Source organism: Daphnia pulicaria, chromosome 6 (genome assembly GCF_021234035.1).
Source record: "Daphnia pulicaria isolate SC F1-1A chromosome 6, SC_F0-13Bv2, whole genome shotgun sequence".
In the NCBI taxonomy this organism is placed as follows: domain Eukaryota; kingdom Metazoa; phylum Arthropoda; class Branchiopoda; order Diplostraca; family Daphniidae; genus Daphnia; species Daphnia pulicaria.
In genome coordinates this window covers 16488834-16625085 of record NC_060918.1, presented here as the reverse complement: position 1 = coordinate 16625085, position 136252 = coordinate 16488834, and the positions used below count along the sequence as shown (strand labels likewise).

Genomic DNA, 136252 nt, shown 5'->3' with positions numbered 1-136252 from the left:
TACGGATGTCGGCAGCTTGGATTTCGCCATCAGTGCTGCGGATTAGATTTTCAATGACGGCCAACTTCCACTCTCTGCGTGGTTTCTCATCATGGACGAGGACCACGTCTTTTTCATTGACTACTGTTGGTTGACTCTTCTTGATCGCCTGATGATATTCTCGAAGAGCAGGCAAATATGATGCGAGGAAACGATTCTTGAATTGTCCAAGGAGAGTTTCGTGGCGAAAAACGGCTTTCTTGAGTTCGTCGGGACGCTCGCCATAGGTTGAGTCAAGTTTCTCGTCGTCGATTTCTATGTTTTAGTGTAGAGTGTTAAGACGCCGGCCATACATGAGATGCGCTGGAGAGAGAGACTCTCTGTCACTGACGACGCTGGATGGATTCTTTAAAAGACGATCGTTCAATACGATTTCGGCTTCGGCGACGAGGGCTCTAAAAGCGCTGAAGGTGGGTTTCGTGCGGCCGAGAATTTTTGAGAGGGCTTCCTTGGTCATTCCTACTAGTCTCTCCCAGAAACCACCGTACCATGGGGCTCTTTTAGGGATGAATCGCCACTCTACCTTTTGATCCGACAGCTGTTTGGTAGTTAGAGGGTCGCGACAAATCTTTTGAAAGACTTTTGCTCCTTTTTCGAATGTCTTGGCATTGTCGGACATGATGATGGCGGGACGAGAATGGTGAGCGATGAAACAACAACGGAATGCTTCAAGGAAAGAGAGCGTCGTAAAATCTTCCACTACTTCCAAGTGAATGGCGCGGGTTGACGCACAGGTAAAGAAGAGGATATACACGGTACGGTCTGTTTTAGGCGCTTCTTTTGGTCCGCAAATGATGAAACCTCCAGTGAAGTCAACGCCCGTTCCTGTAAACGGAATTGAAAAAGAAGAGCGTGATACTGGCAGCGGAGCGTGATTTGCGGCCACGTATGGAGTTCCACGAACACGATTGCACTTGACGCATTTTCTCAAACATTTCTTGACGCTCTGGCCAATTTGGGGAATCCAGTATCGCTGACGGATTGATGCGATAGTCAGCTTGACTCCTCCATGTAGCATCAGGGCATGATGAGAAATAATGATGAGTGTGGATAAGGCAGATTCCTGTGGAAGAAGAATGGGGTGAATAGTGTCCCTTTTTAATTGAGCGTTTACCAAGCGGCGGTTGCAACGAATAAGTCCGTCGCTACCGATGAATAAATCCAGTTGGGAGACGAGTGCTGGACGTTTTCCGGTTGGATCTCGCAGGTAACCCAATTCTCCGGAGAAGTGACGTTCTTGTGTTGTTAGGAGCCAAGTTTCTTCCGCGGAATGTAGCTCAGGGACTTTAATGTGGCCGATGCGCCAGTCTGAGCGTGATTTTGCCTTTAGTTTGACGTTGTTGACGAAGCGGAGAATGATGGCTGTCATCATAATAAGAGAAGAAAATTTATAACGCGATATGTCCAAGACTTTGTCGATTCCTTATGTGCTTGAGGGCAGGGGAGCGCTGGTAGATACACTGGAGAGTACGGATAAATGAAAAACGGCAGCAGATTCGCCATTTCCCTCCCAGGCTCCCAGTCGCACATCCGCGGTCTAGAAGCACTCAACAAGATGCCAGATTCTTATGGTGATCAACTAGTTTGTATCCTCCTGGACAAGTTCTCTGCTGAACTACGTCGCAACCTGGCGCGACAGAATGCCGCCGCAGAATGGGATTTGGACACTTTACGAAAGAGTATGTTGACCGAAATTGAAATCCTAGAAGATAGTGAGAGTTACCTCACTCATCCCTCATTAATCAAGTCTTTCAGCGTCAAGAGTCTGAATGTTATGTTTACGGGAGCAACCTCATCGAAGGAGTCGAAGAAAAGAGAAACTACTCCCGCCCGAAAACTTTACTGTGCGTTTTGTGATGGCGAGCACTGGCCTACTTATTGCACTATCGTCAAGACAGTTGATCAGCGGTACGAGGTTGCAAAGACCAAACGACTTTGTTTTAACTGCCTCCGAAAATGTCATGCAGCAGGAACGGAATGCCCTTCTTCATTTCGGTGCCGCGAATGTCACCGTCCTCATCACACAAGCCTCCACAAGCCGCCATTGTTCAATCATTGGTGCCACTATCCTCTCTTGGTCTCTTCCGACTTCCGTGGCACTCACAACCACCAAAGCCAAAAAACACGAGCCTTTTGTTTTTTTGGAAACTGCTGTCGCTACAGCCAATCTCAATTTCTCAAACGCTCCACTAATCTTCTAATAGACAAGGGCGCACAGCGAACTTTCATCACCCTCGATCTCTTCAAGCAGCTAAAGCTCAAGCCAATACGAAGAGAAAGTCTAGTTCTCATTGGTTTTACTTCTTGTCGTGGTGTGTCTGATTTTTATGATGTTGTACAACTATCTCTGATTGATCGTCAAGGATCACCTATTCTCATTGAAACAATCGCCATTCCACACATTGTGGACCCTCTCTCTGATCCGTATCGAAAAGATTTATTGAAGTTGCCTCATCTCAAGAATCTACTACTGGCTCATCCTGGTAAGGGCACCAAATGTCGTAAAATCTAGAGATGGGAGTCACGGCTCCGAGATTCGTGTGTGTTTTAAATGAGAGATGAAACACTTTTAAGATAGGGTCCTACGTTGTGTATTTTTAAGATGAATTCGCGAGGAAAGAACAATCTGAAATTGAGAGCTCAGAATTGTGCGACTGATCGTTCTTGAAACGAGGGTGTGAACTGAACAATTAAAGGGGGAGAAGAAGGGGGGTGAAAAAGAAGGTGGTGAAAACAAAAGACGATAGGGTAAATAGCCGGGGGCTGGAAAGAATAGAAACAAAATGGGAAGATTTTCGGACAGAAGGCGTAGTTCCGTTTATGAATAAACTTTTTATAAGGCAACTCTATTCGTGTGGAAAAACAAAAATTTCTGCAACAGAATTAAACCGTAGAATACTACTCTTTCACTTTTCATTTTACGACCTTTCTAACAAACTTTCAACAAAATTTATTGATGCCGAAATCACGAAAAAGGATGATTATCAAACAAAACAACGTACATTTCAAAATTGGTGCTTGATTAGAACTTTTCCTTTATAAGTGGGTGATTTGATTAGGGAAGGCAACGAGTATTATATTCATTATTTACAACTCTTTGATATTTTAGATATTCTCTTTTCCCCCAAAATAGCACTTGAACAAATTGATGTGTTTGAAGATCTCATTAGGCATTTTTTAGAAAGATTCCGTGAATTGTATCCAAGTGTGCAACCAATTAATAAATTTCATCACATGGTACACTACTCAGAGGTAATTAGAATGCATGGCCCTCCAACTAATTACTGGTGTATAAGGTTTGAAGCTTTCCATAATATTGTTTAAAAACTAGCCATGTCTAATTGTAATTTCATTAACTTTGCAAAATCTGCAGCTTTTCATGTCCAGAGTATTATATTTGTGCCAATCTGTAAATCTGGATTGTTTTGGAAGCGACAATTTAGTTGTTGGCCCAGCCAAATCGGGAACTTTAAAAAGTTTTGTAAATGACTGCAGTGGGAGCTCGCCTATCCCTGATGACGGATTGGTTAGCAATGCCAAATGGATTAAGTTCAATAGCTGGGAGTATCGAAGACATTCTGTCGCTCTGCTTACCCCAAGTTCCGACACCAAAGATGGACTGCCGGAGTTTGGCAAAATTTCAAATTTTTTGGTCCACCACGGCAGCCCATTTTTTGTCATAACAATCATGATTACAGACAATTTCAATTTTCACTTTCATTCGTTTGAAGTTTGGAGCCCAGAGACTGAAGTAAAAGTATTAAAGGGTTTTTATGAATTGGCAGAGGGCGAGCCGTTGTGGCTTTTAGAGAACTTTTTTAAAGATTCGCCTTCGTTTGTGTGACCTAGACATGTTGTTTAATTTCCCATGCCTCTTACATTTTCCTTGAGTTTTTTTTCATTAACTATAAATGAAGGAGTGGATGGAGAAACATTATCGAGTCTGTTGATTCAAGATTTAATTGGAATTGGACTCAAGTTGGGGCCAAGATTAAAACTTATCAAATTCATCGAACTACTGAATAAAGCAAAATGGTGTGTTCCTACTACTCCAACAGCAGAAGCCGATATTTTAACCGTCGATAACATTTTGGCCATCGAAACAGAACACACTGAAAATCAAGGTGATGCTAATGAGAACCCATGTGTTCCCAAAGAAACGGTTGTAACAGTATATGCATAATTATTTTATCATTCTTTAACACAATTTCCGTCTTTTTATTCAGGTGTCATCGAATATCAGTATCCCTGAAATTTGGGCGGATGGAGGACCTGTACAAAACTTTTTGCTATAGTTCGGTACTAGAAATAGCTACGAAGTTAGGGGTATTTAGCTAGGAATTTTTAGATCAAAATTTTTAAATTCCACATCGGGAATTTTAGGGTAGTTTTAGCTTTTTTTCTAGCTGAAAATCTTAGATTGAAGATAGCTTGAAAATTTCTCGCTTAAGTTGATCAAGGGGAAAAAGATACTTTACGCGCGATTTCACTTTTTATGCAGGGAAACCCATCCATTTACTTCCTATGAATTATTTGCTGCACTTACTTACTTATGGGTGCTGGTTATTTGGATCTGGCTTCTTCTGATATATTTTGAATTAATAAATATTTGATCGTAATATAATTGTGTTCATAATTCTTCACATAGACTGGAAGGCTAAGGAAGAACTAAAATAAACCATTTTTTATTAAAAAAAGACATTTTTGAAATCTAGAAATTAAATTAATTATAAATTTCTGCCTAGTTTTTATTTAGTTTCGTAATTAATTCAAAATAATATTTAAAAAAAACTAGAACTAGCAAAATTGTTTTTTATGTATGAAATAACTATTTCGCAGAGATAAGGAGATGGGCCACTCTGTGTAAAATCCAGCAGTCGACATTTTGCCCCCTCCCCCTGCTCAGACGACGAATTCGACTGCGCTGCTCCTTTTGGCGGTAGGGGCGGTCCTGAAGGGGGAGAACTATTGGGAAATGCAGCAGCAGCGCAGTCGAATTCGTTGTCTGAGGAGGGGCCGCCTCTTTAATGGCCTCCCTTGACTCTGTCCCGAATGAATTTGTTTTTGAAACTATCTGTTAAATGTATTTTTTTTTGTTATTCAGCATGTTTTCATTGAAGCTATTTCCCCTTACTAACGAGCCCTCTCCTTCCCACTCTCATGGTTCCTGTGTGACAATTGACAATTCCTGTGTACTCATGAAAAAGGTTGGAAAGACAATTTGGAAAATGGAAGATCTTGACACCATCCTCTAGTTCAAAAGTTCTTTTCAGGTACCAAACTACAAAAATTTGCTCTTTTTATTCAAAAAGTAGGGGGGACATGCTTGAATTTAAAAAGAAATTATGTTAACAAAACTGGACAAAAAGGAAAAAAATACGAACCAAATTTGACAAGCGGGATGTGGGGTCCCCGCCAGAGCCCGTAGCATCCGGCTCGACTTCTCCGACGACGTTTTCCGCTTCTCCAGGTGCTGGTGCAGCATCTTCGATGGAGGGATCAAGTTCTGGCTCTAGAATGAGCGGATTTGGATCCTCTTTCGGCTCCCGGATCGGATCCGGATGTTCAATCTCGATGTCCTCATCGAGGTCTTCTCGTAACTCTATTGGATGAAGACACTGGATCGCTCGATTAATAATTTTATGATTGGGAACGACGAACTCTCCTAAGCAGATCTTTCTTCCGGATTTTCCTTTAGAGTGAAAGTTATCCAGTTGAAGTAAATAGTCGTCGACGAATCTTGAGCAGATTTTAGCGACGTATTCTTTCCTGAGTTCGTCCATTTCTTGTAGCAAGACACTAGTTGAGGTAGGAGCTAGCAAATTAACTGCTGGCTCTGGATCGGCGCGAGTGGACTGTCGATTATTCAGGAATTGATTAGGAGTGATCGGAAGTGGATCATCTGCTCATTCTCCAATATAACTGAACGGGCGTGTATTAATCAGGCTTTCGATTTCAATCAAACTTGCTTCCAATTCCATGTAGTGCAGACAGGCTCGACCGTTGGAGCGTCGTAGCAGATCCTTTACGCTCCTCACCATACGTTCCCAGAATCCTCCCCACCAGGGTGCTAGGCTGGCGGAAAATATCCAGAGAGTTTTTCTAGATGCTAGGAAATCTTGGACGATTTGGTCAGCGTTGAGTGTCTTCAGGTATCGGTTGACGCATCGGAACGTTTGAGCATTGTCCGAGCACATTACTGAGACGGGTCCTCGTCTAGCTGCAATTTTACGGAAGGCAAGTAGAAAGAAGCGTGCGGTCATATCCGGCATTAATTCCAAATGAATCCCACGAGTGGCTGCACATGTGAAAAGACAAACATAACACTTTAGATGATTAGTTTTCTTAGCTTTAGTGGTTGTAGGTAGAATATCTTGGATCTCGAAATTCTCTTCGAATAAATCTTCTACGCCTTCTACGTCGAAGCTTCTTTTGAAGCGTCTTCTTCAGTGGGCCGATCCTCAGCTAGCTCTTCAGTTGGATCGTCTGCTGAAGTCGGATCCTGGACGGATGACGAAGCTTTCCTTTTCCATCTTCGTTGTAATGGTTTGAAAAAACAATGGCCCAGCGAAGTCAACTCCAGTAGTGTGAAAAGCTTATGCTTGGCGGAGTCGATTCAATGGGAGAGGAGCTGCTATCTCTTGGAATGGCGGTGATGTTAGTTTACGCTCAATAGTCTGGCTAAAAACCAAGAAGAAGAATCACAAGAAATTACGGAAGTAAGTATGAATGAAAACCGTAAACCTCTACTTGCTAGGTAGTTTCTCAATATATCTTGTTATATTCAATCAGGTCTATTTTCTTGATTGGTTTCTGCTACGCATTCCTCCTCATCTGCAAAGGTGCTCGAGAAAAGGACCGTTGTCAAAAATGAGTAAAATTTTTGAAAGCCTGTTTGAAGAAACCAACGATTTTTTTCTCGACTGGTAAAAGTGGCAAAATGATGTGATTGAACAGAATTTACAGCCATCTCGACCGTATCAGGAACGTTGTTCTCATGATTATCCTGTTCGGCATTTGCATTATTGTTCCAAAACACTCTGGAATTTACTTTTCTCGCATCACGGACAATTTGATGCAGTCGTGGAACTTTAAGAACTTCGTCACATCCTTTTTTGGCGTATTTGTTCATACCTCTACTATTCTTTTCTTCTTTGCAGTTACACATCTTAAATTTTTTGAAGTAAAACCTAATCTTTTTCAATGGTTTAGCTTGCAATCGTTCGAAGAGTGTACAAATCGAGGACAAATGTTTGGCCGTGGAGTAAAAGATTCATCTAAAACAATTGGATTGAACAGGGTAAGGGAACCTGTATGGGTGGGCGACGTTCAGGCCCCTCCCCTTCAGACCCGTGCCTTTCAGGCCCTGCAGGAGTCATTCAGGCCCTGCAGGAGTCATTCAGGCCCGTGGCCTAAAAGTTAGATTCACTTCAGGCCCATGGCGCTTTGAATATTGACAGATTTTCCCGGCCATTTGCTGGGCCGTACAGAATCCGGAGAAGAGATAGAAAATCCATTACCTTTGCCAGATCCTTCCAAAAGTTGCGCAGAATTAAGCGACAAAAAGCGAGCTGTCGATCTTTTGAAAAGTGCCCAGCGGCCTTTACTTGTTGTCGGAAAAGGTGCAGCATACTCCCGTGCTGAAGGAATTATTAACCAGTTCGTGAAAATGACAAATATTCCAGTACCCTATCATTTTCCAATAGATTCACACACAAATAGGCTGAAATTGATCTTACCTTAGGTTTTAGCTACTCCAATGGGCAAAGGTGTCGTCGACGATGGTGATATCCATAGTGTTGCAACTGTCCGTTCGCTTGCTTTGCAAATAAAAGCTGATGACATTTTAGTACTTGGGGCTCGTCTTAATTGGATTTTGCACTTTGGAAGACCTCCTCGATTCGATTCAAAAGTTAAAATAATTCACGTTGATATCTTACCTGAAGAAGTGCACAACAGTGTCCAATCGAATGTTGCCCTTGTCGGCGATATTGGGGAAATAATGAATCAGATAGCTACAGAAAGCCAAACTGTTATTTACCTGTATATTTACATCTCGATTATTAGAAAGCATTGTCATGCACGAGAAAAATTGTTTCCGTAATTCCAAATCGCTCACCGATATCACAATCATCGATCGCTTCAATCCGGTTGTCTTGCAGCAATAGCAAAACAATGTCTTGTGTTATCGTTTGCTGTTGTTCTTCTACTCTTGGTTCTTTTATTGATATTTGTTGCTAGGAAATGGAATTTGGCATCTTTCCCATCGCCAAACTTCGTCCGTCCATTTATAGTGCTATAGGTTTTTTTCTTAGAATGCTTCTCAGTCGTCTCTGTAATATCAAAAGTGCAACTTTCAGTCGAGCCCTTCTGCCTAAATTCGCATCATTGTCAGACTTTAAAATATCTTCAAAAATTTGACATTCCTTTCATTTTAGCAACAGCTGACTTATGAACCCGATCGTGACTTCCTGCAATAACTAGTGAGTGACAAACAAGTGGATGAAATTCCCCCTGGTTTGTGGAAGACTCAAACGAAAGAGGAAAAGTAAAGTAAATTGTCTTACACTAGAATATGGTCCAACAATTAGAAGAATAGCAATTAAAGAAGTTCATTGAGGAGTACCCAACAGCTATATGACACATTTCCTGGATCTGTCTTCCACACTTCCTGAATTATTTAGGTCAAAGAATAAAGCAATATTACCTTTGGAAGATTTGATAGCGAGTAATCATGACAATGGACAACCTTCAATCAACAATATGGTGTATAATTCATTTGCATTTCTATGCAGGATATGTTGACTGTTTCATTCCTTTTGCCTTATTTCCTTTTGTACCTGACATTTCTGCTGCTGATTTTGACATCCAGTTCCATCCCAGGTTAAAGCCATGCATATCTCAAGCATCTTCACACCACATACAACAACTTGAAAAAGATATATAGCTTATAATAGCTAATCATGATTAACATATTATAATATGCGTTTTCAAATTCACATCCCCCTAACAACAACAACCGCACATTTTATGGTTTTTGCTGTTCTGAAACATTGCACAACGCTTTAACTTAATTTACCTCCCATTCTATTCGCCTAAATAATTCAAACTTGTTTTTTTGCAGGGCCAACGAGGTCAGACGAGGAAGAAGACTATGACCTTCAACATTCTGACAAGTAACAAATAGATCCTTACTCAGCAGCAGTACCATATTGTAATTCATCTGCCTATTTCAGCATTGGACAGAAAGCACTAACCGAAAGAAAAGCCACCTCACTTACCTGCTTCAATTTTAAAAAAAAACACAGGCAACTGATAGATTACGACAAAATGCCAAATTTTGGTTAACAACTTATGTTTATTGGTGGTCGTGATTTTCCCCAACCGTTTTCAATGAAACAGAATTCTTGATGTAATTATGCACAGAATGTTTTTTAAGCGATGAAAAAAGAAGTTTTTAACATTTGCTTTTTCATTTATAGGGAAATGTAAAAAAAAGAACTTCAGTTTAACTGTAGTTTAACTATAGTTTCCATTACTAGAGTTATTTGGCCGAAAAAACTATAGTTTTTTTTAGTTCAAATTACTGTAGTTTTTCTTCAATAAAAAATGCAGTTTTATTACTATAGTAATGGTATAACAGTTTTTTTTACTACGTTAAACTTACTAGTTTTTCTTTTACCTAGTTATTTTACTACTCTTTTTTTACTAAAAGGAATATTTATAAAACATAATATATGAAGCTTTCATCTGTGTATAGGGCTCATTCGGATCTGTTTTCTTTAGCCATTTTATCTGGCAACGCAGCATGGCTGAATCAACATTCATTCAACACCAGAAAAATACAGAAATCAACACCATAATAATACAGAAAACAGGTCAATTCCTAATTATTTGTAAAACTTAGAACTTAGAACATTCAGCAGAGTTCGTCAACTCTGTGTCAAGTGAATTAATTGGACTCTGAAAAATAAAATATGGATTTTTAAAACGTTCGATTATAAATATTGATTAATAAATATTTACCTTTGACACACTTGACAAAAATGTTAGGCTTGATTGCGCCTCATCTAATCGTCTGCTGCTGGCATGTTGCTGCTGATAGCTCCCGTAATTTGAATGATCCTCACCTAAATAGTTGTTAATGAGTGGATTCAAGCAAAGACATGGTTGAATGTTAATTGACACCACCAAACGATAAGACAACAAAGATAAATTTTAGTATAGAAATTTTACTTTAGGCGAATTCGTCCCAAATCCAGATGCAATCAACTCCGATTGGATGGTGTTGATTGGTCGCTGTTGGTTCAGGTAATTGTGATCTAGATCATGCTCGAGTTTTTTGTTCCCTATAATAATGAAAGTGATCTTTATAAAATCTAAGAAAATTTTGGTACTTTTTTCAAATATATACCTGTTGGCAATTGGGGCATGAAGTTAGATGATGAGTCGTCATTTCCTGTTTTGTTCCAGTAATTGTTGAGAATTGCCGAAATTGCTGTTCATCTCAACACACCCTCTGACTTGGTAGAAATGGTTGATGCTACTGATGATGATTTCAACATATTTCATTTTAGTTTCAACATTACATTTTCATAATCTTGAGATGAATTAGAATTCTAATTATCGTAAATAACAGCAACTGAAGGAGATGAAGCTACTGCAACTGAAGATGATGGTGACGTCACTTTATTCAATATTTCATGGGCCAGCTTACTTCGGTCAGCCTTTTTCTTCTTCTTCCTTTCAGCCTTTAAGGCCAACCTCTCCTTTTCAGCTTTATCAACAGCAGCCTTTTCTTTCTTGTCTTGTTGCAGTTTTTTAGCTTTTTCAGTTTGGGTCACAGCTCGGTGTGATTTTCTTGTTGGTTCAGGTGTGACAGCATCAGTTTCAGCTTCATCAAAAGAGGAGGATTGATTTTTAGTAGAGCCATTAATCTCTCGAGCTGCTGCAAGACTGGAAGCTTTTTGAATTACCCACAGCTTGTCATCTGTAATTTACACACACAAAAGATATATGGATAACATATTTTTAGGGAAATTTTCTGAAGTAACAATAAGAAAAAATGTTTACCATTGGAGCACATGATAGTTGCAGCCAACCTACTACATTTTGCTTTATACGGCCTCCCTTTCTTGTTGGTTTTACGACTTGATCCATGATGCTGCTGGTTAGGCCAGTTGAGGATGTACTCTTCTTCAGCTTAAATTTGTTCTATTGGCTGAACACAGAGACATTTCCAACATCAAATGAACCGTATTTAAACTTGAATAAGACGCTAACAATAATGGGAGATTCTGCCATTTTGTTCTAGAAATCACACTTCTATAGGGATATCGTCAGGGTTATATTACCGGAATTCTGATATATTGCAATATGCAAGTATAAACAAACAATCCAGAATGCATCTCATTTTGTACTAAGAAAAGGTTAGTCTGGGAGCTCAGCAAAAAAAAATTATTGCAATTTAGCAAAAGTTTTGAGGCTAAAACATGGTTAGAGGGGTATCAGACACAAGAAAAGCCACGTCTGTCGACTGGCAGCCGGGTTGTTCAAACGTGACGCGATCCAAAAGTTGGCGGGAACCGTAAAAAAATAAACTTTGTTTAGCAAGCTCAAATTATCTAGGAAGCATGCTAACATTATGTTGATCAATAATCCCGCATGACAGACATCAAATTACGGGACTAAAATATCAACATACCATCTTAAAAATTAATAAAACTGTAAATTCTTTCAACTTTGTTTAGAAAATACCATTTTTACACTAAAAACCGAGAAACATTTGATTTTACTCTTATTTACTCTACTGAAAGTTTTAGGTTATGCAGCTTGGCGAAAAGATAAGTGACGAAGGAACACAATTTTTTAGAAGCGAGATACAATTTCCGCAAGATGCACTTGAATTCAACAATCGCCTGCCACACTTTGAAGCAGATTTAACCACACATGGATTACAGCTTTTTAATAACTTTAAAGCCATTTGCATTCTGATTTGTATTTTTGTTCATTCAACAAGCCTTCAAAATCCTTCTCTCCTCTACTTTGGAAAAAAACTTAATACATAGAGCGCAGGTAACCCAAGCTTTTCATGATTGTGATAAATTCATAAAAATCACTTGATAGCTCGTTTTCCTCTGTCAGTAAGTAAGCTAGTCAGGAATCGCATGAGATCTGTGGTGCTCTTGTATGCACAATGTATCCACTCAAGTAGTAGGTGGAATTCGCTTGCACAAGATCCAGCTCATCTTTGGAATTTTTTTAATGATTTGAACTTGAAGAAATGATCCCCTTCAGCAAGAAATTTTTGAGGTTGTTCCGAAATATTTTAGCATCCTTAAAGTTCTCTCGCAATTTTATTATCATGCAGTCTTTATAACTCGTAAGTAAGTGCATCCTTTCTTCATCTTCAATATTCCCATCAATTTTCAGTGCATTGCGCACGGGGTCATACACCGAGAGCATCCGGGAGATGCGAAGAAAATTTGTTGCTGTGAGCGCATCATTTCCCCCACCACGGGCTCTGACGATACCAAAAAATCCCTGCCAAATAATCAGAAATTTAATAACTTTCGAAGAATTAGGCAAAAAATATTTAATTACCTATAAACAGTGCTGGTTAAATTTACCAATCAAGACAAAATCATAGTGGAATTTTTCGAGTAAAAACTCTACTAGTTCAATAGCGCTGTTGAGTGTATAATTATGTATAATATTTATTAATATTTTGCTTTAAAAAACGACAGATATCTCTCCTTGAGATTCTATGACTGATCGGATGGGCAGCGCTCCAAGTGGATGCCCCAAATTGTCCCGCAGAAATAGCAGACAAAACACGAAAAAAGCCATAGCAGACTACAGTTCGTAGACCTTAAGTTAGAGACCATGACCAAATAACGGGTAATGTTTTCATCAAGCCAGCCGAAGGCAATAAAGGATGGCATTCTTGATGCTTTATGCTTGAAACAAAAAGAAACAATATTACCATCAACATCATCAACATGAAAAACCGAAAGTGGTAAACTTATCCAACCAAAGTTGAATTGAAAAATCTACTATCTATAGAAGAAGAAGACATCGAAAAACCCTAAAATGGAAGACAAAGAAGTGTAATATCAAATATTTTGATGTATCACAATCAATAATCACCGAAAGAATGTTTTTCAACTTTCCAAACTAGTGAAGAACTTTTTCCTGAGGATTTTTACCACCACTGCTTGAATAAGATAAAAAGGTAGATTTACGTTTTTCACACCACATTTGTTAGAATTTTTCACGCTGCTGAAACTTTTTACAAAACAGAAGTGAATCAAAACAACTTGAAAACGGGAAATTGGGTTTTAAAGGGTGATTAATTGTTAAAAGGGAATGTTATAATTGATTTTTGTTGCAACGAGCAACATGTAACCTTGAAATTATTCCAGATCTTGTTCCACCACTTTGAAACCAAAACCTGGAAAAGAAATGATCAAAAAGTGCCAAAGCTTGACTTAGGTTTTGCACTTTTTGATCATAACATCACTTAGGAAAAAAGGTTGAATTTAAGTTGTTTCCCTTGAAATTTGTCTGTTTTAAGTATTCGAGTCTACAGAAACGAATTTCCGTTGCTTTTTTGTTGATATTTAATGTCAACATGACACCATGTAACTACCTCACTGTTCTGAAATATTGCAATAAAAAAACAAATTTTTTTTTAATTAAAAAAAAAACATAGAACATTCAGCAACAGGTTCGTCAAATAGTTTTACGAGCGGCTTCTGATCTGACTCTACTGTTCCTTATTGCCTTGTACACATATTTTTTGAATCACAACAGCCCAAACTGCAACGCAAGAAGATCTTTTTCTTCAATACTGCAGTATAATAGTTGCGTTTGCGTTAGTGACGTTGACGGATTCGCTCTAGCCTTGGCCACCCTGAGAGAGCACTGCTTCCTGTAACTTGGCTAAGGCAGCCCGTTTCGGTATTTCCAAGACCCAGGATGACGACTTCTTCAGCAAATCCCGGAGAGGGTGAGTTTTTTCGGCCTGATTCTCGCAACATTTGTGCAGATATGGCCATGCTGAGGAGACGGAACAAGTCAGCTTTGTCTGTTAACAAGGGCATGTTTATAATGATCTTTACTTTTTACGGATAAATTTTGATTACACCGTCGCTGATTATGTGACCTATCCATGGGACTGAATCTATGAAGAATGGCACTTTTTATTTTAATAGGGAATATAATTACATTTTTTGTAGAGGACAAAAAAAAATTTCAATATTTTAATGAAACTTATCATAATAATTTCATAAAAAAATGGGATACCCTACAAGGCCATCGTTTGAAGATACACCACGGTGCCTAATTTAGACCGAAAAGCATCTGTAGAAGCGAAAATTTCCACGAGTGGGTCACTAAGGTACACAAATCCGACGACGCTTCTGACAATTTGATAAATTCAGGATGCGGCGTCCGGGTCGTTGCTGCATGGACAAATTTGACCTTACCATTCTTTTAAAGATGCTGGCGCAGTAAAGTGCTTTTTTAGTCTGGGCGGATCCATGCAGATTCGTACACCGTCGGGCTTGCTGACCACCATCATCGCGTTTCTGAATCCGCAACACCCAATACCACCTGATCACGCAGAACAGAGACAGGCGCACCATAGTTGCAACACTTTTCCATGCATCGAAGGCAAGCAATCCAGGAATCAAAGTATTCACCAGTCAGCTGGTGTCGTCACAAGATATAAAAGAATTCAAACACTTCACTTTTTAGTTGCTCAAAATGTTCGCCAAACTTGTTTAACACTAAGTTAATTTTATTCTCAACCCCAGCCGTTGCGAAGACGAATGTGTACATCTTCCTTTCGGAGGCCGGATTGGGAGATTAGATAAAAAACGACTATGGGAGCCTTTAGATCCACGATGACGAAACGAGTGGTAAAAAAATACGTGAGCGAGATCCAAAAACAGTACTCAACGGCTGCCATGTGTCAGAATTGATGTTGTAGATAACACTGGACACCGGTTGGCCAGGTGCGAACTTTAACAGATCTCCAGTAGGCGTGAAGTAACACCGTAAATATGTTCAAATCAACATCCCAGGTGGTCAACGAGAAAAGCAGAAGTATTTCAGAATAGAAATCAACACCAAAATTCAAAACAGAGACAACAATTTCTGGAAACTACAGTTGAGGTAAAAAAAAATATTGAACGCAGTTCTGACACCATATTGTGGTCTAAAGCACTGTGTCTCAACTGATGCATTGTGCATCCTCCCTTTTCTCTTAACCACTGGGAACGGGTGATAAGAGAATACCAATTACCAATGTAATTAGAAATATCATCTAGCAGACAGTACTACTACAAGAATATGCAACCTTTTCTCTAGGGGTCCAATAATTTCATAACTCTTGTAAAAGAGTTTAATACAAGGATTCATCTTTTCAGTAGAACGAACGAGGAGGCCAAGACTAAACTTCAAAATGAACTTGATCTGTTCGACGATGTTTCATTAAGCACTAATGGTTTAATCTCTAATAATGCCGATTCATATATAACCGTAACGTCCCATTATGTGAATCTCCATTTGAGTATGATAACTCGTGTTTTGAATACATTTTTTCAGGTTTTCATTCGTGTTCCTAAGGCCCACACTAGGCGCCAAAGATGTTTCAATAGGTATATTGATTGATCATCAAAATGAAATAAAAGGATCGTAATCCAAGAGGGTGTAGAGATGAGGTTCTGAGATTCAACGTGAAGAAGTATCTTACAAAAAATTCCGAACAGAAAAATTCCATGTGTTGGTAATTTTTTGGTTAGAAAAAAATAGTACAGAAGAAAGAGACAACAGTTTTAGTCTTCACGGCCTTATTTTAAGGAAAGATAAACCATGTTTTGGTAACTATCTATTTAATGTTATATCATTTAAGTTACAATTGGTTATGATGGTGTAGTGGTCAGCTTATTCTATTCCAATCAGAAAAATAAATGGTTTAAATCTCTGCATAATAAAATAATTTGTTATGTTTAGTAAAGGGGATAGGGCATGTTGGACGGTTGTCCAAGTTAATTTGGTGTGAATTCGATGGGGCAACCGCTAGTGTAGTCTACGTAAATGTAAACCTTGTGATATATGACCTTAAATGGTTAATGATTATGGTGCCTCCTATTAAACGTTATAAATTTTGTTTCAAATCCCATTAAAATCAACTCTACTTTGGCTTCAAGACAAGATAGAATAAATGCAAAACCTATTAGTTCTAACGCTTCAAACGTGTAATCGAGCGTAAAAAAATATTTGCTATCTGAAATCTTCATTAAATTCAATTTGTACCCTAATTGAAATGCGCCTAGACAGTAAACACTGTCATGCAGATAAAGGGTAATAATAAGAAAAGAAAAAAGGGTATTTCCTGAGGCTATGTCTAATTTTTCCCATCCTTTTTGTCTCAAATCCCCCCGCCTTTTTGTATTACGAAAAATTTTACAATAAGTTGATTTTAATCTAGTTTTTTTGTTGTCTCGTTAGATGTTTTGGAAAATTAAAATCGCGTTCAGATTTTTTGGGGTACTGTACCTAATTTTGCCCAGCCCCGTTCGTTACGTTATCCATTTTCCATGGAAAATGTGTAACGTAAAACGTTGCCTCTTTACTCACGACCGGCTTTTTCTGGCAATAGCCAGTTTTTTATGCCTCGGTGTATTCTTCTATGTTCAATTTTTTTGGCATTTGTTATGGTTGTATTATTTGAAACGCTCACCCCGTTTTCCTTTGTTCAAAATAAGTCAGACGGGGACATGCCACGTCCAAGAAAGACCGCTTTAGGTCTAGTTGCCTCTGCCTCGACCACTTAAACGGTTCCACATCTTCTTAAAGAGATCAACCAATATACTCTTTGATAATTTGAATATTGCTTACAGTGGTGCTTTCACCCGAGCCTCCTCTTTAAGAATTTTTCTTTTAACTATTTCTCTGTAGAGTTTTTAAGCAATTATTTTATGTATTCAACATTGGCTGTGTTGGAGGAGCACTAAGGCAGTTTAATTTCTGTCGCACATCCCTAAGCTTCCTTCTTGTCTGTTCTGTTCTACAAGAAGCTTTCTTCAAATACAATTTTTTGAATCAATGATAAAAATGAAATAAGGTAACTTTGACCAATTTAAAGGTTTATCATGGAACCCCTATGGTCGATATAAGATGATATAGCTTTATATGACAAATCTTCGTCTATTCCAAACCGAATCTTCAAATTTGCTGCCAAGTCTTCATTGGACACCCACAAGCAACCGAAAAACTGTTTTATTCGCCAAAATCCAATTTTAGACTTTTTAGTAACGGGTTGGCCACAGGTATTGGTAAAAACGCGAGGATGTCTAACCTTTAGATAAATGTTTTTTTTTTCTGAAAAAAGCTCTATAACGAGCCACCACTTTCACTCGTTCCACGCAATTCTTGTTCCCGGATTTATGGATACCATCACAATTCTCGCACTTTCACGCATTGACTTCGGCAGTGCACTCACGCGTTTTATGGCAATCCGCACATTGAATAATAATTTATAATACTGTTATAATAATTTTTATGGCAATCCGCACATAACCACAGGTAACACCATGATCACGGACCCTTTCAACACGGGTACCAGCAGCTTGGGTTACAGGATCAGCTACATTATCACCCACAGCAGCATCAAGGCCACCAAGCATGGGCCATTTCAACATAAGCACCTGCAGCTTGGGTTCCAGCATTGGCACACGTAGTCGTCGCAACGAAGTTAAAGAAGAGGAGTAGGGAAAACAAAGTTTCATTACCATTTTAAAGATCATCAGTGCCTGGCATTTGAATTCTTTTTTTGCTACAATTTTTTTTATTGAATTTTTGTCATAGACAAATGTTTTTGAATGTGATTTTATTGAAAAAAAGGACTTTCAATAAAGCAACTCTTAAAGTGAGATGCATCGGCCAAAAAGAAAATACAAGATAATTTCGCACATTTAACACCTGAAATAAACACAAAAGCTTAGTTGAAAGATTCCTACTAATTTATATTTTTCCTTACCTTGTGTTTTTAGGTTTTCTTTGCACAGAACAGGAGTTGACTTAAACTCTACCTCCACCACCACGGACGTTTCCTATCCGTCCATGAGCCACTCGTCTTTCACCATTTTTACTTTGACCACCTATTACAACCAATTAATTTAAAATCAAAGACATTCATTTATAGCCCTGCTATACCTCTACCACCAGCAGGGGCATGGACCCTTCCAACACCGGCAACTTGGTCTCCAGCACCAAAGCCATCATCAGCACCAACATTGGTCATTTAAAGACGGGCACCAACAGCTTGGTTTCCTGCAGCAGAAACATGGTCTATTTCAATATAAACTACGACCTGGGCTTCAGCAGCAGCACTAAGGCCACACTCAGCAGCATCATGGTGCATTTCAATATGTGCAACTGCAACTTGGGCTCCAGAAACAAGGGCTGCAGCGCCTCTACCTGAAAGGAGAATAATATAAGTATTTTCATATGACAATAGTTCTAATCCAATAGAAACAGTCTGGTGGGGATGATTTAATATTATTCCAGCAGCGATTGCAAGTAATCTTGCGCGATATGGTCCCAAGCCATAGCATGAAATGATCCCGATCTGCTGCACCAAAAAAAGTTTGAAGATAATTTTGAGTAAATAATTTTATATGATATCTATAAATACCCCAACAAACGCCCATATATTGTGGATGACAATGCAAATAAAGATTTATTCCCTTAATTGTCTCTTGTTGAAAGAGGCTAGAAAGATCTTGCGTAGTCCAGATTGCATTTCGCGATGACAACCTACTTTTGTGACGAAGTTTTCGACCGTCAAGCTTGCTAAGGATACGACCCTGACTCTTACAGCTTGCCTGAAGTCTCCAGCAAATAAACCAGGCTTTTCATATTTGAAACTTTGACAGTGCCATGTTTCTAAAAACGTGAAACAATGTAAGCAAAAAAAATTTAAAAACATGCAGGGAAAGAAGTAAATTCAAACCAGACAAAAGAAGCAGACGATATTTTGTCTGTTATTATATGATTTCCAAAGCCAAAATGGCAATGTTTACAACTAATAATTAATATTGGCCTCGAAAAAAATTCCTCGGTTGGCGGTTTCATCTGGAGCCATTCGTGCTTTCTTAGTTCGAAAACATCATGAAGAGAAACTAAAGACGAATTAAAAGAAAGAAACTGCTTTAAACTGTGTCGATTTGAATCCTTTTTCTTTTAAAAAGTCCACTGCTCTTAGAACCAAAGCTTGGACCCTCACCATGTTATCCAAGTCGCTATTCTCTTTGCGACAGTACGCGTGTTTTGGCCTGGTAATGTCCGTTCGCATTTTAGATTTGCCTTGATCTCGAGTTGTTTTTTTCAAACTCTGGTAGCAATTTGGGGTCTTTCCACCAGTTTGATTTTTTAAAATCTATGGCTGAGCCGCTCCTTGAGAGTAGGTCAGACGGGTTCTGCGTCTTTTCGCAGAAGTAGATTTCTGCACCGAATTATCTGATTTTAGAGACTAGGTTTTGTACCCATATTTCTGGGGTTTTGTTGGCGGCTGTGATCTAACGTGGCGATCTAAGAGTATGTCCAGATGTGCACTTTATGGTCTACCCTCTGTTGGTCTCGGATATATTGCCCTAGTATAGAATCCATCAAATTACTCATCAGTTCAAGCCGAGAGATGGACAAATTCAATATTTGTTATTTATTATTTGATTCCATTTGCCGTTCGCAAGCCAGGATATCTGCATTGCCCTTTTCGCTGAAAATATAATCGGGTTTTACAAAGTCTCTACAGCGTCAGTGCTAGACTGAATAGCTGTATCTTGGTCATGCATTCTCCGAGCCTTCGTGCTTCGGTTATTATATGATTGGCGTTGAACATGAACTCGTCAGTTGTCGGGTCCCAGAGAATCCCTAGTGACTTCTTGTCCGTATACTGGGAATAGAATTTGAACTACCACCGTAGAATCTCCGTTAGTTGGGCCAAGTTCGTCATGCTTTTATCGCCTCTCTCTTACGCTTTGCAGCCTTTTCGATCTCCCACTTGGTTTTAGGCATTGCTTTCTGCAAAGCCAGGGGTGATGGTGAACCCCTAAAGGACAATAAATCGAGCGGGAAGCACAGCTATAGGAGGTGAGAGGCATGTCTTTTCGCTTCTTTTTCGTTGTCTTTCGCGATTTTTGCAGCGTGTGCAGGCACGTTGGCGATTGACTCGTTTAGACTAGCCGGAGGGTCGTGCCCATTGTGTATGTGTGCCTGCGTTGCTTTTGTGGGTGTATTTAAACACTGAAAAAGAGAGATGAGTTTTCTGTAAACTAAAGGTATGTTTTAAACAGTTCCTTTGGACTATGTTTCACGGCTTCTACTTTGGTTAAAATCCAGTTCGAAGGACCATGTCCTTTTAAACATTTGTGCGTGCTGTCGTTGTTATCCTGACGCGAGAGAATGGCACCTTCCCTATCCTTTGAAGTTTTTTTTCTCAAAAAAAGCTAAAAATGGGGGAGTCGTCCTATCATCGCGAGACGGACTCCTATTTTTGAAGTTAAAACTTCGAGTGATAGGAAAGATGTTTAGAAAATTTTCAGAAAATTATTAAAATATTTAATCTTTTGGTGCAAAAATTCTTTTAGCTCTAAACAAAAAAAAATCACGAAATATTCCTAACCTATTACTCGTTTCATTAAGCGTCGTTAAGTTCCTACGCCTCACTTGGAACGCCATTCCTCTGAAATATATAATTTCGGTGAAAAAAAGATGTCAAGTGGTATTATTTACCAATAGTGGTTATACCATCTATTTAGTTAAATCTGCTGTAATGTTATAAACTAATCAGGAAAATAAGATTACTTCGAAGATGGTTTTCGGATTTCATCTTTTACCTATATTCAATTCGTTCATTTTCCAGAATATAAGTAAAATATCAATCTATGAACTAATCTCCATCAGTTTCTAAAGTTGAATTCAGACTTTGAGGGAGTGAGGGAGTTATGTTAACAATTAAACCTACTTAAACGAAATTGAACCACATTTCACTAACTACACACCATAAATCTTAATAGTTAAAGACAAGACAACCTCATGCAGTATGTCTAATACCTCACACCAAGCCTAGTCTAGAGTCTAGAGGCATAAGGTCTCCAAACATTTTAGGCCAGTCACTCATTACATTAATGTCATTGAATGAAAAAAAGTCACACTGACTTGGTAGTTAAATGGTAAAATAATCTAACAAAATAAAAATAACAGCGAAAAGCATTTCGTTGTACAATTGAAAATTACCAGGTTGATAACTGAGCAATCATGAAATGTAATTGTAATTGTACAAGGAAGAAATGAGAGAGACCCATGGTTAGAAATACCTCCCATTATCCTTACTTCTCATTCCCACTTATAAATTTGTCTTTATGTTCCGTCTACTTTATCCCAGGGTCCAGCCAGACAAACAATCTAAGAAGGACACGAATCCAAGAGATAAAGTCCTAAAATTTCGGTATAGCGCGAGTTCCTTTTGCCAAAACAATGGCCGACCCATTCCAGTCCCGAACTAGGTAGCAAGTACATTGCAAAAGCGCTGGGGACAAAACACTAATCGCTGCACCAGTGTAAACCACCGCATTACAATTCGATTTCTTTAATTAAGCAAGACGTATCGGACAGCAAAGTTCTGGTACCCTCTGTATAATGACAGGTGTTGGGTAAAGTAACCACTGGTGGAATAACGGAACAGATGGTATCTTGTGGAAGGTACTGGTCGGGGAGAGAAAAAACGATATGAGGCATCGTTGATATATTATTAACCGGCCAATGTTGACCGTTCCGTCGCGAACAAGAAAATCACCGTTGGTTATTAATAAACGGTTGTTCTAGTATGTTCATTTGCTGAGGTGGGATATCTTGCCCTCGATAATATGGGCTTGCTGGGTTTTGAAAGCAACCGTAAGCAATCCGTATGTCCCACCAGTGAACAAAAACCACAAATTAAACGTCCTTCCATGTTCTTCCTACTTCAACCCGACTGATTCCAAATAAAAAATCCTGGAGAGTTGTGCCCTTGTAGGGGAACGGCTGTATGTGTGAGGGTGATGTAATTATTGAATGGTTTTATGAAGATCGGTTAAAACCCCAGCTAATTCATTGACCAAATTTGAAGAAGACAACGCCGTCGGAGGCGAAACGTCTAGAGCGACAGTCAATAGTCATTGGGAGAGGACTTTAAAATTAACCAAGCTGGTAGCCTCAGCGTGTAATTTGGCTAACTCTAGAAAATCATTTGTCGATACCGGTTTCACTGTTATTTTTTTGCGATTAAGTTGGTTTAAAACCCCGGTACAAGTATTGGAATTGTTGTTCCTGAGACTTAGTCAGATTAACCATACGACTCATGTTGATGACATCGTAAAAGTACTCCATCACATCCTCGTCGTTTCCCTGTTCCCGTTTTCTGAGCTTGCTTTCTTGTACTAATGAAAAAAAAACTTATCTAAACCGCCGAAAATTGAGTTTTTAAATCTAGGTAATGTTGGATCAGGTGGGTTAGGTTACACTGAAAAATCCTCCCAATGATCCGGATGAGTATGAACGAGAAAACTTTTACGAACCGCTCCTTCCAGATACATAACAAAATTTCTTGCTCGATTACGATCTGACAATCGTTAGCTTATGCTAGTTCAAAACGATTTAGCCAATTCACCGCATCTTCCTCCGACGATGCCAAAAATAGAGTGGAGAAATGAATTTTTGAACGCTTACCACCATGGGTGCCAATAGAGGTATTCAAAGAGGAAGCAGTAGTGGAGCTAGAACAAAAGAATATTCAGAATCGGAGTCTGCTGGGTTACTTAATGAAGAATCCTCGTCTACGTCGCTATCTTCTTGTAATGCCAACGAAACTTCTTCGGAGAAGACAGCCTCCAGATTAGACGACAGAATAGGTGAGGAAAGTGTTACGGTATGATCAGTAACTATTTCCAATGTTTCCAATTCCAATTCCAATGTGATTAATGGGACGAGAGAAAAAGTTCAGGATGTCGTCGTTGACTGGAATCCCGTCACACGTAGAATATCGCGATGAGCGTTTTCGTTGATCACTCATGTATATGTAACACGCCTTACAAAATAACAAATGTTAGAGACACCACTTCACCAACTTCAAGGAAACGTACGAACGAGGAAACGCGCCGAGAACTGCTTAGTCTTCAATGACGTAGAATAAAAAGTGAAGAAAAAATAATAGTAGGGGAGGGGAAAAAAGAACAAATGACACCTGAAGGATGGGTTATGGCGAAACGGGCAAAAACGGAAGTGCGGTGTGGCAAAATTGGAACGAAAGACAATATAGGCGTGGTAAAAAAGAAAACGCATTGTATAAAAAAATGAACGGGCAAAACGAAAGATGAAGAAGATTCTGCAAGGAGTACGGAAAGGGAATGTATAAGGGGGAAAAGAAACAGAAAACAGAGTAAATGTTGAATAAAGGAGGAAAAAACGAAACAAGAAACAAAACAAAATGATATGGCAGAAAAAAGGACCAAACAAAAGAAAATGAGGAGTGTGAAGTGTCCAAAAGTAAAACAAATTGAAAAACGCAGAAACAAATGCATGGTATTTAAAGAAAAGCGTCACCTTGTTCCCAAGTGACACCGGAAGTGTTTAGAGAAAGATGGCCATCTAGAAAACGTCTTGATGACCACTAAAGTGTTTTAATCTTTTTCGAGAGTAAAACATGTAAAATCATGTAAAAATGATGTAGCTTATTCTTTAGCATAGTAGCAATGTTGCAGCCAAGATAAAGAAGCAGTTACTTCCTATATTCTTAGCTTTTATCGCATCAGACAATACTTTTGAACTGCTGCAAAGAATGCTTCTGGTAATTGTCAAGCTTTCACAAGACCATTTAAAAGGAGCATTAAAAAACATTATCATTAAAAAAATTAGAACATTAACTTTAACGTATTCCATTTCATTACCGTGTTTGTATTAATTAATTAAGATGCAGCAAACCATGTTACCATTACATGCATAAATATTTGTTGTACAATATTTTTTAACCATATTGCCATCATGGAAATAAGTTCCTCCACAAGAAAGAGGAGTTTAAATTTTAGAAACTGAAGGAGATTGGGTCATTAGTACATTGTATTTTGTTCCAGAAAATTAACGAATCGAATGTAGGTAAGAAATCTAACAGCCATTTTTAAAGTTCTTTTTTTCCTGATTAGTTTATTACAGTAATACATGTAACTTAATAGTGAGTTTGACCACCTTTGACCAAGAAAACCGCTCGACATCTTTTTTCATGGAAAATATATATTTATGTGAATTTTTCGAAAAAAGATGTCCCAAGTTTTTTTAACGTTCCTTTGTATATTTTTTATTCCAACTTAAAGTATAGACGAAGAGCGAAAATTGGTGCACAGCTTATGCCAAGGCGCCACAATGTGATCCAAAATAAAAGTTTTTTTTTTATGTTTGGCTACTTTCTTTCTTTTGCTTGATTGATATACTACATCTGCTTTTCATCAAGCAGACGAATTGTAATTATTTTTATGAAATTATTTGAAAATTTTTAAAAAAATAACTAGTTTTATTCTTTCAATATGAGCGACTGAGTGACTTTCACCAATTAATAAAGAGAGGCGGCAAAGGATAACATTCTACAACCCCCAACCCACACAAAAATAAATGAGACACTTTTATTGAAATAAATTAAATTATAAAAAAAGATAGAATTCTTACCCACATAGTTTAATTCATATAATTGACTAAAATCAGATTCTTAAGGTCTGAAACAAAAGAAATTGAATTGCCATCAACATGGGAGACGAAAGTGGTCAAGTTTGTATAGATATTTCTGTCAATACTTATCCAACCTTAGAGGAATTGGAAAATATTCCATCCATAGAAGTGCTGGACATCGATAAAACCCTGCCGGAAGAAAAATTTACTAGAGACACAGTGTATCAAATATCTGGATATCTCACAATCAATATTCACCTAAAGAATTTCGCCCAGCTTCACAAACAAGTGAAGAACTCCTTCAAAAGACCCGATAAAGTATTGTATTCGTTTTACGTTGTAAAATCCCATTCATACGTAAGATTCTGTCGCTGATTTCTCGCCTTAAGAAGGCTTAATCTTCTGGCACTCTCAAATCCTGTGTTCTGCCCGTTTGAACGGCTTATGTTGCCCGTTGGACTGTTTGGAGTCTTGTATTTCCGCCACGCATGTTTTCTGACTTATGGAAGAACTGGCTATTTTCTTATTATTTTCTCCACTACTTTAACGGTGATTTTAAAGCAAAGAATGAGAACTAGTTTGTGACTAGACCGTTTTGGAGACATACACCCCAGAAAATTTCCTATGATAAAATCTGTGAAAGGTTGATTCACTGGACCAATGAGCTGAATTTAACATGACTCGACGGAAACGCCCCTGAAAAGAGCCTTAGAGGCCACGGCAACTCAAGTCTAGTTGCGCAAAAAAAGAATCCATGTTCAAACTACCATCTGAAAAACAAGACTTGAGCCAGTGGCACAAAGAAGAAGATGACGGCGTTTAATTGATCAGAAAGGAGTTGATTATAATGGATAAAAATATTGCACACCACAAATGTTTGAATTTTTCCCGCTGTTGAAACTGTTAACAAAAAAAATGAACCAAAACAACTTGAACATTGGAAATTGGTTTCAAAGAGTGATGTTAAAATTTCCAAAAGGGAAAATTACAATTTATTTTTGTTGCAACGATGAGCAACATATATTTGAGTTGATTTGTGGTGTTTTTAGCGAATAATTTTGTGATCAGAAACCACCTTGAAACCAAAACCTGCGATAGGAATGATGAAAACCGTTCCAAAGCTAAGGAAAGTACAACACAATACGGCACAAAGAAGAAGATGACGGCGTTTAATTGATCAGAAAGGAGTTGATTATAATGGATTTAAATATTGCACACCACAAATGTTTGAATTTTTCCCGCTGTTGAAACTGTTAACAAAAAAAATGAACCAAAACAACTTGAACATTGGAAATTGGTTTCAAAGAGTGATGTTAAAATTTCCAAAAGGGAAAATTACAATTTATTTTTGTTGCAACGATGAGCAACATATATTTGAGTTGATTTGTGGTGTTTTTAGCGAATAATTTTGTGATCAGAAACCACCTTGAAACCAAAACCTGCGATAGGAATGATGAAAACCGTTCCAAAACTAAGGAAAGTAAACTTAGAAAAAGAGCTAAACTTATTGAACAAGTTGCTTCCCTGGAAATATGAATCCCTTCAAGTCTCGAGAAATAAATTTCCATGGTTTTTTGTTGATGTCTTTTGAGTTGGCGTTAGTCACGTTGACGAATAAGCTGACTGACCACCTTTCTGGCCAGATTCTTTAAAAACATTTCAAGATAAGTGACCATCCTTAGGAGAGAAATCTCCGTCGCATATTCCGTTTTCTCGTTTGACTCAGACATATTTCAAATGGCCTCTACTTTAGACATTAATTTTAACAACACCATCGCTGATTACATGACCGCGCCAAGTTACTCTCTGTACGAAGAATTTTATAGTTTAAAAAACTTCAAAAAAACTAAAAAAATGGACAACGAGAAGCAAAAAAGTATTTCGGAACAGAAGAAAACCTACGAAACAAAAAAAAATTCAAACAAGGGGCAAACGATCCCAAAAAATACACCGTGAGGTAAAATAAAGATCGAACGCAATTCTGACCCCATACTGTAGTCGCACGTACTGTGTCTCAGGTGTTTGTGACAGGGTGTTTGGTTTCTCTCGTATGCACTTGGCGCTGGTCTAGATTAGAGTAGCGTGTCTCATCTAATAATACTACTACAACAGTTTACACCGTTTATCTCTGTTTGGCGACAACCATTGCATCACTCTTGTAAAAGAGTTGGATCCAAAAAATAATCTTTTCCGCAGAACCACACTCACAACTGTTCTGTTACCAAACTTGTACGAGGAGGCGAAGACTAAACTTCAAAATCAATTCGGTCTGGTCGACCAAATCACATTAACCACTGATTGTTAGACCTCCATCAACAGCGTTTTTTAAATAACCGTAACGGTTCATTATGTAAATGGACATTTGAAGATGATAGCCCAACTGTATTTTGAATTGATTTTTTTACGAATGTGAATTTTACAATTGAAAAACAAAGTTTTTTTTAATGAAGTTGTAAGTATACAACGAGGTCTATGAAATACAATAATCCAGTGGGTTTCACTATTTATTCAAATGAATAAACCGATCCTTGAGAGATAAGTTGTAAACAACATTCTTGCTGCCCTTCTACCAAGTTTCGGATTAGTGCAGTTTTCAAGTAAAAATGTAGCAGCAAACGAATTGGCGGTAGACACCAGAAAACTGCATTGTGATGCATGTATTTCTTTTTTAACGATATGGCAGAATCGATTGGATCGATTTTGCTGAATTGAGCCAATTGGCTTCGAGTCCTGAAACGGAGCAGATGGTCACTTTCTGCATGACCCTTCGACGACACTATGCAGCAAGGGGTGGAGGTAGCGTCGGGCATACGGCCTTCGACGGTAACTACACTGAATGCTGTTTTTGATCGCATTTCGGATTTCATTCGCTCAAAAAGAAATGTCTCCTTTGATCAGATGGCTTTTGAAGAACGGCGACAGGGTCCTTCTGAGCACTTCGATGATTTTTATATTGGCCTCTGGTGGTTGGTGGAAGCGGAGGGTCTTTGTAGCATGTCTTTCTTGGCGCTGATGACGACGCAGCCCAATGAGGTGGTGGTGGTGGCAAGGCAGCTCGTGGAGGTGGTGGTGATGGCTCAGCAGCCCATGGTGTTCAAGCCTCCCGTGGCAGACCAGTTTCCCGTGGCAGACCAGTTTCCCGTGGCGGGCCAGCCTCCCGTGGCATGCAAGTCTCCCGTGGTGGGCCAGGCTCCCGTGGCGTGCAAGTCTCCCGGGGCGGGCCAATCTCCCGTGGCGTGCAAGCCTCTCGTGGCGGACAAGCCTCTCGGGGTGGACAATTCTTTCCCGATTTCCCGATTTCCCGATTCTTCCGCCGATTTTTTACGTTCAGCCTTTGACAGTTTAGTTATCGAGAGGTAAAAAACTGATCCCGCCGACCAAATTGGAGTTTTAGTAGCATCTAACGGTGATGATTTCCTGAACCTGAAAGAAGAATTAGCAGACCAACACGTGAAAAATTGTATAGTCAATTGTCAGCACGTTGTCAATCAAAAAGTTGAACAATTTTCGAAATTGTTCTAAGCCACTACGAAATGAGGCATGCCCTCTATTTTAGAGGGCAATCAATCTCTGAGCTTCGGCTTCGGGATGCCATCACCCGTAGCCGAAGAGCTCGAGACTTCCTAACTCAGGTGACCTGCCATCGTGAGGTGCAAGTCGCACTGAGAAGACTCGTACCCGGATACCAAACAGGCAGAAGCAACGAGTACAAATTTAATTGTGCCATGATTCACAGCTCCTGACGGTTTGAAGGAGTGGGTATTTTACAATTATTACATAAAAATTGCACTTTTTAACTCTTTCTTTCTTCATTGCAGTTTGAAGTAATCGAGTCATTTGGTTGAACCCGCAGAGGCTCACCTTGGAGCGTCTTTCAAAAAAGTTGAAAACATTTTCGAATGGTTCTAAGTAATTTTGAAATGAGGCATGTCCTCTATTTTAGAATTAACAGACCAACACGTGAAAAATTGTTTTGTCAATTGTCAGCACGTTGTCAATAAAAAAAGTTGAACAATTATCGAAATGGTTCTTAGCCACAACGAAATGAGGCATGCTTTCTATTTTAGAGGGCAATCAATCTCTGAGCTTCGGCTTCGGGATGTCATCACCCGTAGCCAAAGAGCTCGAGACTTCCTAACTCAGGTGACCTGCCATCGTGAGGTGCAAGTCGCACTGAGAAGACTCGTACCCGGATACCAAACAGGCAGAAGCAACGAGTACAAATTTAATTGTACCGTGTACCTTTGTGTGTACCTCTATTTTAGAGGGGATAGCTTCTCTGAGCTTCGTCTTCGGGATGCCATCAACCGTAGCCGAAGAGCTCAAGACTTTCTGACCCAAGTAAGCTGCTGGCAAGGCAGCTCGTGGAGGTGGTGGTGATGGCTTAGCAGCCCATGGTGTTCAAGCCTCCCGTGGCAGACCAGTTTCTCGTGGTGGGCCAGCCTCCCGTGGCGGGCAGGCCTTCCGGGGCGGACCAGTCTTCCGTGGCGGACAACCTTTGGATGGCGACCTAGCTTCGTGTGACACAGTTCAACAATAAAGTAATTGAAATTATAAATGAAATTCAGCCGTATTTTAAAATATTTACTTTAAGGTTGCTGTGAATTCTTCATCAAAACTTTTCGGCCAAAATTTCCTTTACTGAAACTCAGAGTGAGTATGAATAAATAAAAAATAAACAAATAATAGCATTATCAATTAACTTAATTTTTTTCCTTTAGATTTCCCGTGAACCACTCATTGTATCTGTGCATGGATTGTATAGTCTCATATACAATACATAAAGTTTCTTAATATTAATGCCATTTCTTTTATGTTTATGACCAGTTTCCCGTGGCGGGCCAGCCTCCCGTGGCCTGCAAGCCTCTCGTGGCGGAAAAGCCTCTCGGAGTGGCAATTCTTTTCCGATTTCCCGATTCTTCCGCCGATTTTGTACGTTCAGCCTTCGACAATTCAGTTATCGAGAGTTAAACAACTGATCCCGCCGACCAAATTGGAGTTTTAGTAGCATCTAACGGTGATTTCCTGAACCTGACTTTTTTTATTTCAGTTTGAGGTGATTGAGTCTTTTGGATGGGGCCCACAAAGATACACCTTGGAGAGGCTTGCTAGGCTAATCAACAATGAAAGGGGTCTCCATGGCCAAAATAGACCTCGAAAGAGGTGGTACATGTGTTATGCATGTGAATGTGCATTTAATTGCACAGTGATCCGCAACGCCTGGGCCTTTATGCATGTATGAATCGATATCTTCATTAAAATAAAACAAGAACGCTGTAAACTGTAAACTCAGCGAATGTCTTAATGTGTCTGAAGAGAAATTTTAGGATGACTATCCTCCCTACTAGCACAGCGATGTATACGTACGGCTTGTCCCCGTGTTATGGTAGGTGTATAAAAATCTTAAAGCGATTTTAATTTTTAAAACCATCTAGTGACCAAAAATATAACTTGTCGCAGTATAGTGCGTTACCCATCCTTCGTCAAGAAAATACATTTCCACAGAACAAGTTGCTGGGGGAAGAACAGGTATAGCTTAGGGCATATTTCTTTCATTGTCCGATTTTCTGAACATTGTTTATGTTGGTTTTGGGATTCTCTGACATGCCCTGAAGGACTAAAATCTTTGAAATTCGAAACTGCTTCTGTAATAAGCCTAAAGAAAATAAATTGGGGAATTTTCTAAAATATCAGGCTTAGCATTTTTTATGCACCGAAAAGAGAAAAGAAAATGCAAAATATATCATGAAAAAGAATCATTTGAAATTCAGGTTCGAGCCTTGGCTATCGGCTTCATAGTCCGTTGTTCCGCAAAGCGAACAGATTGTTATCTTATCAAGCATACACATCAAATCAGACATTGTATCTTTACTTAGAGCTTTTGATTGTATTATCCAACCATATAACTGCCAATTTTGTTTTCCCTTCAAGACTACAAAAACAACATGTTTAACTTTTATCTAAAAAAATCACGTCTGGCGTCAATCGTAGAAATCAGTTAAATAATAATTTTATCAGTTAAAAAAATAATTGTGAATGAATTGTGACTTTTTAACAGATTGGCCTACACGTAACCTCGTTGATTGCTCGTCTATAGCAGTTATTGACAACGAGAGCGCCACTGAATGAGGCCGAATTTGGAGGTTTGGGGATTTTATTTTTTGGGAAATGTGACGACTAGACGTCGCAGCCAGTCATTAAACAAACCGATAGGGAATATATTCTCTATCGATTAGTTGTGATCTCGTTCTCACAAAATAAAAAACAAGGACGCAAATGAAAATGAAAATAAATTTTATTTTATTGAGCAGCTCCGTACGGCAAAATGAAAAAACACAATTTTGAAACGGCTATAACTAGAGAACCGTTTAAGATAATTTTATTTTACTCAGTAGCTATTTTTTCGTGTTTATAAATATATATGTTCCAAATTTGAACCAAATTGGAACTTTCCGTGAGCCAACAATTTGTTTGATTGGCGTGGAATGACCCCCAATAGACATCAATCAACATTACCACCGCATATAATCCATACATGATGTCTGTAATTTCATATTGCGGAAAATTGGTGTAATAATAAATCATTTAAAAAAAATTATCTATAAATCTACGATATTATTTTTCGTAATTATAAAAATTACACGTATTATTGTAAAAAAAATCTCTATTTCCTATTTAATATTCGCCCTTCGAAAAAAAATTTTACAATAATTTAATCTAAACTGAGTAATAAGGGCAAGAATAAGAACTGGATTACAATTCCATTCATATTAGGTAATATGGTGAAGACATGCCACATCAGATCAAGATATGACCAAGAAAATTATATGGTGAAACACATGCGACATCAGATCAATTGATGAACAAAATTTCAAGAAATAGTATCAGTAAGGGAAAATATTGGATGGAGGACCAAATGCGAGCTCATTACTGTATATTTTTTATTTTTGTTTTTGTTCCCGAGATAACCGAAATTCTAATTCATTGAAAATGACTAAAACCGAAGTCTCATCTCCGTCCACGTGCTTTTTCGCAGTATATTCGGCTCGTAGAAAGAAAAACTTAGCAGAGTTTAACAAGATAGGCTGATACTAAGGCCAAATCACTGCGCAACGGATCGCGATTCCGCTCCAAGCACCAATTGATGCAATTGATCCACCCTGACTAATTTTTAGCGTTGGTTGCAACGAAGAAGTTCAATAGCTGGCTACGAAAAATCCTTGCAAGTCGCATGATCACCTTAGAGCTTCCAAAAGATTAAACGAGAGCGGTGGATTGGAGCAGCAGATGAGGTTTACCTTATGCTGATGTAAGAAGCGCTGGTTGTGGGCACAGGAGCTGGAGAATATCACAAACTAATTCATGGATCGGGAAAACTGCCATCGAAATTTTACTAGGCGATGGGAAATTTTACTGGATTCTGTACATTTTACCAACCTGAGTAATTGAGCAAAAATAAGTCTGGCGATTATGGAGCGTGCCACAGTCGAGGAAGGCTAGATGACCTTCAGTTCAAAGTTAAAGTGCGGAATGAAATAAGTTGACATCCTTAGGGTTGAACGGAATAGGGTCTTTGCATGAATAAAGGATCAGGTGGAAATCAATCTAAATATATCCATTTTTTCACGTTGGTTCTCGTTGTGTTTTTTAATTTATTTTAAATTATTATTTAGAAACGTTTTCTTTCTTCAAAGTTGATATAGGCTCCTCCCACATTAAAACGGACCCTCCAATGAAGATTCTCGTACATGTTTAGACTCTTCTAACAACTGTTTTTGTCTCATGAGTATCATAAAGTGGCAGATATTTGGTCTTGATATGCAGGGGCGGATCCAGCTAGAAATCTCAATGGGGACCTTTTTGGGAGGAGCATCGCTTTTCTTTTACACTTCTGTTCGCCATGTAGGCATTTAATCATTGGATTTTTTTATTTGTCCAATAAGGTAAGTACAAGTGGGATTTTTCAGGGATTTGTCGTTTAATATCTTCCTTTTCTTTTCTTTTCTTTTCTTTTCTTTTGGTGTCGTGATGGGAAAAACCATCGTTAGATAGATTAAAATATTCCTAAAAATTACTAAAATAGATACAAGAAAGACAGAACCCACTCAACGTGAAGTGTGGTTTCGTCAATGGCCGTCGCAAGGGACCTTTCTTTTGATAGAATATTACAAACGGGCAATTAGGCTAACCAAACAATGTCCAGTTGGTTCAGCAATCGCGGAACAATGGAAACATTTGCAGCATAGGTCATGACTGACGCTTAAACCTTTCAAGTCACCATCTTAAGATTGAGCAAAATGCCTTCCACTATACAATTGAAAATTACCGGAGTGATCACCGTGCAATTACGAAAAGTAATTGTAATTGTACGAGATTGTACAAATACCTCCCACAATCCTTACTTCTAATTTACGCTTATGAATTATTCTTAATGTTGCGTCTACTATATCCCAGGATCCAGCCGGACAGACAATCTAAGAATAACACGAATCGAAGAGATGAGGTTTTGAGATTTCAGTATAATACGAGTTCCGTTTGCTAAAACAATGGTTGGCATATGCCAGTCCCAAAGGAGGTAGCCACCACGTTGCAAAAGCGTTGAGACAAACACAAATCGCCACACTAGTGTTAACCAACGCATTGGTGGCAACCGGCTCACACAACACGATTTCTTTAATTAATCAAGACGTATCGGACAGCAAAGCTCTGGTACCCTCTTGATGATGACAGGTGTTAGGTAAAGTAACCGCGGGTGGTGAAGAGTAAGGGAACAGACGGTCTCTTGCGGAAGGCACTGGTCGGGGATAGGAAAAGCGATATGATGAACTGGATAAGCAGAATAATCTTGAATATCCTCAGACGCCATCGTTGATATATTATTAACTGGCCATTGTTGGCCGTCCGTCGCGAACCAGAAAATCCTTGGTCGTTATTGATAAACGGTTGTTCTCGTCTGTCCCTTTGTTGAGGTGGGAAATCTTGCCCTCGATAATATGTGAATGACGGGTTTTGAAAGCAACGTGAGTCTGTGTGTCCCACCTGTGAGCAAAAACCACAAATAAAACGCCCTTCCATGTTCCTCCTATTGCGACCCGACTTATCTGAAGAGTTGTGGCGGAACGGCTGTGTTTATGAGGGTGATGTAATTGTTAAATGGTTTTTTGAAGATCGGATAAAACCCCAGATAATTCATTGACCAAATTTGACGAAAACGACGCCGAAAGAGGCAAAACGTCCAAAGCCACAGCCAATACTGATTGTGATTGATTTTTTGATTAACCAAGCTGGTAGTCTCAGCATATAATTTGGCTTACTCTAGAAAATACGTTGTCAATGCCAGTTGTAATGGATAAATATTTTGTAATATTTCATACCCCGGTACAAGTATTTAATTTGTTGTTCCGCTTGACTGGGAGAAAGATTGGGACGGTAATAAGTGAGAAGTAGTGGGTTGATGATTTTCACTGTCAATGACAGGGGAGGGAGGCGTACGTCGAAATTTACGAACGAAAATCATCCGTGCCGCCTATTTACATAGAATAATCAGTTGCAATTTGCGCCGAGAGCTGGGAATAATGATGACAGGGTTTATTGTTCAATGATGCGTCATATCTTATACTGCCAGCAGTCGTCTCATTTATGCTATCATAAAATCACACATTGAATCATACCTTTATCTGGCGTCGTACTTCTTCTAGGTGCCCCGGCCTCATGGCGCCAATCGACACTTCCGTTTCGCGGAAGTAACTCGTTCAATCATCACGTCATGAATTCCATCAGAATTGTTTTTTTATTATTTGCGTTCAAGTCATTTACGAAGGTAATTGTTTTTTCAATGCGTCATGGTTAAAATCGAGCAATTTTTCCACCTTCGCTCAAACAATATTGAAGTGAAAAAAGCTTTTGTGTTATCGAGTCAATATTTTGCCGGGACAGATCACATCCGTTGTTAATTGTGACAAGCTATGATGATAGGAATGAGGGGGAGGTATCTCTTCATTTGATTCCAATGAAAAGGATCGCAACAACAATAACAACACGACACAACCACAGCATTGCATTTGGGGTTGTTGACTGTTTGTCTTATAGATTCCCGACTGAAGGATCTCTCCATAATTCTAAAACAGCAACTGTCACTGAGTACCAGAATATCGCGCGAAGCGTGAGAGAATATCGGGTAGGAAACGAAGGAAAACGCAAGTTCATCATCGCAATCCGACATAAGACATTTTTTTTTACTTTTTTGGCCAAGTGAATGAATTTTTCCTTCCATTTTGTGCGGAGGTCGTTGCTGCTAATCCACTTGTACACAAGTAGCATATATTTTTTTCTCTTAATCATTTCCATCGTTGTAATTCTCGATCGTATTTTTTTACCAATGGCAGTCCCCCATCCCTTTTTGTGATATCATTATTTTTATTTGTCATTAACTTTCTATTTGAATTTTCAGTTTAGACAATTAGATAAGAAAATTGAATATTTAGTAAAGTGGACCGGTTGTGACGAGGCACAGAACTCGTGCGAGCCTCACTCGAAATTAAAGTAAACCTGCAACGAAAATTTAAAAAAATTTAAAACTGTAATTTAAAATTACTATTAATTTAATGAATAATCAAATTATTAATTGATTAATTATTGCAGATTTCTAAAAAGTGGAAAAAAATAAAGCTTTTCAAGGATGCCGACCTGGTGCATCAGAATTCTCATGTACGCCGCCTTAATAGGTTTAAAGCTGTTGCTGCCCACCCATCCGCCGATGGGATGAGTTTAATGATGATGGTGGTGGTCCGACTGTTCTCCACCATCCACAGCACAGTAACAACAATCCAACTTCACCGGAAGAAGGTTTGACAACAGACATTTTTTGAAATTCAAGCACTCTGATTTGCTGCTTGGCAGCATCAACAGCAGATCAGCACGAACGAAGACAATTTGCAAAGACAACAGGAGGATGAAGAAATTGAATGATACCATTTGGTGAATGATTGCATCGATGATGTCCAGATTTACACTCCACCTCCTTTTGCTTCTGCTGGATCACGAAAATCCTCGGAAGAACCCAACCTGATTACTGCTGGTTCCATCGGTATGATTGGTAAATTTGAATATAAACTAAATTTATTTTACTAAATCTTCAATATACTAATTTCATCTTTTTATTCGTTTAGATAAGTACGACCAACGTGATCCACCACGAGATCTAAATGTGAATCATAACAGACATCATGAGAGATATCGCAAACGGGAGTATGACCGAAAACCATACAAGACCTGGAGTCAATTGGCCGAAAAAGAGAAGGCCACATCATCAATTGTGCTATAACTGTCGTGAAGAGTGACATCTTATAAAATATTGCCCCTATCCAAAAATCGATAAAAAGAAAACGTCATTATAAGTCGGGGCTAATTTTTCAGGGCCATCAGTGCACTGTTCAGATGACTATACGACACATTTTGACGATATCGTAAAAGTAAAGACTCCACCACATTCTCCCGTTTCCCCGTTCCCGTTGTCTGAGCTTGCTTCCTTGTACTAATTAAAAATTTGCTTGTTAAAAAGCCGCCACAAATTGAATTTTTAAATCGAGAGCAACCGGAAAATTAGGTCGGAGGTTTGTCGGGTTAAAACTGGTGTAAAACCGGTGTTGATCACTGGTGTGAAGTGTGATACCGGTGTTTGACACTGGTGTTACACTCACTTTTTTCGTGATAGGGCGGGTTTAACACCAGTGTTCTTCTTCCATTTTGCACGATGTTTGTTTTCCAGTGTCTTTCCGGTATAATACACGAGTATCAATTTCGTATGGTTCTGAGTGTTAACCCCGAATAGCTTGATATTATTTTTAGTCGAAATCGGTTTATGAAACTGATTTTAATTAGAAAATTACCGTCCTACCTTTACCATTGCATTTAATAGTATAATGAACTAGTTGACAATCACTTTTCCATCAGTGCGTCCACCTTATTTTTAACTAACCCCCTACCTCTTCTATACTATTATTAAATCGGTAAATATGCTTTAACACCCTTTAATCATTTTGTTCTGGAATTTACTCTGAACATTCATAAAGTCGTAATCCGTAGTAGCCTCATTGGCTTTACTACTCACTGAGTACTACTACATGTATAGTCGAATTAAGTTTGTTCCATCCCCACATCCTTTTTCCCGAATTGGCAACTTGTTTATACTTGACAACAACGGAAACTGATATGATAATCTTCTCCCTCTGTCCCTGTTGGATTTTTCTCATTTTTATTTTTATTAAAGATTTATCTAAATAAAAATGTTGATCTTTTTGTCAACGAAACAGTTCATTCTTTAGATCAAAATTTTAGGACAACTATATGACTAGATATAATGAGTTTACGGAGGGACTATCCGCCATAAGGTGATAAGGTCCCTTGTATACACCTTTTGGTGATTTTATAAAACTTGAGGCATAGTCCCTCACAGTATATTTAATTACTAAAACATCGTTAAAGCTATAACATTAAAAATTGAAACTCTGATCAATAAAAAGTCAGGAAACATTTTTTAGCTGTAAAAACAATTATTTTTATTTCTTATCACACTGGGCTATACTCGGAATCCGAGGTCCGCCCAATTTATAAAAAAAATCACAATTCTAATACATTTTCTAATTTTTAAATTTTGTTTTCTATTTTTTTTATAGCAAAAATTATTATTTCTGGGGGGGGGGGTTACAACAAATATAACATAATACTAATAAAAAAAACTCATGAAAAACATTTCGTGTTGCAATTTGTTCCCGGTAATCCCCTTTTTCATTTCTTGACTCCACTATGGCGGTCCACTTATTGGGCCGCTCATCGGGCCAACCCGGTTATCGGGCCAGGTAAAGGGCTGCACCAGGTCAACGCCACCAAGAGGGAGCTATGGGAAATTTGATGAATAGCTCTAGTGGCGGGAACTTAATTTGGGAATGCATATGAAAACTACGTTACACGAAATTTTCAATTGTTTTATTGTTCCATAATGGAATGGGAAGGGTAATAAACATTTTCAATGCATAGAATTTTCAGCCAGGTATTTTTTAAGTCTGGATCGGTGAAGACATGCCAAAATTAGGGAATTCGCCAACGTGAGAAACCAAGAAGACTTTAACATTTGGGAATAAGTTAAATGTAATTGCCAATAAGATTGAACTTATTCTTAAGTGTTAAAGTGTAGAGGCAATTAATGAATTGCTCCATGAAAATAAAAGTGAGAGGTTTGTTGCTGAAATAATGGGCGTTTTCATTCACAAGTAAACAGAATCAGGAAATCTTGAAAGAAAATTAAACGCTTTAATTAGGAAAAAGTGTTCCAACCCACAGTCAAAGTATTGGCCAATAGATCTGCTTAAACACTCGTTATCGCCCATTAAAAAGCCATCCATATATAGTATATGGGACCGTAAATTGTATGTGTTTCCCCCATTCGCCCCGTGGTGGCTCTGTGATCGGGTGCTCGTTTATAGAGCCACCCTCTCATGGGGCCACTGCACCAGGTGGCCCGATGACTGGACCACCACTGTACTAAAATTGCGCAAAAAATTATGCTCCATAATATTCACTATAAAAACCCAAGAATTAAATAATAAGAAAAAAAGACATAAAAAAAGAATTTGATTCGCCGATTCACGGGCAAATAATAAGTGTGCAACACCGTAAAATATGAGTGACAGGTAGCTCTAGTAATTTGTGATGAATTTGTTGACGACGCTCACCAAAATCACCCTTTTCGTATTTTGCCTTAAGGCCCTAAGGGCGAAAGAGGGTTGTATTCAGCCGTAGGCAGTACGAAAAGGGTGATTTTGGTGAGCGTCGTCTACAAATTCATCACAAATTAAGCACCGCCCATCAAAAATGGCTGAGACCCCGTTTTGAAATGGGAGGCGCTTATTTGAACTTTAAATTAGAAATACACTTACTTTGAATGATTTAAAAAAAATAAAAAATACCATGAGAATTACCGTAAAAAACTGATTCTCATGAAGTATGTTAGAAACAAATCGAAATTTCATGCAAAGACCCTATTGCTTACGAAAAACACGAATCCACGTTGCCTTGGAGAATGATTCAAGCACCCAATTCTTATGTTTCCGTTACGTTAGCTTACAACTGGCACAAGATTACTAGTACTGTAAATTCCCGTGACGTTCGGTATGGCCTCACGAAAAGGGAGCAGAAAAAAAGCGGGTAATATAGGGAAGAAATTTGAACCGCCAAAAATTTAGCTGCCAATAACACTAACCAAATAATGAAAAATTTATCGGTTAAACAAATTAAATGCATAATTTTATTTTTAAAAAAATAGTTTACTGCATTTTCTTTTCATATTTACTTAGTTAAAAACTCACATATCCTCCCCAAATCTCTCTATTTAAAATTAGGCGCTTAGGATGCAGCGTTGCCATTTTCACAATTTACTGAAATTTCGTAAAATTTCTTACACACCGACGTCTGATGGCCCCCAAGGCCCCAGATTATGACGTCTGTCTGTCGGAAATTAAATAAAGTTGATATCCCTCTATTTTTTAAGATATAGTTCAGATTTTCTAAACAAAGTGGATTTTTTTACGGTTCCCGCCGACTTAGGGATCGCGTCACGCTTGAACGCCCCGGCCGCCAGTTGATAGACTTGGCTTTTCGTGTGTGTCATACCCCCTAACCATATTTTAGCCTCAAACCTTTTGACAAACAAAAAACATTTTTTGGTCGCCCAGCTCCCAGACTAATAGCAAAAATTTCACACAGCAGGGGCGAAAGGGCTAATCGAAGCCCATCACCTGGTGACAAATCTGGCCGCCAGATCTCCTCACCAGTGCCTCATAACCAAAAATTAAAAAAAAATTCATCAATAAATTTATCATTCAAATTATTAAAGGGGAAGGGGCCTGCTCCAGCTGCTCGCGAATAAAAAAAAAATGCTTATTGCTTAAGCCGTTTACTTTCATCAAATAGTCTACAAATCATTAGTTGCAGTATTTTGTCTACGGAAAAAGAATTTCATCACATTTAAAATTGATGGAAAACCGAAAACGGAAATTGCAAAAAGGAAAATATGTAGGCAGTTTCGAAGAAAATACAACCTAAATAAACATTGAAATGATCAAGACACGAAAAGTTTGAGAAAAAGTTGTTGATTTTTATACTTTGCAACATTTCTCTTTGCTTCTGGTAGAGTACTGATATCATCTTTAAGGATAAATCGTCGAGTACCCAAAATGTAGGTCTCGAAGTAAGCACGCCAGTTAATATCTCTGACATTGAAATAAAAGATTTTACGATCTTTAGCTGACATCTTTGACCAAATTCCATCCGAGTTCTTGCTAATGAATTTCCATTCTTTACTAAAGAAAAAATCGAACGCAGATAACGCACGAAAAGCTTTTCTATACAAACGGACCTGTTAAAAAAATCTTTTAGACCTATGAAAGTATGAATTGATTTAATGAATAATGAATCTCACCTTATTTGCACGTTGGCCTACGCATCGAGCATAACAATCAGCTATAACTGCGGGCATAATGTGACATAACATAACATTAAGCTGATAATACCAATTCTTGTTGGTGCACTCCGATGTCTAGGTTACATTTTGATGATGACAAACAAAAATTATTAAATTTTGATATGGCAAAGAGGATTAAATTAAGAAACCCATACCGGGTACCACAGCATGTCTTTGGTAGGATACTTCCTCCATGCAAAAGTAGAAAAACTTTCAAATTGCCCAAATGTGATTGGATTATCACAACTTGTTGAGCTAAAGTAGACTTCAGGGTTCACTGGTCTATTAGGTGCAAACAAAAAAATTGAGAATGCCATTTCTTAGAAGATGAAATGCAAATGTTGTTCTATGAAATGAAATGTTCACGCACTTATGCATAGCAGTTCGCCATGCTACTGCAATCATCAGATTAATAGACAAGTCCACAGGAATCAGGTCAGTGACAAAGTCTGCATTTTTTACTTTGAATACTCGAATGAAGCCTTTCCCTCCTCCTGCAATCAATCCAGTTGGACCATTTAAGTTGTCAATCCAGCCTGGGAAAGGTTCTCTAAGAGCCGCTGTAACGATAGAGGGCCGAACAATTGCTAATGGAACCGCACCACACTCTTTTTCCAAAATCTGCTCTGCCAATTGCTTTGTGTAGGTATATGTGTTGGGATACGGACCAACGAGTCTAACTTGTAAAATTTTCATTAAAGGGGAACCAATAGAAACTGGTAAAATTTTGCTTATGTGCTTACTCTGCTGTGATGTTGTTTATAAGCGCCGGATCCGCATCGTCGATGAATTCGGATAGTTTGACTGGATCCATGTTTGATGGATAGATGGCTTCAACAATTTCTTGTCGGTCAACAAAACTAAAAGCCGTTGAAACGTGAACAAAAGCCTAGTGGACAAAAAACAAACAAAAACAAGTTGCGGTCATCACATTACATTGATTATCGGTGCAATTACAATTATTTAAAACAAAATATGGCTCAAGCAATGTCGCAATATACAGTTGGGAATTATTTACGTCTAGATTTTTCATCCTGCGGCATATTCCCAGAAGGTACCTGGGTCCTTTCACGTTCATTTGAAGGGCAGACTTCAGTTCTTCGTCAAATCTTACTGTTGCGGCCAGGTTAAAAACAATGGAGACATTTTCAATAATCAAATTCAAATCAGAAGGCGATAACCCAAAATTTTCCTGCGTCACGTCTCCTGACAAGGCAACGATTTTTTCAAGCATATTTGATTGCTCTTTTCTAAGTGACTCAAATACCTAAAACATATATTAAAATTATTGGTGTTTAAATAAAACTTTATATTTCACACAGTTAGTTAGAATATGAAACCATAATGACCATAAAACCATACGAACTTCTTTTTTATGAGAAATCTTCATGTTGACATAATAATTTCGACAGTTTTTGTAAATGTTGGATATGCCAAATGTTGTTTACCTCATTGCTTATAAGTTCTTGAAGGCGAACGGCAACTTCTTTCCCCTTTGAGGGTCTCATCAGTATATAGAGACGGTTGATACCAGGACAGGATCTGAGCAATTTTTCCACTAGGACTTTTCCCATAAAACCCGTTGCACCGGTGATAAAAATTGAGCGATCTTCGTAAAACTGCACAATATTGGAATCCTCCATTTCATTGTGTTTTTGGGTATACATCTTGGTGTTTTGTAAGTGTTCGTCACTTCCAAAAGATAGAATATCACTGCAGCTAAGCAAAAAGAGGTAAACTGCTTGACAATTAAATTGCAATAAGTACACACATCACTCAGTTATACGAGGGGTCTGTCGGTCTGAGTTCTGACACTCTTATTAAAAACAAGAAAAGACACCGTTGTCTTTTAAGTTTTTTTTTTTTTCTCCTGTTCTTTTTTTCACTAACACTAAGAACAAGAAGGCGTTTTAAATCTTAAGGGATTCATTGAGATTTTCCGGCGGTTTTTTTTCAACTTTTCTATTTTTTAAGATTACATTCTTTGGTGGGGGGGGGGGTACAATTTTGTGCGGCAAATTTGAACGAGTCATAACGAAACAACAAACAACTGTTTTATTTAGGCCTACAGCCCTACACCGCCTACTATTGTTTTGGATATCTATCAGAATTAAGCAAGAGCAGCAGGAATTAATCTACGTTGCTCCAGGCCGCCCATGAAATTATGGGTTTTCTTAAATTTTTCATAAATTCATAAATAAATTGAATTGGTTTGAAACTTGGACTTGGAGGAGTGTTCCTTTTGGTATTCGATGAAAAATCTGCATTTCCCCGTTGTTAAATTACTACCGATTACTACCTAGAACCAATACAGCAAATATAAAAATACTGTGTCACTGGAAAATGTAGCTTATTTTTTTTTGTGAATTCTCAATAAATGGTTTTTTACACTTTTGCATTTTGTGGAATTATTTTGATTTTTTCTACTTACGTTAGGATAACCATCTTTTGTATACTTAAATTAGAAGAGTATGACTATATTATTACGGAATAAAAAATTTAAAAAACGGGTGACGTCATACCTAGCGTGTAGGTCAAAGTAGGGTGTTTTGGCGTTCATTCCTTACTGACTTCTTCAGAACCAACGGAAGACTGCTGTGTTTGATTCTGCAGAGCTGCTTGGCTCTCGCTGAGCTTATTAGAAAGGAAGAAATCGAGAAAGTAAAAAAAAAAAAAAAAATGTATGGGCTGTGTATAAAAAAATGTCAATAATGCGCCCTTTTCACAGTCCGCGTGTCTCTCTTTTGTAACCTGTGCAGCAGCACTTCATACAAAGTCTAATGACTAGTATGTGTGATCACCAGGGAAATTAAGATCTAATTAAGATCTGGGCAATCTCTTCACCATGAACCGCCACGAAAGCAGCAAATCATTAAAACTCAGAAAATACAGCGAAAGTTCAAAATATTACGTTGGAAATTATCATGTTTTACATTAATTGACTAACATCTAACATGTCACTAAATCTTGTCTATTGGAAACAAACCCAATCACATCTCTTACTACTTAATTGCTTCAAATCTGTATTTTAGATTCTGCCACTTCGCTTCTGCTTTAAAATATAAGTCCCTTTTTCTTAATCTACCTCGACCTACTCACAATGCATAAATTTCATCAAAATTTCCACTGCACCTACGACTGGTTCATTTTTCTCGGTGTGACCTCAGATTGATACACATAAGTGGGTTCACATATATGTTTTCGCGAATACTTCAATCCAAGCGATCGAATAGCTTCATCCACATATTGGCAAATTCAAAATATAAGAAAAGGACAGACTGGGAAAGATATTTATAAATAATCGAAATTAACCTAAAATTAATCCGAGATTTCTGAGATGCAAACATGCAATATGCTTCATGAGCCTATGTAGACCGAGGCTACTCCTCCAGTCTTCAACAGTTGTGAATTTTGTGATATAGTGAGTGGCAATTTAAGATTTGAATACGTAATAAAGGTTCTCCTGGGTTCTCCTAATTTAAGTTACAAGTCTTTCGTCTTTTGGCTGCGATTTTTTTTTTGTTCTAATAAATACAGTCACTGACGGCACTTAGTAAACCAGCAACACAAAACACACATATTTTATTAATTTCCGTATTTATACAGAAAAGACGAAGGACGAACTAAGAATCGGACTTGATGGGGTGGAGATGGAACCATTCCTGTTGTAATATGAGGACATGGCATGGCAACACCAGGGCCCAAAAATATCTGCATAGTTTACGCTAAATTCAATAATTCAATAGAAATAGAATTTTTGAAAACACAAATTTTCCTGTTTTTGCTGTTGTTTCAACAATTTTACATCTGAGTCCTGTTAACTTTAAATATAGTTGGAGCAAAGAGAACTACAGATGTGGTAGTAAATAGAAAACCTGAAGCAGAACAAGGAAAGGAATGTAAACCTGCATAAGAAAAACATGTTAGGCAAAATATTTGTATGATGATAAAATAGCTAAATGAATGAAATTACGCAATTAACATGTACATGTAAATAACCTTTATTCATTTATTTTAAAAACCTTAAGCAGATGAAAAATCGCCATTAAAGAGCTTAGCAGTTGCAATACGTAAAGATTCTGCGAACACTCCGCCAGCCAACCTAAATTACCTAATCTTTCGACTTACTATTTCCTCGTAATCTTGAAATTTAAAAAAAAAGGAATGATAATTATGAACAATTACAACAAATATTTTAAATTACATCATTGCCGTCGGTCAGTTGGGGAATTTAAAACATTTCTATTTCCATTCTAATTCAAGTCGTGTAAAAGAAAAACGTGCCGATGAGCCAAGAAAACCTACGGTCAACAAATCTAAATAGATTTGAATCGCTATTGATAAATTTCTCCGTTAGATGGCAATTTGTGTTGTTGCGACTTGCGAGGTTCCCAATGCCTTTGGCTCTTTCCCAGCAGACAATTTTGGGTTTGGGCGGTCGTGCCCAGTCTATCACGATACAGTATGTTGGGAAGAAGTCGTAGCTGAGGAATTTATACAATGAAGCTGTGATGTAAGTGAATAATTTAAGTGGTATTCAATTGATTGGACGAGTTTTAAAATGTTATCTGAGCCACCGAAAAATGTCCGTAGTGCTCAATTCTGAGGTGAGAAAAATTGCAAGTTTTTGAGTTTCAACTTTCAACAGCCCAGAATTCCCCGAGTTAGACGTTCATTTTACATTTGTCTAATACAGAAAGTGATAATGGTGTTGAAAGGGAAAATAGTAGTGCAACTATTGTGTAAAGCTTGGAAAGCACCAAACAATTATGATCAGATATATTGTGTTTATTGCAACCATTTGGGGTGTGCTGGTGAAATGTCGAAACAAATAATTAAACACTATTTTTGAACATCCTGTTTGAATGGTTATTTGTCATGGCTGATGAGTTATCTACATATGTGAGCAAATTTAGAAGGGTAGAAGAAGGAGTGTAGTTGGTCTTGAATGTCTTGAGTCTGGAATTCAGACCCACTTGTTGATTCACATTATTCGCGTAATGGCCGAAGAAATGGGTTGGTTTGCTCAGAAAATATTCCTTTTCAATGTAACATTATAGAAGTTAGTTTGGTTCTCATGGTTAATTGAAACTGTTTATTCGTGGGCATAGCATTTTGCAAATGAGTTCGTTGTTCACAAATAACAACTCACACTTTTTAACTTTGGTGGTGAAATTTAGCAGAGTTTCAAAACTTAAATTGACAGTGGATACAGCAAACTGAAAAGAAGCAGAAAACCTAAACCAGGCTTCTAAATTAAGCCCTCTATATTTTTCTCCCTCTTTCTTTTTCTCTCCCTTGTCTGTACCTGTGTGTCCTATTTACAAGACTGGTTGTGGGAAGGTGGTGATTTCTCATGGCCAAGCCACAACACAAATTAGTTTTTTTTTATATTCTTTTTTAGACTTGTCTTTGAAGTACAGAGGTATTTAAATTCTACCTGCCACTTCATAGTCACTACTATCACATTATAGTTTGTTATTGTTGTTTTTTTTTCCCTTCAACTTGTTTTGAAGCACCTCGTGCGTAGCCATCGTTTTCAGGGTTTTCTTGCGAGTTGTTGAGCTACGTTTTTCCCTATTCACACACCTATCGCCCTTGGGAGAATGACAGGAAAAATTTTTCGGTGTAATTCTTTATAGACACTGCAGTAAAGGACTTGATAAAAGGGACATGCATTTGAGTTCCTAATTTTAGTCGGCAACAGAATGTACCTAAGTAAGTAAGTTATTCTCAATTTAATCTTTATTTAAAAAAACTGCTTTGTTAGTTGGCGACCGGCATGGATGGTTTAGGCGAAGTGATCATCGGCAACAAGATCTATTCTGCCCGCTATGCCCAACCGCCGAGAGCCGTCCTGGAACAGGAATCTGATGGAGGCAAAGTGATTCATGGCCAAGGTGGCGCCGTTTTCCCGGACGCCGTTGTTCCTGGAAGTGACGCAATCGGGAACGGTTCTACATCCGACGAGAATCGTTCTTGGCTCCATCAGATTCGCCCAAAAGGCGCCCTCATAACCACGGATTTAGATGAGCTGCCTGTCGTTGAAGAACCGGATTACATCAATCTCCGCATCCGATCTGACTCTCAATCCACCGATGAAGGAGAAACGACGCCGACTATTTTCAAAGTCTCGGCAGGTCGCAATGCATCCACTAGCTCGTATGGACGCGAGGAGAATATTTATGAAGAAATCAACGAACTGCAACGGCGCCTGGCCTTGGAAAAGCAGCAGTCAGTAGCCATGGCAACGCGAGCACAACAACATGTACCGGCTTTCCAGCAGGCGTCTACGAGCTTGGTGGATGAAGTAATGGACGAAGTGGCTCGCGTTCGCCGTGGCCACAATATAGTTCTCAATCAACTGAATCTGGACTTGGAGCATTTTCTCAAACCGCAAACACCTGAGCCGTCGCCGCCGTTGCCGTTGCCGGAACAGCAACTGAATCTCCCGCAAGATTTCGATGGTCTGGATCAACTTGTCAAGAATCGTTCTCATAGCATCGGTGAAAGTGCTTGTGATAAAGTGTCGACAGTGTTTTCGACTCCGCCGACGGGCCGTTTGCCGCGGAAATTTATCTCGCACAATCGCTCCAGCTCGTCGGTTTCGTTCACCATGTCACATCTAATCGGAGCCGGTGAGCGATCTTTAGTGCGTTGTGAGTCGCTTGACTTTACTGCCCACGAAGTTGGAGTCCATCGTCGGCCTAGTGTTACCTCGCGCGGTTCTACTTCCACTTCGTCCTCGGTGGCATCCAGCAATCGATCGGATCCGCGTCAGAGCATCCGCAACCTTCATCAAGGCCTCCAGCATGGAATCCAAGGCCTCGCCGACTGGACGGAAAAGTGCGGGCAGATGCTGGCCAAGCGGAGTAAGAAGGTGATCGCCTTCGTCAATAAAGGTAAATATTTGTTTTGCAGCCTAAAAATCCCATCGGGGCTGCGGCCTGTTGTTGGCGAAGCCGTCTGAATAATTCATTAGCGTTAGGAGTGGAAAGCTGACCTCAAAACGAACTTCAGCCATTGTACGAAAAAGAAAATTCTGGAATTCTGTTTGTTTGAGAATTATTATTTGTTTTTAAGGGGTTTTTTCGGTTCAGTAGGCTGCAGGCCGAAGGTTAAGAGGGGTGAAACAATTTAAAATACATTTTTTTTTAATTCCAAAAATGAAATCAGAATTTAATTGGAATTTTCAGTACTTTTTTTGTCCACTGAGTAATCACCGCCCACCGTGAGTTATATCGACCTCGTAGGTTTTCATTGGTCATATTTTGACTCTCCGGAAGCAAGGAAAAACATTTGCGGTATTCGTAGGTTTTATTTGTTCCTCCGTTAGTCCGTCATATTGTATTCCATAGGAAAAGGGTCTCTTGCTCTCTTGCTATTTTATGGATTCTTTGTTTGTGTAATGACAATTGCCACAGGACGGCCGAGTGTTTCTCTCGTACGGCATTCGGAATGTTGATGTCGTTGAGGCGTGAGAAGTTGTTTCTCGAGTTCATTTTCCTTCGAGTGGGTTACTTGTTGTCATACGGCTGAACCGCTGAAGCAGCGTGAAGTACGCAGACAATTTCTTTCAGCTGCCTGATTCTTTGGCCCTTGGGCATTTTTCATTGCTCATGTTATTTTTTTTTTTTTTCATAATTTTCTTTTAAAAAACAAAAAAAAACCGCCAACATTCTTTTCATTTTTCCATCCCGATATTTTTTTTCGGGGAAAATGCAGACTTAGACTATTTCATGGCCGCTAGATGTCGTTTACGTTGGGTGTTTTCACTGTTTTGTTTTGTTGGTTTTTTGTTTGGTTTGGTTTTTTCTGGTTTCTTTTATTGTTTAGTATTTTTAACCCAAATATTTCGAATTGAATTTTTCATTCCCGGTTCAGTGTGAGGATGATGGAGTATGTATTCCAATCTGCAACTATACATACATAAGCAATTAGGAGAAAGTGTGGTAATTAATCCATTCGAGCTGAGCTTGAAAAATGTAGAACCAATAACAGCGTGATTATTTCGCACTTGATGGCACTCATGGTTCATAGTGTGCATGACCTCGGGTATCACCTCGTACTCAGACATATGTCAAGTTTGAACATTTTCTTCCCCTTTTTGGTTGTCCAGCCTAGTCGATTTTTAATCGTCGGTAGAAACCGCTTGTCCTACATGAACATGGACTCGAAGTCTTCGGTTCTAGTTGTTTTCCCATCGAGTTGAACGTTTCGATCTAATGAGAAAATCCGGTGCCTTTTAAAACAACTCGACGGCCGGAATGTAAGAGGGGGGGGGGAATAGGTGGTTATTTCCATCGACGTTGAACGACGCCACCCTCTACCCCCCGTCGCTCTCTAGTCTGCAGGCGGCCAGCCTAGGCCCTCCGCCGTCACCGTTTCTTCCCAACGCAGGGCGACTGCGTTTTGTGTCCCTTTAGTCTCTCGCCGTCCACGGTCGAAACTTGTGCGCTGTCAATGAAGTGGCCGGCCCGTGTGTACTGTGTAGTGCATAGTTTTTACGAGAACCACAAAAGGGCGAGCGCTTCCATTGAATGGATTGGCCGTCGCTCATATGTCCGTATATATGGCCACGACAACCAGCCCTGATGAAGCTCAATATTTCCGACCCCATCGTGCGCGTCCTCGCCCGTTGGCTCCAGTAACCATTGGGAAGCGCTCGTGAGCGCCACTCCCCTCATCCTCTCCTTTCCTGTTGCTCCTGCCATCACTGCTGCGAGTGCTGCCGCGGCACTCAGCCCTGAAACACTTCACACACGCAGGCCAGAGTGAGGTAGTCATGGACCTGGGCTCGCTTTCGTGTTGAAGGCAAACGCAACAAGGTGTTGTGCGTGGGAAAAGTGCACGAGGTCTTGGGCAGGTGCCGTTCATGCCCGGCGGAAGTGTTTTGTTTTGTTTTGTTTTGTTTTTTCAAACGAGAAAAAAGGAAGGAAATCTTTTGATTTCGGAAATGTTGAATTAACTGAACGCCTAGTTCGAGAGTTCCAACTGCAACCGAAGACGTGTGTGGCTGACTTGTTCTGGAACACGAGACGATCCAACGATCGCTCCAAGCGAATGTGAGCTAGACCTTTTGACCCCACACAGTTTTCTTTTTTCCCCTTTTTCCTCTTTTCATCGATTGACACCCAACAAGTTATGGAACAAATGTGCTGGTAGCAGCCGACATGGAATCGTCATCTGTTTATTCAGATCTCATGGCTGCCACTGGACGGCAAAGTATGCGCATGAGAAGGCGGTCAGCTGGCGCTGGGTCGTTCGGCGGATCGGGCCGCTGGACTCTCGATTCCAACAAGAAAGTCGGTCGCAAAAAAGTGGACAAGTGCGAAGAAGAAACGCGGGAACACGTGGTCCTCCTACTCTGTAAGTTGAGGACGTTAGTTTTTTTGTTTTGTTTTTGTTAAATGTTTCGTGTTTTCGATTTTGACTTATTATTAATGTTGAAACTGCGTCTGGCTTCGTCATACACCCCGCGGGTTTCTAAAACACGAAAGAGTAGGACGAAAACGCCCATATGTAAGTTTGGTGGTCGGGTGCCCCGCTTTTACTTTCGGTACCGGTTATCGTTCACACCTCCGGTCATTTTTCACAACGGCGCCAATGGCCTGGAGTTCGGCAGGGCCTCGTGAATTTTCCATTTCGAAATGACCGTAGTATTTTTATTTTGTATTTGTGTTTTTTTTTTCCTGTCGTTATCCTGCGCGCCTTTCAGCGCCGGGTGGATCGAGTCATTCCGGGAACATGTAGGTTTTTGGTTAGCCTTTTGTGACTGTGTGTTCCATGTGGTCTTGTTCTCTCGTTTCAAAAGTTGTCGTCCATCATGACTTGGATCTTTTTCACCCCCTCGACGTTCCTTCTCTCTCTCTCTCTCTCTCTCTCTCAAGGGGGAACACATGCAAACAACCAAGGGAGGAGCTCCTCGATACCCCCTCGGGGTAACAGGTGTTGCGTACAACGGAAGGAACCACTACGGGCCGGAGTAGATTGTCGAAAAGGAAAAACACATATCCTCTTGAAAGCAGATAAAAAAGAAAGAAGGGAGAAAAGCTTTTGGTTGATAACGTCGAAATCTTGCCGTGTTTTTTTTTTGTTTTTTTCTTATTTTTAATTCTATTTCTACGTCTATACGTCATCCGCTCCGCCGTATTTCATTCAAACTGTCTGTGTCGATGTTGTTGCGTTGTTGCGGTCCCTTTGTGTCAGTTGTGTGCGTCTTTCGTTAGCCCTACTGTTCATTTTTTTATTTTATTTTCATCTTCTTTGTGTGTGGTGGGTTGGACTATTGACAGATCGACGCTCAACCTGTGAGGCCGAGCCTACCGCTGGTGATGTTGCAGCTTCAGCTGCTGCTGCCGACTGCCTGGCCTCTTCACCAACTCTCGGTCTGCCTTCGACAAATGGAAGCGATGGTAAATATTGACACCTTTTTTTTTCTTTTTTTTTGGTTTCTTTCAACCAATGTGCGTCAATGTTTATTTTATTACAAATCCCGGTTTTCTTTTTCTTTGTGTGTGTGTTGAGTTGAGTTGTTCTTGAACAAACTGAACAAAATAGAAATTTTTTTTTCTAGTCGAAAATACTTTAGCCACCTACCTCCCCCACCCTCTCCCGCTTCCACGTGATGCAACCGGATATTGATGTCATAAAAATCTCCCCTATTTTGCCTCTCCGCTCCTTTGCGCTTAGTTGCTCACTTCGAAAACAAAAATCTCATGCACAAGACAGAAATAGGGTTCTTTTTTTTTCTGTCTTTCTTTCTTTCTTTTTGTTCGACATGGAGACGGCAATGTGGCATAACCTGACTGTGTGCTGCTGCCTCTCCCTTGATGTGAATAACAAAAGCCGCATCATTTCCTCCTTCTCCCTCATGTTAGTTGGCCGATGCGGGCGCCCGTTCTCCACCCACACAGCCACCCGCCACTCGAGGTTGATGAATGCCTGAACCTGACTTGCTCGTTGCTCCTCTCTCTCTCTCTTTCTCTCTCCTTTCACTCTCTTATTCTCTTATTCCCTCTTTCTAGTCTGAAATTCATCAGGAACACACTTGTGGCTCTGGTCTGGCTGGATTATTCTGGCATCAACAACACTGCCTCAATATTTAGGCACGTAACCCAAGTGGAGGAGAAAGGCGTAGTCGATATGCCGAATTGTCAGTTGATATATCCGGGCTGAAAGGCATGTGAGAGCAGATCCCTCCTTTTTCTGTTTTACTGCACACACACACACACACACACCTCCTGATATATATCGTTTCATTTTTTTTATTACAACCATATAATTTTTATGGGAATCATCATCATCATCGCGTGAATGCAGTTCCAGCTAGTTAGTCCGACCTGGTCGGTCGCACGATGACGGCTTTCCTTTAGCTGAGATGAGCTATTAGAGCAAAGTAATCCATTAGTCGTGCTGGGAAAAGCAGCGGTTGTTAACGCAAAGAGAGTCAATGTTATTGTTCATTTTTCTTTTGTTATGACGTTTAACCTTCCAATTGTTTATTAGCTGTCACATTTGTAGTTTTTTTTTCTCTCTATCTCTCTCTTTGAGTAGCCACCGTCGATAAATTTAATGTAAATTCATTTCCATCCATTCTGCTGTGTAGTGGTGGACTCGGAGAACAGGATTTATGAAGATATCGATCAACATTCTACCGGCAGCAATTCTATGGCCGGTCTGGAAACGTCGCCTGATAGTTTGGCCGTCTCACCGGCCAATGCCGCCGCCACCGATTCCGGTTTCTCGTCCGGCCAGACAAACGGACGCCACAATCACCATCAAGTCCCATGTAGCTCGGACGACAGTTGGGGATCTGGCGAGTTTGAAACGTTTTCCTCGGACGAGGCCGTCGACGACGATGACGACGAAGATGCCGAAAAAATCAATTCGCCAACGTATGGAATTCTCTATTTGAGCGAACTGGAAACTAAATAGCCTGACTTTAATTTCATGCTGGTCTTGTTATCGTTCCCAAATCAGGAGATCTGGCACTCTGCGAGCCCTGCTGACTGGCAAATCTATCCGAGACAAATTGCGCGGAACGCGTAGTCGCAGTCGCGAAGAAGATAAATCGAGTTGTGCTGCTGCTATGGAGACGCCGACTGCTGGACGTGGTGTCACCTCGCCGCCGTCTGGAGAGCGTCGTTTTTCCCGTCTCTTTTCGCTGAGACGCTCCTCCGCCAGCCTCCCGTCTCCCAGTGCTCACAATAGCAGCAGCAGCAGCGATAACTCATTCATTTCGGCTGGTTCCACTCCGTCATCCAGCGGCAATCCGGTGGCAGAGTCGATGGCCAAAACCTCCAGCCCGTTCGGCCGACCGCTGCCATTACCTCAACTGCTGGAAGAGGACGAGATTATGGCCGGATTGGGTTTGGGCAACGGGAGTTCGACTTTGGGTTCCCTGTTTATGCGACGTCATCAGCCTCCAACGTTGCCGCCTATCCCCCCGCAGCTGAGCGCGGAGCAACTCAAACGGCGCTACATTGTCGCCACCATTATACACAGCGAAAATTCTTACGTGTCCTCCCTTCAACGCCTTGTTAACGTGAGTTGTGGCCCCTTGTTTGGTTTCAAAAATTTCAACACCCTTTTGGGGAAAGAAAGAAAAAAAAGTTTGGAGGGACTGGAGTTAAAACGTCTCTTCTAGTTATCGCTTGTTGACATTTACATTGAAAGTTCCGATCGGCAGTGATGAAACGAGGAAGTGAGCAGTTGGGCTCTCCCCCTCCGTCGCTTTATTTACTTATCAGCTCTCACCCCCCAACCCCTCTTATGCCTATGGCATGAGGTTTCCTAGCAACCTTTTTTTTCTCCGTTCTTTTTAGAATAACAGGGATTTTTATTGAGGGTTGGTTAAAAATAAATAAAAACGTTGGGGAGGGGAGAACAAGATGTCATTCCGGTCAATTCGTAGTTTTAAATTCGGTTTTGTCTAATTTATTTCATCCTAAAAATCAATCAAACATTTGAAACATCTTCCACGCAGGAATATAAGAAGCCGTTGGAAGAGAGCAATCCACCTATTCTTGGTTCGAACAAGATATCGACGCTGTTCCACCGCTTACCGGAGATCCTGCACTGCCATACGTTATTTCGGCTGGCCCTGTCCGAGTGCGCTCGAACGTGGGACACAGAAGAAAAGATTGGCGATGTCTTTGTGGCCAACTTCTCCAAAGCTGTGGTTTTGGACATTTACAGCGATTTCATCAATAATTTCTCACAGTCGCTGGAGGTAGCCAAGCAAGAGTCAAAACGCAAATCCGCCCTAGCTGATTTTCTCAAGGTACTTTTTCCTGTTCTTGTATTTTTTTTATTACAATAATCAGTATGGGAATGATCTGAACTCTTTTCATAGGTCAAACAAATATCCTCTCACGACCGGTTGTCGTTCTTCGGTCTCATGGTCAAACCAGTTCAAAGATTCCCTCAATTCATCCTCTTGCTTCAGGTAGGACATTTGTTTCCGATTCGTTTTTCCACTTTGTTTGTTGTTGTGACAAATCAGTTTAATGACTTGCTTTAATTACATGGTTGGAATAGGATTTACTGAAGCACACTCCGCAAGGCCACCAGGACCGCATGTCGTTGCAGTTAGCCCTAACGCAACTGGAAAGTTTGGCCGAGTTGCTCAACGAACGAAAGCGGGAAACGGAGCAGTACCAGGCTTTCCGTGACACGCTGCGCCACGTTTCGGGCAAATTTTCACTTCGCCCGCTGGCCGATAACAACCGATACCTCCTCCGTCAGGATAATATGAATCTCGTGGTAAAAATAAAAAATCCTTTCGTTTTGGATCCACGAATCAAATTTTTTAAATATTTTTATCCAATTTTCACGAAATATTTAGGAATTCAACCAAAGTGGGATGATTTCCAAAACAAAAGAGCGACGCTTGTTGTTGCTCAACGACCTACTCGTCTGCGTCACCGTTGCCTCTAAATCGGGAGATGATTATCGAAACTCATCCGAGAGACTAACGCTCAAATGGGCGTTCCCAATCACCGATGTGGAGGTTAGTGGCACCTATTTTTTTTTTCGGTTATTTATTTTTTATTTGTTTTCTGCAACTTTGATGATCCCTCAATTTGTCTGATTGCCATCACCAGGTGGAAGATACGAGTACATCACCCACACTCAGTCGATTGCTCTCCTCCGGCTCTAACATGCGATCCTCAGAAGCCATTAGCGGCGTTGATAATCTGTGCCAAGAAATGAACCAGCTGATGCATGATTATGAAGTGATTACGCGCATCGATTCACTGATTGTTACCCTTCACGGCCAATACGAGGTAGCTTGTTAAAAACGCATTGTCTGTGGGTGTAGTATTTCTTTTCTATTATCTTTTTTTGTTTATTTGGGTTCTTAGACTTTGGATAGGATTGCAACGCGAGCCGCTTTGAATCGCATCCAGCAGCAGCTCCAGCAAAAGGATGAAGAGATGGCATGGATCGATTCGTGCTGTCTACAGCTGTTGGTTCGCAATCGTTCCGGGAAGGAGGAAAAGTTCACGTTTCAAACCGAATCGCCCGACATTAGAAAAGATTGGGTCATAGGTAATCGCCAAAATAATTTCCTCAAATGAGATCTTGAATTTGATCGATATGTTTTATTCATTTTTAAGAACTACGCCTGGCGCAGTTGGCCTTAGACCCCAAAAACTCACCCTCGTGGGATGTACTTGAGCAAGAGAGGCGGCCTTCGACAAAGATGCCTTTGTTTGTCAAATCTCTGCCTGTCTACAGATCGCACCATGAAACTGAAGTAATTTATTTGAATAATTGTATTGTTTTTGAATGTTTCTTAATGGTCATTTTTGTTTTTACTCTTAAGGTGCGTTGCGGGTGTTTCTACACGATTCTGGTGAGAAAATCAGGGCCTAGTGTCCGCTGCCTGGGACCTCGCCTCCAAAATTACCTTTGGGTAGTAACTAGCGATGGTATCAGTAGCCACGTTACTCTGTTGACCAGCCAACAGCCGGTCGGGCCGTCCTTGAAAGAAGCCGGTGCCTTCAGTTTAGTAGAGGTCAAAGTTACATCGGTCGAGTTCTCGCCGGGAACGCAAATCCTCTACGATAACGAGTCGACGGATCAAATTCGAGGCGATTTGGTTTGGCTGGGAACAGAAAGTCGAAGGTATTACAACATTTTCTCCTTCAGCGCGTCGTTCAAATATTCATGTGTCATTGATTATTATTTCAGAATTTTACTTTATTCGGCTCACGAGCCGAGCAAAACGGGGCAGGTGGGTTCGCTCAATCTTCCGGCGCCCGTCGTTCAACTGCGTTATCACTGGGACCAAATGTTTGTGGCTCTGGCCAACGGAATTGTGGCCATATTTAAGCGCAACAGTATCGAGGGTGGCTGGGAGCTGAACGCTCCCGCTACGCTCGTTTCCATGGGAGATGAACCGGTTGTGTCACTGCTGCCCATCGGTTCCGCCCTTTACGCCGCTTGCGGTCGAAGTGTATTCGTTCTCGACGGAATCACCGGCGAAATTCTGGTACCGACCTTGTCATTTAGAAATTGTCAAACGTTTAGTCCTAACCAATTTTCTTTTTTTCTTTCAATGTAGCGCAATTTCAGTGTGCAACAAGACCACAGTGGAACCATCAGTGCCATGGCCCACTCGGGTGTCGGTTTATGGATATCCCTGCGCCACAGCAGCACCATCTGTTTGTACCACACGGAAACTTTTCGTCATCTGCAAGACATTAACGTGGCGTCGAATGTCAATCGCCTAACAGGGAAAAAGCTTTCGTGCAATGTCCACGTCACCGCCCTAATGGCCTCAAAAGGCCTTTTGTGGGTAGGGACCAATGTGGGTATCGCACTTAGTATCCCTCTACCTCGGCTCGAAGGTGTGCCCATCATTAGTGGTAGGGCCAACGTATCTCACCACGCCCACAGCGGGCCGATCACCGTTTTCCTGACGATGCAAATGCAAAGTAAACCCACCATGTCGCCTGCCTATCCTTCCGTTTCGATTCCGCAACCGGTTTCACTGCCATCTAGTCTGCCGCCCAGCGGAACCATCCAAGAAGAAAGTGAGAACGAGTCGACGTCGCCGCGCAGTAAGCCCGTGGCCAGCATCAACCAGCTGGCCAGTCATTTCAACACGGTGCCTAAAGTTCGCTCGCCACTGCTCGACAGTCCCTTGGTATTGAGGCGTCGAAGCAAAGAATCTTCTCCCTTGCTGGGCAAGCGGGTGTCGAGGACGTTGCCGAGAGGTCACGTTTTGTCCGCCACCGAGTGTGATATTTTCGGTCTTTACGGCGAACTTATGAACATTAAGGACTACGAGGAAGCCGATGGAAGTGGGTTGATGGGTGGCGGAGGCGGGGCTGGGGCCGGCGCGGTCAACAGTATGTACGAAACGCTTCGGCGGAGTGATCCCGACCTAGCTGCTATTCCTGCCAAAGTCAGCACGCTGGACCGGCGGTTACACATGAAAGCGGCTCGACCGCGCTCGCTGGATCTGTCCAATTGGTCGGTGGACTCGCGCTCGTCCCTCTACACGACGTCTTCGGGTTCGGAGGATTCTGCCAGCCACACGATGACGCCCAGTGCCACGATGTCTACGATGAGCAGCGGTCAGACGGCGACGCTGAAGCGCTGCCACCAACGCAATTCAGACACGTTGAAATCATCTGTGGAAAATCCCCGAACGGTGCTGACTCTTTCCGGTGGCCGTGGATATATTTACACACACCAGAGATGTCAACACGAAGGCGAACGGAAAAACTCGGTTCCTAGTCCAGCCAACATCAACGATGCCCATATCATTTTATGGGAAATGAAATTGTGAAAGTCTAATCTTTCTCACTGAAATATTGACAAATTGCAGCTGAATGGCAGTTCTAAAAAATATATGTTCCTTTGTTTATTCCTTTGTGTGTGTGTGTGTGTATTTTTCGTTTTGTTTCCCATTTGGAGCTATCGCGTATTACGTTATTTTTTTCCAGTTTCAAAAAGTACTGTGTCCGGATGTACTCGAATTTTTTCATTTGTTTAGTTACTCTCAGAGTTGAAGTGGTTCGACACATGCGCAGAAGAAGACTATGCTTTCATTTCTACGTTCCATTGTCTTTTGTATTCCCTTGTATATCATCATCTATGTTGGCCCATTGTATTCTGTATTCTTCCGCAAAGCGCCTTGGTCACAAAACACAAGATTGGAAACAAAACGGAAATATATATATATTTTTTCTTGTTTCGTTTTTCTGTATAAATAAATTCCAGTCCAAATCGAGGATTAATTACCTGTATTAAATCGTACTATGAATTTTATATTCCATATCATCGTGAAAAAGACCAAAGCTTGTCAAGTTTTGGGGCTTAATCGAAAATCTTCATTGCATGATAAATTTGGGCGTTGAAGTCTTGCAAACGATACTACTATATGGATTCTTAGAGGCATAATCCTCCAGCATATTTATAGGATAAAGAATCGATCTAGGCCAAAGCATTCAAAAATCGGTTTAATCCCAACCAACTGTGGTCATATTTACATTGAATGACCGTTTCGTTGTTTTATTGTAAAAAATGGGGAAATAATCCTATAGTAACAGAGCAGGCTGCAGGCCAGCACATGCGAACCGACCGTTGTGAATTTTTCCACTGTGGGACGGATTCTCTTGATGCAGTTACAATTGGTTGTTTATGTACTTTGTGCGCCCTAGTCTCTTAAAGAGGATAAGAATCGAATTTTGGCGTTTTCGTCTCTAGTGAATTTTATCGTCATGTTGACGGAAAGACTACACGGTTGGAGGTCAAACGTTTCTCGCAAAGAACATAAGTATCCTGAAATAAGCATATGGCATGACATGAAAGGTACAAATGCTGGACGGTTTAGTTGTGAATAAAGCGTAGCGTGATAGATAACCATTTTTAGAAATGGCAAGTTGATCAGAGCAATCGATTTGGGCATGTCAAGAGCAAAATGATCTTTAGCGATGTACGGTAGGCTATGAAATTACAATGGTACGGAAATAATGTGATCGAATGATAAAACAGGGATGACTTTTGACAGTCTACTATTGACAGTCAATATACGATTCCTGCTGCAAACCATTTATCCGATTCTGCTACTACTGATCGGAAACTCCCTTAATAAGCTATTGTTTCTTGAAATTGAATGGAATTGAATTTTTGTACATAACGTCTTACTGTTTAAGTTTTTTTAGCTGCCATCTGTGCGTTGCTTACAGCTGAAAATCTGAGTTGACGTTGCGGATTCCATTTTCGATTAGGAAACGGAAAAATCAATATTTGGCCGCAGTCGCACCAATTGACCCTAATTACAATCCAAGAGTATTTTTCTATTTTAATTCCCGTTGTCGCTTGTCGGCTTCGGTATAGAACTTCGGGGTTGACAGACATTTTTGGTAAAATCTTTTAAAATGTTTACAGACCAAGTTAATGTTGTTTATTAAGGGCAACTCGCAACTCAATGCTTCGATCATGGGGAGCATTAAATTGGCAATCACCCTTGAATCCCCCTTGAATCGGACGGAAAAGGTACAGTTAGTCCGAGAACAATGACGACGAACAAATTTATGGCCTTGGGTTTTTATTCTTTGTTGCAACATTCTATACAGAGAACAACCCCTATATGTGATTTATAAAACAACTGGCCAAGTGGATTCAAGAATACAGCCCAGGCCCTGCCATTGATTTCCATTCGGATTGCATGTGTAACGAAATGTTGACTATCGTCGTCTTTTACTGCGCTTTGACGGTTTTGGCGGAAAGTATACATTTTAGGCCATTGAGACATATTGTCCGGTTTTGTTTAGTCTTCAGTGAGGTTACCTAGAGCTTATTCTTCTAGGCTACATTCTAGTTGCTCTGTAGAATTCGTTCAATCAAAATGGAGAATGCCGAATCTGTGAGTATGCCGAACAGGCAAGTCAAAAGTAGACATTTCGAGGATGAAGACAACGGTAAGAAAATTGTCTATAATTTACAATATTTATTCTTTTCCGTCCACTTTTTATCTTAATTTCGAAGGGAAATATTATTTGCGTTGATGTTGATCCTTGGTTTTTTTATCCACTTCTTTTTAGTTTCCTTCTCGAATGATGTTCAAACAAATTCAGAAGTTCCGCACACTACGTTTCCGCCCACATAGGTCTACCGAATTACAGAAATTAATATTCGTTTGATATGTGAATTCCCAACTTCAGTTTAAGACTATTGGCTACTAGCATAATGAAAATCAAAACACCAAAAATAAATAAATGAAATTTATTTGAAGAGGTTCAATCGCCCATAAGAATGTTCAGTATGGAAAACGTGGCTGACCGCGTTTTTCATCGCAAAAAGAAAATGGTGGGAGAATTCGACGACGATGAAACACGTCGGAATGATTATCGCAATAAGCTGGCCATCTTGAAAGGCGATTTGGAAAGCGGGAGTCAGAGGATGGCGATCACCGGCGAGGAAATGGAAGATTGGTTTCAGAATCTTCAGATCCGAACCCAGCAACCAAAGGACAAGAATGAGAAACCAGCTGCCCCGACCAAATTAGCTGCCACCAATAACGTTGCTACTGCTGCCGTGCGGTGAGTGATCACGTCTTCCGAAGGACTTCCAATTGAGTTCAAATAGAAAAGGTGACCAAGGGTTTTGCTACTCAAACAAAATGTACTTATTAGACACAAGTAGCAACAGCACATGAGTAGCAAACCCCTCATCTCTATTGGCCATTTTACTTTTGCTTTATCTCATTTTGCAGTAATACTACTCGCCAATAAAAGAAAAAATGCCCTACGTTCATTTTAAAGTAGACCTCAGGAGGGAAAAATGTAGCTTGATACCGTGCATCAAAATAAAATTTGTTGAGCTGGTTTTGTTTTGTTTATAGATTAAAGGGAAATGTTCGGATCGATAAGGTAGAGAATAAAATTACATCGCCCGTTGAGACACATCAGTCACATAGGAGACATTCTCATTCACACAGGTCAGCAGCAGAAGGAATAATTGCAGAAGAAATGGTATGTGAATTGTTTTCTAACATTTGATTGGTGATGAATAATGTCTTTGGCGCATCACTGTCTGCCAATGCGTCTGGCATTTCTGCAAAAAAATATATGAAAGAACTACTGACCATTCTTTCTTTTTGACAGTGCGAAAACGTCGATGAGAAAAATCATGCTAAAGAAGTAGCTGTGCGATCAAAGAAGTTAGAAAGGCAATCAACAGAACATAAAGCACAGACAAGGCGTAAGAAGTCGTCGCATATTTCCGTTGCGGAGGTCGCCAGTGATATACGTAACAGCAAAACTCGCCCGCATGATTTCCCAACTTCTGCACGATTATCATTATCTAGTGATGCCCAAAGCAGCAACAGCAAAGCAAAATCTAGTAAAAATACTCTTTCCAGCATCAAATCAACAATTCGCGAAGAACAATAAGTCATCAAAAGACCCGCGATAGTTTAAATGCATGCGGCAATGTATTATCAATAATTAGAAATTGATATACCGTACGTAAAATCCTGGTAAAATCTTAGTGATGCGCATTAATGAAACGTTGCATTAGGTAGAATGTTTGTGTGAACAAATAAATAAATAAATAAAAGTAAAAAAAAAAAAAAAAACGAATTTGTCGTTAGCGTGGTAATTCTGGGGACTGTAATATTACGTTTGAATCGACATTTATTCAAAATTCTTTACAAAGCACATGATTTAGCATTGATTAATGCGTCTACAGATCGAAGAGGAAAGTTGTGATTTCTTAAAGAAATTTTTTTTTGCTTAAGATATGAATAACAACAGATTTTTTAAATGTATGCATGAAAGTATCGTCCATATGCCTGAAAGCATATATAATTATAGATATAGCGATATTGTACGGATAGCCCTCAGTATATTAGCTTTAAAAACGTGGCCTATAAATCTCACACATTAAAAATATGTTTTGAGTAGAATAGGCTATATGAAATCATTAGAACTTTGGTACAATATTTATAGTTTGCGCAAAAATGGGGTTTTATAGATAGCTGATAGACCTAATAGATAGACTAAGTTAGTGTTTGGACTCCCTTCTCTGGATCAGCAGTATTGATTATTGAATTCTTTGACTTCAAAAGGATTCAAGGTTTTTTAAATAAAAACTGTCAAAAAATGTTTTTTAGAAGTGCATTATAATTGCATTATAAAACTAATACAATATTATTTCGGCTTTTTTTAGCACATTTATCTTTTTTTTTTAATTTTCGGTTCAAAGTTTTTTTTGTATCTACGTTGTTTTTACTAACAGATTTGTGGTTGATAATAGATTTATACTCTCTGTAAAAAATGAGTAATACAAATATTTCGTTTTTAACGGTTAGTTCGCACGAGTAGACTATATTTTACCGCACTTTCGCCGATATAGTTGCGTCATTCTTCATGGATGGTTGCATGTCTATATCATGTCGTGCTTACACTACAAAGTCGACAGCTTAAGACTGATGACTGTATATAATACCATGGCAAAGCTTAATACGAGAAGCCTATAAATTTGTAGCACCATCTTAGAAAAAAAATTCCGCTATATATACCTACGTATTATAAAACGAAACAACAAATTATCGCAAACTTCATTGATTCGTTTATTTAATCATTGTTCGTTGTCTTTTTTGCAACTCGGTAACAAAACGTAACAAAAACAAGACTGCCAGCAGACCACAGAGCCGAATGCTGATTACGTTATTTGCCTGCTCAGAGTAGGCATATAGTTGATCTATCGAGGTTACATGCTTCAACACAAACTTGATTAGGGGAGAGGGGGCTAGTTGGCAGGTGGGGTAAGTTGGCATTTTGCTAGTTAGACCCCTTACAGACCAAAACAAATCAAGCCTTTTACACCAAATATGAAATACAACACCCAGATTACTCATACAAAATTTCAAAAGTATACGACTTCCCCAACAGGAGTTATAGCAAAAAGAAAAAAAAACTGCAAAAAGTTTTTTTTGGGCCTCTCAGCACTTTTATTTTTCTCATAGTATAAAACTCTAAGAGTGTCAGAAAACCCAAGCAAACAAGAATTAATGTTTGTCTTATTTTTAAAATAAACCCGACATTTCTACATTAAAAAGTTATTTAGTTATCAATTTATTTGTTCGAAAAGCACCCTGTGGGGTTAGTTGGCAGAAATTTTGAGGGGCATGTTGGCATACAGATTTCTCACGAGATGCTGAGTTACAAGTTTTCAAAATTCGACCTAGAAATTTTGGAGCAATGGAGAATCGTCACTTGCCAACTTTCCCCGTAGGTGGGGCAAGTTGGCAGACTTTTTTTTTGCAGTTTTTCTCAATTTCACAATTTCGTGTAAATGAACATTGTAAACAAATACGACCAATTCATAGAAAATTGAAATCTGAATCTTATTCAATCATTCAATTTGCAAAACGTGTGGTCAAAAAATTCAAATAAATTCACAAAAAGTGACCCTGCCAACTAGCCCCCCTCTCCCCTATACCTTAAACAAAAGACTGGGCAACTGAGAGCATAATGTACATCTGTTCGTAACTTGATATTTCTAAGTTAGACATCATCATAAAAATATTATACAAAAAAATCATCATAAAATATTATATACGGTTCTAAGTTTTTTAATTAAATGAAAAATAAGTTTCGCCGAATAAAAAATATACAAGCCGATAAGTTAATGCCGTATATAGGCCCTTTAGCCAACTGTACATTTTCGTGAACTACAGAGGTAAATTTACTAAAAGGTATGTGAATATTCAGTGTTTATGATTTGGCGTTTTGCGTAACCATCTTAGTAGGCAGCCGAGCTGAATAAGCTGAATTCTAATAAAATGCTTTGAGAGGAGGCTTGTAAGCGCGCTATATTTTGGCTTCTCCTTGGTACTGGAGATTAGCAACATAAACCCAATGTCATCCGACTTGTATAGTGCGATTGGCGAGTTACGCTAACGCGCAATTATAAGGAAGGAGAGCTTGCTACTTTTGAACTTTAGGCCTACCATTACGCGAATCGTTATAGAATTCATCCTTGAATGCGCAGCAGAACTCAAGTACACCTTGCTGCTGTTAAAAGAAGGAAAAACCCAAAATTATTTTTGAAATGTTCTTACAGTAAGAAAAAATCCACTACTCCGCTATACCCTGTAAATAATAAGAAAATCAAACATTTCGCAGTATCCTATCATTTTTGTAATTGACGAGACACGGAAGCACCGTCCGTTAACTTTTACTTTAGACTTTTATGAAACACCCTACAAATTAAATTATAACCTAAAAAAGGTCATTTTAATTTATCACTTCAATGAAATTCTAAGTAAATCATAACGATTTGCTTTAAAAGACGGAAGACTACATAGGAATGACAATGGATTTTTATCCATTCGACATCGGCTTAACGATCGAGCAACGTAACGGTTTGAAAAATTCATTTGACTTACAGTCTTTTTCACGGTAACGAATTAAACTTCTTGATGGGAACAACAAAAATGTCAGAATAAAAACGTATGCAAGATTCCTTAAATGCTGTTAGAGAAAGCAATCATGATATATCAAGCAAATGTCAAATTAAGAAGGCATCCATCTTTACTTCACAACATATTTCTTTAAACAGTAATATCTACCAAATTGGATTACCCTGGCCGGTTTTCGCTGTATTAAATCCACAAAAGGTAGAAAAAGGACTTACGATTTCACGTTTGGTAATTTATGTCATTAAAGAACAGCACGTACAAATTTCATGTTTTTTCATCAACGTCCTCTGTATATCTTTCTGATTTATAATTTACAGATTCATCACAGTTAAGAGAACTAGCATCGATTTAATTTATTGGCTCACTTGGTTTGATCTAGCAGACCCTGACCATAGTCCACCACCAAAAGTATCCTAAATCAATGGTAGAAAAAAGATTAACAAATACTCTCTGACATCACTAACAAACATTTCGTACTTGAAATTCTAAAGATTCTAAAGTATTAGTATAAGAACGGAAATTTCATCAAACGAAAAATATTGATAAATATTAATTAAAAACAATAATAACCGATTTATTTCGTAAAAAATACCTAAGGTTGGTGTGATGATTGATTTCTGTGAGCTATACCTTTAGAGTTATTACTCGTGGCAAAAATTCAAGCGAATTCAAGTTAATAGTATATAGCTTTCTAGGATTAAGTAAGAAACCTAGACACCTTAAAAATTCTCTAATTCAATTATGCCCATTAGAAGCGTCACTGAGGACCTGTCTGATTTCCGGGAACTCCTTGAGTATATAAGTCGCCTCTTGAACCGTATGCCATTCGTAGCGTCAGTCGTCAAAGCTCTTGCTTTCGAGGTCGCTTCTTCTGCCTATCTGCTTTCAAGCTTTACAAAGTCTTTTTCTTCCAATTCTCTTCCTGAATTCGATTGTTGTATCCTTTTGGAATCAATATCTTTTTACAGGTATGTTCAAAATGTATTAGGGCTATTTACATTTTTAAATTCTAAACTAACTTATCTGTATAAAGATTGAAAAATGGCAAACTTGACTGGTGATGCTGTTGTTGCGATGGCCCAGAAGCAGGCTTTTGATCCATGGGCTTTGCCCGATACCTTCACTCTTTATGCCTACGCCCCAGAGGACATTCGCAGCTTTCTTCATCCTCACTGGCACTCATACAAGGCTGTGCACCCGGCATGGTATTATTTTTTGGGATTGATGTACTTGGTAATTGGCACTTGCGCTGTTGCGGGTAACGCCGTCGTCTTGAAGATCTTCAGCCGTTTCCCGGCTCTTCGAACTCCCGCCAACTTGTTGGTTATGAATTTGGCTGTGTCTGACTTCCTCCTAATGCTTGCACTTTTCCCCGAATGCGTTTACAACTTTTTCCTTGGTGGCCCATGGCGCTTTGGAGAAATGGGTTGCCAGATCCACGCTTTCTTGGGTAAATCAAGTGAAAATTATACATTAAAAAAATTTGGCTAATTTGTTGAACATATTTAACGTGAATTAGGTGCTTGTTTCGGATACAACCAAATCTTCACTCTGACAATGATCTCATACGATCGCTACAATGTGATTGTAAAGGGATTCAGTGGAACTCCTCTTACTTTCAGTATGATTGTGTTCTGTTTTTATCGTTAAACAAAATGAGTAAAATCGTTTTCTTATTCAGACCGCGCTGTATCCATCATCACCGTTAGCTGGATCTGGGCTTTGGGCTGGTCTATCTGCCCATTGGTCGGCTGGGGTGCTTACGCCATGGATGGAATCATGGGAACGTATGTCATTCGGTTTATTTGGTTTTCATTTTTGAGTATTTTTTTCTACGTAATTTCACTTTTCCAATCAACAGATGTTCTTATGACTACGTCTCCCAAAACATGAACAACAAATCCCACATTTTGGCTGCCACTTTCGCAAACTTCATCCTGCCAATCATTGTTATTGCCGGTTGCTACTACTTCATCGTTCATGCCGTCTTCAAACACGAGGAAGAACTCCGTGCTCAGGCTAAGAAGATGAATGTTGCTTCTCTCCGTAGCAATACCGACCAACAGCAAGTTTCCGCTGAGATCCGTATTGCCAAGGTCTCCATCATGAACGTCTCGATGTGGTTGACTGCTTGGACCCCATTCGCCGTTATCTGCATCTTGGGTACCTGGGGTGATGTTTCCAAGATTACTCCTTTGGTGTCAGCCATCCCAGTCATTCTGGCCAAGACATCCTGTGCCTACAACCCACTCATCTATGCCATCTCCCATCCTAAATACCGAGAGGTAACATATTTTGTGTTCAAAATTAATGAAATACTTATAACTAATTTATCAAATGGAAATTTAATTTATTTACAGTGCCTGAAGCAGATGTATCCTTGGATGTGTATCGTTGAGGAGAAAAAATCAGTTGCTGATAACCAATCGGCCATCACTGAAAAGACGGAAATGACTGAAACCGTCAAGTGCGAATCTGCTTAAGATAAATAAATAAATCAAATCTGGACTAGCATTCATTGGGAATGTTATCGGACGGCTATCATACTTATTGACGACACTGGCAAACTCTAATTGACTAATGACTCTTGATTTGTGATTCCACGAATTTTCGGAGCTTTGATTTTTTTCCGTTTTTCTTATTAAAATTTTCGTGTACATTTGACACTCAATTTATGTTAATATTCTGTTTTTATTGGGTTGATTAATACACTGATGTTAAGAAGAGAGCATCCATAAAAATATTTGTTTTCTCTGTAATGCAATGGATGACCGTCGCAGTTTCAATGTGATAAAAACGAATTAGAAATAATTTAACTAACTAGATGAAAGTCGCGATACCTAAATAGCTGTAAAATCGTTCATACAGTCAAGAAGTAAATTTTATAGCTTAACGGAGTTCAAGCAAGAATTTACTGATACATCTTAGGTAAGTTTTAGTTTGACATAGTTTTGGCACAAATGTCTATATTTTGATTCTTTACGGTTTCTCTGTGTATGGAAATTTTCAGGAATCGATTAAAATTCAGAGATAACCCATTTTGTTAAACAAATATACTAAAATCTTGCTATTTAAATTTTCCGGTGCTCCACCAGAGAGTTGTTAGGGAACGAGAGGGTAGCGCAGAGAATCTCTAAACAAATTCTTTATTTCTTTTGCGATCTAAAGCCAAATAAAGCTTCATACCTGCATTATCAAAAAATTATAAATTCTTTTTGAATCTTTAATGATTAGAAAAATTTTGTAAGAATTAGTAATTTTTATTCGGTGTATAATGTATACATGTAGTGTACATGATCAGAGAATTGTTAAGGGGAGGGGGCGTGGAGTACCTTTGGAGAAATTCTGTATTTCTTCAGAAAATAAATAAATTATTGCGATATGAAGTCACACAAAGCTTCACACCTCCAATGTTATACAAAATTGAATAATTCTTTTGAATATTTTTATAATTAGAAATATTTTGTAAGAATTAGCAATTTTTTGTGTTTACACGTACAAAACATGATTCGTTCAAAGAGGGACACTTTGAATTTTCCTAATTTCTCCTGATATTAAATACCGAATATATCGTTATTTCGATTTGATTCCACAAATCATATTCATGCGGAATTAAAATCCATCCTTTACGCCATTAAAATTTCCTTCGGATTTTGCACGAGGCAGACACATTATAGATAAATCAATATTTCATTTCAGAAACGATCCTAACACAAAAAGGGTTAATTAAAAAAACTGGGTGATTGTTTGCTAAACCAAATAAAATATTCAATTGATTTTGAACAATTATGAGTAAATAGCTACTTTATTCTTAAGGATTAAATAAGAAACCTAGACACCTTAATAATCCTCTAATTAAATTATGACTATAAGAAACGTCACTGAGGTGCCGTCGTTTCCGGGAATTCCTTGAGTATATAAGTCGCCTCTTGAACTGTATGCCATTCGTAGCGTCAGTCGTCAAAGCTCTTGCTTTCGAGGTCGCTTCTTCTGCCTATCTGCTTTCAAGCTTTACAAAGTCTTTTTCTTCCAATTCTCTTCCTGAATTCGATTGTTGTATCCTTTTGGAATCAATATCTTTTTACAGGTATGTTCAAAATGTATTAGGGCTATTTACATTTTTAAATTCTAAACTAACTTATCTGTATAAAGATTGAAAAATGGCAAACTTGACTGGTGATGCTGTTGTTGCGATGGCCCAGAAGCAGGCTTTTGATCCATGGGCTTTGCCCGATACCTTCACTCTTTATGCCTACGCCCCAGAGGACATTCGCAGCTTTCTTCATCCTCACTGGCACTCATACAAGGCTGTGCACCCGGCATGGTATTATTTTTTGGGATTGATGTACTTGGTAATTGGCACTTGCGCTGTTGCGGGTAACGCCGTCGTCTTGAAGATCTTCAGCCGTTTCCCGGCTCTTCGAACTCCCGCCAACTTGTTGGTTATGAATTTGGCTGTGTCTGACTTCCTCCTAATGCTTGCACTTTTCCCCGAATGCGTTTACAACTTTTTCCTTGGTGGCCCATGGCGCTTTGGAGAAATGGGTTGCCAGATCCACGCTTTCTTGGGTAAATCAAGTGAAAATTATACATTAAAAAAATTTGGCTAATTTGTTGAACATATTTAACGTGAATTAGGTGCTTGTTTCGGATACAACCAAATCTTCACTCTGACAATGATCTCATACGATCGCTACAATGTGATTGTAAAGGGATTCAGTGGAACTCCTCTTACTTTCAGTATGATTGTGTTCTGTTTTTATCGTTAAACAAAATGAGTAAAATCGTTTTCTTATTCAGACCGCGCTGTATCCATCATCACCGTTAGCTGGATCTGGGCTTTGGGCTGGTCTATCTGCCCATTGGTCGGCTGGGGTGCTTACGCCATGGATGGAATCATGGGAACGTATGTCATTCGGTTTATTTGGTTTTCATTTTTGAGTATTTTTTTCTACGTAATTTCACTTTTCCAATCAACAGATGTTCTTATGACTACGTCTCCCAAAACATGAACAACAAATCCCACATTTTGGCTGCCACTTTCGCAAACTTCATCCTGCCAATCATTGTTATTGCCGGTTGCTACTACTTCATCGTTCATGCCGTCTTCAAACACGAGGAAGAACTCCGTGCTCAGGCTAAGAAGATGAATGTTGCTTCTCTCCGTAGCAATACCGACCAACAGCAAGTTTCCGCTGAGATCCGTATTGCCAAGGTCTCCATCATGAACGTCTCGATGTGGTTGACTGCTTGGACCCCATTCGCCGTTATCTGCATCTTGGGTACCTGGGGTGATGTTTCCAAGATTACTCCTTTGGTGTCAGCCATCCCAGTCATTCTGGCCAAGACATCCTGTGCCTACAACCCACTCATCTATGCCATCTCCCATCCTAAATACCGAGAGGTAACATATTTTGTGTTCAAAATTAATGAAATACTTATAACTAATTTATCAAATGGAAATTTAATTTATTTACAGTGCCTGAAGCAGATGTATCCTTGGATGTGTATCGTTGAGGAGAAAAAATCAGTTGCTGATAACCAATCGGCCATCACTGAAAAGACGGAAATGACTGAAACCGTCAAGTGCGAATCTGCTTAAGATAAATAAATAAATCAAATCTGGACTAGCATTCATTGGGAATGTTATCGGACGGCTATCATACTTATTGACGACACTGGCAAACTCTAATTGACTAATGACTCTTGATTTGTGATTCCACGAATTTTCGGAGCTTTGATTTTTTTCCGTTTTTCTTATTAAAATTTTTGTGTACATTTGACACTCAATTTATGTTAATATTCTGTTTTTATTGGGTTGATTAATACACTGATGTTAAGAAGAGAGCATCCATAAAAATATTTGTTTTCTCTGTAATGCAATGGATGACCGTCGCAGTTTCAATGTGATAAAAACGAATTAGAAATAATTTAACTAACTAGATGAAAGTCGCGATACCTAAATAGCTGTAAAATCGTTCATACAGTCAAGAAGTAAATTTTATAGCTTAACGGAGTTCAAGCAAGAATTTACTGATACATCTTAGGTAAGTTTTAGTTTGACATAGTTTTGGCACAAATGTCTATATTTTGATTCTTTACGGTTTCTCTGTGTATGGAAATTTTCAGGAATCGATTAAAATTCAGAGATAACCCATTTTGTTAAACAAATATACTAAAATCTTGCTATTTAAATTTTCCGGTGCTCCACCAGAGAGTTGTTAGGGAACGAGAGGGTAGCGCAGAGAATCTCTAAACAAATTCTTTATTTCTTTTGCGATCTAAAGCCAAATAAAGCTTCATACCTGCATTATCAAAAAATTATAAATTCTTTTTGAATCTTTAATGATTAGAAAAATTTTGTAAGAATTAGTAATTTTTATTCGGTGTATAATGTATACATGTAGTGTACATGATCAGAGAATTGTTAAGGGGAGGGGGCGTGGAGTACCTTTGGAGAAATTCTGTATTTCTTCAGAAAATAAATAAATTATTGCGATATGAAGTCACACAAAGCTTCACACCTCCAATGTTATACAAAATTGAATAATTCTTTTGAATATTTTTATAATTAGAAATATTTTGTAAGAATTAGCAATTTTTTGTGTTTACACGTACAAAACATGATTCGTTCAAAGAGGGACACTTTGAATTTTCCTAATTTCTCCTGATATTAAATACCGAATATATCGTTATTTCGATTTGATTCCACAAATCATATTCATGCGGAATTAAAATCCATCCTTTACGCCATTAAAATTTCCTTCGGATTTTGCACGAGGCAGACACATTATAGATAAATCAATATTTCATTTCAGAAACGATCCTAACACAAAAAGGGTTAATTAAAAAAACTGGGTGATTGTTTGCTAAACCAAATAAAATATTCAATTGATTTTGAACAATTATGAGTAAATAGCTACTTTATTCTTAAGGATTAAATAAGAAACCTAGACACCTTAATAATCCTCTAATTAAATTATGACTATAAGAAACGTCACTGAGGTGCCGTCGTTTCCGGGAATTCCTTGAGTATATAAGTCGCCTCTTGAACCGTATGCCATTCGTAGCGTCAGTCGTCAAAGCTCTTGCTTTCGAGGTCGCTTCTTCTGCCTATCTGCTTTCAAGCTTTACAAAGTCTTTTTCTTCCAATTCTCTTCCTGAATTCGATTGTTGTATCCTTTTGGAATCAATATCTTTTTACAGGTATGTTCAAAATGTATTAGGGCTATTTACATTTTTAAATTCTAAACTAACTTATCTGTATAAAGATTGAAAAATGGCAAACTTGACTGGTGATGCTGTTGTTGCGATGGCCCAGAAGCAGGCTTTTGATCCATGGGCTTTGCCCGATACCTTCACTCTTTATGCCTACGCCCCAGAGGACATTCGCAGCTTTCTTCATCCTCACTGGCACTCATACAAGGCTGTGCACCCGGCATGGTATTATTTTTTGGGATTGATGTACTTGGTAATTGGCACTTGCGCTGTTGCGGGTAACGCCGTCGTCTTGAAGATCTTCAGCCGTTTCCCGGCTCTTCGAACTCCCGCCAACTTGTTGGTTATGAATTTGGCTGTGTCTGACTTCCTCCTAATGCTTGCACTTTTCCCCGAATGCGTTTACAACTTTTTCCTTGGTGGCCCATGGCGCTTTGGAGAAATGGGTTGCCAGATCCACGCTTTCTTGGGTAAATCAAGTGAAAATTATACATTAAAAAAATTTGGCTAATTTGTTGAACATATTTAACGTGAATTAGGTGCTTGTTTCGGATACAACCAAATCTTCACTCTGACAATGATCTCATACGATCGCTACAATGTGATTGTAAAGGGATTCAGTGGAACTCCTCTTACTTTCAGTATGATTGTGTTCTGTTTTTATCGTTAAACAAAATGAGTAAAATCGTTTTCTTATTCAGACCGCGCTGTATCCATCATCACCGTTAGCTGGATCTGGGCTTTGGGCTGGTCTATCTGCCCATTGGTCGGCTGGGGTGCTTACGCCATGGATGGAATCATGGGAACGTATGTCATTCGGTTTATTTGGTTTTCATTTTTGAGTATTTTTTTCTACGTAATTTCACTTTTCCAATCAACAGATGTTCTTATGACTACGTCTCCCAAAACATGAACAACAAATCCCACATTTTGGCTGCCACTTTCGCAAACTTCATCCTGCCAATCATTGTTATTGCCGGTTGCTACTACTTCATCGTTCATGCCGTCTTCAAACACGAGGAAGAACTCCGTGCTCAGGCTAAGAAGATGAATGTTGCTTCTCTCCGTAGCAATACCGACCAACAGCAAGTTTCCGCTGAGATCCGTATTGCCAAGGTCTCCATCATGAACGTCTCGATGTGGTTGACTGCTTGGACCCCATTCGCCGTTATCTGCATCTTGGGTACCTGGGGTGATGTTTCCAAGATTACTCCTTTGGTGTCAGCCATCCCAGTCATTCTGGCCAAGACATCCTGTGCCTACAACCCACTCATCTATGCCATCTCCCATCCTAAATACCGAGAGGTAACATATTTTGTGTTCAAAATTAATGAAATACTTATAACTAATTTATCAAATGGAAATTTAATTTATTTACAGTGCCTGAAGCAGATGTATCCTTGGATGTGTATCGTTGAGGAGAAAAAATCAGTTGCTGATAACCAATCGGCCATCACTGAAAAGACGGAAATGACTGAAACCGTCAAGTGCGAATCTGCTTAAGATAAATAAATCAATCAAATCTGGACTAGCATTCATTGGGAATGTTATCGGACGGCTATCATACTTATTGACGACACTGGCAAACTCTAATTGACTAATGACTCTTGATTTGTGATTCCACGAATTTTCGGAGCTTTGATTTTTTTCCGTTTTTCTTATTAAAATTTTCGTGTACATTTGACACTCAATTTATGTTAATATTCTGTTTTTATTGGGTTGATTAATACACTGATGTTAAGAAGAGAGCATCCATAAAAATATTTGTTTTCTCTGTAATGCAATGGATGACCGTCGCAGTTTCAATGTGATAAAAACGAATTAGAAATAATTTAACTAACTAGATGAAAGTCGCGATACCTAAATAGCTGTAAAATCGTTCATACAGTCAAGAAGTAAATTTTATAGCTTAACGGAGTTCAAGCAAGAATTTACTGATACATCTTAGGTAAGTTTTAGTTTGACATAGTTTTGGCACAAATGTCTATATTTTGATTCTTTACGGTTTCTCTGTGTATGGAAATTTTCAGGAATCGATTAAAATTCAGAGATAACCCATTTTGTTAAACAAATATACTAAAATCTTGCTATTTAAATTTTCCGGTGCTCCACCAGAGAGTTGTTAGGGAACGAGAGGGTAGCGCAGAGAATCTCTAAACAAATTCTTTATTTCTTTTGCGATCTAAAGCCAAATAAAGCTTCATACCTGCATTATCAAAAAATTATAAATTCTTTTTGAATCTTTAATGATTAGAAAAATTTTGTAAGAATTAGTAATTTTTATTCGGTGTATAATGTATACATGTAGTGTACATGATCAGAGAATTGTTAAGGGGAGGGGGCGTGGAGTACCTTTGGAGAAATTCTGTATTTCTTCAGAAAATAAATAAATTATTGCGATATGAAGTCACACAAAGCTTCACACCTCCAATGTTATACAAAATTGAATAATTCTTTTGAATATTTTTATAATTAGAAATATTTTGTAAGAATTAGCAATTTTTTGTGTTTACACGTACAAAACATGATTCGTTCAAAGAGGGACACTTTGAATTTTCCTAATTTCTCCTGATATTAAATACCGAATATATCGTTATTTCGATTTGATTCCACAAATCATATTCATGCGGAATTAAAATCCATCCTTTACGCCATTAAAATTTCCTTCGGATTTTGCACGAGGCAGACACATTATAGATAAATCAATATTTCATTTCAGAAACGATCCTAACACAAAAAGGGTTAATTAAAAAAACTGGGTGATTGTTTGCTAAACCAAATAAAATATTCAATTGATTTTGAACAATTATGAGTAAATAGCTACTTTATTCTTAAGGATTAAATAAGAAACCTAGACACCTTAATAATCCTCTAATTAAATTATGACTATAAGAAACGTCACTGAGGTGCCGTCGTTTCCGGGAATTCCTTGAGTATATAAGTCGCCTCTTGAACCGTATGTCATTCGTAGCGTCAGTCGTCAAAGCTCTTGCTTTCGAGGTCGCTTCTTCTGCCTATCTGCTTTCAAGCTTTACAAAGTCTTTTTCTTCCAATTCTCTTCCTGAATTCGATTGTTGTATCCTTTTGGAATCAATATCTTTTTACAGGTATGTTCAAAATGTATTAGGGCTATTTACATTTTTAAATTCTAAACTAACTTATCTGTATAAAGATTGAAAAATGGCAAACTTGACTGGTGATGCTGTTGTTGCGATGGCCCAGAAGCAGGCTTTTGATCCATGGGCTTTGCCCGATACCTTCACTCTTTATGCCTACGCCCCAGAGGACATTCGCAGCTTTCTTCATCCTCACTGGCACTCATACAAGGCTGTGCACCCGGCATGGTATTATTTTTTGGGATTGATGTACTTGGTAATTGGCACTTGCGCTGTTGCGGGTAACGCCGTCGTCTTGAAGATCTTCAGCCGTTTCCCGGCTCTTCGAACTCCCGCCAACTTGTTGGTTATGAATTTGGCTGTGTCTGACTTCCTCCTAATGCTTGCACTTTTCCCCGAATGCGTTTACAACTTTTTCCTTGGTGGCCCATGGCGCTTTGGAGAAATGGGTTGCCAGATCCACGCTTTCTTGGGTAAATCAAGTGAAAATTATACATTAAAAAAATTTGGCTAATTTGTTGAACATATTTAACGTGAATTAGGTGCTTGTTTCGGATACAACCAAATCTTCACTCTGACAATGATCTCATACGATCGCTACAATGTGATTGTAAAGGGATTCAGTGGAACTCCTCTTACTTTCAGTATGATTGTGTTCTGTTTTTATCGTTAAACAAAATGAGTAAAATCGTTTTCTTATTCAGACCGCGCTGTATCCATCATCACCGTTAGCTGGATCTGGGCTTTGGGCTGGTCTATCTGCCCATTGGTCGGCTGGGGTGCTTACGCCATGGATGGAATCATGGGAACGTATGTCATTCGGTTTATTTGGTTTTCATTTTTGAGTATTTTTTTCTACGTAATTTCACTTTTCCAATCAACAGATGTTCTTATGACTACGTCTCCCAAAACATGAACAACAAATCCCACATTTTGGCTGCCACTTTCGCAAACTTCATCCTGCCAATCATTGTTATTGCCGGTTGCTACTACTTCATCGTTCATGCCGTCTTCAAACACGAGGAAGAACTCCGTGCTCAGGCTAAGAAGATGAATGTTGCTTCTCTCCGTAGCAATACCGACCAACAGCAAGTTTCCGCTGAGATCCGTATTGCCAAGGTCTCCATCATGAACGTCTCGATGTGGTTGACTGCTTGGACCCCATTCGCCGTTATCTGCATCTTGGGTACCTGGGGTGATGTTTCCAAGATTACTCCTTTGGTGTCAGCCATCCCAGTCATTCTGGCCAAGACATCCTGTGCCTACAACCCACTCATCTATGCCATCTCCCATCCTAAATACCGAGAGGTAACATATTTTGTGTTCAAAATTAATGAAATACTTATAACTAATTTATCAAATGGAAATTTAATTTATTTACAGTGCCTGAAGCAGATGTATCCTTGGATGTGTATCGTTGAGGAGAAAAAATCAGTTGCTGATAACCAATCGGCCATCACTGAAAAGACGGAAATGACTGAAACCGTCAAGTGCGAATCTGCTTAAGATAAATAAATCAATCAAATCTGGACTAGCATTCATTGGGAATGTTATCGGACGGCTATCATACTTATTGACGACACTGGCAAACTCTAATTGACTAATGACTCTTGATTTGTGATTCCACGAATTTTCGGAGCTTTGATTTTTTTCCGTTTTTCTTATTAAAATTTTCGTGTACATTTGACACTCAATTTATGTTAATATTCTGTTTTTATTGGGTTGATTAATACACTGATGTTAAGAAGAGAGCATCCATAAAAATATTTGTTTTCTCTGTAATGCAATGGATGACCGTTGCAGTTTCAATGTGATAAAAACGAATTAGAAATAATTTAACTAACTAGATGAAAGTCGCGATAGCTAAATAGCTGTAAAATCGTTCATACAGTCAAGAAGTAAATTTTATAGCTTAACGGAGTTCAAGCAAGAATTTACTGATACATCTTAGGTAAGTTTTAGTTTGACATAGTTTTGGCACAAATGTCTATATTTTGATTCTTTACGGTTTCTCTGTGTATGGAAATTTTCAGGAATCGATTAAAATTCAGAGATAACCCATTTTGTTAAACAAATATACTAAAATCTTGCTATTTAAATTTTCCGGTGCTCCACCAGAGAGTTGTTAGGGAACGAGAGGGTAGCGCAGAGAATCTCTAAACAAATTCTTTATTTCTTTTGCGATCTAAAGCCAAATAAAGCTTCATACCTGCATTATCAAAAAATTATAAATTCTTTTTGAATCTTTAATGATTAGAAAAATTTTGTAAGAATTAGTAATTTTTATTCGGTGTATAATGTATACATGTAGTGTACATGATCAGAGAATTGTTAAGGGGAGGGGGCGTGGAGTACCTTTGGAGAAATTCTGTATTTCTTCAGAAAATAAATAAATTATTGCGATATGAAGTCACACAAAGCTTCACACCTCCAATGTTATACAAAATTGAATAATTCTTTTGAATATTTTTATAATTAGAAATATTTTGTAAGAATTAGCAATTTTTTGTGTTTACACGTACAAAACATGATTCGTTCAAAGAGGGACACTTTGAATTTTCCTAATTTCTCCTGATATTAAATACCGAATATATCGTTATTTCGATTTGATTCCACAAATCATATTCATGCGGAATTAAAATCCATCCTTTACGCCATTAAAATTTCCTTCGGATTTTGCACGAGGCAGACACATTATAGATAAATCAATATTTCATTTCAGAAACGATCCTAACACAAAAAGGGTTAATTAAAAAAACTGGGTGATTGTTTGCTAAACCAAATAAAATATTCAATTGATTTTGAACAATTATGAGTAAATAGCTACTTTATTCTTAAGGATTAAATAAGAAACCTAGACACCTTAATAATCCTCTAATTAAATTATGACTATAAGAAACGTCACTGAGGTGCCGTCGTTTCCGGGAATTCCTTGAGTATATAAGTCGCCTCTTGAACCGTATGCCATTCGTAGCGTCAGTCGTCAAAGCTCTTGCTTTCGAGGTCGCTTCTTCTGCCTATCTGCTTTCAAGCTTTACAAAGTCTTTTTCTTCCAATTCTCTTCCTGAATTCGATTGTTGTATCCTTTTGGAATCAATATCTTTTTACAGGTATGTTCAAAATGTATTAGGGCTATTTACATTTTTAAATTCTAAACTAACTTATCTGTATAAAGATTGAAAAATGGCAAACTTGACTGGTGATGCTGTTGTTGCGATGGCCCAGAAGCAGGCTTTTGATCCATGGGCTTTGCCCGATACCTTCACTCTTTATGCCTACGCCCCAGAGGACATTCGCAGCTTTCTTCATCCTCACTGGCACTCATACAAGGCTGTGCACCCGGCATGGTATTATTTTTTGGGATTGATGTACTTGGTAATTGGCACTTGCGCTGTTGCGGGTAACGCCGTCGTCTTGAAGATCTTCAGCCGTTTCCCGGCTCTTCGAACTCCCGCCAACTTGTTGGTTATGAATTTGGCTGTGTCTGACTTCCTCCTAATGCTTGCACTTTTCCCCGAATGCGTTTACAACTTTTTCCTTGGTGGCCCATGGCGCTTTGGAGAAATGGGTTGCCAGATCCACGCTTTCTTGGGTAAATCAAGTGAAAATTATACATTAAAAAAATTTGGCTAATTTGTTGAACATATTTAACGTGAATTAGGTGCTTGTTTCGGATACAACCAAATCTTCACTCTGACAATGATCTCATACGATCGCTACAATGTGATTGTAAAGGGATTCAGTGGAACTCCTCTTACTTTCAGTATGATTGTGTTCTGTTTTTATCGTTAAACAAAATGAGTAAAATCGTTTTCTTATTCAGACCGCGCTGTATCCATCATCACCGTTAGCTGGATCTGGGCTTTGGGCTGGTCTATCTGCCCATTGGTCGGCTGGGGTGCTTACGCCATGGATGGAATCATGGGAACGTATGTCATTCGGTTTATTTGGTTTTCATTTTTGAGTATTTTTTTCTACGTAATTTCACTTTTCCAATCAACAGATGTTCTTATGACTACGTCTCCCAAAACATGAACAACAAATCCCACATTTTGGCTGCCACTTTCGCAAACTTCATCCTGCCAATCATTGTTATTGCCGGTTGCTACTACTTCATCGTTCATGCCGTCTTCAAACACGAGGAAGAACTCCGTGCTCAGGCTAAGAAGATGAATGTTGCTTCTCTCCGTAGCAATACCGACCAACAGCAAGTTTCCGCTGAGATCCGTATTGCCAAGGTCTCCATCATGAACGTCTCGATGTGGTTGACTGCTTGGACCCCATTCGCCGTTATCTGCATCTTGGGTACCTGGGGTGATGTTTCCAAGATTACTCCTTTGGTGTCAGCCATCCCAGTCATTCTGGCCAAGACATCCTGTGCCTACAACCCACTCATCTATGCCATCTCCCATCCTAAATACCGAGAGGTAACATATTTTGTGTTCAAAATTAATGAAATACTTATAACTAATTTATCAAATAGAAATTTAATTTATTTACAGTGCCTGAAGCAGATGTATCCTTGGATGTGTATCGTTGAGGAGAAAAAATCAGTTGCTGATAACCAATCGGCCATCACTGAAAAGACGGAAATGACTGAAACCGTCAAGTGCGAATCTGCTTAAGATAAATAAATCAATCAAATCTGGACTAGCATTCATTGGGAATGTTATCGGACGGCTATCATACTTATTGACGACACTGGCAAACTCTAATTGACTAATGACTCTTGATTTGTGATTCCACGAATTTTCGGAGCTTTGATTTTTTTCCGTTTTTCTTATTAAAATTTTCGTGTACATTTGACACTCAATTTATGTTAATATTCTGTTTTTATTGGGTTGATTAATACACTGATGTTAAGAAGAGAGCATCCATAAAAATATTTGTTTTCTCTGTAATGCAATGGATGACCGTTGCAGTTTCAATGTGATAAAAACGAATTAGAAATAATTTAACTAACTAGATGAAAGTCGCGATAGCTAAATAGCTGTAAAATCGTTCATACAGTCAAGAAGTAAATTTTATAGCTTAACGGAGTTCAAGCAAGAATTTACTGATACATCTTAGGTAAGTTTTAGTTTGACATAGTTTTGGCACAAATGTCTATATTTTGATTCTTTACGGTTTCTCTGTGTATGGAAATTTTCAGGAATCGATTAAAATTCAGAGATAACCCATTTTGTTAAACAAATATACTAAAATCTTGCTATTTAAATTTTCCGGTGCTCCACCAGAGAGTTGTTAGGGAACGAGAGGGTAGCGCAGAGAATCTCTAAACAAATTCTTTATTTCTTTTGCGATCTAAAGCCAAATAAAGCTTCATACCTGCATTATCAAAAAATTATAAATTCTTTTTGAATCTTTAATGATTAGAAAAATTTTGTAAGAATTAGTAATTTTTATTCGGTGTATAATGTATACATGTAGTGTACATGATCAGAGAATTGTTAAGGGGAGGGGGCGTGGAGTACCTTTGGAGAAATTCTGTATTTCTTCAGAAAATAAATAAATTATTGCGATATGAAGTCACACAAAGCTTCACACCTCCAATGTTATACAAAATTGAATAATTCTTTTGAATATTTTTATAATTAGAAATATTTTGTAAGAATTAGCAATTTTTTGTGTTTACACGTACAAAACATGATTCGTTCAAAGAGGGACACTTTGAATTTTCCTAATTTCTCCTGATATTAAATACCGAATATATCGTTATTTCGATTTGATTCCACAAATCATATTCATGCGGAATTAAAATCCATCCTTTACGCCATTAAAATTTCCTTCGGATTTTGCACGAGGCAGACACATTATAGATAAATCAATATTTCATTTCAGAAACGATCCTAACACAAAAAGGGTTAATTAAAAAAACTGGGTGATTGTTTGCTAAACCAAATAAAATATTCAATTGATTTTGAACAATTATGAGTAAATAGCTACTTTATTCTTAAGGATTAAATAAGAAACCTAGACACCTTAATAATCCTCTAATTAAATTATGACTATAAGAAACGTCACTGAGGTGCCGTCGTTTCCGGGAATTCCTTGAGTATATAAGTCGCCTCTTGAACCGTATGCCATTCGTAGCGTCAGTCGTCAAAGCTCTTGCTTTCGAGGTCGCTTCTTCTGCCTATCTGCTTTCAAGCTTTACAAAGTCTTTTTCTTCCAATTCTCTTCCTGAATTCGATTGTTGTATCCTTTTGGAATCAATATCTTTTTACAGGTATGTTCAAAATGTATTAGGGCTATTTACATTTTTAAATTCTAAACTAACTTATCTGTATAAAGATTGAAAAATGGCAAACTTGACTGGTGATGCTGTTGTTGCGATGGCCCAGAAGCAGGCTTTTGATCCATGGGCTTTGCCCGATACCTTCACTCTTTATGCCTACGCCCCAGAGGACATTCGCAGCTTTCTTCATCCTCACTGGCACTCATACAAGGCTGTGCACCCGGCATGGTATTATTTTTTGGGATTGATGTACTTGGTAATTGGCACTTGCGCTGTTGCGGGTAACGCCGTCGTCTTGAAGATCTTCAGCCGTTTCCCGGCTCTTCGAACTCCCGCCAACTTGTTGGTTATGAATTTGGCTGTGTCTGACTTCCTCCTAATGCTTGCACTTTTCCCCGAATGCGTTTACAACTTTTTCCTTGGTGGCCCATGGCGCTTTGGAGAAATGGGTTGCCAGATCCACGCTTTCTTGGGTAAATCAAGTGAAAATTATACATTAAAAAAATTTGGCTAATTTGTTGAACATATTTAACGTGAATTAGGTGCTTGTTTCGGATACAACCAAATCTTCACTCTGACAATGATCTCATACGATCGCTACAATGTGATTGTAAAGGGATTCAGTGGAACTCCTCTTACTTTCAGTATGATTGTGTTCTGTTTTTATCGTTAAACAAAATGAGTAAAATCGTTTTCTTATTCAGACCGCGCTGTATCCATCATCACCGTTAGCTGGATCTGGGCTTTGGGCTGGTCTATCTGCCCATTGGTCGGCTGGGGTGCTTACGCCATGGATGGAATCATGGGAACGTATGTCATTCGGTTTATTTGGTTTTCATTTTTGAGTATTTTTTTCTACGTAATTTCACTTTTCCAATCAACAGATGTTCTTATGACTACGTCTCCCAAAACATGAACAACAAATCCCACATTTTGGCTGCCACTTTCGCAAACTTCATCCTGCCAATCATTGTTATTGCCGGTTGCTACTACTTCATCGTTCATGCCGTCTTCAAACACGAGGAAGAACTCCGTGCTCAGGCTAAGAAGATGAATGTTGCTTCTCTCCGTAGCAATACCGACCAACAGCAAGTTTCCGCTGAGATCCGTATTGCCAAGGTCTCCATCATGAACGTCTCGATGTGGTTGACTGCTTGGACCCCATTCGCCGTTATCTGCATCTTGGGTACCTGGGGTGATGTTTCCAAGATTACTCCTTTGGTGTCAGCCATCCCAGTCATTCTGGCCAAGACATCCTGTGCCTACAACCCACTCATCTATGCCATCTCCCATCCTAAATACCGAGAGGTAACATATTTTGTGTTCAAAATTAATGAAATACTTATAACTAATTTATCAAATGGAAATTTAATTTATTTACAGTGCCTGAAGCAGATGTATCCTTGGATGTGTATCGTTGAGGAGAAAAAATCAGTTGCTGATAACCAATCGGCCATCACTGAAAAGACGGAAATGACTGAAACCGTCAAGTGCGAATCTGCTTAAGATAAATAAATAAATCAAATCTGGACTAGCATTCATTGGGAATGTTATCGGACGGCTATCATACTTATTGACGACACTGGCAAACTCTAATTGACTAATGACTCTTGATTTGTGATTCCACGAATTTTCGGAGCTTTGATTTTTTTCCGTTTTTCTTATTAAAATTTTCGTGTACATTTGACACTCAATTTATGTTAATATTCTGTTTTTATTGGGTTGATTAATACACTGATGTTAAGAAGAGAGCATCCATAAAAATATTTGTTTTCTCTGTAATGCAATGGATGACCGTCGCAGTTTCAATGTGATAAAAACGAATTAGAAATAATTTAACTAACTAGATGAAAGTCGCGATACCTAAATAGCTGTAAAATCGTTCATACAGTCAAGAAGTAAATTTTATAGCTTAACGGAGTTCAAGCAAGAATTTACTGATACATCTTAGGTAAGTTTTAGTTTGACATAGTTTTGGCACAAATGTCTATATTTTGATTCTTTACGGTTTCTCTGTGTATGGAAATTTTCAGGAATCGATTAAAATTCAGAGATAACCCATTTTGTTAAACAAATATACTAAAATCTTGCTATTTAAATTTTCCGGTGCTCCACCAGAGAGTTGTTAGGGAACGAGAGGGTAGCGCAGAGAATCTCTAAACAAATTCTTTATTTCTTTTGCGATCTAAAGCCAAATAAAGCTTCATACCTGCATTATCAAAAAATTATAAATTCTTTTTGAATCTTTAATGATTAGAAAAATTTTGTAAGAATTAGTAATTTTTATTCGGTGTATAATGTATACATGTAGTGTACATGATCAGAGAATTGTTAAGGGGAGGGGGCGTGGAGTACCTTTGGAGAAATTCTGTATTTCTTCAGAAAATAAATAAATTATTGCGATATGAAGTCACACAAAGCTTCACACCTCCAATGTTATACAAAATTGAATAATTCTTTTGAATATTTTTATAATTAGAAATATTTTGTAAGAATTAGCAATTTTTTGTGTTTACACGTACAAAACATGATTCGTTCAAAGAGGGACACTTTGAATTTTCCTAATTTCTCCTGATATTAAATACCGAATATATCGTTATTTCGATTTGATTCCACAAATCATATTCATGCGGAATTAAAATCCATCCTTTACGCCATTAAAATTTCCTTCGGATTTTGCACGAGGCAGACACATTATAGATAAATCAATATTTCATTTCAGAAACGATCCTAACACAAAAAGGGTTAATTAAAAAAACTGGGTGATTGTTTGCTAAACCAAATAAAATATTCAATTGATTTTGAACAATTATGAGTAAATAGCTACTTTATTCTTAAGGATTAAATAAGAAACCTAGACACCTTAATAATCCTCTAATTAAATTATGACTATAAGAAACGTCACTGAGGTGCCGTCGTTTCCGGGAATTCCTTGAGTATATAAGTCGCCTCTTGAACCGTATGCCATTCGTAGCGTCAGTCGTCAAAGCTCTTGCTTTCGAGGTCGCTTCTTCTGCCTATCTGCTTTCAAGCTTTACAAAGTCTTTTTCTTCCAATTCTCTTCCTGAATTCGATTGTTGTATCCTTTTGGAATCAATATCTTTTTACAGGTATGTTCAAAATGTATTAGGGCTATTTACATTTTTAAATTCTAAACTAACTTATCTGTATAAAGATTGAAAAATGGCAAACTTGACTGGTGATGCTGTTGTTGCGATGGCCCAGAAGCAGGCTTTTGATCCATGGGCTTTGCCCGATACCTTCACTCTTTATGCCTACGCCCCAGAGGACATTCGCAGCTTTCTTCATCCTCACTGGCACTCATACAAGGCTGTGCACCCGGCATGGTATTATTTTTTGGGATTGATGTACTTGGTAATTGGCACTTGCGCTGTTGCGGGTAACGCCGTCGTCTTGAAGATCTTCAGCCGTTTCCCGGCTCTTCGAACTCCCGCCAACTTGTTGGTTATGAATTTGGCTGTGTCTGACTTCCTCCTAATGCTTGCACTTTTCCCCGAATGCGTTTACAACTTTTTCCTTGGTGGCCCATGGCGCTTTGGAGAAATGGGTTGCCAGATCCACGCTTTCTTGGGTAAATCAAGTGAAAATTATACATTAAAAAAATTTGGCTAATTTGTTGAACATATTTAACGTGAATTAGGTGCTTGTTTCGGATACAACCAAATCTTCACTCTGACAATGATCTCATACGATCGCTACAATGTGATTGTAAAGGGATTCAGTGGAACTCCTCTTACTTTCAGTATGATTGTGTTCTGTTTTTATCGTTAAACAAAATGAGTAAAATCGTTTTCTTATTCAGACCGCGCTGTATCCATCATCACCGTTAGCTGGATCTGGGCTTTGGGCTGGTCTATCTGCCCATTGGTCGGCTGGGGTGCTTACGCCATGGATGGAATCATGGGAACGTATGTCATTCGGTTTATTTGGTTTTCATTTTTGAGTATTTTTTTCTACGTAATTTCACTTTTCCAATCAACAGATGTTCTTATGACTACGTCTCCCAAAACATGAACAACAAATCCCACATTTTGGCTGCCACTTTCGCAAACTTCATCCTGCCAATCATTGTTATTGCCGGTTGCTACTACTTCATCGTTCATGCCGTCTTCAAACACGAGGAAGAACTCCGTGCTCAGGCTAAGAAGATGAATGTTGCTTCTCTCCGTAGCAATACCGACCAACAGCAAGTTTCCGCTGAGATCCGTATTGCCAAGGTCTCCATCATGAACGTCTCGATGTGGTTGACTGCTTGGACCCCATTCGCCGTTATCTGCATCTTGGGTACCTGGGGTGATGTTTCCAAGATTACTCCTTTGGTGTCAGCCATCCCAGTCATTCTGGCCAAGACATCCTGTGCCTACAACCCACTCATCTATGCCATCTCCCATCCTAAATACCGAGAGGTAACATATTTTGTGTTCAAAATTAATGAAATACTTATAACTAATTTATCAAATGGAAATTTAATTTATTTACAGTGCCTGAAGCAGATGTATCCTTGGATGTGTATCGTTGAGGAGAAAAAATCAGTTGCTGATAACCAATCGGCCATCACTGAAAAGACGGAAATGACTGAAACCGTCAAGTGCGAATCTGCTTAAGATAAATAAATCAATCAAATCTGGACTAGCATTCATTGGGAATGTTATCGGACGGCTATCATACTTATTGACGACACTGGCAAACTCTAATTGACTAATGACTCTTGATTTGTGATTCCACGAATTTTCGGAGCTTTGATTTTTTTCCGTTTTTCTTATTAAAATTTTCGTGTACATTTGACACTCAATTTATGTTAATATTCTGTTTTTATTGGGTTGATTAATACACTGATGTTAAGAAGAGAGCATCCATAAAAATATTTGTTTTCTCTGTAATGCAATGGATGACCGTCGCAGTTTCAATGTGATAAAAACGAATTAGAAATAATTTAACTAACTAGATGAAAGTCGCGATACCTAAATAGCTGTAAAATCGTTCATACAGTCAAGAAGTAAATTTTATAGCTTAACGGAGTTCAAGCAAGAATTTACTGATACATCTTAGGTAAGTTTTAGTTTGACATAGTTTTGGCACAAATGTCTATATTTTGATTCTTTACGGTTTCTCTGTGTATGGAAATTTTCAGGAATCGATTAAAATTCAGAGATAACCCATTTTGTTAAACAAATATACTAAAATCTTGCTATTTAAATTTTCCGGTGCTCCACCAGAGAGTTGTTAGGGAACGAGAGGGTAGCGCAGAGAATCTCTAAACAAATTCTTTATTTCTTTTGCGATCTAAAGCCAAATAAAGCTTCATACCTGCATTATCAAAAAATTATAAATTCTTTTTGAATCTTTAATGATTAGAAAAATTTTGTAAGAATTAGTAATTTTTATTCGGTGTATAATGTATACATGTAGTGTACATGATCAGAGAATTGTTAAGGGGAGGGGGCGTGGAGTACCTTTGGAGAAATTCTGTATTTCTTCAGAAAATAAATAAATTATTGCGATATGAAGTCACACAAAGCTTCACACCTCCAATGTTATACAAAATTGAATAATTCTTTTGAATATTTTTATAATTAGAAATATTTTGTAAGAATTAGCAATTTTTTGTGTTTACACGTACAAAACATGATTCGTTCAAAGAGGGACACTTTGAATTTTCCTAATTTCTCCTGATATTAAATACCGAATATATCGTTATTTCGATTTGATTCCACAAATCATATTCATGCGGAATTAAAATCCATCCTTTACGCCATTAAAATTTCCTTCGGATTTTGCACGAGGCAGACACATTATAGATAAATCAATATTTCATTTCAGAAACGATCCTAACACAAAAAGGGTTAATTAAAAAAACTGGGTGATTGTTTGCTAAACCAAATAAAATATTCAATTGATTTTGAACAATTATGAGTAAATAGCTACTTTATTCTTAAGGATTAAATAAGAAACCTAGACACCTTAATAATCCTCTAATTAAATTATGACTATAAGAAACGTCACTGAGGTGCCGTCGTTTCCGGGAATTCCTTGAGTATATAAGTCGCCTCTTGAACCGTATGCCATTCGTAGCGTCAGTCGTCAAAGCTCTTGCTTTCGAGGTCGCTTCTTCTGCCTATCTGCTTTCAAGCTTTACAAAGTCTTTTTCTTCCAATTCTCTTCCTGAATTCGATTGTTGTATCCTTTTGGAATCAATATCTTTTTACAGGTATGTTCAAAATGTATTAGGGCTATTTACATTTTTAAATTCTAAACTAACTTATCTGTATAAAGATTGAAAAATGGCAAACTTGACTGGTGATGCTGTTGTTGCGATGGCCCAGAAGCAGGCTTTTGATCCATGGGCTTTGCCCGATACCTTCACTCTTTATGCCTACGCCCCAGAGGACATTCGCAGCTTTCTTCATCCTCACTGGCACTCATACAAGGCTGTGCACCCGGCATGGTATTATTTTTTGGGATTGATGTACTTGGTAATTGGCACTTGCGCTGTTGCGGGTAACGCCGTCGTCTTGAAGATCTTCAGCCGTTTCCCGGCTCTTCGAACTCCCGCCAACTTGTTGGTTATGAATTTGGCTGTGTCTGACTTCCTCCTAATGCTTGCACTTTTCCCCGAATGCGTTTACAACTTTTTCCTTGGTGGCCCATGGCGCTTTGGAGAAATGGGTTGCCAGATCCACGCTTTCTTGGGTAAATCAAGTGAAAATTATACATTAAAAAAATTTGGCTAATTTGTTGAACATATTTAACGTGAATTAGGTGCTTGTTTCGGATACAACCAAATCTTCACTCTGACAATGATCTCATACGATCGCTACAATGTGATTGTAAAGGGATTCAGTGGAACTCCTCTTACTTTCAGTATGATTGTGTTCTGTTTTTATCGTTAAACAAAATGAGTAAAATCGTTTTCTTATTCAGACCGCGCTGTATCCATCATCACCGTTAGCTGGATCTGGGCTTTGGGCTGGTCTATCTGCCCATTGGTCGGCTGGGGTGCTTACGCCATGGATGGAATCATGGGAACGTATGTCATTCGGTTTATTTGGTTTTCATTTTTGAGTATTTTTTTCTACGTAATTTCACTTTTCCAATCAACAGATGTTCTTATGACTACGTCTCCCAAAACATGAACAACAAATCCCACATTTTGGCTGCCACTTTCGCAAACTTCATCCTGCCAATCATTGTTATTGCCGGTTGCTACTACTTCATCGTTCATGCCGTCTTCAAACACGAGGAAGAACTCCGTGCTCAGGCTAAGAAGATGAATGTTGCTTCTCTCCGTAGCAATACCGACCAACAGCAAGTTTCCGCTGAGATCCGTATTGCCAAGGTCTCCATCATGAACGTCTCGATGTGGTTGACTGCTTGGACCCCATTCGCCGTTATCTGCATCTTGGGTACCTGGGGTGATGTTTCCAAGATTACTCCTTTGGTGTCAGCCATCCCAGTCATTCTGGCCAAGACATCCTGTGCCTACAACCCACTCATCTATGCCATCTCCCATCCTAAATACCGAGAGGTAACATATTTTGTGTTCAAAATTAATGAAATACTTATAACTAATTTATCAAATGGAAATTTAATTTATTTACAGTGCCTGAAGCAGATGTATCCTTGGATGTGTATCGTTGAGGAGAAAAAATCAGTTGCTGATAACCAATCGGCCATCACTGAAAAGACGGAAATGACTGAAACCGTCAAGTGCGAATCTGCTTAAGATAAATAAATCAATCAAATCTGGACTAGCATTCATTGGGAATGTTATCGGACGGCTATCATACTTATTGACGACACTGGCAAACTCTAATTGACTAATGACTCTTGATTTGTGATTCCACGAATTTTCGGAGCTTTGATTTTTTTCCGTTTTTCTTATTAAAATTTTCGTGTACATTTGACACTCAATTTATGTTAATATTCTGTTTTTATTGGGTTGATTAATACACTGATGTTAAGAAGAGAGCATCCATAAAAATATTTGTTTTCTCTGTAATGCAATGGATGACCGTCGCAGTTTCAATGTGATAAAAACGAATTAGAAATAATTTAACTAACTAGATGAAAGTCGCGATACCTAAATAGCTGTAAAATCGTTCATACAGTCAAGAAGTAAATTTTATAGCTTAACGGAGTTCAAGCAAGAATTTACTGATACATCTTAGGTAAGTTTTAGTTTGACATAGTTTTGGCACAAATGTCTATATTTTGATTCTTTACGGTTTCTCTGTGTATGGAAATTTTCAGGAATCGATTAAAATTCAGAGATAACCCATTTTGTTAAACAAATATACTAAAATCTTGCTATTTAAATTTTCCGGTGCTCCACCAGAGAGTTGTTAGGGAACGAGAGGGTAGCGCAGAGAATCTCTAAACAAATTCTTTATTTCTTTTGCGATCTAAAGCCAAATAAAGCTTCATACCTGCATTATCAAAAAATTATAAATTCTTTTTGAATCTTTAATGATTAGAAAAATTTTGTAAGAATTAGTAATTTTTATTCGGTGTATAATGTATACATGTAGTGTACATGATCAGAGAATTGTTAAGGGGAGGGGGCGTGGAGTACCTTTGGAGAAATTCTGTATTTCTTCAGAAAATAAATAAATTATTGCGATATGAAGTCACACAAAGCTTCACACCTCCAATGTTATACAAAATTGAATAATTCTTTTGAATATTTTTATAATTAGAAATATTTTGTAAGAATTAGCAATTTTTTGTGTTTACACGTACAAAACATGATTCGTTCAAAGAGGGACACTTTGAATTTTCCTAATTTCTCCTGATATTAAATACCGAATATATCGTTATTTCGATTTGATTCCACAAATCATATTCATGCGGAATTAAAATCCATCCTTTACGCCATTAAAATTTCCTTCGGATTTTGCACGAGGCAGACACATTATAGATAAATCAATATTTCATTTCAGAAACGATCCTAACACAAAAAGGGTTAATTAAAAAAACTGGGTGATTGTTTGCTAAACCAAATAAAATATTCAATTGATTTTGAACAATTATGAGTAAATAGCTACTTTATTCTTAAGGATTAAATAAGAAACCTAGACACCTTAATAATCCTCTAATTAAATTATGACTATAAGAAACGTCACTGAGGTGCCGTCGTTTCCGGGAATTCCTTGAGTATATAAGTCGCCTCTTGAACCGTATGCCATTCGTAGCGTCAGTCGTCAAAGCTCTTGCTTTCGAGGTCGCTTCTTCTGCCTATCTGCTTTCAAGCTTTACAAAGTCTTTTTCTTCCAATTCTCTTCCTGAATTCGATTGTTGTATCCTTTTGGAATCAATATCTTTTTACAGGTATGTTCAAAATGTATTAGGGCTATTTACATTTTTAAATTCTAAACTAACTTATCTGTATAAAGATTGAAAAATGGCAAACTTGACTGGTGATGCTGTTGTTGCGATGGCCCAGAAGCAGGCTTTTGATCCATGGGCTTTGCCCGATACCTTCACTCTTTATGCCTACGCCCCAGAGGACATTCGCAGCTTTCTTCATCCTCACTGGCACTCATACAAGGCTGTGCACCCGGCATGGTATTATTTTTTGGGATTGATGTACTTGGTAATTGGCACTTGCGCTGTTGCGGGTAACGCCGTCGTCTTGAAGATCTTCAGCCGTTTCCCGGCTCTTCGAACTCCCGCCAACTTGTTGGTTATGAATTTGGCTGTGTCTGACTTCCTCCTAATGCTTGCACTTTTCCCCGAATGCGTTTACAACTTTTTCCTTGGTGGCCCATGGCGCTTTGGAGAAATGGGTTGCCAGATCCACGCTTTCTTGGGTAAATCAAGTGAAAATTATACATTAAAAAAATTTGGCTAATTTGTTGAACATATTTAACGTGAATTAGGTGCTTGTTTCGGATACAACCAAATCTTCACTCTGACAATGATCTCATACGATCGCTACAATGTGATTGTAAAGGGATTCAGTGGAACTCCTCTTACTTTCAGTATGATTGTGTTCTGTTTTTATCGTTAAACAAAATGAGTAAAATCGTTTTCTTATTCAGACCGCGCTGTATCCATCATCACCGTTAGCTGGATCTGGGCTTTGGGCTGGTCTATCTGCCCATTGGTCGGCTGGGGTGCTTACGCCATGGATGGAATCATGGGAACGTATGTCATTCGGTTTATTTGGTTTTCATTTTTGAGTATTTTTTTCTACGTAATTTCACTTTTCCAATCAACAGATGTTCTTATGACTACGTCTCCCAAAACATGAACAACAAATCCCACATTTTGGCTGCCACTTTCGCAAACTTCATCCTGCCAATCATTGTTATTGCCGGTTGCTACTACTTCATCGTTCATGCCGTCTTCAAACACGAGGAAGAACTCCGTGCTCAGGCTAAGAAGATGAATGTTGCTTCTCTCCGTAGCAATACCGACCAACAGCAAGTTTCCGCTGAGATCCGTATTGCCAAGGTCTCCATCATGAACGTCTCGATGTGGTTGACTGCTTGGACCCCATTCGCCGTTATCTGCATCTTGGGTACCTGGGGTGATGTTTCCAAGATTACTCCTTTGGTGTCAGCCATCCCAGTCATTCTGGCCAAGACATCCTGTGCCTACAACCCACTCATCTATGCCATCTCCCATCCTAAATACCGAGAGGTAACATATTTTGTGTTCAAAATTAATGAAATACTTATAACTAATTTATCAAATGGAAATTTAATTTATTTACAGTGCCTGAAGCAGATGTATCCTTGGATGTGTATCGTTGAGGAGAAAAAATCAGTTGCTGATAACCAATCGGCCATCACTGAAAAGACGGAAATGACTGAAACCGTCAAGTGCGAATCTGCTTAAGATAAATAAATCAATCAAATCTGGACTAGCATTCATTGGGAATGTTATCGGACGGCTATCATACTTATTGACGACACTGGCAAACTCTAATTGACTAATGACTCTTGATTTGTGATTCCACGAATTTTCGGAGCTTTGATTTTTTTCCGTTTTTCTTATTAAAATTTTCGTGTACATTTGACACTCAATTTATGTTAATATTCTGTTTTTATTGGGTTGATTAATACACTGATGTTAAGAAGAGAGCATCCATAAAAATATTTGTTTTCTCTGTAATGCAATGGATGACCGTCGCAGTTTCAATGTGATAAAAACGAATTAGAAATAATTTAACTAACTAGATGAAAGTCGCGATACCTAAATAGCTGTAAAATCGTTCATACAGTCAAGAAGTAAATTTTATAGCTTAACGGAGTTCAAGCAAGAATTTACTGATACATCTTAGGTAAGTTTTAGTTTGACATAGTTTTGGCACAAATGTCTATATTTTGATTCTTTACGGTTTCTCTGTGTATGGAAATTTTCAGGAATCGATTAAAATTCAGAGATAACCCATTTTGTTAAACAAATATACTAAAATCTTGCTATTTAAATTTTCCGGTGCTCCACCAGAGAGTTGTTAGGGAACGAGAGGGTAGCGCAGAGAATCTCTAAACAAATTCTTTATTTCTTTTGCGATCTAAAGCCAAATAAAGCTTCATACCTGCATTATCAAAAAATTATAAATTCTTTTTGAATCTTTAATGATTAGAAAAATTTTGTAAGAATTAGTAATTTTTATTCGGTGTATAATGTATACATGTAGTGTACATGATCAGAGAATTGTTAAGGGGAGGGGGCGTGGAGTACCTTTGGAGAAATTCTGTATTTCTTCAGAAAATAAATAAATTATTGCGATATGAAGTCACACAAAGCTTCACACCTCCAATGTTATACAAAATTGAATAATTCTTTTGAATATTTTTATAATTAGAAATATTTTGTAAGAATTAGCAATTTTTTGTGTTTACACGTACAAAACATGATTCGTTCAAAGAGGGACACTTTGAATTTTCCTAATTTCTCCTGATATTAAATACCGAATATATCGTTATTTCGATTTGATTCCACAAATCATATTCATGCGGAATTAAAATCCATCCTTTACGCCATTAAAATTTCCTTCGGATTTTGCACGAGGCAGACACATTATAGATAAATCAATATTTCATTTCAGAAACGATCCTAACACAAAAAGGGTTAATTAAAAAAACTGGGTGATTGTTTGCTAAACCAAATAAAATATTCAATTGATTTTGAACAATTATGAGTAAATAGCTACTTTATTCTTAAGGATTAAATAAGAAACCTAGACACCTTAATAATCCTCTAATTAAATTATGACTATAAGAAACGTCACTGAGGTGCCGTCGTTTCCGGGAATTCCTTGAGTATATAAGTCGCCTCTTGAACCGTATGCCATTCGTAGCGTCAGTCGTCAAAGCTCTTGCTTTCGAGGTCGCTTCTTCTGCCTATCTGCTTTCAAGCTTTACAAAGTCTTTTTCTTCCAATTCTCTTCCTGAATTCGATTGTTGTATCCTTTTGGAATCAATATCTTTTTACAGGTATGTTCAAAATGTATTAGGGCTATTTACATTTTTAAATTCTAAACTAACTTATCTGTATAAAGATTGAAAAATGGCAAACTTGACTGGTGATGCTGTTGTTGCGATGGCCCAGAAGCAGGCTTTTGATCCATGGGCTTTGCCCGATACCTTCACTCTTTATGCCTACGCCCCAGAGGACATTCGCAGCTTTCTTCATCCTCACTGGCACTCATACAAGGCTGTGCACCCGGCATGGTATTATTTTTTGGGATTGATGTACTTGGTAATTGGCACTTGCGCTGTTGCGGGTAACGCCGTCGTCTTGAAGATCTTCAGCCGTTTCCCGGCTCTTCGAACTCCCGCCAACTTGTTGGTTATGAATTTGGCTGTGTCTGACTTCCTCCTAATGCTTGCACTTTTCCCCGAATGCGTTTACAACTTTTTCCTTGGTGGCCCATGGCGCTTTGGAGAAATGGGTTGCCAGATCCACGCTTTCTTGGGTAAATCAAGTGAAAATTATACATTAAAAAAATTTGGCTAATTTGTTGAACATATTTAACGTGAATTAGGTGCTTGTTTCGGATACAACCAAATCTTCACTCTGACAATGATCTCATACGATCGCTACAATGTGATTGTAAAGGGATTCAGTGGAACTCCTCTTACTTTCAGTATGATTGTGTTCTGTTTTTATCGTTAAACAAAATGAGTAAAATCGTTTTCTTATTCAGACCGCGCTGTATCCATCATCACCGTTAGCTGGATCTGGGCTTTGGGCTGGTCTATCTGCCCATTGGTCGGCTGGGGTGCTTACGCCATGGATGGAATCATGGGAACGTATGTCATTCGGTTTATTTGGTTTTCATTTTTGAGTATTTTTTTCTACGTAATTTCACTTTTCCAATCAACAGATGTTCTTATGACTACGTCTCCCAAAACATGAACAACAAATCCCACATTTTGGCTGCCACTTTCGCAAACTTCATCCTGCCAATCATTGTTATTGCCGGTTGCTACTACTTCATCGTTCATGCCGTCTTCAAACACGAGGAAGAACTCCGTGCTCAGGCTAAGAAGATGAATGTTGCTTCTCTCCGTAGCAATACCGACCAACAGCAAGTTTCCGCTGAGATCCGTATTGCCAAGGTCTCCATCATGAACGTCTCGATGTGGTTGACTGCTTGGACCCCATTCGCCGTTATCTGCATCTTGGGTACCTGGGGTGATGTTTCCAAGATTACTCCTTTGGTGTCAGCCATCCCAGTCATTCTGGCCAAGACATCCTGTGCCTACAACCCACTCATCTATGCCATCTCCCATCCTAAATACCGAGAGGTAACATATTTTGTGTTCAAAATTAATGAAATACTTATAACTAATTTATCAAATGGAAATTTAATTTATTTACAGTGCCTGAAGCAGATGTATCCTTGGATGTGTATCGTTGAGGAGAAAAAATCAGTTGCTGATAACCAATCGGCCATCACTGAAAAGACGGAAATGACTGAAACCGTCAAGTGCGAATCTGCTTAAGATAAATAAATAAATCAAATCTGGACTAGCATTCATTGGGAATGTTATCGGACGGCTATCATACTTATTGACGACACTGGCAAACTCTAATTGACTAATGACTCTTGATTTGTGATTCCACGAATTTTCGGAGCTTTGATTTTTTTCCGTTTTTCTTATTAAAATTTTCGTGTACATTTGACACTCAATTTATGTTAATATTCTGTTTTTATTGGGTTGATTAATACACTGATGTTAAGAAGAGAGCATCCATAAAAATATTTGTTTTCTCTGTAATGCAATGGATGACCGTCGCAGTTTCAATGTGATAAAAACGAATTAGAAATAATTTAACTAACTAGATGAAAGTCGCGATAGCTAAATAGCTGTAAAATCGTTCATACAGTCAAGAAGTAAATTTTATAGCTTAACGGAGTTCAAGCAAGAATTTACTGATACATCTTAGGTAAGTTTTAGTTTGACATAGTTTTGGCACAAATGTCTATATTTTGATTCTTTACGGTTTCTCTGTGTATGGAAATTTTCAGGAATCGATTAAAATTCAGAGATAACCCATTTTGTTAAACAAATATACTAAAATCTTGCTATTTAAATTTTCCGGTGCTCCACCAGAGAGTTGTTAGGGAACGAGAGGGTAGCGCAGAGAATCTCTAAACAAATTCTTTATTTCTTTTGCGATCTAAAGCCAAATAAAGCTTCATACCTGCATTATCAAAAAATTATAAATTCTTTTTGAATCTTTAATGATTAGAAAAATTTTGTAAGAATTAGTAATTTTTATTCGGTGTATAATGTATACATGTAGTGTACATGATCAGAGAATTGTTAAGGGGAGGGGGCGTGGAGTACCTTTGGAGAAATTCTGTATTTCTTCAGAAAATAAATAAATTATTGCGATATGAAGTCACACAAAGCTTCACACCTCCAATGTTATACAAAATTGAATAATTCTTTTGAATATTTTTATAATTAGAAATATTTTGTAAGAATTAGCAATTTTTTGTGTTTACACGTACAAAACATGATTCGTTCAAAGAGGGACACTTTGAATTTTCCTAATTTCTCCTGATATTAAATACCGAATATATCGTTATTTCGATTTGATTCCACAAATCATATTCATGCGGAATTAAAATCCATCCTTTACGCCATTAAAATTTCCTTCGGATTTTGCACGAGGCAGACACATTATAGATAAATCAATATTTCATTTCAGAAACGATCCTAACACAAAAAGGGTTAATTAAAAAAACTGGGTGATTGTTTGCTAAACCAAATAAAATATTCAATTGATTTTGAACAATTATGAGTAAATAGCTACTTTATTCTTAAGGATTAAATAAGAAACCTAGACACCTTAATAATCCTCTAATTAAATTATGACTATAAGAAACGTCACTGAGGTGCCGTCGTTTCCGGGAATTCCTTGAGTATATAAGTCGCCTCTTGAACTGTATGCCATTCGTAGCGTCAGTCGTCAAAGCTCTTGCTTTCGAGGTCGCTTCTTCTGCCTATCTGCTTTCAAGCTTTACAAAGTCTTTTTCTTCCAATTCTCTTCCTGAATTCGATTGTTGTATCCTTTTGGAATCAATATCTTTTTACAGGTATGTTCAAAATGTATTAGGGCTATTTACATTTTTAAATTCTAAACTAACTTATCTGTATAAAGATTGAAAAATGGCAAACTTGACTGGTGATGCTGTTGTTGCGATGGCCCAGAAGCAGGCTTTTGATCCATGGGCTTTGCCCGATACCTTCACTCTTTATGCCTACGCCCCAGAGGACATTCGCAGCTTTCTTCATCCTCACTGGCACTCATACAAGGCTGTGCACCCGGCATGGTATTATTTTTTGGGATTGATGTACTTGGTAATTGGCACTTGCGCTGTTGCGGGTAACGCCGTCGTCTTGAAGATCTTCAGCCGTTTCCCGGCTCTTCGAACTCCCGCCAACTTGTTGGTTATGAATTTGGCTGTGTCTGACTTCCTCCTAATGCTTGCACTTTTCCCCGAATGCGTTTACAACTTTTTCCTTGGTGGCCCATGGCGCTTTGGAGAAATGGGTTGCCAGATCCACGCTTTCTTGGGTAAATCAAGTGAAAATTATACATTAAAAAAATTTGGCTAATTTGTTGAACATATTTAACGTGAATTAGGTGCTTGTTTCGGATACAACCAAATCTTCACTCTGACAATGATCTCATACGATCGCTACAATGTGATTGTAAAGGGATTCAGTGGAACTCCTCTTACTTTCAGTATGATTGTGTTCTGTTTTTATCGTTAAACAAAATGAGTAAAATCGTTTTCTTATTCAGACCGCGCTGTATCCATCATCACCGTTAGCTGGATCTGGGCTTTGGGCTGGTCTATCTGCCCATTGGTCGGCTGGGGTGCTTACGCCATGGATGGAATCATGGGAACGTATGTCATTCGGTTTATTTGGTTTTCATTTTTGAGTATTTTTTTCTACGTAATTTCACTTTTCCAATCAACAGATGTTCTTATGACTACGTCTCCCAAAACATGAACAACAAATCCCACATTTTGGCTGCCACTTTCGCAAACTTCATCCTGCCAATCATTGTTATTGCCGGTTGCTACTACTTCATCGTTCATGCCGTCTTCAAACACGAGGAAGAACTCCGTGCTCAGGCTAAGAAGATGAATGTTGCTTCTCTCCGTAGCAATACCGACCAACAGCAAGTTTCCGCTGAGATCCGTATTGCCAAGGTCTCCATCATGAACGTCTCGATGTGGTTGACTGCTTGGACCCCATTCGCCGTTATCTGCATCTTGGGTACCTGGGGTGATGTTTCCAAGATTACTCCTTTGGTGTCAGCCATCCCAGTCATTCTGGCCAAGACATCCTGTGCCTACAACCCACTCATCTATGCCATCTCCCATCCTAAATACCGAGAGGTAACATATTTTGTGTTCAAAATTAATGAAATACTTATAACTAATTTATCAAATGGAAATTTAATTTATTTACAGTGCCTGAAGCAGATGTATCCTTGGATGTGTATCGTTGAGGAGAAAAAATCAGTTGCTGATAACCAATCGGCCATCACTGAAAAGACGGAAATGACTGAAACCGTCAAGTGCGAATCTGCTTAAGATAAATAAATAAATCAAATCTGGACTAGCATTCATTGGGAATGTTATCGGACGGCTATCATACTTATTGACGACACTGGCAAACTCTAATTGACTAATGACTCTTGATTTGTGATTCCACGAATTTTCGGAGCTTTGATTTTTTTCCGTTTTTCTTATTAAAATTTTCGTGTACATTTGACACTCAATTTATGTTAATATTCTGTTTTTATTGGGTTGATTAATACACTGATGTTAAGAAGAGAGCATCCATAAAAATATTTGTTTTCTCTGTAATGCAATGGATGACCGTCGCAGTTTCAATGTGATAAAAACGAATTAGAAATAATTTAACTAACTAGATGAAAGTCGCGATAGCTAAATAGCTGTAAAATCGTTCATACAGTCAAGAAGTAAATTTTATAGCTTAACGGAGTTCAAGCAAGAATTTACTGATACATCTTAGGTAAGTTTTAGTTTGACATAGTTTTGGCACAAATGTCTATATTTTGATTCTTTACGGTTTCTCTGTGTATGGAAATTTTCAGGAATCGATTAAAATTCAGAGATAACCCATTTTGTTAAACAAATATACTAAAATCTTGCTATTTAAATTTTCCGGTGCTCCACCAGAGAGTTGTTAGGGAACGAGAGGGTAGCGCAGAGAATCTCTAAACAAATTCTTTATTTCTTTTGCGATCTAAAGCCAAATAAAGCTTCATACCTGCATTATCAAAAAATTATAAATTCTTTTTGAATCTTTAATGATTAGAAAAATTTTGTAAGAATTAGTAATTTTTATTCGGTGTATAATGTATACATGTAGTGTACATGATCAGAGAATTGTTAAGGGGAGGGGGCGTGGAGTACCTTTGGAGAAATTCTGTATTTCTTCAGAAAATAAATAAATTATTGCGATATGAAGTCACACAAAGCTTCACACCTCCAATGTTATACAAAATTGAATAATTCTTTTGAATATTTTTATAATTAGAAATATTTTGTAAGAATTAGCAATTTTTTGTGTTTACACGTACAAAACATGATTCGTTCAAAGAGGGACACTTTGAATTTTCCTAATTTCTCCTGATATTAAATACCGAATATATCGTTATTTCGATTTGATTCCACAAATCATATTCATGCGGAATTAAAATCCATCCTTTACGCCATTAAAATTTCCTTCGGATTTTGCACGAGGCAGACACATTATAGATAAATCAATATTTCATTTCAGAAACGATCCTAACACAAAAAGGGTTAATTAAAAAAACTGGGTGATTGTTTGCTAAACCAAATAAAATATTCAATTGATTTTGAACAATTATGAGTAAATAGCTACTTTATTCTTAAGGATTAAATAAGAAACCTAGACACCTTAATAATCCTCTAATTAAATTATGACTATAAGAAACGTCACTGAGGTGCCGTCGTTTCCGGGAATTCCTTGAGTATATAAGTCGCCTCTTGAACTGTATGCCATTCGTAGCGTCAGTCGTCAAAGCTCTTGCTTTCGAGGTCGCTTCTTCTGCCTATCTGCTTTCAAGCTTTACAAAGTCTTTTTCTTCCAATTCTCTTCCTGAATTCGATTGTTGTATCCTTTTGGAATCAATATCTTTTTACAGGTATGTTCAAAATGTATTAGGGCTATTTACATTTTTAAATTCTAAACTAACTTATCTGTATAAAGATTGAAAAATGGCAAACTTGACTGGTGATGCTGTTGTTGCGATGGCCCAGAAGCAGGCTTTTGATCCATGGGCTTTGCCCGATACCTTCACTCTTTATGCCTACGCCCCAGAGGACATTCGCAGCTTTCTTCATCCTCACTGGCACTCATACAAGGCTGTGCACCCGGCATGGTATTATTTTTTGGGATTGATGTACTTGGTAATTGGCACTTGCGCTGTTGCGGGTAACGCCGTCGTCTTGAAGATCTTCAGCCGTTTCCCGGCTCTTCGAACTCCCGCCAACTTGTTGGTTATGAATTTGGCTGTGTCTGACTTCCTCCTAATGCTTGCACTTTTCCCCGAATGCGTTTACAACTTTTTCCTTGGTGGCCCATGGCGCTTTGGAGAAATGGGTTGCCAGATCCACGCTTTCTTGGGTAAATCAAGTGAAAATTATACATTAAAAAAATTTGGCTAATTTGTTGAACATATTTAACGTGAATTAGGTGCTTGTTTCGGATACAACCAAATCTTCACTCTGACAATGATCTCATACGATCGCTACAATGTGATTGTAAAGGGATTCAGTGGAACTCCTCTTACTTTCAGTATGATTGTGTTCTGTTTTTATCGTTAAACAAAATGAGTAAAATCGTTTTCTTATTCAGACCGCGCTGTATCCATCATCACCGTTAGCTGGATCTGGGCTTTGGGCTGGTCTATCTGCCCATTGGTCGGCTGGGGTGCTTACGCCATGGATGGAATCATGGGAACGTATGTCATTCGGTTTATTTGGTTTTCATTTTTGAGTATTTTTTTCTATGTAATTTCATTTTTCCAATCAACAGATGTTCTTATGACTACGTCTCCCAAAACATGAACAACAAATCCCACATTTTGGCTGCCACTTTCGCAAACTTCATCCTGCCAATCATTGTTATTGCCGGTTGCTACTACTTCATCGTTCATGCCGTCTTCAAACACGAGGAAGAACTCCGTGCTCAGGCTAAGAAGATGAATGTTGCTTCTCTCCGTAGCAATACCGACCAACAGCAAGTTTCCGCTGAGATCCGTATTGCCAAGGTCTCCATCATGAACGTCTCGATGTGGTTGACTGCTTGGACCCCATTCGCCGTTATCTGCATCATGGGTACCTGGGGTGATGTTTCCAAGATTACTCCTTTGGTGTCAGCCATCCCAGTCATTCTGGCCAAGACATCCTGTGCCTACAACCCACTCATCTATGCCATCTCCCATCCTAAATACCGAGAGGTAACATATTTTGTGTTCAAAATTAATGAAATACTTATAACTAATTTATCAAATGGAAATTTAATTTATTTACAGTGCCTGAAGCAAATGTATCCTTGGATGTGTATCGTTGAGGAGAAAAAATCAGTTGCTGATAACCAATCGGCCATCACTGAAAAGACAGAAATGACTGAAATTGTACAGTGCTAATCAGCATAAGAAAATCAAAAGCAAAAACCCGGGCGAGCGTTCTTTGTGAATGGTATCGGACGGCTATCATGCTTATTGACGACATTGGCAAATTCTAATTGACCAATGACCACTGATTCGTGATTCCACGTGAATTTAAAAACTTTTTGTTAGTTTTTCTTATCTTGCAGTTTTATTTCTGACAATTCTACATTACTTTTTTGTTTTTTCTCTTCTTTAATTAACCTCAAAATACACTTGAGCATGGAAAAATAAAAAATATAACTGTAAAAAATCAATTTATAGTTACGCATATGTTTAGCATCTGCATGGAAAACAGTTTGAAGTTGTTTGAAAAACCATTTCAAAAGAATATCTGATCCAATATAAGAATCAGATAAAGTAGAATAAAACATACTTTAAAAACGGGTTGATATTTAAAATGTGTTAACGTATACAATTTTTAATTTTTTAGATTCATTAAATTTTAATCTACAAAAAATAGGATTCATAGCAATCTACCTAGGTTGCTTTTTCAGACATATTTTCAATTTTTTTGCTGATCTTTTTTTGAGAGTCTGTAGATGGTTTCGAGGGAAATATAATCTATCAGGCTGTAATAGCTGTGACAGAGCTTTTATACGGATTCACCTTTTTCAGGAAAAGAGCATATTTTATAGAAAAAAATCTAGGTTTTTTCTAGAAATTGAAACATCAATTTTTGAGCTCCCAAAAGCGTAGTACTTATTTTGGTTACAGATTCCTAGTTGCGGGTCTATTTTACGTAGCCAACACATCTGTAACAAGTCTGATACAATTCGGTTTAACGGGAAATTTGTATGAATTAGTGTTTTTTACATGTTTCGGTTAAAGTTTGTTTTATAATTTCAGATCCAGATTTGAAACTAGTTCACCGAAACTCAACCTTTGCTCAAGCTCTCCGCTCATAGCCTCGCAAGTGAGTGGATCTTAAGCTTAAGCTTGCAAAAGAAAAGTTTGGCTTCGCTCAAGCACACGTTTGCTCAAGTTCATTTTTAAATTTGTTTTATTTATAGAGTGCAACCTCAAACGGTGTTTTTTAAATTTTCTTGTATAAGAGTTTAGCATAGAATTTATGTCGGAAGCATTTCAAATTTAGACTTAATAAAATATAAAATAAAAAATACATTACGTTCATTTTTTATCAGTCCGATGGATTATTTTGTATAAATTTGAAAAAAGAGCTCAAGCTCACATTTTTTTAAAAGAGAACTTTTAAGCTTGAAGCTTACTATACGAAAAGGAGCTCTCTTGAAAAGCTCAAGCATATATGAATATCGCTTCAACTTTGATTTATACACATTTTTTAATCTCTCTATAACGAACATACTTTTGGTTTCGAACTGATCTGTTTTTGCAGATCTGTTGTCATCCTAAAAAATTGATTGCCGGTTTGATTCTGTATCCAAGATTTTTTTAAAGTCAATTATGGCAAAATAAATGCTGCTTTGTCTCTGTATCCCATCGTTATACAGTTCCGATGAATGAGATCTATTTTTGAAGTGCAGAAAAAATCTTATCTTGACGGAAGTTGAAAATAAGTGAATTGAAGAGGGAATAAGATAGAGATGAACCAAAGATGAAAAATTTGTACATTTAACTTTTTTGAAATGTCCCTTGATTTCTTCGGTAATAACTACCTGTTTAAAAGTGGTAAAAAACAATAAAAGTAGCATATTACACTTCTAATATTTGATATTTGAGCACATATTAGCGCTTTTTGGATCGCCATCACGCCACCACAAGCCACTAAAAACGTTTTTTTGGCTTAACAAGATGGACGTGCAAAGAACAAAACTAAACCCAAAGTTGAAAGATTAAATGCACAATGTAACTACACCGTTATCAAACAAAACCTTCCTCGAATTTTAATTTACTAAGCCATGCAGTTTAAACAATGATTTTTTAAAGTTATATAACTATTCCGAGAGTAAGCTCTGATTGCATGCATGCAAAACAGTTTGAAAGAAAATTTACCAATTAGAAGATCCTAATAACGTACGCGGATAAAGCATTTGAAGCCTACCCAGGCTGGAAAACCCTATAGGACCTAGATGAACTTATAAACTTCGCTATAATCATAAGAATATGTATAACACATAAAAAAAAGGTTAAAACTTTGTTTTATTCTCACTTCTTAAACTATAGTGAGCCAGTTTTGAACGCAAGCTTTTGGTAATTTCAGAGTACAAAGAATATTGAAACAAAGAATGACACAATTTTTAAAGCGAAATAACAAAGGTCTTATAACGATCCTATCAAGCAGAATCGATTCTGATTCAAAAATATTAATAAAAGCTTCTGTTCAATTGATGTGTAGTTTTAACACCGATTTTTAATTTGCAATGCCTTAAAATTTATAACTAAATTGTAAATTTGCTTTGAAGTCAATCGCTATTTCGAAGAATAAGTAAGAAACCTAGACTCCTTAGAAATTCTCTAATTCAATTATGTAATTTTCAACCCCACTAGTGTCGTCTGATTTCCGGGAACTCCTTGAGTATATAAGTTGCCTCCCGAGTCGTATTCCATTTGTAGCGTCAGTCGTCAAAGCTCTTGCTTTCGAGGTCGCTTCTTCTGCCTATCTGCTTTCAAGCTTTACAAAGTCTTTTTCATCCAATTCTCTTCCTGAATTCGATTGTTGTATCCTTTTGGAATCAATATCTTTTTACAGGTATGTTCAAAATGTGTTAGGGCTATTTACATTTTTTAATTCTAAACCAACTTATCTGTATAAAGATTGAAAAATGGCAAACTTGACTGGTGATGTTGTTGTTGCGATGGCCCAGAAGCAGGCTTTTGATCCATGGGCTTTGCCCGATACCTTCACTCTTTATGCCTACGCCCCAGAGGACATTCGCAGCTTTCTTCATCCTCACTGGCACTCATACAAGGCTGTGCACCCGGCATGGTATTATTTTTTGGGATTGATGTACTTGGTAATTGGCACTTGCGCTGTTGCGGGTAACGCCGTCGTCTTGAAGATCTTCAGCCGTTTCCCGGCTCTTCGAACTCCCGCCAACTTGTTGGTTATGAATTTGGCTGTGTCTGACTTCCTCCTAATGCTTGCACTTTTCCCCGAATGCGTTTACAACTTTTTCCTTGGTGGCCCATGGCGCTTTGGAGAAATGGGTTGCCAGATCCACGCTTTCTTGGGTAAATCAAGTTAAAATTATACATTAAAAAATTTGGCTAATTTGTAGAACATACTTTACGTGAATTAGGTGCTTGTTTCGGATACAACCAAATCTTCACTCTGACAATGATCTCATACGATCGCTACAATGTGATTGTAAAGGGATTCAGTGGAACTCCTCTTACTTTCAGTATGATTGTGTTCTGTTTTTTATCGTTAAACAAAATGAGTAAAATAATTTTCTTATTCAGACCGCGCTGTATCCATCATCACCGTTAGCTGGATCTGGGCTTTGGGCTGGTCTATCTGCCCATTGGTCGGCTGGGGTGCTTACGCCATGGATGGAATCATGGGAACGTATGTCATTCGGTTTATTTGGTTTTTATTTTTGAGTATTTTCTTCTACGGAATTTCACTTTTCCAATCAACAGATGTTCTTATGACTACGTCTCCCAAAACATGAACAACAAATCCCACATTTTGGCTGCCACTTTCGCAAACTTCATCCTGCCAATCATTGTTATTGCCGGTTGCTACTATTTCATCGTTCAAGCCGTGTTCAAACACGAAGAAGTGCTCCGCGCTCAGGCTAAGAAGATGAATGTTGCTTCTCTCCGTAGCAATACCGACCAACAGCAAGTGTCCGCCGAGATCCGTATTGCCAAGGTCTCCATCATGAACGTCTCGATGTGGTTGACTGCTTGGACCCCATTCGCCGTTATCTGCATCTTGGGTACCTGGGGTGATGTTTCCAAGATTACTCCTTTGGTGTCAGCCATCCCAGTCATTTTGGCCAAGACATCCTGTGCCTACAACCCACTCATCTATGCCATCTCCCATCCTAAATACCGAGAGGTAACATATTTTGTGTTCAAAATTAATGAAATACTTATAACTAATTTATCAAATGGAAACTTAATTTATTTACAGTGCCTGAAGCAGATGTATCCTTGGATGTGTATCGTTGAGGAGAAAAAATCAGTTGCTGATAACCAATCAGCCATCACTGAAAAGACGGAAATGACTGAAACCGTCAAGTGCGAATCTGCTTAAGATAAATAAATACATCAAATCTGGACTAGCATTCATTGGAAATGTTATCGGACGGCTATCATACTTATTGACGACACTGGCAAACTCTAATTGACTAATGACTCTTGATTTGTGATTCCACGAATTTTCGGAGCTTTGATTTTTTTCCGTTTTTCTTATTAAAATTTTCGTGTACATTTGACACTCAATTTATGTTAATATTCTGTTTTTATTGGGTTGATTAATACACTGAGATTAAGAAGAGATTATATCGAGCTTCCGCAAAAATATTTTTTTCTTTTTTATGCAATGGATGACCGTCGCAGTTTCAATATGATAAAAAAAACGAAGTAGAAATAGTTTTAATAATTAGATTAAAGTCGTGATACCTAAATAGCTGTAAAACTCATATAGTCATGGAGTAATATATAGTTTAACGGAATTCAAGCAAGAATTTAAAGATACATCTTAGGTTAGTTTGTTTGACATATTTTTGGCACAAATTTCTATTTTTTGATTCTTTATGGTTTCTCTGTGTATGGAAATTTTCAGGAATGGATTCAAATTCAGAGATAACCTATTTTGTTAAACAAACATACTAAAATCTTGCTATTTCAATTTTCCGGTGCGTGACCAGAGAGTTGTTAGGGAACGAGAGGGTAGCGCAGAGAATATCTAAACAAATTCTTTATGTCTTTTGCGACCTTAAGTCACATAAAGCTTCATACCTGCATTATAAAAAAATACAAATTCTTTTGGAATCTTTGTGATGATGATCATCGAAGAGAAAAAAAATAGTTGCTGATAACCGATCGGTCATCACTGAAAAGACGGAAATGAATGAATTCGTCAAGTGCGAATCTGCATAAGAAAAACAAAAGAATGAAACAGAGACGAATATTTTTGTAATGGTATCGGACGGCTATCATGCTTTAAAAACACTGGCCAACTCTAATTGACTAATGACCCTTAATTTCTGATTTCAAGAGCTTGGTTTTTGTGTTATGCTTCAAGTGCAATTTGTTGTGTTAGTTGTTCACTACATTTAGTTTCTCTTTATTAATTGGTTAAAAAATACACTTGAGTACAGAAGATAAAGATGTGAATTATACTTATTTCTACTGAAGGATACACATGTGCTCGCCTGTGCAATGAAAGACGGTTTTAAGGTTTTATTAAAAAATTGGGATACTATAACCAGCACAATACTGTCGATAAGGGAGCACTGATATATTCCAGTTTGGCATTATATTTCTAACATTACATTTATGATAAGATATCACGCCGATTCTTTAAGTTCAAATTACGCAAAAATTTCGATTTTAGGTGTCGTAATGTTTCAACTAATCCATCAGCAATAAAACACGAGGAGTGAGATTGGAATCTTTTAGAGAAATGAATTACCCAATTTTTCGCCAATTCATTTTTTCTTCCTAGTTATTTATGGGAAAAAGTGATTTGGACAAGTGAGGAGACACAATTTTTTCTAAATTTTTTCACCGATATTAATTGTAAATATACGGTAAAAAACTATGCAATCGGAAGGGGATATTTTTGGTTTTTGTGATATCTTACGAATTTCCATTCCGATTTTCTCGGGGACGAAAAAAGAAAAAAAAATTGACTTTATTCCGTTGGAATCGCCTTGCGATTCTGAGTAGGATAGACCTATTCTGACTTTTCCGAATTACGATCCAATAATAACTCCTCAAAAAGTGGGTATTTCGGACCGAGTGAGTGTGTGAAATTGTGTTAAATATTATCACGTAACTTTAGTCATGTGGATCTTTTGTATCCGACAGGTCGTAAAATGCTTTATGTGTTATGTGGGAGGAAAAAAATCCTCGATGATGATGAGCGAGTCACAAAAAACTCACACATGTCACACACTATTTTTCTATTCCTAGATATAGCAGATATAAGGAATAGTAAAATATTGTGTTAAGTATTAAAAAAATATTCATATAATCAGGCGTTTTACCCGGAATCATCTCCTGACTTTAATGCATAAAAACAACGAATTTTACCCTTACCCATTTCTCGTCGTGCATTTTCCCCTCAACTTCTTTCTCCATAAGTGTTGAAAGAAGAAGCCTGCTAGCACGAGACATCCCTACGATATCTTATTCTCGTCCCATAGTACAAACCAAGTCTTATCCTTTAGGGAACTACTGGGGATATCAATAAGCCTAGGCTACACTAGGGGTATTTAAGGCATAAGAAAATTTTTTTTTTAAAAAACCTCTAAAAGTTCTAAACATTTGCTCGACTTCGTGTTCACACTACCGAACATTTTACGTAACACCTATTTAAATAAATATTTAGGAGAGAAAAAAGCTTACAAAAGTATAACATAAATTTTCAAATTTTGTCTTTTTTTAGGCTCAACTAATACACTTTTTTAGTGGACAGCCAATACAAATTAGGGTAGATTTTAATGGGAGGTATTAACAAAGTATTGGTTAACAAAGTTCCTTAACCGTTCCACGACCATAAGTGTGAAAGTAGTCCTTAAAAAATTTTAATAAAAAAAATTCTGTCAAGTATTTTCGAAATTCTACGAAAAATTGTTACAGCTATTTTAAGAAATATTTAAGTGCGCTTAGAAAACGCTCTAGTTTAGCCTATAATTAACCTTTTTATGTCCTCAATTGAACGTTCAATTTTTCTGGCCTGTATCGACGCAAAATTTGGATGCATTTAGGATAGAAAATATTATATGTTCTATTGATATCCATCTACCTTCCCATCGCATTTAATCCATAAATGATGTTTGTAAATGTCATATTAAGTACGAGTGTTATGATAATAGATGATCTTAAAAATATTACCTTTAAATCTACGAAATGATTTCTTTGTAATAAAAAAATGCAGGTGTTATTGGAAATTTAATGTCGAAATATATGCTTAGTTCTATTTCATATGGAAGCTTCTATCTTTAAATTTTTTTACTTTTTTTGATACTATAGCACCTACCTAAAGTTGGGGAACCCGCGAAAGCACCTAATGGAAAAGGCGTTTTTTTCGTTCCCAAAAATACAGTTTTCGTCGGAATGCGATGATTTTTTGGACATAGCCATCACCATTATTATAAAGCTAATGTTATGGGGGATTTTTCTATTTTCGGGAAGGGTAGGTTTTTTACAAGCCCTAAGTTTGGGAACGCCCCGTAGTGTTATTTGTTAATTAGGGTACTTTAAAGGATTACAACTATAGAACGGGTTAAGCTAGAAGGACGCGGAAAACTTTGAAATGAATAACTACATAAGCTCTATAACACCATTAATTGTCACATTTTTTGCATGAGATTTAATGTAGTCAATTATAAATTGAAAACGGATTTTATTTTTTTCCTCCTTTCTAGTCCCTTTCTCCCCCCCCCCCATTCCAACCCGCGTGCCTTTTTCTCAACTAAAACGAAAAAAGGCGCGCTAATGAGGGGGCGACAACTCGGCGTGGGTGGAAAGGGGGGTGGATAATGAGATGTTTCTCTGATAAAATTTTCGTAAGTAAATAACAACAAAAATCAAAACGATTCCATTCAGGAAAATATCTATAAATGATTAAAATATATATTTATTCCATTCAAGCAGGGATGGACACGATCACGCGTTTTTGTTGTCACGCTCAAATGCTGCTTTTTCCCTAATTTACCCTTTCGCTACGATAACCCATCAAATTTCTGTGTATTTATGTATTCCGAATGCATCACGATCAATGCTCTCAAGGCTCTCGTTAAAATTGGAGCTTAATATTTAAAGAAAAAAGAACTTTGTGCTAATGTTCAACGTATTGAAATGAAAATCTTACATGATAAATACTCATTGTTTATAAAAATTTACCATTTCAATACTACCAGTCATCGGAAAACCATTCTCAACCTAAACATTTGTCATATGTCAAGTCAAACAATGATCTTATCACGTATGATAAAAATTCATCGGGGAAATTATTCGAATCGATCCGATCATGGTAGTTTTGGGATATTGTTCGTTTGATCAAATCTTCACTCAGTGATCGCTAATCGATCTGGCGATTGGAGCGGATATTGAACGCGCTCTTTCAAACTCTGCATTCATTCCTAAAAATTTGAACGAGAAATCGACATAATTAATTTAACCAAAGTAGCTTTAAATTCGCTACCCGTAACATTGTTGCTGTTAATAGCTATTTTAGGGATTAAAGAAGAAACCTAGACACCTTAAAAATTCTCTAATTCAATTAAGACCATTAGAAGCGTCACTGAGGACTTGTCTGATTTCCGGGAACTCCTTGAGTATATAAGTCGCCTCCCGAGCCATATTCCATTCGTAGCGTCAGTCGTCAAAGCTCTTGCTTTCGAGGTCGCTTCTTCTGCCTATCTGCTTTCAAGCTTTACAAAGTCTTTTTCTCCCAGTTCTCTTCTTGAATTCGATTGTTGTATCCTTTTGGAATCAAAATCTTTTTACAGGTATGTTCAAAATGTAATAGGGCCATTTACATTTTTTTATTCTAAACAAACTTATCTGTACATAGATTGAAAAATGGCAAATTTGACTGGTGATGCTGTTGTTGCGATGGCCCAGAAGCAGGCTTTTGATCCATGGGCTTTGCCCGATACCTTCACTCTTTATGCCTACGCCCCAGAGGACATTCGCAGCTTTCTTCATCCTCACTGGCACTCATACAAGGCTCTGCACCCGGCATGGTATTATTTTTTGGGATTGATGTACTTGATTATTGGCACTTGCGCTGTTGCGGGTAACGCCGTCGTCTTGAAGATCTTCAGCCGTTTCCCGGCTCTTCGAACTCCCGCCAACTTGTTGGTTATGAATTTGGCTGTGTCTGACTTCCTCCTAATGCTTGCACTTTTCCCCGAATGCGTTTACAACTTTTTCCTTGGTGGCCCATGGCGCTTTGGAGAAATGGGTTGCCAAATCCACGCTTTCTTGGGTAAATCCAGTGAAAATTATACATTTAAAAAATTTGGCTAATTTGTTGAACATACTTTACGTGAATTAGGTGCTTGTTTCGGATACAACCAAATCTTCACTCTGACAATGATCTCATACGATCGCTACAATGTGATTGTAAAGGGATTCAGTGGAACTCCTCTTACTTTCAGTATGATCGTGTTCTGTTTTTTATCGTTAAACAAAATGAGTAAAATCGTTTTCTTATTCAGACCGCGCTGTATCCATCATCACCGTTAGCTGGATCTGGGCTTTGGGCTGGTCTATCTGCCCATTGGTCGGCTGGGGTGCTTACGCCATGGATGGAATCATGGGAACGTAAGTCATTCGGTTTATTTGGTTTTTATTTTTTTAGTATTTTCCTCTATAAAATTTCACTTTTTCAATCAACAGATGTTCTTATGACTACGTCTCACAAAACATGAACAACAAATCCCACATTTTGGCTGCCACTTTCGCAAACTTCATCCTGCCAATCATTGTTATTGCCGGTTGCTACTACTTCATCGTTCATGCCGTCTTCAAACACGAGGAAGAGCTCCGCGCTCAGGCTAAGAAGATGAATGTTGCTTCTCTCCGTAGCAATACCGACCAACAGCAAGTGTCCGCCGAGATCCGTATTGCCAAGGTCTCCATCATGAACGTCTCGATGTGGTTGACTGCTTGGACCCCATTCGCCGTTATTTGCATCGTTGGTACCTGGGGTGATGTTTCCAAGATTACTCCATTGGTTTCAGCCATTCCAGTCATTCTGGCCAAGACATCCTGTGCCTACAACCCACTCATCTATGCCATCTCCCATCCTAAATACCGAGAGGTAACATGTTTCATTCAAAGTATTTGTAATATTTGTAACTTATTTACCAAATGGACATTTCTGTTATTTATAGTGCCTGAAGCAGATGTTCCCTTGGATGTGTATCGTTGAGGAGAAAAAAACAGTGGTTGATAACCAATCAGTCATCACTGAAAAGACGGAAATGACTGAAACTGTCAAGTCCGAATCTGCCTAAGATAAATAAATCGATCAAATCTGGACTAGCATTCATTGGGAATGTTATCGGACGGCTATCATACTTATTGACGACACTGGCAAACTCTAATTGACTATTGACCCTTGATTTGTGATTCTACGAGTTTAAAAAGCTTGGGTTTGGGTTATGCTTATTATGTTATTTTATTTGTGTCAAATGTACACTCCTCTTTTGTTTTGTTTTTTTCTCGTTTGAAATTTGTTTCAAAATATATTTGGGTATGGAAGAAAACCGAAATTATTTCTTATTTTCTCAAATTTTGTTCTGATGTTTTAACAGCAAAAATAGATAGTTGCAAGTTTATTGTGGGTAAAAATGATGTCAATCCAGTTTCTTAACTAGTGTTATGGTGATAACGTCAAAGTAATGTCTTAAAGTAATAAAAATAAGAAAGTCTCATACGTTTCAAGGGCAGATTTAACATTTGAGTTGTGTTTTGATCACGAAACGCAACAGCCTTTTTAGCACAGGTACGTCTATAGAACATTTCCAATTCGTCAGCTCCGTTTGAGATAAACATCAAAGCCGGTCGTAATTTTCTTTGTTTGGACGTATAAAAGTCCTCTCTAATGAATGTCCAAACTGTTACTCCAATCGGCGTCCGAAAATTAAAGTCAAATGGATGTTGAAACCAAAAGAAAATAAACTAAGGAACAAAAATCGACCTGAAATAAGTACTAAAGATCGGTCAATACGCAATCCATCCACCCGCTCGATCCACTAGAATAATAGAATGGAAAAATAACGTAATACGTATTTTACGCACCTTTTCTACTAACAATTATTTTATTATTATATTGTGGATTTTCTTAAAACTAAATCTACTAACTAACTAAAGTTACTTTTTGTTTGCTACAAGCTTCTCAGGCATTATTGCTCAATTTTTCCAACTTGGCAAATTGATTATCAATTTCTTCCTTGAAAATTCATTAATATTCCTCCCTACACAACGTTTACGGTCAACCATACTCTACTACCCAACAAAAAGTTTACTTTTTTCCTTTAATTTTACCTTACTTATAACTAACTATAAAATCATTATCAACCGTTATTTAATCTAATTCAAGGATAACATTTTATCGAAGGAGAATGAATGGTACAGTATTACGTTATTCTGATGGTTCTATGAGAACGCTACTTAAAAAGATGCAAAGAAAAATTAATTATAAAAAAATGAAAATGAGTAATTAATAGTAATCTAATAATTAACAATTTTAGCTTGCACAACTTTCAATACTACCAAATACTACCTACATAAGCGCTGTTATCTTTAATCTAGTTTTAAGAGATCAACATCATTTTTTTTGGGTTTAAACTGTGTAGTTTAAACATAAGAACAAAAACTTGAAAAAATAAGGAATGATTTTGGTACAGGTTCCCGACTAAAATTACCCTCCTTTTTTTGTATGGCGTTTGAAAAAACGCTTTTTGGGTGTGTTATTTTACCATTTATATACCGCCTACCAGTGTGCAACCTTTTAAATGAAATAAACTGAATTGCAAACATGATTTTTTCGTTTTTTTCGATCAAGGCTCAAAACCATTTCTATAGACAAAAATTTGATGCATTAAAATATTTTTTTTTCTTTTTGCTATTATTATAGGATAATCAATTATTTAAAAACCATTATATAACTATTTATTTTATAACTTTAGATGAACATTAAGTTACAAGTTCTCTAAATTCCTTTTCACATACCCAGAGGCAAATTTACCCAGAGTCGAACCGAGTATCGAACCCAAGAAAATTATTTTATACTCAAGCTCCTTAACCATACTGCCATCAAGGAATATTAAAGCTTTTATATTATTTCATATTTTGAAGCTTAATTGCGCTATCTAAATTTTTAACCTCTACCGATGCAATGCGTCACTAAAGAAAAACGCTCTTAAAATTTAACTTTATGTGTTGTGTATTATTGTAAACAAAAATCCAATATCAAACTTTCATTGTGTGAAGAAGGGGACTGAGATACCAGTGTTGTTTGGGATCAAAAATATTAGGGAGTTCTATGGGATTTAATGGAAGAGCATAGTACTTTGCCGAAATTGAAAAATTACAAAATCCTTTAAGACGTTTTGACTAAATTAAATCAAATTATGTCCTACTGTGTTTCTTTGTTTCAACACATATTTGAATCTGAATCAGAGTAATAGAGGAGTGAAGAATAAAGTGACAGTTTAGAAGAATTTTGTAATTTGTAATTATTGGAAATTTTTTTTTTTGTTCTGGTTTGAGTCTCTCTCTCCTCTATTACTCTGTCTGAATCTATGTTTGTACTTTGTTCTTTGTGAGTTAACTTTTTTCGGTAAACCTGGCAACCGCGTCAAAACATCTTGAGTGAGTGAAGAACAGACGAATGAAGAAAAGTGTTACGTTGTTTGATTTTGTGAGTGTTTAAAGAGTAGAATTATACTAGTTAACAAGACGAGTGTTTATAATTTACGCCATAGGTCCCTCGCTATTATTGTCATGGACTTGGGAAAATGTCCGAAGAAGTGCTTTAAAGATTGCAACCCTTGTATGGAACGAGTGACTAAGATGCTTCCTTGTACACACGAGCAAATGGTGCTGTGCCACCAAGATCCGGCCAATGAGTTTTGCCAGACACCGGTGTGGAAAGTATTTCAAATATAGTGAACCTACATACCACATTCAATAAAAATTTAATAATATTAAAATTTAAACAGATTCTGCCTGATTGCAGACATGGCATGGATTTGTTATGTGGCGCATCAGTTTCTGACGCTGTGTGTCCTGAAATGTGTGGCATGACTCTTGATTGTGGCCACATTTGCCCACTTCCTTGTCATAAAAGAAGTTCACATGATACAATACAGTGCCAACATTCTTGCCAGCGTTTATGTTCAGATCAACATGGATGTGAAAAGAAATGCTTTGAAGAATGTGGTAATTGCCTTACAAAAATGACGAAACTTCTGCCGTGCGGCCATGAGGTTAAAATATAGTATAGAAAATGTGTATTTCATAATTTTAATTCATTCACTATTTTCATTTACAGGGAGAAGTGGAGTGTAGCCAGAACTTAGCCGAAGTCAATTGTGCCGTTAAAGTTACAAAATTCTCACAGATTGTGAACATTCGGTTGAGATTGAATGCGGGAAATAAACGGGTGGCTACAAATGTAAGGAGCAGTGCAAAAAGCTCTTGTGTGCCGATGGCCACATTTGAAAAAATCCTGCTTTGAACCATGTGGAAATTGCACCGTCAGAATGAGCACAGTAAGTGTGGGCGTAAGTGCTGCGAACCGTGTATGCCATGCAAGGCAACATAATTGATTTCTGCTGGTATAAATTATATTTGTTAAATGACATTTTTTACGTTTGTAGGAGAAATGTCCGTGGAGCACTGGAGCTGCGAGCACAAAACTTGCACGAAAAAATGCGGCGAGCCTTGTAATCGTGCTCGGTGCGATGAGCCGTGCAAGAAAACACTACCATGTGGCCATTCCTGTGCGGGACTGTGCGGTGAAATATGTCCACCCTTGTGCCGCATTTACGATAAGGAAAAACTGGTGGAATTCATTATGCTGGGAAATGAAGAAGATGAAGACGCCAAGTAAGTTCACTTAATAATTAGTTCTACCTTGGAATGAAAATCTTTCAACGGATATTTGTATACATGTGGGTTCGTTTTCTTACCGGATTGTGGGCATTGTATAGAAGTGGAAGCAATGGACAAGTGGATGGATTGTTCAGTCTGCGCTCAACGACTTAAAAATAAGTGAATCTATAATATTCCAAATTGCCACAATGTGACGTTATTTCTTGGGCGGGTGTTGCTATTCAATCCAGGCAAGCCATTTTCCCGTTGTGTCAAGCCCACTGTTTCGTGTCTTGTTTTCGCATAAATCCCCACAACAACGAAGCTCTTAAAGTATGCCTCAATCCACATTCACCACCAACTTTTCACTAGGTCCTGCCCAGTGACTTCGTTTGTGGGACATCTTCTGTGGCAGTTGTTGTGTGCCAACGAGAATGGCAGAAAAATCCTTGAAGATGTTTGGACTAAATTAAACTATAAATGATGTCCTACTGTATTTCTTTTGCTTGAATACATATTTGGAACTGAATTTATGTTTGTTCATAATTTATAAAATTTAATCGTGAAATTCATTCAGAATTTTTATTAAAAAATAATCTTGCATATATGTTGCATATATGTTTGTTAAATAATAGAAATTAAAAATAACAAATAAGCGGAGTATGAAAACGAGACGGCAATATGTGAATTTTACTCATCATGGTTTAGCTTCGGCAAAGTATATAAAGGGTGGCGGTATTAATGTGAAACAAGTTGATTGAATTAATTCAATCAGATGATCCATTCTCTTATTGAGATAATATGTCAATATTTATTGGAATTCATTATAAAGTTCTATATGGAACTTTTCAAATTCTATAAATGGCAATTATCAATCATTATTCGGGGGCATTAGTTAAGGGGGCAAGAATATTTAGGAAAAGCGAGGTGGGGTAATAAAAAGGTGGTAATTGTTGCTATACCCGCACAAATCGTAAACATCATCGGTGTTATGTATACGTTTATCCAATATTTGCTACAACTTCCATATATTACATGCTTATATTGATGGGATTTTGTAAAGTATTTTTTATGAACATTTATATAGTTATTTTATTGTAAAAAGGTGTAAACAAGTGCAGAATGAACGTGTCTCTTTTATATTTTCAAAATTGATTTCTAACAGTAAATCCATTTTAAAAATGCATTTTTTGTACAAAATTCATAGGAAAGATTCTGCTCGGGATTTCTTATGTACTCAAATGTATTTTGAAAGAATTTCAAACGAGAAAAAAACAAAAAACAAAAGAGGAGTGTACATTTGACACAAATAAAATAACATAATAAGCATAACCCAAACCCAAACTTTAAAAACTCGTGGAATCACAAATCAAGGATCATTAGTCAATTAGAGTTTGCCAGTGTCGTCAATAAGTATGATAGCCGTCCGATAACATTCCCAATGAATGCTAGTCCAGATTTGATCGATTTATTTATCTTAGGCAGATTCGGACTTGACAGTTTCAGTCATTTCCGTCTTTTCAGTGATGATTGATTGGTTATCAACCACTGTTTTTTTCTCCTCGACGATACACATCCAAGGGAACATCTGCTTCAGGCACTATAAATAACAGAAATGTCCATTTGGTAAATAAGTAACAAAAATTACAAATACTTTGAATGAAACATGTTACCTCTCGGTATTTAGGATGGGAGATGGCATAGATGAGTGGGTTGTAGGCACAGGATGTCTTGGCCAGAATGACTGGAATGGCTGAAACCAATGGAGTAATCTTGGAAACATCACCCCAGGTACCAACGATGCAAATAACGGCGAATGGGGTCCAAGCAGTCAACCACATCGAGACGTTCATGATGGAGACCTTGGCAATACGGATCTCGGCGGACACTTGCTGTTGGTCGGTATTGCTACGGAGAGAAGCAACATTCATCTTCTTAGCCTGAGCGCGGAGCTCTTCCTCGTGTTTGAAGACGGCATGAACGATGAAGTAGTAGCAACCGGCAATAACAATGATTGGCAGGATGAAGTTTGCGAAAGTGGCAGCCAAAATGTGGGATTTGTTGTTCAGGTTTTGTGAGACGTAGTCATAAGAACATCTGGTGATTGGAAAAGTGAAATTTTAAAGAGGAAAATACTAAAAAAATAAAAACCGAATAAACCGAATGACTTACGTTCCCATGATTCCATCCATGGCGTAAGCACCCCAGCCGACCAATGGGCAGATAGACCAGCCCAAAGCCCAGATCCAGCTAACGGTGATGATGGATACAGCGCGGTCTGAATAAGAAAACGATTTTACTCATTTTGTTTAACGATAAAAACAGAACACAATCATACTGAAAGTAAGAGGAGTTCCACTGAATCCCTTTACAATCACATTGTAGCGATCGTATGAGATCATTGTCAGAGTGAAGATTTGGTTGTATCCGAAACAAGCACCTAATTCACGTGAAGTATGTTCAACAAATTAGCCAAATTTTTTTAATGTATAATTTTCACTGGATTTACCCAAGAAAGCGTGGATCTGGCAACCCATTTCTCCAAAGCGCCATGGGCCACCAAGGAAAAAGTTGTAAACGCATTCGGGGAAAAGTGCAAGCATTAGGAGGAAGTCAGACACAGCCAAATTCATAACCAACAAGTTGGCGGGAGTTCGAAGAGCCGGGAAACGGCTGAAGATCTTCAAGACGACGGCGTTACCCGCAACAGCGCAAGTGCCAATAATCAAGTACATCAATCCCAAAAAATAATACCATGCCGGGTGCAGAGCCTTGTATGAGTGCCAGTGAGGATGAAGAAAGCTGCGAATGTCCTCTGGGGCGTAGGCATAAAGAGTGAAGGTATCGGGCAAAGCCCATGGATCAAAAGCCTGCTTCTGGGCCATCGCAACAACAGCATCACCAGTCAAGTTTGCCATTTTTCAATCTTTATACAGATAAGTTAGTTTAGAATAAAAAAATGTAAATGGCCCTATTACATTTTGAACATACCTGTAAAAAGATATTGACTCCAAAAGGATGCAACAATCGAATTCAAGAAGAGAACTGGGAGAAAAAGACTTTGTAAAGCTTGAAAGCAGATAGGCAGAAGAAGCGACCTCGAAAGCAAGAGCTTTGACGACTGACGCTACGAATGGCATACGGTTCAAGAGGTAACTTATATACTCAAGGAGTTCCCGGAAACGACGGCACCTTAGTGACGCCTGTAATGGACATAATTAAATTAGAGGTTTTGTAAGGTGTCTAGGTTTCTTACTTCTTTTATTTGTAAAATAGTTAATAACACTAACAAATATGAAATATTACGACTATCAAAATATAAATCAAACAAGATAACAACTGCATTCATCCTTTTTCGGAAAAGTTGTTCTCTTTAATGTATATATTTATTTATTGCAATTAATTTTCATTTGTGTAAAGGGATAGTTATTCTATTTCATTTATTAATTCCACTTCGAAATGTGTCGATTGAGAATGAACAAATTATTTTCCACCTGCAAGAAGCTCTTTTCAAGTTTTTCATGCTAATTCTGAAATTGCAAAAAACGATAGTCTTTATCACAACTGTCTAAATGTTTTAATTGTTAAAGCTAGAATCATAAAATGTCACTTATTCTAAATTAAAAAACTTAAAGTGTTGTAACGCAAATAAAGTGAAATCTTAAGTAAAATCTGAAACATGTTTGTCGAAGTTTTTGTGGAGGGCTATGGCGAATTTAGAATGCTGAAGTTTAAAAAAATAATATTTCGTTCTTTAAGTTACCATGAATCGAAGTTATAGATTTTAATTATTCTACTTGTGGTAATGTGACCCAATATTTTATGGCGTAAAAAATCTGACAATGACTCGGGTTTTCGGATAAGGACATTTGTTGGTAAACAAAGAGGGGTTGATTTATCGTCATCATCTTCGTTCATCATCATATCCGATCTAATTATTTAAACGTAGTTGAATATCCGTTGTTTTCCCTTGAAATAAAACATTTGATTAAAGTTAATTTATTACGACCAAAAATATTATGATAAAATGGTAATGTAGTAGCGTAACATAATACTATTATCTATTATGATAATAGAGAGGGAGGAAAAAATACAACGAATAAATCTAATCATTATTTTTCTAACTACACAAATAAAATCAAAATTTTCCCATCCTCTTTACCTCATCTCTGTTGCTATTCCCGAGCAATCATGGATTAATTGCAAAACCTAGGAGTATCTTGGTTTCCAATGATCCAAATCTAAACCACGAAAAACACTTTCGTCAAATTTGTGCGTGTTTTGTTGAAATATTTGTGTGCCTGATGTGTAACAAAAACTCAATGTAACATCTTCCATGTTCGAAAAGTGTTTTATTTATAGGCTAGAATGAAAAATACAGTTCCATTCAGTGTTTGGTCATGAAGTAAGACCAGCTGCTTGGCTGCGTCCTGGTAAGGAGTTTTTCCCCTCTACCCTAACCGCGTGCCTACTAGTGGTGGCATTACTCGGTAGTAATACCTAGTATTACCTAGTTACCTAGTAATACCTAGTTTTTTTTCAGCTACTTTTACCTAGTTTTCGGGAAAAAATCTATTACTAGGTATACCTAGTAATAGTAATACCTAGTTTTTGAAAAATGATTACCTAGGTAATTACCTAGGTATTTTCCATTTTTTTGCAGCATTGTCAAATAAATGGCAACTCTGCTTTTATTTCATTTTACTAGGCTTCTTTGGTTTCTGCATAGCTATAGATGCCTGGTCGGTTCACGGCTGTGTTGGCTTCCCTATCCCGGTTTCAGGGTAAACGTGGTCCGATTTGGAAACTGGAATGAGCGCTCTAGTGAGTGTGTCAGCTACTACGCTCAGCTACTTTTGAGAGCCTAGATGGCTCTGTTTCCAGTTTCAACTTCACAATTCTGACAGGCCCCGCCCTAAAATGTCTGAAAATCGGGGATTAAGTGCAGTATCTCGCCATGCCAGCTACTTCTGCCTCTGCAGAGCGTCTTTTTTCGTGTAGTGGTATTTCTTGCAAAGGCAAGAAAATAAATGTCTCCCCTGTCTTGGTAGAATCGCAAACACTTTGCCGATTCAACAAAAACTTTGACTTCTGAATCTGAATTCTCAGTCTCTAATTTTCAATTTCCGTTCTTATCGCTTAGTCGTTAGTCCTTTCTATCCTATCATTGATCTTAGCGTGACAGAAATTGCAATAAAAAGAAACAAATTCAGTTGCAAGTTGTTGTATTTGTGTTGTTTATGTAATTTCGAAGTATAAACAGAGAAATATCCAAACTAGGTAACTAGGTAACTAGGTATTTTTACCTAGTTAGTTACTTTACCTAGTTACCTAGTTTATACCTAGTAATAGTAAAAACCTAGTTTTTTTTCCCGATACCTAGTTTAATTTATTTTGTTACTAGGTATTACTACCTAGTAATACCTACTTTTTCTCAAATACTAGGTATTTAGTAATAGTAATACCTAGTTTTCAAAAAAAACTAGGTTGCCATCACTAGTGCCTACTGAAACAAAGCTTGCACCTACTTCTCCTCCCCGCCCAAAAAAAAACAGTTACCACAATATAATAAGGGGCTTTATGGGACTACGACTTTCCCGATCTTTTTCAACATGAAGGGGTTACGCTACTTAGCAAGAAAAAATATGTTAAAGTTTCCAAAGCTCGCTTTGGTCTAGTCTCACCTGCGTGTATGGGTCGTGTTACGGTTCGGTATTTGTCCCAACCTGACGGCGAAACTGCCAAGCGTGTTTTGAATCTGCAAATGTAGAGACCCGTAGTGGGCCTACACAGGGTCTTCATTATCATTGTCTATCTGCGGGTCGGCGCGTTTTTGTATACCCCAAGGCAATTGACGCTAGAGCTAATAGAGCTAACAAATTTCAAGATTTTCGGTTTTTCTCGCTTTTTTACTTTTTGAAAGTGCGCGCGATTTTTCTATTTTTATCAAATTATTTTGAATAGAAACCGGTTCCGTTTACAGAGTAAAGGTAAGAATTAAAAAAATGACGGGGCACGCAGATAAGCGTGTATTTGGGTGTTGTAACCCAAACTGATTTTTAGGATGGTAAAATAACTGCCAAGTAACCCAACCCGTTTTATTTCTAATATTCCAACATAACCCGCGTGTTACCCGTAAAGCCGTAAACAGGTGAGAGGACTAGTTTGGTCTAATGGATAGCACGATGAACTAACATATATAAGATTTATAGATTATAGAATCCACAATCTATTTCCACGAGAACATATTGAAACATTGTACGGAAAATCGTAGGAATGTTGTCCGGAATTTCAAAACCGTCGGTTTCCCCCTTAACTAAAATTCTACGGTTAGTAGTCTAACCCCCTTAAAAACAGTTCAACGTGTTTTTTTAAGTTATTCAAGTAAGCTGTCCGTAAATTGGACAGTAAATTTAGTTGCAATACGAAAGGACCATGTTCCCCGTCACGTTTCAAACCAATTTCCAAAAAAAGGTGTTAGGTTTAAAAGGTTTGGGTGTTAAAAACACCTTAAACACATTGCTGATTTACCTGCGTCTCAAGAGCAGAGGTAAATCACGTTTTCGTTTATTAATAAATCCATGATTGCATAGATAATAACATGAAATTTTTTTAAATGTGAGATAAAAAATTCACTAAAACTTAATTGGGTCATGCCAAAAAAAGAAGAAATATGAGAATGTTTAGGGGAAAGTTTCAATAATAACTTCTACACCTGACACTACATTCCTATTTTACCTAGACAAAAGGTGTTTTTCAATTGTCTTTTTCATGTTAAATTTTAGAAATGAATAAATGTCTTTCTGTAAGGAATTAAACTATCAAGTTATGAAGTTATAACTCGTCGAAGATTATAATAATAAATTGCAGGTTATCGTGCTTCGGAAAATGTATTAACGAAACAGTTCCTTTGGCGAATGGCTCAATTTATGGTGTGTATATACAATATACAAACAGTATCTTCAATGAATTATACACAAAATATAATACAATTTGTATTAAACATGGAACGATGAAACAAAATTTAAATCTGTAGAATATTTCAAAGGATGAACGCATTTTCTCATTGCCCACAGACAATCAATAACAAATAATTATTTACTTCGACGGGAAAGGTTTTGCATGATGATCTTTTCGATCCGTAAATTAGGTGAATGTTCGAATTGCTTCACAGCACCATCACCATTCAACCTGTTTTTCTGTTGTAATGTCATAGGTTCGACGGGTGTAAGGAAATGATCGAATCCATCAAGGCCACTGTACCACTTGTACCAGTGTAAAACACATCACTGTTTTGAGTGTTGCATGAAGTTTCAAGAAGGAACCATGATTTAGCTGCAAGTTAAATTGTTTATCTCTCTGCAACACTTGCGAAAATTGATTTTAAAAGGGTCATTAAGATGAGTCCTAAAGTAGCCGCAACTGGTTTTCTTCTCGAACTAACACCACTACTTCTGCTGCTGGCCATTAGGGCCGTGACAATGCAATCGTCATAGTCGGCATAATCGATCTGTGTTGCCGAGCAGAAGTGAACTTGCCTACAGAGAGATCCACAGTAGGGAAGACCATCTCTTAACATGTGATTAACAGTGTAATAGTTCTGGAAAACATTTGGGTGTGTTAACATTGCGGCAGCAACATTATGCAGCGCGATAGGATTTACATCGGGCATTTTGTAGAGCTGTGTGAAGTTGTAAGCCCGACGCCACTCAGCTCTTCCGTTCGCGTTTGCTTCGGTAAGATTTAAGTAGTATTGTGTGTAGTCCAAAACCTGTCGTTAAATTGAAAAAATTAAACATTTGTTTGCTGGTTTTCAATAATTACAATCGATATTGCTATGTCATTTATCAAATTACATTAGATTTCTTTTTTTCTGAGAAATCAAAATTAAAGTTGAAAAATTACCTTTTTGTATTGTATGTTAAATGTTAATGACTTCAAATGAATGGAATGACTTCAAATTTGCAATTGAGACTTTACGTAAGAAAATAGTAAAAAATTCTCATAAATAGGTAATAAACGAAAATATTCAACAAATACTTAGGAAGTTCTAAAAACTATAGTGTGCACTAGCCTAAAAAATTCTCAAATCATAAATAAGCCATCACAAAAGACGCTAAGAAATTTGATTCATACGATTTAAAGAAGATACATTTATAACTTTTTACGTTTATATGATAAATTTCTGCGTTACTTATATTCTGTTCTTATACCTGGCCATTATTTGTATTGAACTTGACAAGACGTATGGCTGGATTATTTGGACCAGTTCCTTCTGCCAAGCCAGGTTCCCGTGGTGAAACAGCTGGTGCCAAGAGAATCCACGATATGGGACGACCTAAAATTGATAGATTTTTTTAGTAGAAAATTAGTGTGTGATTTTACAATAATTTAAAATAAACAAACTTAAAATAAAACACTCGAGTTTTAAAATAATTTTAATAGTGTTTAGTGTGAGAGTAAAATGAACGACAGATAGACCATTGTATCCATGCGGTTGGCTCTGCCAAGAGTTTGAATCAGCCCCTAGTTAGAATTTGAAAATAGCCAAAATCAACCTTTTTGTATTTCGCCTTTAGGCTTTAAGGGCGAAAGAGGATTGTAGACAGCCGTAGGCAGTGCGAAAAGGGAGATTTTGGTGAGCGTTGTCTACAAATTCATCCCAAATTAAGCACAGCCCATAAAAAATGGCTGAGGATCGGTTTTAAAATGGGAGGCACTTATTCAAACTTTGCATTAGAAATACACATAGTTTGGTTCATTTTAAACATATAAAAAAATACCATGAAAATCAGCGTAAAAAAATTATTAAAACCAAATATGTTAAAAAAAATTAAATTCCATGCAACAACCCTATTATAACTTGGATAATAAAATTTAAGATACATTGTAAGAAATTTATTAGTAGTACCGTTGTCGTCGTAAATTACACGGAAGCTGTCTGTATGAGCGTGTCCGAAGAACTGGCCGGCAATGACATCTGAGTAGCTCTGCACTAAACTCAGATATTTACGATTAAAACGGTCTTGAAACCAGTGCAATGCCTGTCGACTGTAGTGGCGCTCGTAAATTCCGGGTGGGACGTGGCCAAAAATATAAACCTAAAAGTTTTGTTGTTTCCATTTAGTCAGAAATTTAATTGGTGAACATACTTTGATAACTTATAACAGGTAAAATACAAAACTTCGATGTTTTAAAAATTACGCTTTCTTGTTTGATATGTGGTTTGCTTAAATTCATCAGAACTATTTTTATGGATGCAAATAGTAAAATGGTCTATTTGTGCCTTTAAATGACGACGATGATTTTTCTCTAGAAATGAATAAGGACTCACGGTTCCTCGACGACGTCGTGCTTTAAGGAGGATAGACTCAAACCAGGCAAATTGTCCACCAGGATCCATTTCTTCATTCTCGGCTGTGGCATAATTAACCTCAGAATAGTAATTGGTATTTAGCGCTATTAGGTGTAATTGCAGGCGTGCCTGTTCGATAACATAGTAGCCTCCTAAAAGTAATAAAAGAACAATTCGTTAGATTTGAAATGGAAATAGTAATCAAATTAATTTTTAAAAAGAAATAAGGTATTGGTACGATAGGTATTAATAAGATTAGCATGTACGATACATTTTCGGTATTATGGACTCCACAAATATTTTTCAAATTGTTAAATTGTTACACATCCCTCCACAATTATTATGGAAACAAAGGAATCTGTGCCAATAATCAACAGACACAATTTATATTTTTAAGATGTTTTTGTAATCAATGCTTACCTTTCTTAAAAGTAGCTTCTGCCTCTGGTGGAAGCCACACTCGCCATAAATTAGCTAAATCATGATATGGCTGTGCTGTGTTGCTGAAAGACGTTTGGCCTCTTGGCCACACATCTGCTCCACCCACTGTTACACGGAAAAGAAATTTACCAAAATAAGAAATTTATGTGACTTTCTATTTTTGGTTTCTTAAATAAGTTTTTTTTTTAATTTCTTGTAATAGTTTCATTTAAGAATAGGCCTGTGCTGGATATCATAATATACGCATAATTATACCAAGAGTTTTAGGAGTAAGATAGGTTGGGATACCTTTTCACATTACTTAATTAGTGACCATGAAGACGGCCACAAGTAGTCCCAGACCAATAACTTTTTTTTTATTTCAACAAATATAAAAAACTTAGAGGTTAGCGAGTTGCTGAAGAAAGGAATTGTCAGCAAGGGTAGCACTCTTTGGTCCTTAACCACTAATCCACTTTATTCTGATGACCGAAGTGTTCTATACGTCTACTACAAGCGTTAGGTTCCAAAAGGCAAATTACTGTCACTAACTTAGTCAATCCCAATGGCCGTGAATAGATGCCAACTAACGCTAACAATATTCACCCTTGAGAAAACTCTTCACATTCTTATCAATTTTTTATATATTACATTTTATTTTACTTGTGATTTATTTATAATAGATAAAACTAGTATGTGATTGAACTAATAATATACAGATGGACTAGTAAGAAAGTCTGAAATTTTATAGAAACCAACAAAAAAAGAACTACACATTAGATTGTTGCTGACTTTTTTCTTTATAACAGTTTATCTGTAGTTAACTGTTTTAATTTTGTCGAATGTAGTTTCAGTGTTTCAGCTGGAAATGTTCATTACATAAACTGATTGGTAGAAGGAAAAGGGTTATGAATATGAGGGAAAAAACTGGGAGGCAGTAGTGTACATGTTATTGACAAATCAATATATACATTTAGTGTGACCTAAATGAATAAAAAAATTGAAAAAGGCTATTTACTAACCGATGGGATATACGACCGTGCCGGGAAAGTATCGCCGTATTAGAAGACTTACGGCACTAACTGCCTCATGAACTCGACTTTTGCCATCGTCGCCTGGAGAAGCCATCCATCTTGCAGCAGAATCACTATAATGATAATGTGTAATTGAATAGGCCTTAATATTTGGTGAAAGGGAAAGTAAAAACAATCTAGAGTAAATTTATGTGATAATTCAAAATAATTATTAAATCTTGCTATTTTTCACCACCGTTTTCCCCCTGGGCGTATTTGCCATCCCTCTGAGCAGTGAGGGAGACAAGGGGATATTTTACCACACCGAATTGTCCGAAAGAGAAAATGGTGAATAATGGAAGGATGAACAATACGGTGGGAAGCGGGGGGAGGAAAGGCGAACAGAATAATTTCGGTTTTTTAATCCATTTAAGTAATGGTAGGAAAATTCGCAAAAATTTTTTTTGCACCAAATACAAGGGTAACGAATCTCTTTTTTTTATTTTTCCTCGTCTTGATAGTCACAAAAATGACATGCCAAGTGTTCGAAAAATTCCTAAAAAATCACGCCAATTTAACCCTAATAAGAACCCCCTCCCTCCAAAAAATATCATTGGGAACCAAAGCAAACTGCATTAATTGGTGCTATTCCAAATCACTTTCCCCATATGCTGCTCTCGGTCGTACCTATATTTCTGGTAGGTACTGTATGTTCAGTACATCAAAATATTTCTTTGTGCATTTTATTGAAGAAGGTGAAAGTTCAGTATTTTTTTAACAATTACTAAAATGAAAAATGGAAACCTTACATGACCCTACTCCTTATCAGGATTAAATATAGCAATAGGTGCAACAGATAACGTTTACATGAGCGTTACATTCATGTTTCCTCCTTAAAATATAGTGTTTTTATCAGGGTGCTGCTCAGTAGTTGGTAAGTTTTACTCAGTTAATATAATCATAGATTAATAAATTACGTTTGCCACGTAATGAAAGAATGATTCAAAAGTCCTAAATACGCAATGCGCAATACCAAAAACTGACATTAGATGGTTTACCTTAAAATTATACATGTTCTCTCATTTAACAAGCGATCCACGACTCAAGTAGACCGAAATCCGGAAAAGGCTTAAAAAATATTGGAAAAATATTGGAAGCAAGCAGAAGGTTTTATCTGTTATTCTTCATTTTAGACCCATAGAAGTCATATCGGCCTTCATATTTAGTAGAACCAAGCTGGTTTTCGCAAGGGGCGTGGCGGAGAGTTAAAAAAATGGCTGCCAGGCAGAGAGGGAAAAGGGGAAAATGAGCCTCTCAGTAAATTAGTCATATCTCAACCAATAAAATCTGGAAAGGAAATTCCTGTTGGATTTTGGTGGTTGAGATAGCACTAAACCTTTCTATGAAATTAGTTTTTGCTATAGCTCTCCCACTTTTCGGAATAGCGATGTACGCCCCATTTCTGATAAAATTAAAACACCCAAACTTTAACGCATAATTAAAAAACGGGTGGGAATTTCTTCTTTCTGCAAACGCAGGTAAATCCGGCGTGCAAAGACGAATATGATTATTTTTTTCTATTTTTAAGGGGGATTTCGGGATTTCGGTTTAATTGAGTCGTGGATCGCTTGTTAAAAATGACGTGGAATGGTTACCTTGTCCTGAGGAAACATACTTCATAACAGATATTAACACAAGTAAGTACCTAAAACAGGTTACACATAATGAATCGCATACATACCCAGTCCATAGAAGAAATTCAATATCTTCTCCTGTGATGGCTTTCATTGCTTGAACAGCACTGACCACTAACTGCCACGTCGAATCACACCGATAGCTGCCAAATCTTTCGACATGGACATGCTGGCTTTGCTGCAACTGACTGCTACTTCCACCAATCCCATTCTTTTTCATTTGGCCACTCCAGCAATCTTAATAAATCATAAATGAATAGTTAGATCTATAGCTATTGAACAGTTGGTGAACTTTGGCAATAAAATTCAGTGCAATTTATTACGAATTAACCCCGGTAATCACGACATCAGCTTAAATGGAGCCTTATTAGTGACTCTGTTGTTGTTATATTTTAGTAAGGGAGAGTGGGGCTAGAAGGACCAGGGGCAAGTTGCTCTTTTCTAATTATTTAGCATCGTATTTAATTTTAAAATTTGATTTTTTTACCATGTGTGCATTATCATTATGAGCACTTGTATTATAAATTTCAGCAATTTATGACTGTAGCCGTTCTGAAGACAAAAAATAACAACACTTTTCGACTCTTCTGATGTAAGATTTTTCGAAAAACTTAAGCCAAATCATTTGTTTTGGAATAAGAATAAAAATTTAAAAATACTTTTCAAAAAGAAAATTATGTTCTCTTTGTAGGGGCATAAACAAAAGAATACAGAGGCATAAAATATATTTTCGTGTAGACGACCTTGTTGGGGCAAGTTCTGCCTGTCACCGTAGGGGTTAGTCGGCTTATGGAAAATTGCCATTGCTGAAAAAAACTGAATTATTGAAATAGGCCAAATAGCTCAAGTTACTCACAAATATTAAAAACTAAACAAAGGAAATAGATAAACCTCCCTGAAAAAAAAGATCGTAGGATAAATTTGATTAAAATCGAGGTTTCAAATCGTCCCTAAATGTCGACTGTTCTCTCATAAGAACTACAAAGAAGAGCAACTTGTTTTGTAGGAGCATATTGGGGCATCCTTGATTTCATTTGATAACTTTAATAACGCTGGAATAAAAACTAATAAAAATTTCAAAAAATACATTCAAGATAAAATAAATTTTTGTTAGGACATTAAAAAAAATTTTAAGACGGGATAAAAAAATTAAAAAGAATTAATATCATGAAATGGGAGAAAAAATAAAAAACAGTATGCCAACCCAGACCACTCCCCCCTACCCACCCAAAAAATAACTACACTTGCTTCCTCTTCGATCACAATCAAACACGGTTTTCGTGGTTTTATCAGCACTACAGGTGTAATACATCACTACAAAATAATGTGTTTCGAAACATACCAAAACCAGCTATAGTCAAATCGAAGGTCATTACTTCGTTTCTAGTTTTGTGCATGGGTGTCACATTTGCTTCCTAAAAACCAAAATCCTCCGTTCGGTTTTCATTTGTAACTCCAGTGGTGGCTTTTACTTTTCATTTACTATTTTACTATTTGCTATTTACTACTCATTTACGTAAATAAAGGGTTTTTCGATATTTTTTTAAATTTCTACACAATAATAAAATGAAGAACTTTATCATTCCATGAAGAAATCGGAGAAGAACGGGGCAATTGAGGTAGTGTGTAACTTGGCACCCACCGTTTTTCGTCCTCTCGCGATCGAGGGATTGCATTTTAAAAATTACCAGTTATAGTTTTTAATAATGCGCATCTTTTTAAAAAAATTACGGAAATATTCCATGTAGTATGGAAACAACAACAAAAATAATTTTTTGGTCCTTAAATCGTGTCGTCCATTTCGTTTTCTTTTTTCTTTTGTGGACATCCCTAGTTAGCTAAAAATTTATCAAAAATATATTTCTAAAAGTAAATTCTTTCCTTTTTCAGAAACCAATTTTTATTTATTTTTATTGACAAAATTGTTGCTTGAAAACGCAATAATAACAAAAAAACACCTTTTCTCGGGGCAACTTGGGTTGATGGGTTAGAGATGGGAGGGAAAATTTTTCATAAAATTTAGTTGATGCGCCATCGCCAGGTGTTCTTTTAGCCCGTAATAATAACCTGGGCCGTCCTACCCCGCGTACATTAGCATGTTGCCCCCCGACTCGACCCACCCTCCTTCATTTTCAAAGCGCTTTTATATTGGTTTTGAACAAAGAAATTTGCCATAAACTAAAAATACTTTTGATAGCAAATTTTTTCGTCTTTTTTTTAAGCCTAGCGGGAATAAAAAATATTGAGAAATAAAGAAGTGGGGACTCAAAAACAAAAAAAGCGTCAACTAGTACTACTCTCCCCAATTGAATAGCAATTGTTATATTAAGATGTGTAGCTTCAAAATTCTTTTTCAGTTCATAAAATTTAAACAATTTTCTCGCTTACAAATTCATTGAGTTTTTACTTATTGGGATTATAGTGTTTTCCTCGATCAGTACGTATTGCATAAAAAACCTTCGCAAAAAAAACCTGTAGAGATAAATTAGAGCTAGAAGATTATGATGACAGAAAATGTTTGGTCCGATATCATTCTAATAATTTGCGAACAATGTTAGTAGCCATCTATACAGGAAACCTTGTCCTGATTAAGTCATTCTAGCTGAGTGTTAGAAAGAATTTGTTTTATCATTGTTCGTCAAACAAGCACCAGAATTTCTTAAGTGTTTTCTTCAACGTGATATGAAACCAAAATGAGTAAGAAAAAGATCCACATTGAGCATTGACTTACTTCCATCTCCAGCTCCAGTCATATTTGCATCGTAGTGAAAATCAGTCACGTGCCAAAAATACCCTGTATGTATTTGAAATAATTTGAAAAAGTTATTTCATAATTAGTATTTCATCATATCCACTTGAAAGATTTTTTAGTACGTAGCTATTAATAGAGCTTATCACGGACTATTTATTAGATTCCTTAATTTCTCAACATAATTTCCATTTCTACATTCTCGTGATTATGGCATTTAAGGATAGGGAATCAAATTAAGCTCAAATTAAATCAATTTCTTAATTATACGTACATTGATTAGTAATTTTATAGATTACGAACGTATTGAGAAAACCCCTTTTACTATACCCCCGAGAGGCGATCGGCCTGCTAACCTAGCGAACCTGTCGGGGAATCTTGGGACCTTTTACTTAACACCCGCTTGTCTTGGGGATTTTCCTTTTATATCGTGATTTAACCAGCGATCTCCGATTCAACCGTACTTTATAAATTATATCCTCTTTTTCCGGGGGTAGTTTTCGGATCGTAATCCGGAACGGGTCTTTAAAAATCCGGACTAGGTCAATTCTGTTCCGAATCGCAAGACGATTCCAACGGAAAAAAGTCCGGATTTTTATTTCTTTTCGTTCCCGAGATAATTGGGATTGTAATTCGTGAAATATCACGAAAATCCAAAGTGTCCCCCCTCCGTCCACTTCGCTTTTTGCCGTATATTCGGCTCGTATAAAAAAGCTATTTGATATCAAATGTAGCACTTTCATCCGTTCCGTCCATCAAAATTCGTTCAGATGTCCGAGATATCGCAATTTTCGTGCTACCCGATTTCCAACTATTTTTTAAGCATTTCATTCGGCGTTGCCGTTTGCATTATCTATGCTTTTTGCCCCCTTTTCTGTCCACTCCTTCGCTTTTCCATGCTTTCCTATGTATCAAGTCCCATCTGTTTCAATATACAAGCCCTTGGTACATTGGAAACGATACATACATCGATCTGCTCAAATTGTGATTTTCGAATCAGTCCGTGATCGCAATAAGCGTTCGACAATGAGTTTTCTGTTTCAGGCTCAAACAAAAAATGAAAGATTATTTAATTTCGGATCATCGCTGAACTACCCTTTCGGTTTGATTACAGTAGACCCAACATGATAACGAAACTGCGGGACGAAACTGCAGAAGAGAAGAAGTAGTTAGGCTATTATATAAATATACTATATATTAAATATTAAATAGTGCAAAATAGTGTGTATAGTGTATACTGTATAGTATTTCTAGAATAGCCGGCGGATGTCAGATTTTGCGACGTCGAACCGCATTTTCTACAATCACTAGGTAAAAGAGTTAACCTTATCAATCAATTTGGATTTGAACTTTTATTCATTTCGTTATGTCTTGATTTGATATTGTTATTTCCTATAGTCACTTCCCACGCCTTTTCGGACAACTGAAGTCACTTGGTAGATGGTATCGATATTGTCTAAATGAAAGCTACAGATCACTCACCAATGCCAGCTCGTGCGGTTGGAATCAGATGGGCGATAATCACGATCAAGCCGAATAAGGCGGTCTTCAGTCGGAACAAAGCCATAGCAAACGAAGCGTTGTATATCCTCTTCGTTGTCGTCTTTCTTTCTTCTTTGGTTTCTTGTTCGGTTTCTTTATTGGTTTCCCCCGTCTTCCAAGTCAATCGCGAACAGTGGAGGTCGTCGTGGTAGGCTCACTTGTTAGTCTTCCACTTTTTTAACACGCAATAAAATATGAAAGAAAATGTAATAACAACATGAGTCGCTTGCTTTCGTCTGGCTTTACGGAACAAAAGAAAACAATCCTTGTTCAGACACGATTCTATGGATTACAGTTCAGTCGTCGGCATTAGTAGTAATCTTTATATTTGCGCATAGTTTCACTTGGAACTGTGGCACGCCATTCAGAATTTTTCTTTTTACAAGATTTGTATAATAAACGAGGAGCCAGATGCTAACAAAACCATTGGGAGCAATGATAACATTGAAATCCTGAATCATAAATGACTATATGAGATCATGTTAAGATTGCAGTGTTGTAGCTATATTCGGCTCGCCGTAGACCTCTGTTCTATATATGTTTCTAGCCGTTATTGTGTATAAAGCAAACATGGGGTGTATGTGGTATATACGCCGGCAGCGTGCAAATAAATAATAAGATCGTGGATGATAACAGTTACTTTTATATCACCAGAAAAGACCATGTGAAGTATTGTATAATATAGCGAGGGCGCGGTTGCAGTTCGCAACTCGGGTGGGCCAGTGTAAACAGATGGGCAGGCTATAGGAGCCTTTGGGTGGTGGACTGCAGTTGTTGTTCCGTCTCGACGCCGACACCGATCCATCCATCACGGTGGCAGCCGTGTGGATAAATAACATCCGGCACGCTCTTCTGCACTCATGGCGAGAATAGCGCTTTAGATATGGGAGCCGTCGCAGCTCAGCAGGTCTCAGAGGCTACTGTTTTCGAGCGAATGCGTTCTGGCATCTGTGTGTATATAACGGTTATGTCAACGAGTGCGGGTCGTCTTGGTTCCCCTTTGATCATTCGAACATCTGAAAACACTTGAAGGCGACCATCACGCTATACAAATAAGCGTATAATCAGAACGTGGAGTCGTGAAAGAGACGAAGTGGAATGTGGGGGCGAAGAAAAGGAATGGCTAAATAGAGAGCCATAGAAAGGAAACGTATAGAAAACGAAGCGCATCTCAAAGAAGCTTTGGACGATATATATATATATATGCAGCACTATCGTAATATTAGGATAGACCTACCACTGGGAGCGGATCGATAAATCAAATAGGCGTGGCTTCCATCACTTCTCACAAGGACCAATTCCCCCGTTTGCCTGTAACGCTATAACACTGCTGTAGCAGTTCGAATTTTGTCATCGGAGTGGGCTTCCCATAATCGTATTACCGGTACGCGGCGTCTCGACAAACTCACGCAGTGGAATAGAGTGAAAAATTGGGCGACTAATTATGAAATACAGCAACTAAAGTTCATAGAATTAGCAGCTATAAGCTTTTTTCCGGTAGTTTTCAGTTTTCTTTAATCTCTTTGAGAGGTTTTTGGTTCAGTCGTCAAATCATTGATTGAATATTCAAATGGATGTTGTAGAGATTTACGATAGATATTGAAATTTGTAGGCTAAAACTGCACAAAAAAGTTCAGCTAAAAACGATTTTTTTAAACAAAATTTTACGTGAAATTCTATTGAATCTATTGACTAGTTTTTAATGCAGAGCCAAGTAAAGTAATAATCGTTATATAAGAAGTAATTGTCCGTTTGAAAATGCAAAATCTTCCGTATTTTTTTAAATTGTCAACTTTTTGAACTTGAGGACATTTACACATTTTCCACAGCATTCACAGAGCGTTTTTGTTTGTTCAGAACTTTCCATCGTCAAAAAAAAACTTTTTCTTAAACCCAAGTTTCCAAACTATACGAGGAAAGCGGAATTCGTGAAATTCAGCAAGCGGACAATAAATTCAGATCATCAATAGTAAAAATCCATGAATGGTTCATTACTCGGCTCATTAATTACTCTCTAGTAGTAATGAAGTATACACTATAATGAACTTTATTTCGACTTTATTATAGCTACTCTCAAGTCTCAATAAGTTCTTTTAAAAACTAATTGGGTACAATACCGAATTTTTGTTTCTTTGATCAATAAGTATACCCAATAGTTAATAATTTTTTTAATTCGGAAAGTCACAAATGATGAATCTCCATGAATTAAAATGAACTGCTTTTAAAAAAATTCAAACTAATACCACTCAAAAGTTGTTAATTAATGCAGACTCATTAATAACGACACAATCTGATAAACAATAATTTAAAAAATAAAAATGCAATTCACCAGCTCAATCATTGATCCTCATATGCATGGCCAGTCACTTGTGGATGTACTCGGATGTACTGTATATATATACTTAGATATATGTTTTTATGTGCAATTATACAGCTTTTATCCAGACCCTTTGGTATAGATATCTAACGTACAAACCATATAAACTCGTGGTCCTTATCATTTACTCCCAGTCCTTCACTTGGCTCTTAATCTCTTATATTAAAGACTAGACTCGAGGGTGCAGTTAATCACGCCAAGGTGTATTGGCTTCGGCTGCTGGGTAGCTATCCATCTCGTTTTGTTATCTTGCTATTCTTTCTTTCTTTTCTTTCTTTTTTCTTCTTCTTCTCCTTTGTAGTTAGCTTCTCTTATAAGTCGAGATAACAATCTCATTACTACTCGTTCGTCTTCTTCTCCGGCATATATACTATATATATACAGCTTCTCCGCTTCTCGGAAGACATTGGCAAGATGTAAGAGAGGGAAAATGAGAAAGAGAACGACGAACACGTTTATTAGAAGCCTTTAGGCGGTTGGCGTGGGGGGGGGGGGGGGGGAGGGAGGGCTTGAGGTCGAGGAGAGAGACTTTGTCCAATGGATATAAGTTGGCCAACATGCAGTACTAGTAAGCTCAACCCCGATCCCTCCGTCCTGATTACACCCGTACAGCTGCTGGCTCGTATTGGATATATGGTAGACCTATCCTGCACGTGAAGAGTAGATGGATGTCGGCTATAGTTCCTCGTCGCTAGTCTATAGCGCGTAATTGTTTGTCCAGATAGCTCTTAGACTTTCCCTGGTGAACCCGTTCCCTCTTTGAGTCAATATTGTACGTTGTGATGTCCGCACAACTTGATTGTCACCGCGCTAGGCTACTGCTATTATATATATATATAGCGAGTCTTGTAAGGAGCCCAACTACTTGGACTTGATGCCATATATAAGACGAGCCTTTATCAAACTTTTTAAAAAACTTTAAAAAAATTAAACTCTCCCGTCCCGCCTATAACCATCATACTCGTGTCCTGAATCGCCTACTACATAGTCCTACATCTGACGTCCATTGTGTAATCCACCGCAGTGCATAGCTTTTGATGTGTCCTAGGCTAGTACTATACGTCTTTACATTTATTTACTTAAGCTTTTCAAATTAGCGTGGCGAGTATAGGGCTCCTGTGATGTCCTATATACATCTCTCTTGGTCCTTGTATAAAATGTACGAATGCCCCGCTCCGCTCCGCCCACTCACTACTAACTATTCACCATATTCTTCGACTTGACATTTATATATTGCTACACGAAACGGTGCTGGTGGCTATCTCCGCAAAACTGCTCGCCCTGTCAACACGACCCAAGAAAACGGAATGAATGATCACGATATGGGGAAAAGGAAAAGTAAAAAAAGGAAAGGAGATATAGCCTCTCTCCGTGATCCCCTTTTGTCGAAACCTAAAAGGACGACCCGGTTCCTTTTTTTTAAATTCTGTGCAACATTTTGGCATATTGAGTGTATAAACTCTTCTATCATTTTTCATGAGCATCTTCATGTTAAATGAATAAGAAAAGAAAAGAAAAACGATTCATATTTGTCCATCTGAATGTTAGCATGTTGGAGGGGCTAAGGCTGCACATCGATCGCCCGTGGAAGAATAAGGAGCTGCATGTGTAGACGCAGCGCCCAGATAAAAATAAAAAAGTTTTCTTTTTGTTTGTTTTTTTGGCCAGGACTTTGTCTTTCGCTTTCCTCGCTTTATTCCTACCTACCTCGACACACACACACACACATTTATCTCGTTCGTTCTTCTTAATAGTCGTCTACGCATGCACTTTACAATATCTCTCTCTCCCGCTCTCTCTCTCCAGCAGCGCTTTCGCTTTATATACGTATATGTATATTATAGTTGATGGTGTGGCGAAGGCGTTGTGTATAGCCCAGCAGCACTCGAAACAAACACTCGCTCGCTCACTCGGTCACACAAAGGCACTTGACTCGGAAGAATAGCGGCGGGTGTTGCTTAGCGTGCAGTCACGCCGAATAAAGAAGAAGAAGAAAAAACTAGATATATTCCTCAGACTCAACTTGACATTTTTGTCAGCGCCAAGAATGGGGTGAGCGAAAAAGCCGAGGGACTACCACAAGGCCAGAAAAGAAATAATAAAAACAAAAATAACCATAAGATATACAAAAGAAAGGAAGACAACAGCAACAACAAAAAAATAAGAAAAAAAGAAACGCATACACGGCGAGAGCTAATCAAAACTGTCATTATCTCAGTGTGTCTTGTGCGCTGCTGCTGCTGCTGTCCGGGGTTGTCTATTGACCATCGGCGGAGAACAGTGCGCCGACGGCTGGTCGAATTGGATGAACGCGAAACAATCCGGTTGTGTGTGTGTGTGTGTGTGTTTCTTGTGTAACTGAGGTTACCCAGTCGTCGAAAGAAAGAAAAAAGAAGAAAAAAAGTCGATGACGTCTGTTTTCTTAACGCACTGCTGTACACAAGTGTGTGTGCAGGCCAGCGAATGCTGTTTGGAAAGACTAATATATCGCGTGGCACGCGGCGGGATATACCAGCATGAAAAAATAATAGTACAGTACACGGGGAACTGCCTGCTGCCTATAGTCCTATAGCTTGCTCTCCCCTATATACTTTTGGTGTAAAAAGCACTCATGCTCGACGTCGCAGTGGCGGATTCCATACTACTACTACTACTCTCTTACCGCTGTTTCTTTCCATCACACACCAGAAATGTACTACATCAACCCCATCTGGCTGATTCCATTTCCACCGGTGTTTTGTGTGTACTAGCCCCCCTATCCCGCTGCTGCTCTATAGTATATAGGCTAGTCTACAGCTGCACGGTGGAA

General features: G+C 38.0%; 21 protein-coding genes and 1 long non-coding RNA gene across 24 annotated transcripts in view; 17 read left to right on the top strand and 5 right to left on the bottom strand.

Moving 5' to 3' along the window:
• LOC124342118 overlaps positions 1 to 1408 on the bottom strand; it is a 2019-nt gene extending 611 nt beyond the window's left edge. The window contains exons 1-2 of the mRNA XM_046795089.1: positions 367 to 1408; positions 1 to 294 (exon numbers count right to left, since the gene is read on the bottom strand). The exon at positions 1 to 294 is cut by the window's left edge and continues 216 nt beyond it. Of these exons, the coding sequence (XP_046651045.1) occupies positions 1 to 294; positions 367 to 1408 (1336 nt within the window). The remainder of the gene's footprint in view (positions 295 to 366) is intronic.
• A 38330-nt stretch (positions 1409 to 39738) lies between these two features.
• Positions 39739 to 42167, bottom strand: LOC124344044 (putative fatty acyl-CoA reductase CG5065). Its single transcript, XM_046797438.1, has 8 exons — positions 41770 to 42167; positions 41340 to 41588; positions 41065 to 41210; positions 40692 to 40997; positions 40477 to 40603; positions 40280 to 40396; positions 39963 to 40216; positions 39739 to 39899 (listed from the first exon to the last, which is right to left on the bottom strand). The coding sequence occupies exons 1-8, from the start codon at positions 41986 to 41988 to the stop codon at positions 39773 to 39775; spliced, it is 1545 nt and encodes a 514-aa protein (XP_046653394.1). The 5' UTR covers positions 41989 to 42167; the 3' UTR covers positions 39739 to 39772.
• A 1933-nt stretch (positions 42168 to 44100) lies between these two features.
• Positions 44101 to 44662, bottom strand: LOC124343957. The gene is made up of 3 exons (XR_006919474.1): positions 44526 to 44662; positions 44344 to 44463; positions 44101 to 44226 (listed from the first exon to the last, which is right to left on the bottom strand). It is a non-coding gene; the product is annotated as an uncharacterized LOC124343957 (long non-coding RNA).
• An 84-nt stretch (positions 44663 to 44746) lies between these two features.
• LOC124343956 (rho guanine nucleotide exchange factor 10-like protein) lies at positions 44747 to 57573 on the top strand. Of its 3 annotated transcripts, none has more exons than XM_046797338.1 (15): positions 44747 to 44834; positions 46092 to 47223; positions 50617 to 50736; positions 51930 to 52218; positions 52304 to 52868; positions 53310 to 53606; positions 53679 to 53771; positions 53864 to 54088; positions 54171 to 54335; positions 54430 to 54612; positions 54691 to 54877; positions 54946 to 55085; positions 55155 to 55456; positions 55523 to 55823; positions 55896 to 57573. In XM_046797338.1, the coding sequence occupies exons 2-15, from the start codon at positions 46104 to 46106 to the stop codon at positions 57126 to 57128; spliced, it is 5220 nt and encodes a 1739-aa protein (XP_046653294.1). In that variant the 5' UTR covers positions 44747 to 44834; positions 46092 to 46103; the 3' UTR covers positions 57129 to 57573. The 3 variants fall into 3 exon arrangements, with proteins under 3 accessions (XP_046653294.1, XP_046653293.1, XP_046653295.1); XM_046797337.1 differs by having other exon boundaries at positions 44785 to 44928; XM_046797339.1 differs by lacking the exons at positions 44747 to 44834; positions 46092 to 47223 and adding an exon at positions 49107 to 49690.
• A 1572-nt stretch (positions 57574 to 59145) lies between these two features.
• On the top strand, positions 59146 to 60947 carry LOC124341853. The gene is made up of 4 exons (XM_046794803.1): positions 59146 to 59265; positions 59580 to 59886; positions 60189 to 60318; positions 60451 to 60947. Exons 1-4 carry the CDS (start codon positions 59193 to 59195, stop codon positions 60736 to 60738), a joined length of 798 nt encoding a protein of 265 aa, XP_046650759.1. The 5' UTR covers positions 59146 to 59192; the 3' UTR covers positions 60739 to 60947.
• Positions 60948 to 64582: 3635 nt separating this feature from the next.
• LOC124343539 (compound eye opsin BCRH2-like) lies at positions 64583 to 66502 on the top strand. The gene is made up of 6 exons (XM_046796880.1): positions 64583 to 64741; positions 64807 to 65223; positions 65293 to 65394; positions 65455 to 65560; positions 65635 to 66058; positions 66134 to 66502. Exons 2-6 carry the CDS (start codon positions 64815 to 64817, stop codon positions 66254 to 66256), a joined length of 1164 nt encoding a protein of 387 aa, XP_046652836.1. The 5' UTR covers positions 64583 to 64741; positions 64807 to 64814; the 3' UTR covers positions 66257 to 66502.
• Positions 66503 to 67701: 1199 nt separating this feature from the next.
• LOC124343538 (compound eye opsin BCRH2-like) lies at positions 67702 to 69620 on the top strand. Its single transcript, XM_046796879.1, has 6 exons — positions 67702 to 67860; positions 67926 to 68342; positions 68412 to 68513; positions 68574 to 68679; positions 68754 to 69177; positions 69253 to 69620. The coding sequence occupies exons 2-6, from the start codon at positions 67934 to 67936 to the stop codon at positions 69373 to 69375; spliced, it is 1164 nt and encodes a 387-aa protein (XP_046652835.1). The 5' UTR covers positions 67702 to 67860; positions 67926 to 67933; the 3' UTR covers positions 69376 to 69620.
• A 1200-nt stretch (positions 69621 to 70820) lies between these two features.
• Positions 70821 to 72740, top strand: LOC124343537 (compound eye opsin BCRH2-like). Its single transcript, XM_046796878.1, has 6 exons — positions 70821 to 70979; positions 71045 to 71461; positions 71531 to 71632; positions 71693 to 71798; positions 71873 to 72296; positions 72372 to 72740. The coding sequence occupies exons 2-6, from the start codon at positions 71053 to 71055 to the stop codon at positions 72492 to 72494; spliced, it is 1164 nt and encodes a 387-aa protein (XP_046652834.1). The 5' UTR covers positions 70821 to 70979; positions 71045 to 71052; the 3' UTR covers positions 72495 to 72740.
• Positions 72741 to 73939: 1199 nt separating this feature from the next.
• Positions 73940 to 75859, top strand: LOC124343535 (compound eye opsin BCRH2-like). The gene is made up of 6 exons (XM_046796875.1): positions 73940 to 74098; positions 74164 to 74580; positions 74650 to 74751; positions 74812 to 74917; positions 74992 to 75415; positions 75491 to 75859. The coding sequence occupies exons 2-6, from the start codon at positions 74172 to 74174 to the stop codon at positions 75611 to 75613; spliced, it is 1164 nt and encodes a 387-aa protein (XP_046652831.1). The 5' UTR covers positions 73940 to 74098; positions 74164 to 74171; the 3' UTR covers positions 75614 to 75859.
• A 1199-nt stretch (positions 75860 to 77058) lies between these two features.
• On the top strand, positions 77059 to 78978 carry LOC124343534 (compound eye opsin BCRH2-like). The gene is made up of 6 exons (XM_046796874.1): positions 77059 to 77217; positions 77283 to 77699; positions 77769 to 77870; positions 77931 to 78036; positions 78111 to 78534; positions 78610 to 78978. Exons 2-6 carry the CDS (start codon positions 77291 to 77293, stop codon positions 78730 to 78732), a joined length of 1164 nt encoding a protein of 387 aa, XP_046652830.1. The 5' UTR covers positions 77059 to 77217; positions 77283 to 77290; the 3' UTR covers positions 78733 to 78978.
• Positions 78979 to 80177: 1199 nt separating this feature from the next.
• Positions 80178 to 82097, top strand: LOC124343536 (compound eye opsin BCRH2-like). The gene is made up of 6 exons (XM_046796876.1): positions 80178 to 80336; positions 80402 to 80818; positions 80888 to 80989; positions 81050 to 81155; positions 81230 to 81653; positions 81729 to 82097. The coding sequence occupies exons 2-6, from the start codon at positions 80410 to 80412 to the stop codon at positions 81849 to 81851; spliced, it is 1164 nt and encodes a 387-aa protein (XP_046652832.1). The 5' UTR covers positions 80178 to 80336; positions 80402 to 80409; the 3' UTR covers positions 81852 to 82097.
• A 1199-nt stretch (positions 82098 to 83296) lies between these two features.
• LOC124343532 (compound eye opsin BCRH2-like) lies at positions 83297 to 85216 on the top strand. The gene is made up of 6 exons (XM_046796873.1): positions 83297 to 83455; positions 83521 to 83937; positions 84007 to 84108; positions 84169 to 84274; positions 84349 to 84772; positions 84848 to 85216. Exons 2-6 carry the CDS (start codon positions 83529 to 83531, stop codon positions 84968 to 84970), a joined length of 1164 nt encoding a protein of 387 aa, XP_046652829.1. The 5' UTR covers positions 83297 to 83455; positions 83521 to 83528; the 3' UTR covers positions 84971 to 85216.
• A 1199-nt stretch (positions 85217 to 86415) lies between these two features.
• Positions 86416 to 88335, top strand: LOC124343531 (compound eye opsin BCRH2-like). The gene is made up of 6 exons (XM_046796872.1): positions 86416 to 86574; positions 86640 to 87056; positions 87126 to 87227; positions 87288 to 87393; positions 87468 to 87891; positions 87967 to 88335. The coding sequence occupies exons 2-6, from the start codon at positions 86648 to 86650 to the stop codon at positions 88087 to 88089; spliced, it is 1164 nt and encodes a 387-aa protein (XP_046652828.1). The 5' UTR covers positions 86416 to 86574; positions 86640 to 86647; the 3' UTR covers positions 88090 to 88335.
• Positions 88336 to 89534: 1199 nt separating this feature from the next.
• Positions 89535 to 91454, top strand: LOC124343530 (compound eye opsin BCRH2-like). The gene is made up of 6 exons (XM_046796871.1): positions 89535 to 89693; positions 89759 to 90175; positions 90245 to 90346; positions 90407 to 90512; positions 90587 to 91010; positions 91086 to 91454. Exons 2-6 carry the CDS (start codon positions 89767 to 89769, stop codon positions 91206 to 91208), a joined length of 1164 nt encoding a protein of 387 aa, XP_046652827.1. The 5' UTR covers positions 89535 to 89693; positions 89759 to 89766; the 3' UTR covers positions 91209 to 91454.
• Positions 91455 to 92653: 1199 nt separating this feature from the next.
• LOC124343527 (compound eye opsin BCRH2-like) lies at positions 92654 to 94573 on the top strand. The gene is made up of 6 exons (XM_046796868.1): positions 92654 to 92812; positions 92878 to 93294; positions 93364 to 93465; positions 93526 to 93631; positions 93706 to 94129; positions 94205 to 94573. The coding sequence occupies exons 2-6, from the start codon at positions 92886 to 92888 to the stop codon at positions 94325 to 94327; spliced, it is 1164 nt and encodes a 387-aa protein (XP_046652824.1). The 5' UTR covers positions 92654 to 92812; positions 92878 to 92885; the 3' UTR covers positions 94328 to 94573.
• Positions 94574 to 95772: 1199 nt separating this feature from the next.
• On the top strand, positions 95773 to 97692 carry LOC124343528 (compound eye opsin BCRH2-like). The gene is made up of 6 exons (XM_046796869.1): positions 95773 to 95931; positions 95997 to 96413; positions 96483 to 96584; positions 96645 to 96750; positions 96825 to 97248; positions 97324 to 97692. The coding sequence occupies exons 2-6, from the start codon at positions 96005 to 96007 to the stop codon at positions 97444 to 97446; spliced, it is 1164 nt and encodes a 387-aa protein (XP_046652825.1). The 5' UTR covers positions 95773 to 95931; positions 95997 to 96004; the 3' UTR covers positions 97447 to 97692.
• A 1199-nt stretch (positions 97693 to 98891) lies between these two features.
• LOC124343529 (compound eye opsin BCRH2-like) lies at positions 98892 to 100577 on the top strand. Its single transcript, XM_046796870.1, has 6 exons — positions 98892 to 99050; positions 99116 to 99532; positions 99602 to 99703; positions 99764 to 99869; positions 99944 to 100367; positions 100443 to 100577. The coding sequence occupies exons 2-6, from the start codon at positions 99124 to 99126 to the stop codon at positions 100554 to 100556; spliced, it is 1155 nt and encodes a 384-aa protein (XP_046652826.1). The 5' UTR covers positions 98892 to 99050; positions 99116 to 99123; the 3' UTR covers positions 100557 to 100577.
• A 2534-nt stretch (positions 100578 to 103111) lies between these two features.
• LOC124343960 (compound eye opsin BCRH2-like) lies at positions 103112 to 105008 on the top strand. Its single transcript, XM_046797347.1, has 6 exons — positions 103112 to 103248; positions 103314 to 103730; positions 103799 to 103900; positions 103962 to 104067; positions 104142 to 104565; positions 104641 to 105008. The coding sequence occupies exons 2-6, from the start codon at positions 103322 to 103324 to the stop codon at positions 104761 to 104763; spliced, it is 1164 nt and encodes a 387-aa protein (XP_046653303.1). The 5' UTR covers positions 103112 to 103248; positions 103314 to 103321; the 3' UTR covers positions 104764 to 105008.
• Positions 105009 to 109045: 4037 nt separating this feature from the next.
• On the top strand, positions 109046 to 110968 carry LOC124343961 (compound eye opsin BCRH2-like). The gene is made up of 6 exons (XM_046797348.1): positions 109046 to 109192; positions 109258 to 109674; positions 109744 to 109845; positions 109907 to 110012; positions 110088 to 110511; positions 110585 to 110968. The coding sequence occupies exons 2-6, from the start codon at positions 109266 to 109268 to the stop codon at positions 110705 to 110707; spliced, it is 1164 nt and encodes a 387-aa protein (XP_046653304.1). The 5' UTR covers positions 109046 to 109192; positions 109258 to 109265; the 3' UTR covers positions 110708 to 110968.
• Positions 110969 to 113088: 2120 nt separating this feature from the next.
• Positions 113089 to 113974, top strand: LOC124344541 (NFX1-type zinc finger-containing protein 1-like). The gene is made up of 3 exons (XM_046798105.1): positions 113089 to 113351; positions 113420 to 113686; positions 113752 to 113974. Exons 1-3 carry the CDS (start codon positions 113202 to 113204, stop codon positions 113935 to 113937), a joined length of 603 nt encoding a protein of 200 aa, XP_046654061.1. The 5' UTR covers positions 113089 to 113201; the 3' UTR covers positions 113938 to 113974.
• Positions 113975 to 115518: 1544 nt separating this feature from the next.
• LOC124341719 (compound eye opsin BCRH2-like) lies at positions 115519 to 117431 on the bottom strand. The gene is made up of 6 exons (XM_046794653.1): positions 117285 to 117431; positions 116803 to 117219; positions 116632 to 116733; positions 116466 to 116571; positions 115967 to 116390; positions 115519 to 115893 (listed from the first exon to the last, which is right to left on the bottom strand). Exons 2-6 carry the CDS (start codon positions 117209 to 117211, stop codon positions 115771 to 115773), a joined length of 1164 nt encoding a protein of 387 aa, XP_046650609.1. The 5' UTR covers positions 117212 to 117219; positions 117285 to 117431; the 3' UTR covers positions 115519 to 115770.
• A 3733-nt stretch (positions 117432 to 121164) lies between these two features.
• Positions 121165 to 136252, bottom strand: part of LOC124341764 (acid sphingomyelinase-like phosphodiesterase 3b) — a 17735-nt gene continuing 2647 nt past the window's right edge. Inside the window, exons 2-10 of the mRNA XM_046794700.1 lie at positions 131007 to 131238; positions 129507 to 129569; positions 126823 to 127012; positions 125091 to 125215; positions 124069 to 124194; positions 123628 to 123800; positions 123205 to 123394; positions 122507 to 122631; positions 121165 to 122064 (exon numbers count right to left, since the gene is read on the bottom strand). Of these exons, the coding sequence (XP_046650656.1) occupies positions 121645 to 122064; positions 122507 to 122631; positions 123205 to 123394; positions 123628 to 123800; positions 124069 to 124194; positions 125091 to 125215; positions 126823 to 127012; positions 129507 to 129569; positions 131007 to 131091 (1497 nt within the window). The 5' untranslated portion in view covers positions 131092 to 131238 and the 3' untranslated portion in view covers positions 121165 to 121644. The remainder of the gene's footprint in view (positions 122065 to 122506; positions 122632 to 123204; positions 123395 to 123627; positions 123801 to 124068; positions 124195 to 125090; positions 125216 to 126822; positions 127013 to 129506; positions 129570 to 131006; positions 131239 to 136252) is intronic.

Coding starts and splice junctions, on each gene's coding strand:
- LOC124344044 (XM_046797438.1), bottom strand. CDS start 41,988: ATGTATACCCAAAAACACAATGAAATGGAGGATTCCAATATTGTGCAG. Junction 41,589..41,769: donor AAGAACTTATAAGCAATGAG/GTAAACAACATT, acceptor TATATGTTTTAG/GTATTTGAGTCACTTAGAAA. Junction 40,397..40,476: donor AAGACATGCTGTGGTACCCG/GTATGGGTTTCT, acceptor AATGTAACCTAG/ACATCGGAGTGCACCAACAA.
- LOC124343956 (XM_046797337.1), top strand. CDS start 44,905: ATGTCCGTAGTGCTCAATTCTGAG. Junction 53,772..53,863: donor AATTCATCCTCTTGCTTCAG/GTAGGACATTTG, acceptor TGGTTGGAATAG/GATTTACTGAAGCACACTCC. Junction 54,089..54,170: donor AGGATAATATGAATCTCGTG/GTAAAAATAAAA, acceptor CGAAATATTTAG/GAATTCAACCAAAGTGGGAT.
- LOC124341853 (XM_046794803.1), top strand. CDS start 59,193: ATGGAGAATGCCGAATCTGTGAGTATGCCGAACAGGCAAGTCAAAAGT. Junction 59,266..59,579: donor TTTCGAGGATGAAGACAACG/GTAAGAAAATTG, acceptor ATTTATTTGAAG/AGGTTCAATCGCCCATAAGA. Junction 59,887..60,188: donor GTTGCTACTGCTGCCGTGCG/GTGAGTGATCAC, acceptor TTTTGTTTATAG/ATTAAAGGGAAATGTTCGGA.
- LOC124343539 (XM_046796880.1), top strand. CDS start 64,815: ATGGCAAACTTGACTGGTGATGCTGTTGTTGCGATGGCCCAGAAGCAG. Junction 65,395..65,454: donor TGGAACTCCTCTTACTTTCA/GTATGATTGTGT, acceptor TTTCTTATTCAG/ACCGCGCTGTATCCATCATC. Junction 65,561..65,634: donor ATGGATGGAATCATGGGAAC/GTATGTCATTCG, acceptor TCCAATCAACAG/ATGTTCTTATGACTACGTCT.
- LOC124343538 (XM_046796879.1), top strand. CDS start 67,934: ATGGCAAACTTGACTGGTGATGCTGTTGTTGCGATGGCCCAGAAGCAG. Junction 68,680..68,753: donor ATGGATGGAATCATGGGAAC/GTATGTCATTCG, acceptor TCCAATCAACAG/ATGTTCTTATGACTACGTCT. Junction 69,178..69,252: donor CCCATCCTAAATACCGAGAG/GTAACATATTTT, acceptor ATTTATTTACAG/TGCCTGAAGCAGATGTATCC.
- LOC124343537 (XM_046796878.1), top strand. CDS start 71,053: ATGGCAAACTTGACTGGTGATGCTGTTGTTGCGATGGCCCAGAAGCAG. Junction 71,462..71,530: donor CCAGATCCACGCTTTCTTGG/GTAAATCAAGTG, acceptor AACGTGAATTAG/GTGCTTGTTTCGGATACAAC. Junction 71,799..71,872: donor ATGGATGGAATCATGGGAAC/GTATGTCATTCG, acceptor TCCAATCAACAG/ATGTTCTTATGACTACGTCT.
- LOC124343535 (XM_046796875.1), top strand. CDS start 74,172: ATGGCAAACTTGACTGGTGATGCTGTTGTTGCGATGGCCCAGAAGCAG. Junction 74,581..74,649: donor CCAGATCCACGCTTTCTTGG/GTAAATCAAGTG, acceptor AACGTGAATTAG/GTGCTTGTTTCGGATACAAC. Junction 75,416..75,490: donor CCCATCCTAAATACCGAGAG/GTAACATATTTT, acceptor ATTTATTTACAG/TGCCTGAAGCAGATGTATCC.
- LOC124343534 (XM_046796874.1), top strand. CDS start 77,291: ATGGCAAACTTGACTGGTGATGCTGTTGTTGCGATGGCCCAGAAGCAG. Junction 77,700..77,768: donor CCAGATCCACGCTTTCTTGG/GTAAATCAAGTG, acceptor AACGTGAATTAG/GTGCTTGTTTCGGATACAAC. Junction 77,871..77,930: donor TGGAACTCCTCTTACTTTCA/GTATGATTGTGT, acceptor TTTCTTATTCAG/ACCGCGCTGTATCCATCATC.
- LOC124343536 (XM_046796876.1), top strand. CDS start 80,410: ATGGCAAACTTGACTGGTGATGCTGTTGTTGCGATGGCCCAGAAGCAG. Junction 81,156..81,229: donor ATGGATGGAATCATGGGAAC/GTATGTCATTCG, acceptor TCCAATCAACAG/ATGTTCTTATGACTACGTCT. Junction 81,654..81,728: donor CCCATCCTAAATACCGAGAG/GTAACATATTTT, acceptor ATTTATTTACAG/TGCCTGAAGCAGATGTATCC.
- LOC124343532 (XM_046796873.1), top strand. CDS start 83,529: ATGGCAAACTTGACTGGTGATGCTGTTGTTGCGATGGCCCAGAAGCAG. Junction 84,109..84,168: donor TGGAACTCCTCTTACTTTCA/GTATGATTGTGT, acceptor TTTCTTATTCAG/ACCGCGCTGTATCCATCATC. Junction 84,773..84,847: donor CCCATCCTAAATACCGAGAG/GTAACATATTTT, acceptor ATTTATTTACAG/TGCCTGAAGCAGATGTATCC.
- LOC124343531 (XM_046796872.1), top strand. CDS start 86,648: ATGGCAAACTTGACTGGTGATGCTGTTGTTGCGATGGCCCAGAAGCAG. Junction 87,057..87,125: donor CCAGATCCACGCTTTCTTGG/GTAAATCAAGTG, acceptor AACGTGAATTAG/GTGCTTGTTTCGGATACAAC. Junction 87,892..87,966: donor CCCATCCTAAATACCGAGAG/GTAACATATTTT, acceptor ATTTATTTACAG/TGCCTGAAGCAGATGTATCC.
- LOC124343530 (XM_046796871.1), top strand. CDS start 89,767: ATGGCAAACTTGACTGGTGATGCTGTTGTTGCGATGGCCCAGAAGCAG. Junction 90,176..90,244: donor CCAGATCCACGCTTTCTTGG/GTAAATCAAGTG, acceptor AACGTGAATTAG/GTGCTTGTTTCGGATACAAC. Junction 91,011..91,085: donor CCCATCCTAAATACCGAGAG/GTAACATATTTT, acceptor ATTTATTTACAG/TGCCTGAAGCAGATGTATCC.
- LOC124343527 (XM_046796868.1), top strand. CDS start 92,886: ATGGCAAACTTGACTGGTGATGCTGTTGTTGCGATGGCCCAGAAGCAG. Junction 93,632..93,705: donor ATGGATGGAATCATGGGAAC/GTATGTCATTCG, acceptor TCCAATCAACAG/ATGTTCTTATGACTACGTCT. Junction 94,130..94,204: donor CCCATCCTAAATACCGAGAG/GTAACATATTTT, acceptor ATTTATTTACAG/TGCCTGAAGCAGATGTATCC.
- LOC124343528 (XM_046796869.1), top strand. CDS start 96,005: ATGGCAAACTTGACTGGTGATGCTGTTGTTGCGATGGCCCAGAAGCAG. Junction 96,414..96,482: donor CCAGATCCACGCTTTCTTGG/GTAAATCAAGTG, acceptor AACGTGAATTAG/GTGCTTGTTTCGGATACAAC. Junction 97,249..97,323: donor CCCATCCTAAATACCGAGAG/GTAACATATTTT, acceptor ATTTATTTACAG/TGCCTGAAGCAGATGTATCC.
- LOC124343529 (XM_046796870.1), top strand. CDS start 99,124: ATGGCAAACTTGACTGGTGATGCTGTTGTTGCGATGGCCCAGAAGCAG. Junction 99,533..99,601: donor CCAGATCCACGCTTTCTTGG/GTAAATCAAGTG, acceptor AACGTGAATTAG/GTGCTTGTTTCGGATACAAC. Junction 100,368..100,442: donor CCCATCCTAAATACCGAGAG/GTAACATATTTT, acceptor ATTTATTTACAG/TGCCTGAAGCAAATGTATCC.
- LOC124343960 (XM_046797347.1), top strand. CDS start 103,322: ATGGCAAACTTGACTGGTGATGTTGTTGTTGCGATGGCCCAGAAGCAG. Junction 103,731..103,798: donor CCAGATCCACGCTTTCTTGG/GTAAATCAAGTT, acceptor TACGTGAATTAG/GTGCTTGTTTCGGATACAAC. Junction 104,068..104,141: donor ATGGATGGAATCATGGGAAC/GTATGTCATTCG, acceptor TCCAATCAACAG/ATGTTCTTATGACTACGTCT.
- LOC124343961 (XM_046797348.1), top strand. CDS start 109,266: ATGGCAAATTTGACTGGTGATGCTGTTGTTGCGATGGCCCAGAAGCAG. Junction 109,675..109,743: donor CCAAATCCACGCTTTCTTGG/GTAAATCCAGTG, acceptor TACGTGAATTAG/GTGCTTGTTTCGGATACAAC. Junction 110,512..110,584: donor CCCATCCTAAATACCGAGAG/GTAACATGTTTC, acceptor TGTTATTTATAG/TGCCTGAAGCAGATGTTCCC.
- LOC124344541 (XM_046798105.1), top strand. CDS start 113,202: ATGGACTTGGGAAAATGTCCGAAGAAGTGCTTTAAAGATTGCAACCCT. Junction 113,352..113,419: donor GCCAGACACCGGTGTGGAAA/GTATTTCAAATA, acceptor AAATTTAAACAG/ATTCTGCCTGATTGCAGACA. Junction 113,687..113,751: donor TTCTGCCGTGCGGCCATGAG/GTTAAAATATAG, acceptor TTTCATTTACAG/GGAGAAGTGGAGTGTAGCCA.
- LOC124341719 (XM_046794653.1), bottom strand. CDS start 117,211: ATGGCAAACTTGACTGGTGATGCTGTTGTTGCGATGGCCCAGAAGCAG. Junction 116,734..116,802: donor CCAGATCCACGCTTTCTTGG/GTAAATCCAGTG, acceptor CACGTGAATTAG/GTGCTTGTTTCGGATACAAC. Junction 115,894..115,966: donor CCCATCCTAAATACCGAGAG/GTAACATGTTTC, acceptor TGTTATTTATAG/TGCCTGAAGCAGATGTTCCC.